The 113,760-nt window shown below is 58.3% G+C and overlaps 3 protein-coding genes across 13 annotated transcripts; 1 reads left to right on the forward strand and 2 right to left on the reverse strand.

The window, feature by feature from the left end:
• Positions 1 to 3,576: 3,576 nt before the first annotated feature.
• Positions 3,577 to 20,834, reverse strand: PTTG1IP (PTTG1 interacting protein). Its single transcript, XM_004264615.4, has 6 exons — positions 20,628 to 20,834; positions 13,878 to 13,930; positions 12,032 to 12,140; positions 7,932 to 8,106; positions 7,116 to 7,162; positions 3,577 to 5,372 (listed from the first exon to the last, which is right to left on the reverse strand). Exons 1-6 carry the CDS (start codon positions 20,725 to 20,727, stop codon positions 5,326 to 5,328), a joined length of 531 nt encoding a protein of 176 aa, XP_004264663.1. The 5' UTR covers positions 20,728 to 20,834; the 3' UTR covers positions 3,577 to 5,325.
• Positions 20,835 to 27,867: 7,033 nt separating this feature from the next.
• ITGB2 (integrin subunit beta 2) lies at positions 27,868 to 54,301 on the reverse strand. Of its 3 annotated transcripts, none has more exons than XM_004264616.3 (16): positions 54,144 to 54,301; positions 43,559 to 43,619; positions 43,166 to 43,254; positions 40,278 to 40,458; positions 38,835 to 39,005; positions 38,348 to 38,589; positions 37,311 to 37,466; positions 36,436 to 36,531; positions 34,040 to 34,129; positions 33,100 to 33,240; positions 31,427 to 31,614; positions 31,098 to 31,342; positions 30,761 to 30,980; positions 30,391 to 30,593; positions 28,472 to 28,638; positions 27,868 to 28,332 (listed from the first exon to the last, which is right to left on the reverse strand). In XM_004264616.3, the coding sequence occupies exons 2-16, from the start codon at positions 43,614 to 43,616 to the stop codon at positions 28,270 to 28,272; spliced, it is 2,310 nt and encodes a 769-aa protein (XP_004264664.1). In that variant the 5' UTR covers positions 43,617 to 43,619; positions 54,144 to 54,301; the 3' UTR covers positions 27,868 to 28,269. The 3 variants fall into 3 exon arrangements, with proteins under 3 accessions (XP_004264664.1, XP_033274354.1, XP_049566328.1); XM_033418463.1 differs by lacking the exon at positions 54,144 to 54,301 and adding an exon at positions 45,260 to 45,451; XM_049710371.1 differs by lacking the exon at positions 54,144 to 54,301 and adding an exon at positions 45,251 to 45,451.
• A 15,028-nt stretch (positions 54,302 to 69,329) lies between these two features.
• Positions 69,330 to 97,759, forward strand: SLX9 (SLX9 ribosome biogenesis factor). Of its 9 annotated transcripts, none has more exons than XM_033418467.2 (7): positions 69,331 to 69,603; positions 74,549 to 74,657; positions 79,952 to 79,985; positions 84,179 to 84,247; positions 91,312 to 91,447; positions 96,256 to 96,324; positions 97,352 to 97,492. In XM_033418467.2, exons 1-7 carry the CDS (start codon positions 69,466 to 69,468, stop codon positions 97,352 to 97,354), a joined length of 558 nt encoding a protein of 185 aa, XP_033274358.1. In that variant the 5' UTR covers positions 69,331 to 69,465; the 3' UTR covers positions 97,355 to 97,492. The 9 variants fall into 9 exon arrangements, 8 of the variants coding, with proteins under 8 accessions (XP_049566339.1, XP_033274358.1, XP_033274361.1 ...); XR_004480521.2 differs by lacking the exon at positions 79,952 to 79,985 and adding an exon at positions 93,672 to 93,857 and having other exon boundaries at positions 69,334 to 69,603; positions 96,259 to 96,324; positions 97,352 to 97,422; XM_033418469.2 differs by having other exon boundaries at positions 69,335 to 69,603; positions 96,259 to 96,324.
• Positions 97,760 to 113,760: the final 16,001 nt, after the last annotated feature.

Consider the following 113,760-nt stretch of genomic DNA (forward strand, 5'->3'; position numbering starts at 1 on the left):
GGTGTCAAAACCTCCAAGAGAAAGCCTCTCTCTCTGGCCAGAGGAAAGGAGACCCTGCGAGCCAAAGCATGCGAGTGAACCCAGGTTTTGGTTGGTTGGTTGGTTGGCTGGTCTTGTGTTTTTTACTCACCGGATCCTGTCCTGAAGAGACCCCGATCCTGGAGCTGCACTGTGGCCGTAGGCCAGGCACCCCACACCTCAGGAGAAAACCCATCCCTCTGGCCACAGAAACCGGGAAAAGGGGTCCTGTGATCCAGAGAGTGTCGGGGGTCCTTCATTTTATCCCTCTTCCCTCCCTGCCTGGCCCTCAGGCAGCCCCAGTCACACGACCCCACCGGCCCCTCCCCTAGGCAGGCGGGGCCCCTCCGCTGACCTCCTCCGGGCCCCAAAGAAGGGTCAGAGGTCCACACATCTACCTGAAGGTTGTGGGTCCTCACCAGCTATATTGGCAGGGTCTGGGACCATTGTAGAAACAGAGCTCACACCTGCCAGGCCAGGGAGATGATGCACAAGCCTGACTGGGCTGAAGGTGCCTCCGTGAGAGCCGCCCCAGGAGGCGGGGATGGCGTCACCAGTCTGGCTAATGGAAACGTGGGCACCACCGGCATCCGACCGCTTAGAATAACGAATGTCCCTGGCGTTCTAGAGCAACCTTCCTGACGTCCCTAGACCAGCACCATCCACATCTGCTGGAAACATGTTACAAGTGCACACTCTGGGGCCCCTCCCAGACCCACTGGCTCACAATTTCGGGGGTGGCGCCCCGCACCTGGGTTTTATGAGCCTTCCAGGGGGTTCCGACGCAGCTCAAGCTTGAGAACCCCTGGTGGACAGCGGTGCTGCTCAGATGGGACACGGTAGACAAATCATCAGGGAATTCTGACTCAGCAGGTCCTGGGTAGGGACTGATGTTCTGCAGGCCTACTGAGCTCCCAGCTGATGCCCGTCCACTAAAACTCGGGCCACATCACGAGGAGCGAGCCTCGAGGGCAGTGGTTCTCAGCCCTGGCTGTGCACTAGAATCACTTGGAGATGTTGGGGAAAAAACCACCTGTGAAATGAGACCCATGAGATGAGCGTGGCTGGGAGTGTGGCCTGGCACTGGCGAGCGCAGTGAACAGCCGAGGCGCAGGCCCGCTGCTGCGGAGGAAAGGCCTGGGCTCCCAGAAACGGGGGTGTTGGTGGGCCTATTACGTGAGCCTGCGCACCTCCCCTCCAGCTGAGCTCACGACACTCCCTGCACAGAGTCATGGAGAAATGCACGGGCAAAGTGCCCCCGTGGCTGTCCTCTGCGGACCGGGGAGGCTGCCATGGAGCGGGGTCACCCGATCTCCCTGGGGATGAGGGGTCCCGGCGTGGTGGTACCAGATGTCAGTGCTTAACACTAGAGACAGACGCAGAGCAAATGATCATGGAAGGAGAGGAATCAGAATTTTTTGAACCGATGGCAGGGACCCTGGGAATGAAACCGATGCACAGCTGCTAAACTAGCAGGCAGGATAATTCTAGGTCTTCTGGTCAAGCCCCAACCCGTCACCGTAACGGGGATGCCCGGCTCTTCCCAGCAGCTTCCAGGACTGGTGAGGAAGGACCCTGCAGTTCAGCCCCAGGTGAGACCAGCAAGTGGCGCTCAGGGCTTCCTCAGAGGGACCGATGACCATTTTCAAGGGTCACTGTGTCCTGGAGCAAAGGAAAGCCCCTGACCCTCAGGGGTTACTACACACCAGCTTTGAAGAGGCCCGGTCAGCCACTGAGGTCCACTGGCCAGAGTGGGCTTGTGGAGGCCGGATGAGAATGGGTCTCACCCCGAGTCTAGCTCACCGGGGGCCCGTGGGAACCAGAGGCCCAGAACGCGTAGCGGGGACACGCACACTTAGCGCCCTATGGAGTCTCCCCACTTGTGCTCGGGGCCGGAGCGGAGGCCATGCCGTAGAAAGGCCCCGTGGAAGCCCGCGGAGCCCCACCCCTGCTGCGGGAGGTGGCCCAGAGGCGCCACATCCCCAGAGGGAGTGCTGCAGGTCAGGGACCCCCGAAGCTCAATCGCAAGGCTTCCGGCCTGTGACTAGCTGGACTGTGTCCCCCCAAGTTCACAAGCCAGGGCCCTAGTCCCAGCACCTCAGAATGTGCAGAATCTGGAGAGAGGACCTTTAATGAGTTACTGAAGTTAACACGAGGTCGCTGGGTGGGTCCTAATCCAACCTGACCGGGTCCTTACGAGGAGAGACGAGGACACAGACACACACGGGATGAGCACGCGGGAACACGGGGAGGGGACGGCTGTCCACATGCCCAGGAGAGAGGCCTCGGGAGGGACAGCCCTGCGACCCCTGGGCCTTGGACTCCCAGCCTCCAAACTGTGAGACGGTCGATACATGTCTGTTGTTTAAGCCCCGAGTCTGCGGTGCTTGTCATGGTGACCTGAGCAGATACCCCACGGCCCACTGAACCCCCTCTGTGGCTGTTACAGAGCACGGGTCCTGAAGAGCGGCTGGGGGTCACAGCCAGGGCCCTGGGGTCGCAGATCCTGGCACCCAGGCTTTGCTTTCTTCTCCCGACCCCGCCGGCCGAGGTCGCCAGCCGGCGGGTGCCTGCGCGGGCTGGGAGAGCAGAGCGCCTCCATGCTGACCTCGGCCGGGCGACCTTCTGGTGCGGTCACCCGCAGTGCACTCCGACATCCCTGGAGGAGGTGGGCCTGGTGCAGCCCAGATGCTCAACTAGGACCGGCGTGGGCCAGGGTGGGGGAGGAAGCGGCCCCAGCTCAGGACACATGACCCTGGTGCCCCCCTCGGGGAGGGAAGAGGGGCGGGAACGTGGAGTTGGGGTCACCAGGGCCTGGGGTAGCCTGAGCAGGGGGAGGGGAGGGAGCTGGCCCGGCTCTGAGGCCGGACCCTCGGCCACCACGCTCTGGAACCCAGGACCACGGGGTCAGAGTCGCCGAGCAGGCAGGCTCCTCACGGGCTGGCACAACCTCTCCGTCCCTCGGGTACGGGGCGCCCGGACCCTCCTGGGAAAGGGGCCGGCTCCCCCAGGCAGCCACCCAGCCTCGCTCCCACCACGGTTTCCCTTCCCTAGAAGCCGGGTCCTGGGGTGGGGCTTTGAGCCGCTCGGTCCTGGGCGTGGATCGTTGTACCTCCTCCCGGGGGCGGCCAGAGGGGCCAGCAGTGCCCGCCGCCCCCTTCCAGTCACCGTCAGCAGCCCTGTCACTGAAGACAAGCTCCCGTGCCCAGTGCACAGTGAGGCCAAGCCAACCAGAACACTGCAGTTTGGCGCAGAGAAGGGCCCCGCGAGGAGACGGGTGGCTCGGGCTCAAAACACCCCTGGGCCTTAGGGTGGGAGATGTCCGCTGCTGGTCGCTTGCTTCAAACAGGAGAGCCAGGGACTCCGAGCTCAAAGGTACAGCTGCTTCCCCTGGAGCTCTCTGTACCTGGTCCCAGCGCTGCAGGGGTGCTAGGAGGGGGGCTGCTCATTCACACCGATGGGTGCAGAAGCCCATCTTTACCCAGACAGTCCCGCGGTCCTCACTCCCCAAGCAGTCACGTCCACACCGCCCAGAAATGACACACAAGGAACGCAAAGCATTGTCAACAAAAGCGTGTATTAATCTGCTGATTGGAAACTGGTTAAAGAGTAAGGCACTCAGGCTTACGGTCTCCGTGAGGTTACGGCTTTTGGCTGCTCTTAGTACCATTTCAGAAGCCCATGACTACAGTGTCGCTCCCGGGCGGGCTCCGCGCCATGTGGGAGGACGGCGCCCGCTCTAACGCCTCGCAGACTCGCACTCACAACCCGGCTCCGCTTTCAGCTCGGCAGCCTCAGGTCCAGAGAGTGACTTTACATCCACACAAGCTACCGTGTTAATACAAAGTTCACTGAAGTCTATCACAAAGTTTCTTTTATGAACAAACAGTAGAAAGTAAAAATTTGCAAACTGTTATAAAATACTTAGGAATGTTTCATAATACTTTCATTGCTATCAAATGCCCAAGAAACCAGAGAAATAAGACTAAAGAGTTTGTTAAAGGTTGTTTGTGAAACTTAAAGGTAGGACTGTTAAATCAAACAGATCTGTGTAGCTAACAAGGCACGTGCAACCGTTTGATGACACGTCCTTTGATCACTGGGTCCGCGTGAACTCACTCACTTCACGTGCTTGTTCACCCGCCTCCCCAAAGCTCAATGGTTTTCACATTCAAAGCAATTTGGCAACTAGGACTATTTTCAGATTTAAGAAAGGCTGTTCACGGTGACTCCACGGTCTGCTGTCCCTGCCAGGAAGCGCTCAGACCATTTACCGCAGTCACGCGTCTTGATCTGGAAGAAAAGGAACCACCACGTGTGGCCATGGAAGGAAGTTCCCAGAACACGGCCGAGACAAAGGAGCAGAGGCCGGAGCTCAGGTTGTCGGCCAAGCAGGACAGCCACCAGCGTCTGTCGTGCGCGGAGATTCCATCAGCGGCCCCGCGGAGCCTGGCCAGTGCAGGCCCCTGCTCGCCGGGGGCGGACCTGTGGTCACCCAAGAGCCCTAGGTGACCGTCGCAGATGGCAGGGCAGGTCTGATTCAGGAGACTCTGCCCCTGGGGCCTGAGGCCTGTGGTCAGCGGGGCGGGAATGGCAGGCGGAGCCTCTTAGACACGCCCCCCTGCCAGCCACACACCAGCACCTGACCGACTACTGCCCTTCAGAGAGGTTTTATAATTCGAACTTTTACTGGAAAAATATCTTGATGTTCCAGTAAAGAGACACACTAAAAAGTCATCCCATAAGTGGCCTGAACTTTGACAGTAAAGCTTTTTGGTGGAATCTTTTAGGTGGGAGAATAAAATCCAAGAATTCTTAAAAAAAGAAAAAAGACATAAGGTGAGTTTAGCTACCGCTCAGTGCTATTCGGTATAGTCAAGGTCAGAAAGCAAACCCTCGTCCAACTGCGTCCTGTACCCTGATGTCAACGGCAAGTCGTCTGTGCTTTTCTGGGGAAATGACAGGGGCTGGGGGGTGGCCCCAAGACGGACTGCAGACGCCCCACTTCCTGCACGTGGAGCTGCGCGGGCCCGGATGCAGGGAGATGGTCTGCACTGGCTCGCAGACGGAGCAGAGGCCAGGGATGTGCAGTTTCCTCCCCAAATGAACAACAGAAAAGCCCTGACAGTCTTAATGTCTCAAGTGACTAAATACAGAAATCAGAGAAGAGGGAACAGAAGCTCCCAGGCCTGGGCCTGGAGGGCAGCTTCCCTCCCCAGGGTCAGAGGCGGATGGGGCAGCGGGTCCCTGCTGACCCACAGCCCGAGGAAAGGCGTGGAGACCGCTTGCCGTGCCATGAAGTGCGTCTCAGTTGTTCTCGAATCTAGCATATGGGTTTTCTTCTCTAAACAAACCTGAAAACAAAACGGGCCTGATTAGAAATGCACTCAGCCAACAGGAAACGAGGGTCAGAAAGCAGCACATGGTGTCTTATATGAAGATTTACTGCAGCCAAAAGGAAGCTGGGTATGCTAATAAGCAGGTTCAAACACTACCCTTCACCTTTTCGTGAACGTCACACCACAGGTGACTTTAAAACTGAAGTGGAATTTATTGGAAACAATATTTCTAAGAAACACAGATCCTAAGAAATAGACTTGTTTGCTGATTCTCTCAAAGGGAAATAAGAAATTTAAAGCCACCATTTCTTCCCTCAGTGGTTGACTAAATTATACAGAAGAAAACAAAACAAAACCACCTTACTTTAGATATTCTTATAAATGCTGATTAATTTTCAGAATTAAGGCCACACAAAGAAGGTGACTGTCAGTTTACCTGCGAAGGAGCTAAGCACCCAGAGACTCGGCGTTTCTCTCCGCATTGTGGAAACGCACCCGCCCCCTCTTTACACACCTGGGCTGCACACGCAACTCTCCGGAGCCACTGCAACAAATCTACTTACCGCAGGGTTTTGGGGGGTGGGGGACAATGGGGGAAAGCTAAGGGCGGGGGGAGAACGCCCTTCTGTCAGAGGAACAGAGCGAGCTCAGCCTGCGGGGGGAAGCGCTCAGCCTGGGGGTGGGGCGGAGCGCACAGCTGGTTTTGGGTAAAAAGCTATCACGTGCCAAATACCGAATACTAGCAGTCTTGTTAAGGCCCAGCTCCGGCTCTATTTCTAGTTTAGAGGGAAAACACACAGAAACTGCTTTGTGATAAAGAAACCAAAGGCCTTCTAACGTCAAGAGACGGGTTCGTCTGCGGTGCATTTGGTGTTCATAGGGCCAAGCACCTCCCTCCCCCTCCCACCAGCAGCTCGAAGGTTCCCCACAGCTGAGGCTTCCTTCCAAAGTCCAGGCCACTCAAAGGGCTTTACACAAAGGGCACAAGAGAATTCTATCAGTGCAATTAAAGGGCAACTGACCAGCTCCAAGACAGGAACACAGGGAATCCGTGACTGTTCCAGAAAAGGCCTCGTGCAGGCCGAGCAGAGCAAAGGTCCAGGATCCCATTACGACCTGTGCTACGTTGTGTGTGTGTGTGTGTGTGTACACGCACACGAGCACACAACCATCTCGTCTTTTATTTACATTAATGTTAAAATCAGATTTCAAAAAGCTTTCCATGATTTCCAAATTTCGTCGGAAACCAAGTGCCAGGGAGCAGAAAACACCAGTGATATCGGTGGTTTGAAAATCAGTACAGAGCCAGCTAAACACAGAAGCAGGTTCAGTGCTGTCAAACACCGAAAACATAGTCCCCCACTGAAAACCTCACCAAACAAAAGCCCAGAACAGAGCCTGGACACAGCTCCCGGGAAACAAGCGGTCCAAGGCCTCAGTGTGGCTACTGCTGACTCGGTCAGGAGGCGGGCCAGGAGCAACTCCAGCACAAGGGAGAAGGCGGGCAAAGCCCCGCAGGTAAGGGACTCACCCCACCGCAGGGCAAACAAGTCCACAAGGCGGCAAAGGGCGACAGCACTTCACCAGCAAGCAGGTGCCAGGAAGGCCGGCAGAGGCAGAGCACTCGCGGGCCTCGTCTTACGGGCACTGCTCCCAGTGCAGCCCACACCCTATAGCAGAGCCCGCCGGGCGCTGGGCGCAGCCAAGACGGCCAGGCCAGCTCCTGCCGACGGAAATGCAGAGCCAGGCGATTCTCACCGTATTTCTTCCTGATCTCATCATGTCTCGACTTCATCTCTGCTCTCCTAGAAAACACAGAAAATCCCTTTCAGCAGCAAATTACAGTGTACATTTCGTGTGTGTGTGTGTGTGTGTGTGTGTGTGTGTGTGTGTGTGTGTGTGTCTGCACGGCTTGTGGGATCTTAGCTCCCCGACCAGGGATCAAAGCCGGGGCCCCTGCAGTGGAAGCGCAGAGCTCTAACCACTGGACCGCCAGGGAAGTCCCCACAGTGTAATGCCAACAGCTGTGCCTTTCACTCCATTGTGGCCTCTGGGAGCCAGAGCCGGGTGGTGGCGGCTCTGATGTGGCCACAGCCACGCTCCCACCGGGACAGGCAGGGTGCTGAGCACGGACCCCTTCATTTCAAGGAAAGCAATTCCAACACCCCGTACTGTGACTGAAGACATTTTTTCCGTATGAAAACAAGCCAATCAGCAAAGATCTTACGCTTGGTTCTGAGGATGGTCAGGAGCTCGCAGGAGCCTCGGCCCGGCCGCTGCGGGCTGACAAGCCCCCAGCCCCCCTGCCCACATGCCTCGGACAGACAGGAGACCCCAGGCAGAAGCCTTCCTCCTGCTGAGCCCCCGTGGGCTCAGAACCAGACGGGCCTCCAGAGGCCTCGCCGGCCCTGCCCCAAAGTCCCAGCTGGTGGCTACCGGCCAGGTCCCTGCCACGCGGCTTCCCACCCTCCACGCCACCACCGAGAAGCCCCCTCGGATGCCCGACACGGTCCTGACTTTCCCACGTGGAGAAAGCTGGGAACGAGTAACGGCCCCCGGGGCGCGGGGCCTCACCGCTCCTCCTGGCGGACCCGGCGCTCCTCTCGCTCCCGAGCAGCCCTCTCCTCGCTCTTGTCCGGCCGCCGGCTCCGCCTCCTCCCGCAGCAGCAGAAGCAGCAGCAGCAGGCGACGCCCAGGAGCAGGGCGCCCCCAAGCACCGACAGGGCAATGATCAGGGCCTCGAAGTTCACTGCCAATGCAAAGGCGCACAGTCAGGGCCCCGCTCACGGCCACGCCTCCTCCTCGGCAGGCGGGGGGGGGGGGGGGGGGGGGGGGGGGGGGGGGGCGGCGGCGCGGGGGGAGGCCTGCGGCGGGGGGGACAACGGACGGACGACGACGCCCCCGCCTTCCTCCAGCCTGCTTCTGTGACTTAGTCACCATTTCCATCAACCTGAAGCAACAGGTAGCTTTTCTCATCACCTGATGCTGAAAGGCTGTTTCCAACCCGAGAAAAGTTAACAAAACCAGGAAGAAAGAGAAGCTCCGCAGTGCACTCAGCTGCTACAACACTTGAAACTCAATCTCACGCAATCGGACGCTAAGCCCGACCGGCTTCCGTGATTATCTATGTCAAAGACCAGAGCCTCCCATCTGCTGCCAACAGGACACACGCCTGCCCGCCGGGCAGGGCACCAGCTGGAGCTGCGGCCCCGGCCAACGCCCAGGGGCTGGAGAACGGTGACTGTGATTTCCTGTCCAGACCAAACGCACTCAGAACAAGTTGCAATTCTTTCCAACTTCTCTTGAGGATTTACAAATTAAAACCAGTCAGTCGGTACTTTTCCACTCCATTCAAGCCAGAGCCTATCACAGGACAGGCTGACACCTTCCAGTTAGCACCACCCCGCCCCGCCCTGGACAGCAGTGCGACCATCACAGGACGGCCTCCTGCCGCACAGAGCTCAGAGCTCGTAAGCTCGGGTGCCACTGGTCTCTTAGTTGGGGGGAGGTGGGGTGGGCTGGGGTCTGGAAGGTGAGAGCTCTTCCTCGGGTCGGGGAGGGAGACACCAGTGCCCCGGTGCCCCCAGCCCCCCTCAGGCTGCCAGTGTGACAGCACTCGCTCTGCCTTCTGAGCTTTGAACCATGTGGTTTTTCCTCCTCTGACCTGTTCTGGAAGTGCCAGAATTGCAAGATACAGTAGTAACAGGAGACCGCCACAAGCAGGTGGCGTAACTTTTTGACTAGAGAACTCGAGAACAATCAATTTTATTTTTATTTACTTTTTAAAATAAATTTACTTATTTTATTTATTTATTTTTGGCTGCGTTGGGTCTTCGTCGCTACACGTGGACTTTCTCTACTTGCGGCGAGCAGGGGCTACTCTTCATTGTGGTGTGCGGGCTTCTCATTGTGGTGGCTTCTCTTTACTGTGGAGCATGGGATCTAGGCGCATGGGCTTCAGTAGTTGTGGTGCACAGGCTCAGTAGTTGTGGTGCACAAGATTAGTTGCTCCGCTGCATGTGGGATCTTGCCGGACCAGGGATTGAACCCGTGTCCCCTATGTTGGCAAGTGGATTCTCAACCACTGTGCCACCCGGGAAGTGCCGAGAACAATCAACTTTAAAAACCGACGAGGGGCTTTCCTGGTGGCACAGTGGTTGAGAATCCGCCTCCCAATGCAGGGGATGTGGTTTTGATTCCTGGTCAGGGAACTAGATCCCACATGCTGCAGCTAAGAGTCTGCATGCCACAACTCTGGAGCCTGCGAGCCACAACTAAGGAGCCCACATGCCACAACTAAGGAGCCAGTGAGCCGCCACTAAGGAGCCTGCCTGCCACAACTAAGACCCAGTGCCACCAAAATAAATAAATAAAATAAAATTTAAAAGAAACCAAGAAAAAACAAAAACCCATGAGACCAGTCAGACAGCTGGCTCTAAAATACACCTGCCCCCACAAGAGCTTTTCTGATTAGCAGCTAAACCCAGTTATAAAACAGAACAGAAATTCCACCACGATGGGAAGCTGAACTATGGGCTTACTTCCGAGAAATCTACTCTAGGACGTACTAGACCTGAACAGAGAGAGAACCTGTTCCCAGACGAGGGTTCAGACGGTAAAGACCTTGCTGTTCCCCACCTGAACGTGTGTGTGTGTTTGTTTGTTTTTTGGCTGAGCTGTGCAGCATGTGGGATCTTAGTTCCCCGACCAGGGACTGAACCCAGGTCCCCCGCAGTAGAAGTGCAGAGTCTTAACCACTGAACCACCATGGAAGTCCCCTGAACGCATATATTTAAGGTCGTTACAATCACAACCCCAATTTTGCCTAGAACTGGTTAAGATGATTCTACAGTTACTTGTAAGAATAAAAGCACCTGTGGCACAGGGCTGAGGTAGTGTGAGGTGCTGCCCCGACGGGGTGGACCGCAAGGCCCCACCCGCTCGGCTCCCGGGGACGAGGCCCCAGCTCCCTGCAGGCCCGAGGAATAAACCCGACGAGGCCAGCGCACCTTCTCTCAGGAGCCGGGATACCGCACCCTCCTGTTACTACAAAGTCTGCCCCCAGCGCCCCTGCTCACCCCCCGAGAGCCCGTGTGCCCTGATGCTGCCTGGAGCGGCATCAACGGGGGCAGCCACGCTTGAGAACCGTGTGGCCCACCGACTAAGGCTAGACGTGAAAGGGGTGCCAGTCAGCAGTGTGCCCCTGAGCGCACGCCCAGGGCGGTGGGTGTCTGTGTCCAGCCCACGCGGGAGCACACGGCAGCCCGCACACAGCCCGGTGTCCACCAGTGCACCGCAGCGGTCGCCCACGGTGTCCTGAGGTATAGGCGAGCGCTGGACGTGGTCTGTGTGTTTTGCTGAGTGGCGATAACCTGCAGACTCACGTGAAAATTCGCTGAGTACGCAGGCATTTGTATATGCACAAGTGTACACGCATGTGTGCACGCATGTGTCTGTACTTGCACGTGCGTACGTGTGCGTGTCCTCTGGAGTCCAGGGCCCGGAGAGAGGGAGCGAGGGCTCACGTGTGCACTGTGTTAGAGTCATGCTTCAGTTTAAAAGCATTTTAACAGTTAAGGTCCCAGATGCTGATGGTTGGTTCCCTGGTGCGGGAGCCATCTCTGCGGAACAGACGGGGAGGGAAGGTTCCACGGAGGAGGCGGCCGCCAACATGGAAGCAGACGGCCGTGTGGCCCAAGGAGCCTTTCTGGAGTGAGGGCAATAGAGGGAATGGCCAGCTGGGAGGACGTGACGGGTGTGCCTGCACATGTACACGCACCCATACACACACGCTCCCACAGACACAAACTTCTGGGTTCCCTGGGTTTCAGCTGGTGAAATCAGAAGTGAGTCGTTTCAGACGGAGGCTGACAGATTCTGAGATGGAAATCAATTAGAAAAAAGACAGATAAAACAGATCATCACAATTCTCTGCAAGAGCACTGGCTCCTATGACCTGTAGCCAGGGGGCCTCCCGATGGCTCCAAACCAGAAGCCATAAAGGAAAGGATTAATAAGCCCAACTCATAAAAATGAGCTCCACGTGGCAACACACACCACAAACCAACCTAAAAGGCCACCTAGGAAACAACCTGGGTCTCACCTAGGGATCACTTCCCTTGGAGAAAGAGCAGGGTTAGGGTTAGGGTTAGGGTTAGGGTTAGGGTTAGGGTTAGGGTTAGGGTTAGGGTTAGGGAACGGGCACGGTTTAGGGTACAGGTTATGGTACGACAACAGTTTAGGGTTAGCGTACGTGTTAGGGTACGGGTTAGCGTTAGTGTACGGGTTAGGATTAGGGTACAGGTTAGGGTAAGGCTTCCGGTAAGGGTTAGGGTTAGGGTTAGGGAATGGGTACGGTTTAGGGTGCAGGTTAGGGTACGACAACGGATTAGGGTTAGGGTATGTGTTAGGGTATGGGTTAGGGTACGACACTGAGACAGGTGCTGACACGCCACCCGCATGGCCCCGGGGCGTGGGGAGATGCCTGCAGAGCAGAGCCAAGGCCGTGGCCTTCAGGGCAGCCTCCAGACCCGGACCGGCCACTTTCCCAGACGCCACCGCTCTCACCGGCCTCCCCCACCTCCCCACTCCTGGCAGCTTACATTAACTGAGCACAACCAGAATTTTCAAAACGGCACTGGTTTTGCAAGAAGCCAATGAGAACAGCGCCTTACCCCAGCACACGCCCCAGCGCGCAGAGCTCAGCTTGCAGAGAGAGCTGGGCGGCAGGATTTTGGTCACCGGGTAGTCCAAGCACGCCTTGTCAGTGTTGCACCAAAGACACTGCAAGAGGCAATGACAGGGCATCAGACGCGTAAATGCTGAAGGGCCAGCCCCGCCGGCCACACTGCTGTCCCCCCTCGGCCCCCTTCCCAACACTGGCTCAACGCCGCCAACCCACCAAGGCCCTCCTCACTCAAGCCCCTTCCACCAGGCGCCCTGCCGGCCTCGCGGCCTCCTTGCTGGTCCCCGCCCGGGGCCTCTGCATGGCCTGCTCCCCTCGCCCGGATGCTGCCCTCCCTTCTAACACCCAGAGCATCCAGGCGTCAGCCGCCTGCAGGAGGGACCGAGCCAGGCATGGCTGGAGTGGTGTCCGCCCACGGTTATCACCCTGTAAAGATGCTAATTTGATCTCTAGGACGGAACCAAGCGGTCTGTCTTATTGCTGGCTGTCTTAAAGATGATTCTACTAGAGCACAAGGGCATCCGTCCAGAACCGCAGAGCTGGAGAAAACCTGGCAGGTGTGCCCGAGTCCCTGGAATGCACGGCAGAGACCTGGCCAGCACACCAGCCGAGGGGCCCAGAGCCGGGCAGGCACTGGCACAGATGTGAGGTTTGGGTCAACCTAACAACCCGCCCAGGTCAGGACGTTCAGGATATTTTCAAGCTTGAAGGTAAAGATTTTACTACGTTTTTTTTCTTTGAAGTTTTAACAGGATGGAAAGTCATGGTATGTTTTGGTCCCAAGTTAGGGTGAAAATCTGTTACAGAGAAATGTTTTAGTGAAACCTGGGGTCCCAGGGCCACTGACACAGTGTCCACTTTGGTGTCTTGTGCTCAAAATGACAGACAGCAGGGAGGCCCTCTTCATTTCGGCCGTTTCAGAATAACTTCCGTTTCAGCGGTTCTTTCCTGGCTTAACGACTTCTGGGAAATCCACCATTTTCAAACAGCTCAAGTTTTAAACAGCTAATTTTCCATTTTTACGTGACAGTTTCACCGAAAGCCATGTGAGCTCACTGGGAGGATAAGTTCTCTTTGTGCTGGTGTCGTGGCTGTTTGTCACTCGTTTTTTAGATTAATGAGGTACACGCACGTGGTGAACAACGCAGGGGTGCCGGCAGATCCTTCCGGAAGCCCGTGTGCATTAAGGATTCGCACGCAGCGGGGTCTGCCCTGGCTTTCATCTGCACTTCTGACCTCACCTGTCTGGGTTCAGAGCGGGGGTCAGGCCTTCAGAGGAGGTGTGCACCCCGCTGTGGTCTGGGCACCCCCCAACCCCACACAAGGAGGGCGAGCACGAGCACTCCAGCTCGAGGCCCCCTCAGCACTGCGAGAGCCCGGCGGGGGCCGGGAGGGCTCCGAGCACACCTGCCGCATCTCAGGGTCCGTCTGTAAGACAAGAGGCCTCCAAGGTGGAGTGAGCCCCGTGGGAAAGCCCTGGGCACAGGTCAACAGTCGCAGACGAGGGGCTAAACGTGCTCCCGCCTCCCTGGCCCCCACCCTGCTGCCGGGCACCTCTGCTCAGGCCTGCGGGCACCAGGGGCTCACACAAGTTCCGGGCTGTGTGAAACGTACGTGCTTTATTTCAGGAGCGGAAGGAGCACGTGAACAGCACTCAAGTGGCATGTGCAGCTTTCACCAGACGCTTTAATATGCCTGAGAAAGGCTGCTAAGAGCCGTCATGAAAAATACCTCCACAAACCCCAGACCACAGAACCCGGAACACACACAAGCAGCCCTGGAGCCAGAGGCAGCGGGTCTGCTTCTGGATCACATGCTGACCCTGTGCTACTTACAGAGACATTCTTCAGGCACTCTTCACAGGTTCTGTTTGTGTTCTGAGAACAACCTGCAGGGCAAAGAACAAACATCACTGAGAATCCTGCGGCGGCGTCCACGCGGGGAGGGTGGGCAAGTGACGCTCAGAGCCCGGAAAAGGCGGCCCCCCCCGCGCCAAGCCTTCAGGCACGCAGACTGGGCCTCTACAGGCAGGGCCCTGGGAGGACACACAAGCAGCACGCATGTGGTCCTGACCCCAGGGGTCTCCCGGGAGAGAAGACGGCGCCGCCCAGCAAGGCCAGCGCCTGCGTCTCACCTGCATGGTCACACACCACTGACTGTCTAGTCAGCAGACACCCTGCAACCAGAGGCCACAGCGATGCCAGGCCAGACTCAAGCCAGGCCGTGGCCCCCTCACTGGTCCCAACCCTGCGGAGCACCCCCTGCACCCCCAGGCACTCTTCACCGCACAGGTGCTACGGGAAAGGCTCAAACCCCGAGCAGCTGACAGCTCTGGAACGCAAGCTAAGCAGAAGCGAAGAGGTGGTGTACGAATAAAGGATTCCAGTCCACCATCAAGCAGCCGCTCTTCACCCCACGCCGCCCCTCAAGACACGCACACACTTGGAAGAGGCCTGAGCACATCCCATCAGCCACCAGGAAAGGCACGTGAGAATCGCAGTCAGGCCCCACTTCACACCCACCAGAACGGCTGCATTACAAAGACTGACGATGCTAATGGTGGTGAGGACGGGGCGGGCGGGCTCAGCGGCTCAAAAACAAACACGTGCTCCTCCGAGACTTGGCAATTCCACTCTCAGTCTCGTACCCAAGACAAACCAGAACACACGTGCACAGGGACACATGCACAGGGAGACATGCACAGGGGGCTGATGGCAACTTTATGTATAGAACAGCTGAGAGCTGAAAATGGCCCAGATGTCCAGGCACCCCGCATGCCCCTCGGCCTCCCCACTGGTCCTGAGAGCTTCCAGGTGGCTCCCTGGCCAGGGCCTCTGCGCGGCCTGCTCCTCCTGCCTGGATGGAGGACCCGACCCTCCGCGGGACCACCTCCTCCTAACACGCTGTACCCAAGGGGCAAGGGGACAGAGGTCGTTGGAGGATGGACAGGGAAGCTAAACTGGTCCAGTCCTACAGTGGGACACTCTTCAGCCCTAAAAAGAAGTCTACGTCACACACGATGACTCTACAAATCACGTGCGTTGGGGGAAGCCTCCCGCAAAGGCCCGCAGCGCAGGGCTCGGGGACGGGTGAGACTCCTCTTCGGGGGCCGGGTGGGAGGGAAGGATGGGCTGGCTGGGGCCCCAAGCTCCTGGAGAGGCCTGTTCTGAGGCTTGCAGGAGGTCAGGGTCTCACAGGTGTAACTCACTGGATGGCACACGTAGGATTCCTGCACTTCACTGTATGTAAACTTGATCTCAAAAGAAGGAGGTGAACGCTGAGCTCTTAGTGATGAGGTGCACGGGGAGGAGGTGGGGGCGTGCGTGGCTGTAACTTCAAAACGCGACAGACCTGGTGGTGGGCGGAGGGCCGCTCACTGCCCAGGTCTCCCAACTTCCCTCTACTTTCCAAGGTTTTCCTAATAAAATGCAGGGCAAAGAGCTTTAGCTTTAAGTCGTTTGCTAAGCAGGACTCACGCAGTAACTGCTGCTGTGAAATAGCTGGAGAGTTCGTCTATTCAACAGCCTTCCACGCTCCATTCTTAAAAACCAAAATCCTCTTTTATCTGAAACGAAAGCCCCTTCTGTGACAACACGCTGTTCTGCGCAGTCGCCATGAAGCAGCACCCTCCGCAGAGCCTCCAGCGGCCTGCTGTTGGGTTCGCGTTCAGCCGACCCTCAACTGCTTTACTCCCTCAGCCCCAGGAAGCTGGAGCCAGAAGCGGCCCCTGAAATACCTCCATTCTCAGAGGACTGCCGAGAGGGGCCCCAGGGCCCTGTGGACCAGCAGGAGGGAACGGCCTCACTCACAAGCCGGATTCGCAGTTCTGTCCACCAAGGGGCTGAGAGAGGACGGCACACATGTTGCCAGGTCTTTGGTCTCCAGCCACTGTCCCCACTAAAAGGAAACGGGCAGAACAATAACGCCACAACCGGGGCAGAGAAAGGACAACACCGGCCTTGGACAGCTTGCAAAGCCAGAAAGTGGCACAAGGACCCAGAAGCCAGCGTGGAGGGGGTCCTCCTTGCCAAAGTGGCACAACTTAACGTCAGAGTGAATGACAGTAATGGACTCTCACCTCCTGAACGCCCACGATTTCACACGGACACAGAATAAACACAGGAAGGACAGCTAGCCAAGAGTCTCCGTCCCAGTAAACAGGGACACCAAGACCACTGCGCCGTTTGCGGAGGGACAAGACGTTACGTACGCTGTCAGAGCACCCCCCGCCCCAGCTTAATTATACCTGTGAATAGAAAATGGCACCTGAAAAATGATCGGAGATATCACCAAGACAACCTGTGACAAGAACGGCACAAAGTGACAGCAAGTGCCTCTGAGGGGTGCAGGAAGGACAGTCACCCAGTGGCTGAATCCCCCCGAGATGCACCCGAATCAAATCAGAGGAAACCAGGCAGGACCACAAAGGGCCTCTGAGCACAAGGACAGGCTGAGGAGCTACTCCAGGGGAACAGAGGCTGAGAGACATGACACCCAAAAGCAACACGCCAGCCGGGGTCAGAGGACCGAGGACGCTACTGAGGTAACTGGTGATCTGTGTGCACAGTCGTGTGTTAAATCAAGGGTCCGGGATCGTACCAATGGTCACTGTGCAGACTTCACCGTCACGTTCCGGCTATGCCCTTCTTAGGAGATGCACCCTGGTGAATTTAGGGTAAATGGCCACATCACAACTTGCTCTCAAACGGTTTGGTGACAAGAGTAACAGGCAGCGACTTCCCTGGTGGTCCACTGGTTAAGACTCAGCGCTTTCACTGCAGTGGCCCGGGTTCAATCCCTGATCAGGGAAGGAAGATCCCACAGGCCGCCAGGCACGGCCAAAAGAAACAGAAGCATGCAGACACAGACAAGGAGCAGCAAAGCAAATATGGCGAAGGCTGGAAGAGCAGAAAGGACTCAGGAATTCACTGGACCATTTACTCCTTCAACTGTTTCTCTAAAGCGCCGGGCAGGGAGGTATGGCGGGGACCGCACGGCGCCTACCACACCCACTCTCGAGTCCTTCTGAACACCGTGAGAGAGGCCCCGGGCAGCAGGTGCTAAAGCATGGGAACTTCTTCTCAGGCCTCTCCAATTTAAAAGTCTGTGTGATAACTGGTCTTGCGTGAACTAACCTAACCGACATCGGCTCCAAGATACACACCATAAACCGGTCCACCCTGGGGTCTCTGGGTCACGGGCCAGATGAGTCAACAGAGAGGCCTGGGAGGGGAAGGGCCAAGGAGACGGCCTCGCCCTTCTCCTGCTCCCAGCAACGCCAAGGTTCAACAGCCCTCCCAAAGTCAGTTCAGAGCCGAGACAAGGTAGTGCCCTCTTCGCCCTTGAAAACACCAGGGTGTTTTTCGTAGTAAGACAGGGAAATACGTTAACCATTTGCAGCTGCTTCAGAGACTGGGCGTCAGCAGTCACTCACTGCATCTTATCTCATCCCGGAAACAGAAAACTTTGTGCTGAAAGCCAGAGACATGTAAACATCTGGCCTGAGTTTCCGAGGTCTAACGCTGAACGTCACTGTCCTGACTTCGGAAGGCCCGTGGCCGGGACTCTTCAGCTTGGACTCCCCTTACCAATGACTAGAGAACCTTAAGTCTCATGCTCTTGGGAAACTAAGTTAAAACAAAAAAGGTTCTCCGGACACACTAACCCATGATACATTTGAGTTCCTTCCTAAACTGCTTAAGCACAAAAGGACACACTAGTGTGTGTAAAGAGGGATGTTGTAAAGAAACAAGGAAGTGAGTCAGTATATTTACCGTGGAACACAACAGGCCAGAGGGCTGCCTGCCTTCGGCAGCGCCCTCAGCAGTGGAAAAGCCCCAGAACTGGGCACTATGGCCATGCCGCACGGTGACAGGGCACAGAGTGCCCGCGCGGTCAATTTCACGTGAGAAACGAGGCAGAAAGTTCACCTAGACAAAAAGTCCTGGCTGTCCCACCGCCTCAGCAGAAAAGGGGGAGTGAGGAGGGCAGAGGGCAAAGGCTCGGACCCGTGCACACACCCCATGCCCCGCAACCTGCCTGGAAGCCCCCGTTCTCTGCAGCAAGACCGCTGTAAGGAGCCCCTGCCCCCAGCTACCCCGGCCACCACCAGCTCCTCCGGACCCCTCTGTTTAGGACAAGACTGAGGTCCCTTTAGGGGCTGCCTTCCCTCTAGATGTAAAGGTGAAACTCTGGGGTGGAGTCTGACCCCACACCCAATTAAAGCGGGGTCCAAAGCCCATGAAACTTCTTTAATTCAATGAACTTCCCTCTGAAGATCTTCAACACCTTGTCGGTTCCTAACGTCTCCCCACCACCCAAGTGCACAGTAAAGACAGACGTTAGACGTGGCTGGGTCTGGACCGGTATGATGCTCTGTGATGGTTAATTTTATCTGTCAGACTGGCTGGGCTAAGGGATGCCCAGAGAGCTGGTAAAACACTTTGTTTGTTTCTTTCTTTTTTTAAGATCTTTTTTCTTTTTTCTTTTCTTTTTTTGTGGCCCTGCCGGGCAGCATGCAGGATCTTAGTTCCCCAACCAGGGATGGAACCCGAGCCCCCGGCAATGGAAGCGCAGAGTCCTAACCACTAGACTGCCAGGAATTCCCAAAACACTCTTTCTGGTAGTGGCCGTGAGGGTGTTTCCAGAAGAGACGAGCATGAGTTGGTGGACGGGTGAAAGCACCTGGCCCTCTCCAAGGTGGGTGGGCATCACCTAACCAACTGAGGGCCCGAACAGAACAGAAAGGCAAGGAAGGAGGAGTCTGCTCTTTGTGTGAGAGCTGAGACGTCCACCTCCCCCTGCCCTTGGGCCTTCAGGCGTAGACTGGGCCGTATCCCCCGGGCTCCCCACTGCCTGGCCTTGAGGTGTGGCCTGCGCTACACGCCAGCTCTCCCGGAAAGCAGACGGCAGCTCATGGGGCTCCTCCGCCCCTCGGTCACGTGATCCAGTCCCTCATAATAACTCCTTCTCTATAGCTACGTATATCCTGTTGGTTCTGTTTCTCTAGAGTGGTCTTTCCTAATACACACAGCATGCTTGCGAGGAAAACAAAGTCTCTTAGATAGCGCAGTCACATTCCCACAGCATGACAAGTGGTGCAGGCTCGCAGCAAGCCCGGGCTCCGTGCGGCTAGAAGAAGAGCCACTTTTCTCCTGAAATACTGGGCTTAGAGTCCAGGTTCACCCCCAAACTGTCACAGGGCATGCCCACGCAGCCCACAGGGGTCTCTGCCCTTCAGCCAGGGCGAGGGCAGGGTGAAAAGCTGGCAGGCAAACACACCTGGGGCGCTTCCTGACACACCCACTTCAACAATACACACCCGGCGGCCACCAAGGAGAGGTTCTCGGGCGACTGAGGACCCTCGGCTCTCAGCCACCCAGTTTGGTAAAAAGCACTCGCACCGCACTTGTGCTGAACAAGCCATCTGGGCCGAAAGTTCCCTATTCTGTGCCACTCGACTCTGCATTAACGAACAGTATCACAAACGTACACACAAGTACGCTTAGAAGGCGATGAGAAAAAACTCAAGTAGTCCTGCCCTGGAACCGCCACCCCACGAGGTCACAGAGAGGAAAGGTGCTGTGCTGTGCTCAACAGAAGGTAACGAAGCCGCAGCTAACTGGCGCTGAGAAAAACCCCGGCCCCTCAGGCTGACCCAGGTCGGTTAGGCCACCGGCCCAAGGCTCGATTCCCCACACTAGCGACCACGCGGGGATGCCACACACAGCAGCCAGATCAAACGCTCCCAAGATCCCCAGCGGCCTGCAGACCACCTACAGGAAACCACCCTCCAGCACCAGCGCTTCTGGAACTGCTGGGCCCTTAGGTCATGCACTCCCCTCACCACCACCCCCTGACTCTCAACTGCCGTTTCCTGGTCAGGCCCCCCAGGAACTCGTCGCCTCCACTTGCCGGTCACCACCGTGGGCCCGGCACCTGGCACAGGTAGTTACTGAGGACAGGAGGGATCGCCTAGCAAAGCCGCCCACCTGCCCACGAAGCGCGGGCCTGCAGAGCCCAGGAACCAGCGGCAGGGCGGGCTCAGCCCAAGCACCGGCCGCTATCCCTGGAGCTCCTCGGAGGGGCCTACTCCGTACGGTGGCGGGTGTAGGGGCGGCATACAGGCCTCCCCGAAGCGAGCAGGGCCCCCAACACACCAGCCGCGCCCGCAGAAGGGCCCGGCCCCTGGACTCCGGCCGCCGACCCGCTGTGGGACAAGCGAGCTCCCCAGCTCTGCTTTCGACCCCGAGTCCACACCCGAGACGGCTCTTTCCGAGGGTCGTGGCGCCGCTGCGCTCGGCCAGGCCGACGCCGCGGTCCCGGACCACCCCGCATGCTGAGCCAGGACAAAGGGCCGGCCCACCGCCGTCCCCGAGCCCCGCCGCCCCAGGCTGCGGACCGACACTCGGGTGGCCCCCCGGCCGCAGACCGCGCGAGCCCAGAGCAGCGACCCAGAGCGGCTGCGACCCCCGGCCCTCCGCACCCCTTGACCCCGACACTGCGCCCCCCCGCCCTCCCCCTCCGCCGCGACCCCGCCCCGCACCCCCGGCCCCCCCGCCCCCGAGCCCGCCGGCTGCCCTCACCCTGCGCGGCGGCCGCCGGGAGGAGCAGCAGGAACAGCGCGGCGCCGCCGAGGGCCAGTCCCCAGCGCGGAGTCGGCCCGCGGACCCTGCCGGACGCCATGGCGGCTGCGACCCCGCCAGTCGGTCGTCGTCCTCGTCTGCCGGACGCGCAGCACCTCGGACCCCGGCCAGGCGCCTCCGCCCGGAAGGGCCGCGCTCCGGCGGTGGGCGGGGCGGCGGACGGGCCAGTGCGGAACAGGGGCCCGCCCCGCGCCGCTCGCGGTCCCGCCTCCCGGCGCGCGGATCAGTGCGCCTGCGCGGCGGGAAGGGGGCGGGCCGCGGGGGGCCGCTGAGGCTCAGTGCGCTTGCGCGGTTGGGAGGGGTGCTACGCGACCTTGACCCTAAAGGGGTGGAGGAGCGCTCAGCGAGTGGACGGGAGGCCTTGCTTTCTGGCTTGGTCCCGCGGGCCTCGCAGAGCCAGCACGCTGGGGCCCTGACCCCCGCCCGGAAGACCTCCGACCCGGAGGTCACCTCCCCCGAGTCGGGGCTCGGGCCGCGGGGAGGGAGCGGGCGGGCGGAGGCCGGCGCCTGGGAGGTCTGCTGGACCCCGGCCCCGGACAGCGTCATGGAATGATAAAAACATATACTGCGAGAGTCCAGTTGCTTTCTTTTTAAGATTGTGTTTCCATAGCCAAAGTACAGTGGGGCTTTGGGTATTGTATAGGGAAGCCAGGGATACTTCTCCTAAGCTTCCTGGGGTCACTGGCTTGTGGCTTCCTGGACCAGCCTGGTAAGACCACCTTCCCGGTAGCAGCAGTGCTGGGATCAGGGGTGGGCCGTCCGTCACGGGGGAGGTGTCTGCCATCTTTGACCTAATTCAGGGCCCCAACGTCACTTACTGGGGTCGTGTTCCACTGCTGTCCCGCACCTACCTCAACTCTTGAGGGCTGCGGTGAAATCCGGGCAGTGGGCTTTGCAGTCCAGTACGGAATCTAGCTGACCCCGGCGAGGTAGGTGTGGTGCAGGCTGATCAGAGCATCCCTCCCTCTCAGTGTGCTGGGATTCAGCGGTGTGGCATTTAAAATCTTCCGTACTTGCTCTCCCTGAGACGGCCCCAACTGGTTGGAATGTAACTGGTCCTCAACCCCCAGGGTCAGTGTGGAAAGACTTTTCTCGGCCAGGAGGACACAGTTGGTTGCAGTGTATTTGTGCCTCTGCGATGTGCAGGGACCAAAGGCAACGTGACCTCATCCTTCCCGCTGCCAGATGTGGAAAACTGGGCCCAGCAGGGTGCCTGCGGAAGGTCATAGGGCCAGGAAAACAGCGCATCAGGACTGTGAGGCTGGCATCCCAACCCTGCCAGTTCCTACCTCCATGACCTCCGCTTCCGTGCGCTTTAGCAGCACAGCTCAGCTCACAGCACTGCTGACCATCACGAGGTCACGGGGTCACGCACAGAAAGGACCCGAGGGCTGCAGGTTGGGGCCCAGTGTTAGCGTCCCTGAGCCTGGCGCTCCTGCACACAGTGACTGCACGTCTGTGATGTCACACCAGTGTGGATGTCCAATGTTTTAACGAGCATGCCTTCAACTTGCCTCTGGCTCTTTGTAGAGGAACAAAGTTCCTTCCTGTTCATGTGAGGCAGCAAAGGGCCCTTGACTGCAGTAAGCTGTGTCTGCCCTACATCCTCCAGTTCAAATACTTCTTATCTCCCTTTGGTTTGGATCTTCTGTTATAGAAAAAGATGTTTAAAGACTCATTTGCCATTGGAACTGGAGTAAACACCAGCCCGGGATAAACAACAAGGTCCTACTGTACAGCACAGGGAACTATATTGAATATCCTGTGGTAAACCATAATGAAAAATAATATAAAAAAAGAATGTCTGTATGTGTATAACTGAGTCACTTGTCTGTACAGCAGAGATTGGTACAACACTGTAAATCAACTAGACGCCAATTAAAAAAAGTTTTCTTAAAAAAGAAAGTTTTGGAATTAAAAACAAACATACCAGCCTGGGCTTGGAACTATGGCCCCAGAAAGCAACATTGTTTCATCGTAACAACCATACAACAACCATGTACTGGCATTTGAAGGACATTGGACATTTGTAAACATTAACCAAGACACAGTGAACGCTACTGCATCTCAAAGAGTGCCATCAGCAATGGCATTTTAAAATACAACTGAGCTGTGGGACAATTCGACAATGAGGAAGTTCAAAAAATACTCAGGGGCTTCCCTGGTGGCGCAGCGGTTGAGAGTCCGCCTGCCGATGCAGGGGACGCGGGTTCGTGCCCCGGTCCGGGAAGATCCCACGTGCCGCGGAGCTGCTGGGCCAGTAAGCCATGGCCGCTTAGCCTGCGCGTCCGGAGCCTGTGCTCCGCAACGGGAGAGGCCACAACAGTGAGAGGCCCGCGTACCGCAAAAACACACACACACACACACAAAAACAAAAACAAAAAAACACAACTCAGTAACTAGAGCCCAAGTCCCTGTTTGAAAAGGGGGCGGACGGGACAGCATTATTTAACTTGACACATTCGATTATCAAAGAGCTTCAAGCTGATAGGAAAGACCCAAAACCACACAGGATGAGAAATACGAAATACAGTGACTTTCCAGAGAAACATATGAGTATTCTGTTTGCAATCTGGAATTAAAAAAGAATGTATGGTCTTTCCAGAACAGTGGTTAAGGGATGAGATTTGATACAGTTCGTGGTGTTAACTTAGGAGGAGTGCCCAACGGCAGCACCATGGACAGGGCTGTCCGGGGGTAGACGGGCCACGGTGGGCTGAGGCCTGAGCCCAGCTGGTTCTGGAATTCCAGGGCCCCCGCCCCTGGACCGTGCATATGGGAATCACACAATTTGGGCCTTTCACCTGAGTTGTTTTTATTTGGTGGTTGAGTGTGCCATCTGATTTTTTCATCATTGTTAGTACATTCTTTAAGTTAAAGAATTACTTCCAGAAAGGCTGTGTAAACAGATCGAAGCGTCTACCTGGGCCGGTCACATTTTAACCACCGTGATCATTAACACTGCGGAGAGCTCATTTGCAGCTCAGCTGAGGACAAAGGGTGCACTTGAGGGCCTCAGAGTTTGGAGGTGCCTCGGAGGGATCTGGAAAGGTCTGTGGGTGCTCTCAGGCCGGGGAGGGGCAGCGGGGCTCTGGGGCAGCGGGAGGGATGGACAGAAGCAGAGGACTGTGCCGACAGGCCAGAGCCCATTTTCTGTGGTTGGGTTAAGAGATGCATGCATCGTGCGTGCACCCAGGGTATGAGGATGGCTCCAAGGGGGGCTGCAATTGGGAAGGGCTCCCTGGTCCCTGCCAGGCTGGGCCTCTTGGAGCCCAGGGATTTGCCCTGGACTGAGACACAGAAAACTCTGCCACCTGCCCCCTCCCACGCGGGCAGTCATGACCCTCAACGCACTTCCTCTCAGGGACGGGGAAGGGGGCTCTTGTGACCCCTTCACCTGCACTTTGACAAGACAGAAAACTTAATTCTTTCAAGGTCATGCAGCCAGTGAGAGGCAGGGTGGACGGGTGGGGGGGGGCAAGAGGGGAGCGCCCTCTGAGCCTTCTCCTGAGGGGGCACCACCCCCTGCACCCACAGCACCTGCAGCCCCCATGCACAGAGGCACTCTTACGTCCAGGATTAGGCCTCCATTTGCTTGCTTCATGTAACTATACACAAACTATAGAGTGTCACAGAATCACCTGCAGGACTTGGCAAACTCAACTGTGGAACTCAAGTCCCAGAGCCTCTCATTCAGCAGGTCGGGGGCCAGGCCCAGCCTGGTGAAGCTGAGCCTGCTGTCTGAACCAGCCCTTCAGAAGCGTGGTTCTGGGCCAGCGGGGTCTCAACCTCAGCTGCCATCACCTGAAGTCCATTTAAAAGTGGCAATGCCAGTGCTCTCAGACAGACAGACAGACAGACACACGCACGCACACACCAGCAAGGCAGTCAGAACTTGGTGGGCGAGGTGTCGTTGAAAGCTCCCCAGGCACAGGCTGCTGAGACCCTGAGCTGGGAAGTGCTGCTCTGCAAGGGCAATAAGGCACCCACTATTCTAGCTCCTCAACTGCCCAGGTGGAGAGCCCCAGGTCCCGTACAGTAAAAGGCCCTCAGCAGTTAGAATTTAAAATGAAAGTAGCGGACTCAAAGCCAGATGCCCTCCAGATTTGCCCACTCGCAGGTCTGCTGGGGGCCCAGAGGGTGGTGTGATACTGTGATTAATAAGAAATATATATTTCGTCTTCATCTGTTCAAGGCACAGAGCTCCTAAAATCCTTGGAATTTCCCAAGTAATCAGTGATACAAGAGTGTCTTTGTTATTCGTAACAGTCCCCTTTCAAGCATATCTGAGTTTGTTCGTGTGGTGACCTTTGGAAAGCAGCTGTGGATGAGATCTGGTTGCCTGGGGAACTTTCAGTCTCCTCTGCGTCCCCTGCCTTCAGGGAGGGGAGAGGGACTGGAGTGCTTTGTTCAACCATGCCTACGCCTGTATAATGGAACTTCCATAGAACCCCAGAAGCACCGTGTTCAGGGAGCTTCGGGGGGGGGGGGGGAGAGTGGGCTCAGAGGGCTTGGGGGCCCTGTGCCCCTTCCCCATCCCCTGCCCTGTGCACCTCTTCATCTAGCTCTTCATTTATTACAAAACTAAACTGGTAATCTAGTGAGTAAACTGTTTTCCAGTCTGCGAACCCCTCTTGCAAATGAACCGAATCTCTGATCTATAGCTGGTCCGTCAGAAGCACAAACGACAACCTGGGATGGTCAAGGGACGGGGGGTGGTCTTGTGGGAATGAGCCCTTAATCTGTGAGATCTCCAGGCAGACAGTGTCAGAATGGAGTTAAATCTGTGGGAGTCTGGCCAGTGTCCTCAGAGAACTGAGTTAATTGCTTGTTTGTGTGGGAAAAACATACGTACCAGAGATGGCCCACTGTCCAGATTTGCCCAGACTTCAGGGTTTCCCGGGCTAAGGGACTTTGAGGGTTAAAACCATGACATCCCTTGGGAATTCCCTGGCGGTGCAGTGGTTAGAACTCCGCGCTTCCACGGGCTAATCCCTGGTTGGGGAACTAAGATCCTGCAAGCCACAGGCGTGCCCCTCCCCACCCACAAAAAATGGGATATTCCAGGGCCTCCCTGGTGGCGCAGTGGTTGAGAGTCCGCCTGCCGATGCAGGGGACGCGGGTTCGTGCCCTGGTCCGGGAAGATCCCACATGCCGCGGAGCGGCTGGGCCCGTGAGCCATGACCACTGAGCCTGCGCGTCCGGAGGCTGTGCTCCGCGACGGGGGAGGCCACAACAGTGAGAGGCCCGCGTACCGCAAAAAAAAAAAAAAAAAAAAAACCAGAAGGTGAATGAGGACATCGCCGAAGCTGGAGGGTGCGGCTCAGGACGTTTTCTCTGGTCCACGGGCTTGTGCTGCCGGAGGAAGAAGGGCACTCGTCTAGCTGGAGTTTTGGGGACCAAGGGGCATCAGGAGGGAATTGCACCCCAGTTGTAACAGAGGAAATATGGTCATTAAGTGTCTGTGGACGCGGATGCACAGGAAGGGCACGGGGACTGCACACAGGGGACCCCAGAGGAAGGAGCCGTTTGGGGGAGAGTACGAGACTCCATTGGACGTGCCTGTGCGACATGGCGGGGGGGGGGGCGCGTCTGCAAGGGCTTGGGACCGGAGTGGGGACCTGCGGCTTGCAGACCACGTGTGAGGAGGGGCTCACCTTCCGGGGGTCATGGAGGGAAGGGTCAAGGCTAGGAACGTGCACAGCCATCCACATTTACCAGGTGGGGAGACTGGATGACCTGCAGCCCAACGTTGTCTGCAAGTGATTCCATTTTGTTCAATCGGGTTTTAACGTTTTGGAAAAATAGAGCCTGATTCTTCGCCTAGGTGTGGAAGGATGCAGCACCACTAAGGTGGTAGAAGGTTAACCGTTGGTTATTCTGTTTTAAACCCGCTTGTTTATGGACAGGCAGGAAGGACGGATGCCAGGGGTGCTAGAGTGATGGGCAACAGGCGGGAGCGCCCGTGGGCCTTAGCCACGCTCCTCACTTGGTGTGTGGATGGAGAGGCGTAAGAGGCCTTAGGTGGGATGAGGCGACACAGGACGAGACAGGACAGGGTGCTGGCATCCAAGCAGCAGTGAGTGGGCTCGAGCAGGGAAGGCAGAGCTTCCCCCCTGCAGGGGACCAAGCAGCAGTGAAAGTTCTCAGCTGCGGGAGTGTAGAGGGGGAGATGGTCACTTTTATTTTTTTAAACCTCGCTCCCACGTGCTTTTCCGTCTCAGTGGGCGTCGTTTACCATTTTACACTGGCTGTGAGGCTACCCTCTGTGTACCTCCAGGAGGGCAGTGAGGGTCTCTGCTTCTGCGCACTGTTCTCTGCACAGAGACGGGCATAGGCAGTGCTCTGGAAGTGCAAGTGCAGGCTCTTAACCACTGAGCCGCCAGGGAAGGCCCTGAACTGATGTGTTTTTAATAAAGAGTTATGCTGGGGTTTTAATAAAAAGTTATACATTTTACGGAAAAAAATAAGGGGAAATAGCATCTGAAACTATGTCTATGCACGTGAATGAATATTTACAGATATGCACCCCGTGCTCACATCTGTCTGCGCCTCTCAGGTCTGTGTAATGTGAGGAAAGAGCAGCATCGGCAGGGCTGCAGAGGATGTTAACACACCGGAAGAGAGCCCTTTCCTTGGGGACCCAGGACCGCCCCACCCTGACGGACCCTCACGGGCCACACCCGGACCCTGACCCGCACGGAGCCTGCAGAGGTTGGCAGACACGCACACGGCTAGGTGATCACGCTGGGACCTGCCACCTACTACCATCACACCTGATCACCTTGACCTCCAGGTCACCCCAGGAAACAGCCCGTGAGAAACACACTTATTTAAACTCTCTTCCACTCATCACCCAAGAGCGGGTGTAGACAGCCGAGAGCGTGACAGACGCCCACTTTCCCATCTTGCCTCGGCCCCGTTCAAGCTCTGCACGGGGACCCCTTTGCTGGGGCCGTCCCCTGTCTTCTGAAAGCTGCCTAGGAGGTGGGGCCGGGACAGGGACAGAGAGGGGCTTGCACGGCCAACAGGTGAGGAAGGAGGAAAAGAGAACCCTGAGTCACGGCCCAAAGTCTACACGGACCCTCGGAGTGTGTGAAGAGCAGTGGAGGTGGGGCACAGAGCGCGGCTCCCAGGGAAGCCCCTGCGGAAGGGTTATTAATTTTTTCTGTACACGTGATTGGGGGCAGCATGATCAACGGGATGTAATTTTACACTCTGAGAAGTTCACATATAAATAAATCTGTACCACCTTTCATCAGACTGCTGTGCTAATTTTTACAAAGGACAACACATGTCTAACCTTATGGGACGCGAGCAATTCCTTCTTCAAGTTGCTATCAAGAGTCACTCATGTCAGAAGGGGGAGGCTGGCCCTTCTGATGCGTCCCTAGAATTATCTGGCCGCGTCTGTCATTCTGGGGGCAGGAAAAACGGTGGACTTTCCGTTAGTGGTGAAGTTGTCAAGTGCCGTCAGCCGAGTCCACCAGGCGACGGGGTCACGGGCGGCCTGCGGGAGGGGACGTGGCGTGGGGCGCTCCCACCTGGGCGGCGCAGGAGGCCCCGTCTTCACCAAGCAGCCCTAACTCTCAGCAAACTTAGGGTTCATGACTGTCGTGGTGGCGCTCTTGAAAAGGGGGTTGTCCTGGTGAGAAAGCAAGCGTGACTTGTCAGCGCGGGGGGGATGAGCTGTGAGGGTGGGGTGAGGCGGCTCGCGCTCCCGTGGGCGTGCCCTCGGCGCACAGGTGGGAGGCGCGCCTTTGCGGGGCCCCAGGGCCACTCACGTTATTCCACTGGGACTTCAGCTTCTCCTTCTCGAAGCGCTTGTACTCCCTGAGGTCACTCAGGTGGGTCAGGACCTTCCAGATGCCCAGCAGGAGGAGGCCGACGAGCACGACGCCCGCCACGGTGCCCCCCACGATGGCGGCGACATTGGGGCCCTTCACGCACTCTAGGCAAGGAGGCACACACGCGGGGGCGTCAGGCCCGCCCGTCCCTGCACGGTGTTGGCGCTCCACTGCTGGCTCTCAGTGACAGGCAGTGAGCAAACCGGCCCGGCCCCGGCCCCGGCCCCCAGCCAGGGAGGGTGCAGAGCTGGGCACAAGGCCAGGCCGTGTGGTTCCAAATGAAATTGAGAGGCCCTTTGTTCATGGAGAAGGAAAGGGGGCCGAGTGGGCCAGTAAGTAACCAGGGCCAGACCCTGGCCTCCCACCTGGACAGCCAATGACCCAATCACTGGAACCTAGCCTAACCCACGTTGGATCACAGTTTAGGGGTGGGCACTCTCCTCGTAAAGGCATTCCCAGGGGAACCAGTGGCAGCAGCCTTGGGAATGAGGGGGGTGGGGTCCCAGTGCCTGAGGGGCTGCACCCAGCCTCCCCCTGAGCTTGGGGGAAGGGAGGCTCTGGACTGCAGCACGCCTGCGCGGCGCCTGATCAAGGCACGATGTTCAGCGTGAGCCCGTCTGCCCGGCTCGTGGGCACTGGGGTTCGCTGGCACTCCCCCCGCACCATCCTGGCCTCTCCAGGGAACCTCCCTCCCTCACAGAAGTGGAACAACTTAGCCAGCACGCACAAAGCCAGACCTGACCCCACGCGTGCCTGTTAAAACACCCGGGGACAGCTGTCTGCACCAGCAGGCTGGGCTCTGCCGCCCTGGTAACAGACAAAGGGCTTGGGCTCTATCTGCCTTCCTGGGGGTCCTGTCGTGGGGAGGGGAGCTGGGAGCAGGTCTCAGTCCTGTAAGGTCCCCGGGGTGGGCTGCTGTCCCACGTCTGCTGCGCTCACCCCAGAGGCCGGCCTCGAGGCCTGTGCCCCACCCCCGCAGCCTCTCTGAGCAGTAAAGGGGCGGGGGTACCGAGAGCTGGTGTGTCCACACGGCTCCCCGTGCTGCTGCTGTAACCCTCAAGCCCATCCCCTCGTGGGTGTGTTACTCTAAGTCCCCGCGTCCCACACACGCTTTGCCATTGTCCACTCAACCTACCTCCTCAACACTGACCTACCCTCCGTCCCTACTTGTTGCCCTCTCTCCTGATCCCGCCCAGAGTTCCATCCAAGGGCAGGCTCTGTCCACGCCGCCCCCAGGACCCCAACCCCGCCCTGCTCAGTGCCCGGACTGGGCAGTGGCCCTTCCCAGGTCTGCGCCCGGCCTGTGAGAGCACAGCGCACTCCTCTGAAAGCCGGCTGGCCCTCCGGTGTGTCTGGGAAGAGACATAAGCCCAACCCCTTCCACCCCGCCCCCGCCCCCGGCCTCACAGGGGCCCAGTAAGAGCCCAGCCCAGCACCTCTGACCCTCTCATGCCCTGGTCTCAGCTGCAAGCGTCCTCTTCAGAGAGACCTTCTGACCTCTGAGACACGCCCCGCCAGCGTCTTTACCCCTGGGAACCGGTTCATGTGTCCCCACCCCGTGTCCCGGGAACCTATGAAGACAGAGTCAGCCTCTGGGACCCTGGCGAGCCGGGCGGCGGCCCCTGGGGAAGCCGGCTCCGGCTCCGCGGGCCCCTCCAGGGCCAGGGCCGGATGTGGGTCCGGCGGCCCCAGTGGTCCCCTGGGCCGGCTCTCGGGGCTTGCGCTCCAGGCCACGCTCAGCGCCAGCGCTCCGGGAAGCGCCCCTGCGGGACAGCCGGCCGCCCCGGAGCAGGGCGCACGGCGGGCGGGCTGAGCGGTGCGGGGACCCGGTCCTGACCCCACCCATCCGGGCTCACCGCGCGTGTCGTTCACGTGCACGTCGTATCTGTCCCGCCCCTCGCGCTGCAGCAGGGTGTAGGTCATCCAGCAGCCCTCGGAGTCGCGCTCCTTGCACGTGCGGCCGGGCAGTGGCCTGGGCAGCAGCTTCGTCTCCCCGCACGCTGCGCTGCAGTTCTTGGCGAAGGGGCCCTGGTCGAACTTCAGACACTCGGCGCAGTTGCTGCGGGCGAGGCGCAGCGTGACCGCGGGCAGGAGGGGCGGGGGCGCGGGGCCCGGGCCACCCGGAGCTGCGGGGCCGTCCTCAGCGCCCTGCGCCCCGGGTGCGGCCAGACGGCGGTTTTCCCGGGCCGCGGAGGCGCGAGGCGGGCGGGGCAGCGGGATACTCACGCGTAGCGGGCGCAGGGCGCGGGGCAGCCCGGACACTCGAGGCACAGGGGCGGCTGGTAGCCGGGGTCGCACTGGCACACGTTGCAGCGGCACCGGCCGCGGCCGCTGCACTCGACGCCATCCAGGTTGAGGCAGCCCTTTGTAGACTTGAGGCACTGGCACGCTGAGCCCTCGTGGCCGTTGTGGCACCTGCAGGTGCCACAGAAGCAGAGCCCTCGCTCTGGAAGACAGGGGCCCCCGCAGACTCAGCCCCGCCCGAGCCCCAGCCCGAGCCGCCCCCCGCAACCGCCCCAGGGGCGGCTGAGGCTCCGCCGGTTGGTCTGTTCCCCGCGCTCACTCTCGCCCCCGCAGACTTGGCCGTCGTAGCGCTCGCAGTTGACGTTGTCACACTCGCAGAACTGGCCGTAGATCTTCTTGTTGGGCACATCGCTTGTGTGGCACACGCACTGCCCGCAGATGCAGTCCCCCAGCCCCGAGCAGATGATGGAGCCGTTGTCCTTCCGGCAGCTTCCCTCCAGCTCCTGGCTGCTCCGGCCCTGCGTCTGGCACTCGCAGTTCTTCCCTATGTAGCCGGCGTCGCACCTGCATGGGAGATGTGGGGTCAGGGCCCTCCCGCGCGGGCTCTGCCGCGGCGCGCCTGCGCGGGAGGCGGGGCCGCGGCCGCACCTGCAGACTCCGCACTCCATGGAGCCCCTGCCGCCGCAGAGGTTGTGGTCCCGGCTCGCGTCCCGGCACCGGCACTTGCACTGGGGGAGGACCCGCACAGTCACCGTGTCCGTGAAGCCCAGCGCCCGGATGACGAATGACTGCTCCTGGATGCACTCTGTGGCTGTGACCTTCACCTGGAAGGTGATCTGTAGTGGGAAAGCAGGGCTCAGGTGAACATTGGACCCCGGGCACACAACCCTGCTCCCACCTCCTCCCTGGGCAGCGTGGACAAGGGCACGGCCTAGCAGGGTGAGGATCAGCGTCCTGGGCTTCCAAGCATGGAGGGGACCGCCTCTGCTGGGCCCCCAGGGGAGTGCATGTCGGTGGGGGGAGGGAAGGACATGGACACTCCAGGTGGTTCCAGGACTTGGGAGGGGAGATGACGGAAGAGAGGATGCGAGTTGGAAACTCAGAGTCAGAGATGCTGGAACATGCCCCCCCAGCCCTCCTGCAGCTCCCCCCCGCCATCCTCTGGTGGCCTGGACTTGAGCAGGGATGTCTTTAGAATACTTTTTTTTTTTCTGCGGTACACGGGCCTCTCACTGTTGTGGCCTCTCCCGTTGCAGAGCACAGGCTCCGGACACCCAGGTCCAGCGGCCATGGCTCACGGGCCCAGCTGCTCCGCGGCATGTGGGATCTTCCCGGACCAGGGCACGAACCCGTGTCCCCTGCATCGGCAGGCGGACTCTCAACCACTATGCCACCAGGGAAGCCCTAGAATACTTTTAATCTCACATCCCTTTAAAAAAATTTTAGAATGACTCTGTAAATGATGTATATTTTCTCCATGTATTTTGTCCCGAAGCCTGGAGGCTAAGATGCCAAAATCGCACAGGAAGTCCTAGGTTCTGCATGTGGGGTTGTATTCTGACCCCGAAAGCCCAAGGGGAACCGAGCGGGCAGGGCAAAGTCCCCGTCACTCACACAGCACTGCTGCTCAGCCAGCACTGAGCTTCAGGGGGCACCAGCTCGGCCACGGCAAGCCTCGCTGCAAATCAACGTGAGTGAATCTCCAACCCGTACGTGAAGACAGAGCAGAAACATCAGGGAAGTAAGCAATCAGTCACAAGACTGAATAAATTCCTGTCTGGATCACCCCGTATGAGGGGGACACATTTCACTAAAAAGTCCCACACATTTAGTAAGTCACATAGTTGAAAGAATTCCGATGTCGTTTAGAAATAAAAGCAAGTATTTTGCTGAATATTAATTCACAGCTGGAGAAAGGAAAAGTTTAATTGTTCTGGTCACGACAAATTAAAAATATCAGGGACATAACTCAGTGCCTGTTTATAATCATTTGTGTGGCCCCTGCTTCAATGTGTTTGTCAAAAAACAAAAACACAAAAATCAAGAAAATCAAAGCAAAGCAGATGCCCCGCGTAGAAGGAACGCCTTCCTAGGCGGGTGGCGCTGTACCCGGCATCTGCCCCCAGGGGCCGCTGCCGTCCTCGCGGCGGCCGGTGTACACCGGGCCGCGAACAGTGTGTGTGGATTTTCAAGGGAAGGAACTGCACCCGCGGTGGACTGGACCCCGCCTCTTGCTGGTCCCTGTGAAGCCGTGTGCCGGGGTGCACCCTCCCTCGCTGTCCCTGGGGGAGCCCCTTCCAGAGGCCGGGAGGGAGCCTCACCGGCACGTTGATCTGGACGCCGTCGCAGTCCCCTCTGGGCTGGTCCACCTTCGATACCCCGTTACTGCAGAAGGAGTCGTAGGTGACTTTCAGGGTGTCAGGGAGGGTGTTGTGATCCAGAAAGACTCTGGAGGACAGTTTCTGTGGGCAAAGAGCACCGTGCTCAGGCTCATCCCGCTGTCCCCGGCCCTTCCCGCCCCTTCCCAGCCGATGGCCGGCACGCCTCTCATCCCCCTCCCTCCACCTGTGTGTCCACTGAGAGCTCCACGGGTGCCGGGTCCTGCACCCCATGCCACGGCCCCCGAGACAGGCCAGTGGAAGGGACAGACGTGGAGACACGTCACAGCCCTGCAAGAACGGGAGCTTGACCGTCCACCCACCACTGAAACCCCAGTGCGTGGCACAGGGTGGGAGCTGGAAAAACTGTCTAAGTGAATGAGAGAGAGCAAGACAGACCGTCAGACAGGAAGAGAGACAGAGAAACAGAGATAGAGAGAGACAGAGAGGTGAATGAGCCACTCACTGAAGGTGGCATCGTCGGTGCAAAGACAGAGCCCCCCCATGGGCAGCATCTGGAGTGTGGGAGGGCCTGCTCGGGGTGGGGGTGGCTAGGGCTCCAGGAGGGTACGAGCAGCAAACGGAGCTGCCTCAGTGGGGCTCTGACTCAATGCAGTGTCATCAGTGCTTACTGGGTGCTCCCAGCGAGCTGTGCTCGCAAGGCCAGCAGACCCTTTGGCTGGAAGAGGGCCTGATGCCTGTGTCCCAGGGGAGGCACGGAGGGCCTGGGGTGGCACCTACCACACCGTCAACGAGGAGGACAGCTGCCCTGGGGAAGTGCCCGAGGATGGCCCACAGAACGCAGGGGCTCTCCTCCCCAGACCTTCCTCCTGCTGGCCTGCAGCGGGGCGGCGTCTTGGCCGACTACCCGGGGGGCACTTACGTTGTAGGCGTTCTTAATAAGCTGGACTACGTTGCTGGAGTCGTCTGACAGCTCCCCGACTGCAGACTTGGGGATGATCTCCGTGAGCTTCTGTCAGGGAAGAAGACAGGTGGGCGTGGCCAGAACCCTGGTACCAGGACACCTCAGCATCCACCCAGTTTTGTAGTAACACCCCAGAGGGTTTCCTTCCTGCTTGCGAGCTGGCTCAGACAACCCTGCCCCCGATTTCTTACTGTATTCAGGTAACACAGCACGTGGTCCACTGTTGTGCAGGCAAACGTTTAACCACTGGCTCTCAGGAAGCGCACCCTGAATTGCAGCGTTTGCCGATTTCCTCAGTAGAAATACTCCACCCTTGTTGATTTCCCAGCACTGAAGGCAGAGCCGGGAAGGTGTGCCTCGCCATGGTGAGATGCCACCCCAGGGACTTCCCTGGCGGTCCAGTGGTTAAGAATCCGCCTTCCAATGCAAGGCACACGGGTTCACTCCCTGGTCGGGGAACTAAGATCCCACACGCCAAGGGGCAACTAAGCCCGTGCGCCACAATTAGAGAGCCCACGCTGCAACGAAAGATCCCACGTGCCTCAAGATCTGACACAGCCAAATAAAATAAATAAATAAATAAGTCTATTAAAAAAAAAAAGATGCCACCCCATCACGCAGATGCGATAGGCACAAACAACCCAAGGGCACAGGTAATCGTGAAATGTGGCACAAAACCAGCAAGCGATGTGTCCTGAGCGTGTGAGCTGACCTAATCTAACTTTCACGATGGCTGTGTGTTAAACAACATTGTGGCAATTGGGTCTGGCAGGCGGGGCCGGCTGGTCCAGCGGCACCTCTGGGGTGGGCAGGCCGGAGCCCGAGGTCATGCAGACAAGCCTGGGGCAGCCTCCAGGGAACATCTGTGTCCCTGCCACCCTTAGTTTAGCCCATCTTTCACGGGAAATTGCACCATCACTTTGTCTTGCAGAACCAAGGGTGGGTCACGTCCTGCCACAAAGCCCTGCTGTGACGCCCCAGAATGGAGTCCAGGCTCCTCCACAAAGCTCACAAGGACACACAGCCTGGCCACCCCACCTCCGGCCTCCGCCACCCTCTCCTCTCCTCCTCAGCCTCGGGACTCCCCCGGCCACCTGCTCTCCATTCGGTGCAGAAACACATACTGAGGAGGGTCCAGCGTAAGCTGCCCATACAGACTCGGGCCTCCTTGACCCCCCCTCGCTAGGAGCCCCGGAAGTGGGGTCAGGAAGCTAAGGCTCAGAAAGGCCTGTGACCTGCCCGGGGCCTTGTCCTTGCTGTTGGGGAGCAGGGCCTGGGGTCCGAGTCTCCCGTCTCCAGCTTCTACCCCATCACCACACTCCCTTCTGGGACACGATCCCTGCCCCTAATAGCAAATCACTGGGACCTGCTACCACCTGGCGAGGAGGAGACTGTCACGTCCCGGAACACGGTCAGGGACACGGCAGCTGCGAGGCCCTGACTTGCCAGCGCTCGGGAAGCTCATGTGGGTGGGTGGCCTCTCAGCGGCACCCGGCCACCAGCCTTGCTGTCCTTGTGGCTTGGCCAACACCCACTGCCAGCCCCCGGGGGGTCTTCCGGACACCCGCCCCTCCTCCCTCGGCATCCCCTGGGAACGCTGATGGCAGGCGCGGCTGGCCCCACTGGCAAACGCCCCACACAGGCACAGCAGGCCACAGGCCTCAGCAGGAAGGGGACCGGGACTTAGGGAAGGACAGGGGCCGGGAGGCGCTCCCAGCCCATCGCAGCCAGAGGCCACCACGCTGAGCCCGGCAGATGAGAGCACAGCAACTAAAACAGCCCCACAGTGACTGGGAGAAGGAGGAGGGATGAGAAACGCTCTACGACAAAGAAACTTCCCCACGAGAATTCCACGCCACAGAAAAATTTAGTAAGAACAGCAATTCAGAAAAGTCGGGACAGACCCAGGTCTCCTGAGCCGTGAAGGAAGTGCTGTCACAGCTGCTGGGGGGCCCGGGCGCCTGCTGGTTATGGGGGTGTTTTCCTCGCGACACTGAGCCGTGCGCTGGGGGTTCCAGAGCCCTCCTGCGTACACCTTACACTGTGTGAACAGTGCTGACCTGCAAACGTATGTGGACACAAAACAAGGAACTTTCCCTGACGTGAAAAACGGGGTGTGCAGACCCAAAGGGTTTCGTTGAGGCAAAACCACGATTACTGAAGTGCAAGGACTTGTCAGTGTCATGCGGCCTCAGCTCCTCAGCAGCAGCGCTCACTCCCCGAAACTCGGGGCTGCTGCGTGGCCACAGCCCACGCACCCAGCCTGGAAGCAGAACTCAGGCCGTGGTCACCCTGGATTTGGTCACCATCCAGTTGCGACGCCTCTTCCTGCCGGATTGCTCAAGCCCGCTTACCTCGTACGTTGCCACCATTCTCTTGGTCACAGCGAAGATGGGCTGGATATTGCTTTCTGCCAGCTTGTGTGCCAGCTGGCCCACCGATGGGTAGTCCTAGAGAGGGCACCCCCGGTCAGATGGCTCCCAAGGCTGGGGACAAGCCATCCAAGCTGCCTGTCCGCTCCTGTCGGCAGAAGTGACGGCCCAGGGCGCAGAGGCTCCGCCTGCCTCCTGCTGTGATGGGGCCCGTTCCCAATGATGTTCGCAAACGCTCGCAAACGCGTAAGATGATGGGATTAGAAGGGAAACTGACAATATTGAAATACACTCAAGAAAATATTAAAAGCTGAGAAGTGCTTCCTGATCAATGCACTAAAAAAGAAATCCAGTGGCCAGTAGCCGCTCCCAGACACCCAAAGCGGAGGAGTGGTGAGCAGCGTTTTGCGGTGTCCGCACTGTGGGGTGCTGGCGAGACGCCTCTGCCTTCTCCGGGAGGCGGCATCTCAGACGCTGCCCCCAGCACAGTGGCACCCATTTTCACAACTTCACGACGTGCGCGATTTCGGGCAGAGGCTCACCGGAGCCTCAGATGTCACATCCGTCCTGTCCCAGTCGGTGGGCCCCTGAGAGCTGCCACCAACACCCACCTCCAGTCTGCAGGCTGCAGGTGGAGGACCCCAAGGGTCACATCTCTAAAGTCCTCTGCAGTGCCTGGGCTTTACGACTCCAGGGTGCCGAGCATCGTCTCACAGCAGCCCTGGACCAGAGAATTCTGACCTCTTGGTGCCGTTCGAGTGCTTCCCCCAGAGCGAGGGCCCCTCCCCACCCCTCTGGACCCCGGGCTGGCAGTGAGCCTACCTCCCCCCCGCCCCCCAAGACACCGCCACACTCACGAATTCGTTGCTGCTTTTATACATGTTGTCCTCCAGGTGGCAGCGGCCATCGTTGGGAGTGAGGATGGCGCCCAGCTTCCCGTCTCCCGCAAAGTGGAAGCCGTCATCCGTGGCAAACACCAGCAGTCTGGTGACGTTGCGCCAGCCGATCTCCTCCTGACAAGAAGAGGGCAGGGTGACCTGCCTCAGCTTCCCCAGATGGGGGGGGGCCAAGGCAGAGCTTGCCGTGCTCGCCTCGGGGCTGTGTGCCCCCCACTCCTGGGTTTTCTGGGGGGCAGGAGGACCAGAGACAGGGCCCAGCGCCCAGGGGGGCCCGACAAGTGTCTGTGGGACGACAAGCTCCCAGATGCCCAGGTGAATGCGTGGGACACCGAAGGGACAGGAATGCATGTTTACATTTGCATACTCTGTGGCCCAGTCAGCTCGGACCTGGGACCACTTCCTAAGGGGACACTCCCAAAGAAGAAAAAGTACTTAGAAATGTTTATCTCACTGCAAACACAGAGGGAGGAGCCCACGGACACCGTGATGAGGAGGTGACAGTGCCAGGGCACACGCACATCGTGAACCGTGACATCACACAGAAATGAAAATGCGTGTCTGCGACGTAGGACGGCGCTCCCAGGGAGCAGAGAGGCTGGAGGGCTGGGGGTCCAGTCTGTGAAGGTGGCAGGGCTGCGCGGCTAAACGTGGGTCGATGTGTTGCAACACATCACAATACAGCGGCGGGACAGGACCATGTGGTGAGGGGTCAGCAGGGGGCAGGGGACAGCCGGCCCCGACACTTAAGCCACATGACTGTCGGGGGGCCTGGCCAGGACGCCCTCTGTTCCTTGAGGGGCGCTGGAAGTAGGGGTGATTCTACTGCAGGAACCACCAGGGTTAGGTGGCTCAGGGGTCTTCCTTAACAGGACCATTTCCTTGTATTCAGGCTTCAGAAGGTTTGCACAGGGTCACAAGCTGCTAATAGTGGAATCTGTGGGTGTCGTGACGGAGGCCCCCGGGTCTGGAGAAAGCAGGGCAGGCAGGGGCCTCACCGAGCACGCGGCGACTTGCATCATGGCGTCCAGCCCACCCTCGGGGGCGTCCAAGTTTCCCGAGATCAGCTGCTTCCCGACCTCCGTCCGGAACTGACTGGAGTTGTCGGTGAGTTTCAGCACGTGCCGAAAGGCGAACGGGGCCTGGCACTCCTTCTCCTTGTTGGGGCACGGGTTCCGCAGCTTCTCGGGGTGCGTGTTGACGAAGGGGAGCACCGTCTTGTCCACGAAGGACCCGAAGCCTAGGGGTCGGGCGGGCTGTGAGCCCCGGCTTCCCCACCTCATGCCAGAGGGCAGCGGGGGTGGGGGTGGGGGCGGGGAGGAAGCAAGGTGGCCCTTGGGGGGTTGCACCAGGGACACTAGGTCTGGAGCCCTGGTGCCCTGCCCTCAGGACGTGGGGGCACAGAGGTGCCCAGGGTGGGGGCCTGGGGGGTGTGCAGGCAGCAGGCTGGCCGGGGCTCAGGGGAGGAGGGAGCGGACAGCTCACCGATGCGGCCGGACTCGGTGATCTCGTTGAGGGCCCGGAGCAGGTCGCCCCCCAGCTTCTTGACGTTGATGAGGTCGTCCAGCATGGAGTATGAGAGGTCCATCAGGTAGTACAGGTCGATGGGGTAGCCCTTGGCCCGCTGGAAGGTCACGTTGAACACAGCCGCCTGACCTGCGGGATTTGGGAATCGCGGGAGAGTGAAGGCCACCTCATCTAGCGGGGCTCGGGGGCACTGGTGCCCCCTGCAGGCCTCAGGACCCTCATGACCCCCACTCTCTGAGGCCTGCAGGTAAAATGCAGGGCGCCTACTCAGATTCGAATTTCAGATAAAGAGCACATTCCCAAATAGAAGACTATTTGGGCACAGAGATACTGAAAAGTGTTCACTGTTTATCTGGCATTGTTGAAATTCAGATCCACCTGGATCTCCCTCGATCTCCCCGGCAAGGCCTTCTCTACCACCAGCCAGCAGGCAAATCCGTCCCGTCCCAGCAAGGGCTCCCTGGCCATCCTGGGGATACCCCCCTTCCTCAACCACATCCCGCTGGCTTCTGCGCTTCGCCGTCTTAATCACCACGTGTACCTGTAATTACTTGTCTATCTGTCAGTACGAATAGCCTGTGTCCCCAGCTCCCGGGACGGTGCCTAGCACACAGCTGGTGTTGGACAAAGACGTGAGGACTCGAGCTCCGAACCAAGTCCCCTCTGCCTGGCCCACCTTCCAGCACCAGCTCCCACGTGTGGCCGCCCCAGCCCTGCCCAGGCCCGCCCGCCACACCCCCCGCTGCTCCACCACGCCGCCTTCCTGAAGGGCGTTTCTCAGAGCGCTAACAGGGAGCTATGTCCTGAACCTGGGTCCGTGGTCAAGTCAGGTGGGCAGCCCTGATTTAAATGGTTACTGGGGTTCCTTGGCTGCAGGACTTGTCAGAGCCTTTACTTTGCCAAGAGTACCTGGCCTTCTGAGAGTGTGACAAATGAGTGCTTTCCAGATGGTTTGTTCTCCCTTGTAAAAAGGACACAGAACTCAGGGTTAAAAGAGAAACTGGGGGGGGGTCCCTGGTGGCGCAGTGGTTGAGAGTCCGCCTGCCGATGCAGGGGACGCAGGTTCGTGCCCCGGTCCGGGAAGATCCCACATGCCGCACAGCGGCTGGGCCGGTGAGCCATGGCCACTGAGCCTGCGCGTCCGGAGCCTGTGCTCCGCAACGGGAGAGGCCACAACAGTGAGCGGCCCGCGTACCGCAAAAAAAAAAAAAAAAAAGAGAGAGACTAGGCACCAGCCGCAGACGGGGTTCTTGGGGGCACCCTCCCCGGGGCAGAGAGAAGAGCTCAGACTGGTTCCCAGCAGTCCCAGGGCCTCGCCCAGCCCACCTGGCTGTCTGACCTGGACACATGGGATACGCGGCCATCAGGGGCTGGCTCACCCCCAGCCGAGGCCAAGCCTACCTGGTCTCAGGTAGAGTGTCACTTTCTGTGGGGACAGCTGCTTCTGGCCCCCCACCTGGTCCTCCTGGGTCATGGCGTGGCTCCTGGGGTCGATGATGTCATCCGTCGCGCAGCCCTTTGACAGCAGCTGCTCCCGCGTGTCACAGCGAGTGGAGTCAGGCTCCCCTTGCCCCGTGAAGTTCTGGGGGAGCCAGGGGTCAGGGGTCAGGGGCAGAGAAAAGATGGGAGCCCACACTGTGGATGCTGTGCGAAGCTGACCCCCTCATCTGCACCGGATTCAGGTCAGGAGTCCCGGTGGCAGCGGGGCGAGGCAGGGGCTGGGCGGCCTCCAGAGGACCTGTTCACGAGGCTTCGCATCCCAGGAGAGCCCGCGAGCAGGCAGAGGCGACTCAGGAACCAACGGCTCCAGCCCCAGGTGGAGCCACGGGGATTCTCCGCGGCCCACGGAGCACCTGGCCCAGGGTTTTCAGGCCCTTGGGCAGCGTCAGCAGCACCGGACGAAGGAGGGAGTGGTTCCCTCCCAAGGGGACGCGAGCGCCCCTCTTGGCCCACGTGTCATCCCCCAGGCACCACGCGGATCCGGAATACAGGCCAGGGCTCTGGGCCAGGCAGCTCAGAAGGAAACAGGCCGGAGGGGAGCGTGGGGGTCCTGGGTCTTCCCTCGTGACCACTGTGCCCCCCACGAAGGCCCCCTGGATGTGGACACGGCAGGGAGAGAGAAGCGGCCGCAATCGGAGGGTCCTGCTCTCGGCTTCCTCCGACAAAAGAAGGCTCGAGAGAGCAACCGCCGGCAGGAGACCAGGCAGGTGCAGGGGGCGTGCCCAGCGCCGGGGCGGGGCCAGCAGAGGGGCGGTGCTTCCTGAGCTGCCTCTGAACTGTCCTCGCTTTCGGAACCCTATGAATGCTTTGAGTACTCCAGAAAGAAAATTAACAGGAATGGAGAGGGAAGAAACCCCTAAAATGGAATCCACTGGGAAACAATTGAACCCGACTGCATTTCAAATGCTATGATAAACTCAGGAAAGGGAAGGGAGGAATTCACCCTGAGGACGGACTTTTTAAGCCGGCACTATGACCGCACCGCAACAAGAGGAGACAACACAGACCACACCCGATTTCCCCCCTGCAGTGCTGCAGGTAGCAACTCTGTAACCACTTTCTGTGAATCGTAGGATTAAGAAAATGGGGAAGTGTATTGCGGATGCTGGGAGGCTGGCTTCTCATGAAGGGGAACCAGGAACCCTCAGAGAAATGTCTGAGTCCCTAGTGGGGGCGAGGAAAGTGCAGACGGGCCTGGAGCTCTGCCGATCCCAGAGAGTAAGAGAGCTCAGGAAGTGATGCTGGGGCGTGCTAACAGGACACAGGGCCAGCCTGGGGGCTCCCAAAGTCTAAACGGGGAGCACTTCGAGCTTCAAAATGGCAAAATGAAAGTGATAGCTTATAAGCTACTGAATAAAATAAACATCTACGGGTTTACACCGATGAGAGAGACAGAGAGAGGGAGGTTGGGGGAAGGAAAAATTCCTCCTTACATTAGAAGCCATTAGAAGGAGTAATGAACAGGAATGTCACCATTTTGCAACCGTCCCAGTGAGAACTGATTCAGGCAGCCAACACCAACAGATGCTCCGGTTAGTGGGTGTAAGCCTGATGGGAAGCAGAGTATTTCCTGGCCTCGGAGTATCTCCCCACAAATTACTTACTATTGCAAAAGGGAAATAGTGACGTCATGGTGGAGAGCCTGGCAGACGCCACCTCAGCTGAGTGGTCCAGGCTGCATCCCCAGTATCAGGACGGAGTGACAACAGGAGCCCTGCATGGGGTTCCTGCCAAAAACGCACACCCTGGGCTGAATCAGAGGGAAGGCCAGACAAACCCATAGGAGGGGCATTCTGCAAAACTGCCATGAACTCCTCAGAAATGGCGAGGATGTGAAAGACAAAGAAAGCTGACGAATGTTCCAGATTCCAGGAAATAAAGAGACATTTGAATGCAATGTGTGGTCCTGGATTATAATATTGACCAGTGGGGTGGGTGTGGAGTAGGGTGGGAGGGGGGGGATGATATCAAAGACATTATTGGAACAATTGGAAAAATTTGCACAAGGTGTGTAAATTTGATCAGAGTAAAGTACCAGGTTAAATTTCCAATCTTTGATAAATGCATTGTGGTTTTGTAAGTGAGTACCTTGTTCTCGGCAAAGTCCCTGGAAATATTAAGGGACAAAGGGGTTTGTGTCTGCAACCTACCCTCAAACAACTGAGAAAAAAATAATATGAGTGCATGTGTGTGTTTCCAAACAGACCTGTGGTGTCAGAACCTCAGGGACCCCCATGAGGAGGGCGTGGTCAGCATCTGGGGGTCCCTAGGGAAGGGGTCCTCCCCAGGAGGAGGTGGAGCTACCCCACGTCCTGGCCTTTGCCTTTCTTCCCAGAGGGTCTCACAAGTTAAATACGAAGTAACTAAGGACAGCAGAGAGTCAGGTTTCCAGCAGGGAACTTCCCCAGTGCTCCGTGTTCCGGGAGCGGACAGCGGGGCACATGGGCGGGCGGCAGCTGCTGCCTTCCTGCTGCAAGCGTCTCTGCCTTGTCTCTGGCCAGGGCTCCTGCCTCTGGGGCTCGGGCGGCACCTGTCCAGACCCAGCGGTTTCACTCTCCGGTCTGCCTCCGCCAGGCTGCCTGGGGACATGCTGAGTCTGCCTGTCTGTCTCTGACGGCACCGTGTCCCTGGGCTGCTTCTGCTCCACTAGAAAGCAGAGTGCTGACACTCCTGGAGGCAGCAGTTCCAGAGGCAGAGAAGAAGGTCCAGCCCGGGAGGAGGGAAGGGGGGAGGGCAGGCCAGGCGCGAGGCCCCTCGGGGCGGCGGACAGCGCTCAGTGAGGCCCTTACCAGCTTCTGGCACCAGGCGCAGCCAGGCCCTGACTCGACGCAGTCCCGGCAGGTGCTGACTCTGTACTTGGTGCACTCCTGGGACAGGACTAGGGGAGAGGAGACAGGCTGGGGGGCGTAGCCTGTGGCAGGCACTGGCCGACCCCCACAGAGACAGCAGGCCCTCCAGGGACTGGGGTGTGAACGGGGTGGTGGAGAGTACCAGGAGGGAGGGAGGAGACCGGGGCCCCAGGGGAAGCGGCCTCCAGGAGGGTGGGCCCCACGGTGGGCGGGGGAATGGAGGAGGGCGGCAGAGCAGGGCCCTTCCTGAGCCTCCACCAGGGGACTTGGGGGCAGGAGGGTGCCAGGGCGGGTCCCATTCCTCCCATGAGGAGCTATCCCCGCGGGACTCACCAGACCGGAGGGCGAGCAGGCTCCCCAGGAGCAGCAGCTGGGGGCGCTGGCGCAGCATGTCCTGTGGAGGGGAGGGGCGGTGACTGGGCCTGGGACCCCAGACCCTGGGCCTAGAGACGCAGTGCTGTGCGGGCCGTCCCTGCTGCCGAGGGGTGCTCAGCGCTGGGGCGTAGCCAGAACGGGTCAGTCTCCCCGATCCCCCTCAATGGGGCTGTGCCGGCCAGCGGGAGAGGACGGCTGAGTGGGGCTGCGTGCACTCCACGCAGCTGAGCCCCCAGCCCCCGAGGACCAGCAGGGAGTGGGTCTCCTCACAGTGACATACGCACACAAGCTCACACATACACACTCACCACGCGTATGCACACACACGCGCGCCCAAGGTGCCGCGCGCTCCGGGTCAGGGCCCCGCGTGGCCTTCGTGGCCCCGAGTCCTCAGTGAATTGAGCTGAGCTTGGAGCAGAGACTCGGCCGGCCCAGGCCTCCTGGGAGGGGGGTGAACCAGGACTTGGAAGAGAAGCCAACTCTGAGCACCTACCGGCGCCAGGACTGTGCCAGCTGCCCACTGGGCGAGGATGTGTAATCGGGCAGGACATCTGGGGCCTGCCTGGGACAGACCCCTCCCCCCACATCCTCTGCCTGCCTCTTGTCTGTAGAAAAGCTTAGTCTCCCAGGCCTCCCCTGACTCACAAAAGCCTGGCTGGAGAATTAACGATTGAAAGGATGTGAACACTTTCAGTTGGGCCAGGAGAACTGGTAAGAATTTAAACAGTAAATCAGCCATACGGCGGTCACAGAATCTTTAGTTCCTCCCTGAAGTACCCAGATAACGAACAAACGGTACCTGATGCACATCCTCTGCTGTTTCACAGATGCTAAACCCCTACCAAATGGGAGAAGTTAATTGCACAATGACCATGAACGTGTAGCCCCCAGACCTACTGGAGCCTAAGGACTGATAACGTGAACCTCTGTGACCCTGCCTTGTTACCTCACCATCAGCCAATCAAAGAACTGTGCACGAGCTGATCATACCCTGCGACCCCCCTCCCTCACCTGGCCTTTACAAACGCTTTGCCGAAACCCTTTGGGGAGCTCGGGGTTTCCTGGGCCTGAGCTACCCGGCTCCTTGCTCGGCCCTGCAATAAACCTTTCTCTGCTCCAAACTCCGCTCTTTCGGTTTGTTTGGCCTCACTGTGCGTCAGGCACTCGAACTTGGGCTGTTTGACAACAGAAGGGCCCGCAGAGCCATCACCTGCTGTGCCCGAGGCCACGAGCTCTAGGTGACCATTACTGAGCTCTTCTTCGTCCACACCTGCTGGGCCTGGGGTAAGGCGTGGACAGGGTGTTGGGCCACCACCGGCTGGCCCTGATGCTCCCAGAGGCAAGAGCGTGGGGGCGGGCTGGAGGCCTGGCGCTGGAGCTCCGGTCTTGGAGGTGGAAGCAGCACCCTCCCCCGGAAGTGCCCCAAGGGACCCAGGCTGGGCCCAAAGCAGCAAACATCCTCCAGGCCAGCTCCCGGGAGGGGTGGCAGCGCTTCGTGGGCCCGCGAGCCCCCACGTGTGAGAACCTGTAGGGCTGCTGCCTTTTAATCTGATGCCAAGAGAGCAGAGAGGGTGCTGAGCTGCCAGCAAACCAGAGGCAGCAGGCAGGAAGGGGGGGGGGGTTATCCGCAACCAGGATCAACAGGCTCACCCTGAATACCTGCAAACGCCAGCTCCCCTCCCCAGCACACTGCTCGGTGCTGGGCCGGCAGATGCTCCCACCCAAGGTCCACTTGTGGCGAAGACCATGTGGCCCCTGCCATGGTGGCCTCTGCCGTGGCCTGTGGGCTCTGGGTGCACCTGGAGGTGGGTCCTGCCCTCGCCTCTGCTCTCCCATAACCCCTGCATGTGTACCAGCGGCTCTGGGGTGGAGGAGGGTCCCAGGGGGTCCCATGGGGGGACCCGGTGCTTAGAGGTCCCGCCCAGCCCCACTCTCCGGTCTTTTGGGGGTGACCCCGCACCCCGGTCCCCACCAAGCTTGTAACCAGGAGCTAGAAGTGTCATAACAGAACAGACCCCTTCCCTTTTCTTTCCTGTTCCGGTCAAAAGCAGAACTTACGCCCTGCTCTGGCTTCCGGGGTCACAGAGCGGGAGCTGGGAAGGTGCTTTCAGTTTACTCCACGCCCACCCACTTGTGAAAGCCCCGTGTTGCCCCAGAGCCCTCTGGGTCCCTAGCATATTCCGCAGCCGGACGCCCCGCGAGGCCCGCGCGTGCTCACTGACCCCCCGGCTGACCCGGGTGCCGCCGGGCCCAGTCGGCCTCAAGATAGCACCCCACTTCGGAGGCAGAGGCTGCTCCCAGTAGAGGTCGGGGAGCCCCCGCCCCAGGCGCCCCAGCTGTGCACGTAGCCGGCGGGGGGGCCAGTCCCGCCAGGGGTGGGGAAGGCCCTCCAAAAGCAGCTCGATGCCCTTTCCTGTGGCCACGGACCCCAAACAGTCACAGCAACCACAGGCAAACCCCGACCCTCGCCTGCGGAAACCGGGGCCCCGGCAGCGGCAGGATGCGGACCCGGTGCCGCTCACAGCTGGAGCATCCTCCCACGCGGTGGGGAGCGCACCTTGGTTACGGCAAGAAGACCCACAGGCCATGGGAGGGGTGTCGCCGCTCTCTCTTCCCCCTTAAGCACTGGGACTCCCGCCGCGCCCGGCTCCGCCCCAGCCCCAGCGCCCACGGCCCCTCGGGGGCAGGACGCCTGCACACGCAGTGGCTCTGGGAGCTCGGAGCCTGCAGCCAGCCCTCCTCTCGGCCCCGGGCAGGGGTGCCAGCAGACATGCCCGGCGGCCAGGACTGGCCATCAGAGGCCCCGATGCCGCAACCATCATGGCGGGGCCTCACAGACCGAGGCCTCCTCTGGGTGTCGTCCTGGGGCCCGGCCCCCTGGACGGCGCAGGGCAGTGCCCGTGCCCGGGTCCTCGGCTCCTTCTGCGTGCCTGGAAGGGCTTGCGGGCCTGGTCCCGCTCTGGGGGGGGGCAGGCTCGGGCCGCCCTCGTGAATGTGAGGCCCCGGCTCGGCTGGGACAGCTGATCCGATAGCAGGGAGGAGGGCGCGGGCTCCAGCTGGGCCACCCGAGCCCAGACCTGCGGCACCCTCCCTGCCACCCCGACGGCCCCGAGGCTGCACTCTCCCCAGATCTAATGGCAGCCCCGCCCCAGAACTCAAGGTGCAAAACCCCAAGTCGAGGTGGCTTGAGAAACCCAAGGCCCCACGGTCCTGTGAGGACATTCCGTCAGAGCTACCCTTGAGCCTGACCCTGCCCGGCAGGGGGCTGCTGGCGCGACCGAGTGCGACTGCAGGAAGTGGCGCATCCCCGCGGACCCCGGGCACCCTGAGGATCACCCTTCACGATGAATAAAGCTCTGAGCGTCGGGGTCCGTCAGGGAACACCAGAAGAAAAATAGGATATATTCCTTCCAAATCCCACGCACTCCACAAAAGTCCATAGTCCCTATTTGGTAAAAGACAGAAGAGAAAGAGGAAACATCAAAAAAGAAAGAAAAGTTGAAGAGGCAGAGGGAGGCCCCACGTCCGAGGCAGGGTACGCTGCTGTCAGATGAGGCTTGCTGTCCAAGACGAAAGCTTTGCCGAAGTGCAGACCCTCAGACAAGGCCCTGCGGGGCCCCAGGACTCACCGAGCGTCAGGACTTTGCGTCAGAGCCTGCCCTTGACCGTTCAAGGTCAGACCATAAACCACCTGGTGCTGGTTTCCAAGAGGCACGGCCAGCAAGTGACGAGGAACAGAGATGCTGTCAGGAAAAGGTTACAAGAGGGGAAGGCAGGGGTGCGGTATTCATCCCAGGAGCTGAGGGTGCCAGGCTGCTTCATGTAGAAAAAGGCCAGTGTTGACAATGGATCTAAAATAGGCATCAACCTTTTAAAACCAAAAGACAAAGTTAGGATGTGGTCGTTTCTGTTTTATGTAAAGACAAAAAAGAATTGGACAGAAGCGGATTCCAGTGGGGGCTGGAACCCCTCCCCCCACCCCCATCCCCGCCCCAGGTCATGGAGTTTCCAGACAGATCGGAAGATGAGGGCAGAGGGGGTTGAGGAAGATGCCACCCACGTATTCTCTGAACCCACACATTCTCGGCCCCAGGAGAATCCACTGCACGTGTTCGTCACTGCTCCATTCACCACCCGTGAAGGCTGATGGCAGAAATTTTTAGGGCCACAGTTTCTGACCAAATGGAATAAAATGAGGTGCCCCCCCAACACACACATGTTAATTAGAACCTTTAAAACACTCTGCTCAATATCCCTAAAGTCCAAGAGCAAATCAAATTTACACAGACAGACACTTCAGAAAAGAGACAGCGCAACTTTCTCTGTTCAACGGGTCCCCGATGGAGAAAGAAGCCCGAAGCCCTAAATGCTTTTCTGCCTGACGGAAGGGAATGATGATACACGTGCAGGATGGAAAGTTCAGACGTGAGAGGAAGAGCCACAAAGCTCAGGAAATAAGGGAAGGGAGGTGGGAAATACACTGACAGCAGAAAAAGTCGATGAATCCGAAAACAAACAAAAAAGCTAAAATTGATAAATACGACGAAAATCGTTTCTTTGGAAAAAGCAATTAAATGGGTCATCTGGAAGAGAGCACGTATGGCAGTCGCCAGGGAGCTTAGGAAAGGAAGAGGCAAGGCAGCAGTGAGCTGTGCACTGGCCTGTAAAATGCATCCAGAGCTTCGGGGACAGTCTGTGTGACCCTGGCCCTCGGGCCGGTGGCTGGGGGGAGGGAAGAGAGCAGCGGCCCCCAGACTCAAAGGCACCAGGCAGAGCACGTTCCTGGGAAGGCACGCGCCGTGGCAGTGCCCCCTCACACCACGGGACCCGTGAACCCAGGTTTAGCAAATAGAAATGATAAAAGCAGTAGAAGAATGTGTATCTCAGAGTAAGGACACTCAGCGTAAAAACTAAGGGAGAAAATACCAATAGGATAGACTCAGACACCCTCGTGGTCCAGTGGTTAAGACTCTGCGCTCCCAGTAGAGGGGGCCTGGGCTCGATCCCTGGTCAGGGAACTAGATCCCGCATGCCGCAACTAAGACCCAGCACAGCCAAATAAATAAATATCAAACAAAAGAAGAAGATAGACTCTAAGATGAAAACTCTAATTCGAAAAGATACATGCACCCCAGTGTTCTTAGCAGCAATATTCACGATAGCCAAGACATGGAAGCAACCTAAGTGTCCATCAACAGAGGAATGCATAAGGAAGACGTGGTGCATATATGCAATGGAATACTACTCAGCCATAAAAAAGAATGAAATAATGCCATTTGCAGCAACATGGATGGACCTAGAAATTATCACACGAAGTGAAGTAAGTCAGACAAAGAAAGCCAAATAGCATATGATATCACTTATATGTGGAATCTAAAAATGGATACAAATGAACTAATTTACAAAACAGAAACAGACTCACAGACATAGAAAACAAATATATGGTTTAAAAGGGGAAAGGGGGGAGGGATAAATTAGGAGTTTGGGATGAACAGATACACACTATTCTGTATAAAACAGATAAACAAGGACCTACTGTATAGGACAGGGAACTCTATTCGATATCTGTAATAACCTATAATGGAAAAGAAACTGAAAAAGAATATATACATAGGAAACTGAATCATTTTGCTGTATACCTGAAACATGGTAAATCAACTACACTTGAATAAATTAAATAAATAAAAAGAAGACAAGCTCTAAAAACAAATTTTGTACCTAAAAAATTGAATAGATGAAAATATTTAGTATGTCTCATGCAGAAGGTGAATGGTAATCTTTGTGTCCAAGGAGGTTTTAGAAATAATAACAAAAAGGCAAATACCCCATAGAAAAGGATCTTGTGAACAGATAATTCACAAAAGAAGAAATGCAGCTGTTACCAAACATTCGGAAAGGCCGCTCTGGCTGATAATTGGGCATCGTAAGCAAAATATCGAGATTCCTGGTCTAGCTGTCAAACTGGACACTGTTTTTAACATCCATGAGGCCCACCCAGTGGAACCTACATGGCATGAAAATGTGTGGACGGCTGCTCGCAGCTCAATTTTTACAATCAAAAGTCGCTGAGCGGGAAAACAATACATGTAAATAATCGAAACAGGCCATGTTTCTTCTGTGTGGTGGCGTTATAAGTATTTTCAATTTTCTTCATTACTCTGGTTTGTATTTTCCAAACCTTCTACAATAAACATATATAATGATTTTCTTTTAAATTCATACATTTAAGAAAATCTGAACATCGTGGTGGTTGAGGAATTGCTTGGAGATGTCTCCAGATTCCTAAAGTGGTCAGTTTCTCTGTTCCCACTGCAGACACTTCTGAGGACAGTGACCCCCTGCTGGGACATCTGCTCATAGCTCGTTCGCTCACTCATTCATTCACTGAACATGGGCTGCCTGTCTGGCCCCTGGGCACTGCTCTCCCGGATTCTAGGATTCTGACCTCTGCCAAGACCTTAGGGCACCTCCACACCTCCCCCAGATTCCCATCGCACCTGAAAGCCCCACTGCTGCAGACACCAACGCGTGGCCACACCCATACTATTTAACAGTGAACTGGGGGTTTGCATCACTAGGTGTTCAGCAAGGGCCCCCAGACCACCGTTGGATGCTTCCACCTGCAACAAATTCTAAAGCGTTTGTTTTGTCTTTTGTAACCATATACAAATAAAAATATGTTTACAAAAGAAATAAATTGGTGGAAGCACGGCTCCCGAGGGGCTGCCTTTCTGTGCGCCCCCAGCCCCTGGAGTACTGTGAGAGAACGCATGCCCCGTGCCCACGGAGGCCCGTCAGGCAGGAGCCCTGGCTCGCTGAGGTCTCGTCCGTCAAGGAGGCTGACCTCAGGCCCTGACCTTAGCTCCTCAGCCAGCAGGGAACCCTTCCAACTACTTCTGGCTGCAGCCCAGGGTGCGACACACCCAGACGACCTTCCCTCTGGAAGCTTCCAGAACAGTGGAATCAAGCCACATGGGTGCGGAGGCCTCTGCATCTCAGACTGGCCAGGTCTGAGCATCCGAGGGGCCTGACCCCACACCTGCCAATAGGAAAGGGGCCGTGGTTTGCTCTGTGACGACGCCTGGGCAGTGGCTGTGCAAGGCTGGGCCACAGCGCTGGGGACCACGGCAGACATGGTCAGTTCTCAAGGGAGCCTCAGCTGGTGGGTGGCGGTCCCTGCCTGGACAGCCACTTAGGACCCCAGATCCCAGAGGACCAGGGCAGGGCACTGCCCGTGGCAGCCACCCTGCTGGCCTGGCTACACTCTGCACTCACAGCCTCGATTCGCCCGCAGCTGCCCCGGGGGTGGACCAAACCTGCTCCCTGTTCCTAGGGAGGGCTCTGAGAGGGTCAGCCCCTCAGCCACACAGCCAGGACAGACGCCTGACCCCGGGGCTGACACGCCCAAGTCTGCGCCCAGCTGCCGAGCGAGTGTGGACAGGTGACCCCCCCTCCAGACCTCAGTTTCCCCCCTTGTCACAGAGAGCCAAGGGTGCTGTGACGGTGAATTTCACGTGCCAACTCTGCTGGCCGTGGTACCCAGAGCTTTGCTCAAACCCTCGTCTGGATGTGGTTGTTTGCTGCAAAGGTGTTTCCAGACGAGCCTAACATTACGTAAGTGGACTCTGAGGAAAGCACATGGCCCTCCACGATGTGGGCGGGCCTCATCCAACCAGTCGAAGGCCTTAAAGAAAAGACTGATGTCCCCCAAGGAGGGGAGACCTCTGCCTCCAGACGGCCTTGGGCTCGAGCTGCAATGCACCTCTCCTCTGGGTCTCCAGCCCGCCCTGCAGATTTGGGGTTTGCCAGCCTCCACAATCGTACAAGCCCCGAAATAAATCTCTGCCTCTACACAGACACACACGCACACGCACACGCACACGCACACATCCTATTGGTTCTGTCTCTCTGGGGAGCCCGCACTACTACAGACCCCAACAAGAGCACCCCAGGCTCAGGGTTTTTCAGCACCACTTCGAGGTGAGCGGGCAGAGCCGTGCTTTCCTGCTCCGTGTGTTTCAGAGGCAGTGAGGGTACCGGGCTCCTGTTTCTCTCCACCCCCATCAGAGCCCTGCGGTGGCAGCACCCCACCCCTGGGCCTGCGTGACACGGTTTCAGACCTGGGCTGCATGGGGTGCCGTGCTGAGCAGGGACCGTGCCAGGGCTCACGTGGAAGCCACAGGGTCCGCTGGCTCCCAGGCACCCCCGGCCCTGCTGCTCGACTGCTGGGAGGGTGAGCCGCCCAGACACCCCCAGCTTTTGGTCGGGGGGGGGGACCTTGGACCAGGCAGGAAGGCCTGCTCGGGTCACAGGCTGGCAGCTCAGGGACTCACCTGCACCTGCCATGTCCCCAAGACACTCACTCGCCAGCGGTGGGAGAGTCTGGAAACCCCCAGGCCCACCGAGGACTCCCCTCTACATGGGCTACCCTGCCTGGGAGGGGGAAGGCAGGTGCTCTTTCTGAGCAGCCTGGGGACCCCACCCGCTGCTACAGCTGAATGTGGACTCCACCAGCCTGACGGGGGAGGGGGGACGGGGCCCCAGCGGCCAGGCAGGTGACACGTGGCAGCACGGCTGGGACAGGTGGGTCTCGGCATCCCGGGGCCCATGGGACTCGGCACCTTCCCCCGCCAGCCGCGTGCTCCCTGGGGGCCTCAGCGCCCCCATCGGGCATCAGCTCTCCGCTCGGGCAGGTCTGGGTGACGACAGAACCGACACCCCATTTTAGGTCCAGTTTGTGCAAAGGGAAACGGACAGTGACCACACTAGCATCCCAGCCCTGCCCGCATGGTGGTGTCACCGTGGCGTCACCAGGAGACTGCCTAGTGCTGGCGGGGAGCGCTGGATGGGGCTTCTCAGCTGGGGGCACAGTTATTAGCTGCCGGCAGCTGTCCCACAACGTGGGCTCGGGCGGGACCGTGGGCCGCTCGCGGTGACAGGTGTGCAGGCCGCCGGACCCTGCCACCCAGGACTCTTCCTAGAGCTGGCGGGGCCCGAGTCAGGAGAGGCCACTGCAGGCTCTGTGCTGCCCCATTCGTGGGGCGGAGCCTCTCCACAGCCCTGTAACCGGCGGAGCTCGGCCTGAGCTGAACCCGCGGGACCCTGTGGACGCAGACCCACACCTTCGCCCCCTCCAGGGAAGTGAGTTTTGAATTACAATTTGATACAGAGTCAGCTGGAGTGTAAATACGGGCCCATTTCGCAGATGGGAGGCCCAGCAGCAGGCCTATCTCCTGCCCACCTTGCCGGGGTGCAGACAGGCCTCTCCCATCCCCTGGACAGTGGTGACCCCTCTGCTAAGCTTCTTCAGGGCCCCGGCTGTCTGGGGTGTCTTCCCTCGTGAAATCTCCAGGAGGCGACCGTGACCGGCCCGGGTCTTCGCTCCGGCGCAGCGCAAGCTGACAGCCGCAGGCAGACCGATCCACGCAGATTTCAGCTGAGAAACCCGAGGCCAGTGGAGCGGTGTATGGCTGCAGGGCCGAGCCCCTCGAGAAATGTCTCCATTCACTCCCGTCGGGACAAAGCCCTGGGGCAGCCGTGAGTCCCCTCTCCCGGCGCTTGTCCAGGTCCTCGGGCCCCAGTCCACCCAATCCTAAGGGGACAGGCCTCCAGGGGCCTGGTTGTGGGAGGTTTAGGTCACACACCCAATGCCTCACCCCCTAAAGCTTAACTGTCACCCAGCGTGTTCACGTCGTTAGGCCAGAGCTGGTGAACCTTCGGGAGTCCCAGAGAAGCAGCAGACCCACCCCCGAGACAATGTACCGTACACACACACACACACAGAGACACACACAGACACACACACACAGACACACACAGAACACAGACACACACAGAACACAGACACACACACAGACACACATACACAGACACACACACACACAAATACACTCACATACAGACACATACATACACACACACAGACACACACACACACAGACACACACACACACACACACACACACACACTGCTGGAGGACAGAACCACCCCGGCAACCACAGAGCTGTGAAGACAGAACAGGACCCGCTCAAGCAGGAAGTGGAAGGCGCAGCTGGGGAGGCCCAGGGACCCTCCTGCACAGCCTGGCCGTGCGGGCCCCGTACCCACCAGACAGGGGTTTTGCCTGTCCCCCAGCCTCCTCCTGGCTCTGCCCGGCCTCGCAGCCCCCGCATCAGGGGCTCAGCAAGTGCCTGGGGCTTGTTGAGGGACCCTCACCAGGGGAGCCGAGGCTGGGGTCTGAGTGCATCCTCCCAGCGTGCCGGTCCCATCTCCTTGGTTACATCCCTCCCATCATCCCGCCACTAGCTCTGCCCACGGTGGGCTCAGCACTTCCCCTTGCCGGATCTCAGCTCAGGGGGCCTAGAGTGGACGATCCCAGGGTGTGTGACATGGACCAGGGCCGCCAGGGCCTCTGCAGGCTGGGCCCCTTGGAGCTGCCCGCCTTGGGAAGGGCAGCAGCCGTGGCTGGGGGAGAGCCTCAGGGCTGAGCTGCTCCCCTGCAGAGGAACCAGCCCGGACACAGAGGGGCCTCTGTCCACTCACCTGCTCGATGCTCTGGAGTCTCAGCAGGGCTGGTCCTGGCTGGGCTGGCAGGGGCTTGGGCTCCGCTCTTCACCAGGCCGGTGCTGCAGCGGGGGTGGGAAGACGCCGGCCCGCCCGAGACTCCACTGGTGAAGGCGCGATGCTTCCTGTTCTAAGTCAGGAACTGGAGGAAGTAGTTACGTGTGGCTGATTGCACCACATGTGCCCCTTCCAACCTCACCCCGTCTGCCTACAGGGCCCCTGACAGAGGGCTGTCAGAGGAGCAACACACAATGGGAACACACCATCCATCACACACGCTCATAGCTGGACGGGGAACAGCGTGCGGGGAGGATGGGCTGGGAGCAGGGCCTCTGGCGGCACCATGCGATGCCCCCACGGGCCGAGGGGGTGGCCGTGCCCCGCAGGGGACAGAAAACCCTGGAGGGCAGTGCCCAGGAATTTTCACCCCAGGAAGGGACCCGGCCTGCAGACTGTGCACACGGGAGGGGAGCATGCACCCACCAAAGAAGAAGCACACAGGCACTGGGGACTCAAACTTGGGTCACAGAAATTAAAAAGCATCACACGGACCAAAGGGCAGAATAAGAAGCTGGAGAGCAGGATGAGGGCGTCGGCTCGGCTCGGGAGGACGACGGGACAGGGAAGAGGTGAGTCCGTCCGCCCGGCCCCGCCTGCAGCAATTCCAGGAGAGAACAGTAAACAGAGGGGGAGAGACCCGGACAACAGAAGAGGAGTCCGAGAGAGGACCGGACCCAGATGAAGAGGCTGCCGCGCGGCTTGGGAGGAAGAACAAAGGTCCCGAAACTGGTTAAATTGTGATGCTATCACAGAACGTTAGTGATAGAAAGAAAACAGGACAGATTCAGAGAGAGACAGAGACAGACAGAGAGAGAGAGAGAACGAGGGAAGGGGAGGGTTAGGGTGGGGAGGAAGGGAAGCAGAAGAGGAGACACTGGTTACATCCACAAAGGAGCAGAAAGCAGAGCCTTCAGACGAAGCAGGGCTCAGACACATAACGACCCTAAAGTCTGTTTGGAAGAGGCACTCCCGAAATAAAGACAGACGGATGAAGGAATCCCAGAGGAATCCATGGGTCCCTGAGGGAAAGGCGACCAAAGAAATAAGGAAAGATTGTTAAGCCTAAGTAATTGTGGATTTTAAAACAGAGGTAAAAATATTAACAATTGGAAACAAAAATCCTAGAGGAGCAAAAGAGATGAGCAGGTGCTGCAGCTTCTGATACTCATCAATGGACACTTTGCTAGGAAATATTTAATTTTATATGTGACAACGATTAAAACTCTCCTAAAGAATAGAACTAGGAAGTATACATCTGAAAAAGAAGAAAATATGACAAATCCTTCTTTTAAGGCAAGGGAAACGAACAAACAAGAAAGATTGTGAACTAAGAACACACAATAAGGTATCAGGGATGATTTCAGAAGTTCCGGAGAATCCAGAGTTCCAGGGTCACAGCACCTGTGAAGGGGTCACCTTCCTCAAATATAGTCTCGATGAGTTTTAAAAATAGAGCAAACTCTAATGATATGTTCTCTGTCAAGGGAACTTCCTCTTTATGGAACTATTCCAGAAAATACAACAAAAAAGGAAGAGATTGAGAATGTCCCCAAATCACGCCCCCTGGTGACTGTCGCTGGCTGTGACACCACAAGGACACACTCCACTCAGACACAAGTTGCTTGCTGTCCTAGGCCTTGGAGAAAACAGCATTAGAAAGTAAGTTAATCATAAAGTAAATAACATAAAAATCACAACTTTTACTCTTGAACCCGAATCACGTCAACACTTCACCTCCCAGTACGTAGGAGCAATGGGGACAGAGGGCTGGGTTAATGGTCTGGCAGGGATGCAGTGAGCAAAATCCAGGCTGGAGAGAAGCCCCCAAGAGGAAGAGCAGGTTGCAAGAGAGGAGAGGAGGTGTGGGAACCCGAGATAAGAGATGGGAGAGAATAGCAACCAGGCACAGTGCACAGACCACAGGACATTAACAAACTACTGGTAAACTTTTGGGCATGTTAAAGGTTTTGCGATTACGTTACAGAATCGTCACCTTTTAGAGACTCATGTTAAGATATTTGCACAGGACACGACAGGATGTTTCAGATTTGCTTCCAAATAATCAGGGGTGGGGTGGGTAGTTTTATGAGGAAGAAAGAAGAAAAAATTCTTGGCAAAGTAAAGCAAAATATTAAGATTTGATGAAGTTGGATGGTGGGTACAAGGGTGTAGGGTTGCTGATCTCCACCCTTTTCTGTAGTCTTGAGATAATCTATTTTCTTTTTTGAAAAGGAACTAATGGGTTGGGAGACTGGGATTGACATATATACACTAACATGTATAAAATGGGTAACTAATAAGAACCTGCTGTATAAAAAAAGAAAATTCAAAAAAAAAAAAAGAAGGAACTAACGGGGAGTGACTGCAAATGAGCATGAGGACCTTTTGGGGGTAACAGAAATGCTCTAAAAATAGATTGTGGTGATGATTGCACAAATCTGTAAATTCAGCTAAAAATCATTATCATTAAATTGTATACTTAGTATGAGTGGATATTGGCATTCAAATTCTATCTTAATGAAGCTGTGAAAAATGAATTGAAATTAAGAATAAGAAAAAAAGGCACCAACATCTTCCAGTCCCAGCTAAGACACAGTAAGCACACTGCACTCCACCTTTACACTGACCAGAGCTGGAAATATCACACAGAATAAAATAAAGCAACTTTCTAGACAGACTGGGGTGAGACATCAGAACCCGAGGAAAGGCTGATATGGTAGCAAATGTCTTGTCCCCCTACATCCCGTGCGTTAGATTCAAGGTAGCCTGCACCCCAGGACAGCACAGTGAGCACAGCCAAGAGAACCCCTCCTTTCTGGTCAGTGGGCTGGGAGGAGCAATGCCCTGAAAGACAGAGAGAGTTGAGAGAAATACCCTATTTCATTTTCTTTTTCCTGGTCTTGCCCCAGAGACAAATTTCTGTCCCAAAGCCGCACTCCCAAGATGGTGGTAGCAGCAGCTATAGCGGCAGAAGCTATTGTAATCGTCACTTTGACCCAGAGGTGGATCTAGGCACAGGAAGCATGTGACAGTGCAGGAGGCCAAAATTCCTGCTTTATGGCCAGAGGACCCAGAAAGGAAGACTCGGGAAGCCAGAGAGCATCAGAGAAATTAATAAGAAGGAGGTTAAGAAAGAGACCCTATAGAGCCTTTTTAAAAAAATTTTATTTATTTATTTTGGTTGCGCCAGGTCTTAGTTGTGGCAGGCCCGCTCCTTAGTTGCGGCTCTCAGGCTCGCTAGTTGTGGCATGCAAAACATTAGTTGGGGCATGCATATGGTATCTAGTTCCCTGACCAGGGATCGAACATGCATCCCCTGCATTGGAAGGTGGGTTCTTAACCACTGCACCACCAGGAAAGTCCCCTATAAAGCTTTATATGAAGTTCCAGACTCACCCCTGAGCTGGACATATGTGGAAATGACCCAAATACCATGTCAAAGGCTTTGAAAATTGAATCGTGGTGTAGACCACTGCCAAGGTTGAAAACTGGACCAGGGGGATGCAAGTGCAAGATGGATCCAAGTAGCACAGCAGAGACTTTGAAAACTAAACTCACATCGGAACCACAGCCCACAGGAGGCAGGTCTGAACTTGTGGTCTGACCCAACCAGGCTGATGGCCAGAAAAAAAAAAAAGAGAGAGAGAGAGAGAGAAATGTTGGAGAACATTGGAGAAGATTTTGATAGGATACAGAGTCTCATTAAATAATATCTAAAGTGTCCAAGACACAATTGAAAAGTTACTCAAACAGCAACAACAACAAAGAAAATCTCAAGCATTTGTAAGAGAAAAAAACAACGAATAGACGCCAACTCTGAGATGGTCCAAATGTTGACATTATCACATAAAGCATCTAAATCAATTACTTAAAATGTGCTCCATTAAGGAAGGAAAACACCCTTGAAACAAATGCAAAGGTAAAAATTTTCAGCAGAGACATAAAAGCTATAGAAAAAAACCAAATAGGTATTAAAATTAAAAATATGATTACAGAAATAAAAAATTCACTGAGTGGGCTTAATAGGAGAGTGGTGAAGACAGAAGAAAGAGTGAGTGAACTTGAGGACCAATAGAAATTATCCAATATTAAAGACAAAGAGAAAGAAAAGATTGACAAAAAATGAACAGAGCCTGGGGACCCGTGGAATAACATCAAGAGATCTAACATTTGTTGCCGTTGGAGCCCCAGGATGAGAGGCATAACGGGTTGACCCAGAAAAAGTATTTGAAACAATAATGGCTGAAAACTTCCCAAATTTGATGAAAGATATAAGTTTACAGATTAAAGAATCTCAGTGAATCTCAAATAGGATAAACTTGAAGAGAATCAAGCCTATACACACCACACTTAGACTGCTGGAAACCAAAGATAAAGAAACATGTCCTGAAAGCCTCCAGGGAAAATGGCACGTCACATATAGAGGAAGAACCATTTGAAAACATCACATTTCCCATCAGAATCACGGAAGTCAGAAGACAGTGGAACAACCTGTATAAAGTGTTCAAAGGAAAGAACTGCCAGCCTTTAATTCTGTTCCCACAAAATTATTTCCACCAACAAAGGGGAAATAAAAACATTCTCGGGACTTCCCTTACAGTCCAGTGGTTAAGGCTGAGCTTCCACTGCAGGAGGCGAGGGTTCAACCCCTGGTTGGGGAACTAAGATCCCGCAGGCCATGAAGTGTGGTCAAAAAAAAAAAAAAAAAAAAAAGAGACACTCGCAGATGAAGGGACAGTAAGAAAATTAGTCCCCAGCAGACAACTTTAAAAGAAATCTTAACATTTCAGGAGGGAAATGATACCAGAGGAAAACTGGGAAACTTAGAAATGAAGAAAAAACAGCAGAAAAGGAAACTAGCGGGTAACTACGCTATTTTCCCTCTTAAGGTCTTTGCAATATGTTGATGGTAAAAATGACAACATTGTCTGGTGGGGTTTTCAATGAATGTAGATGTAAACTACGTGGCAGCTCCAACATAAAAGGAGAACAGTGAAGGGCCACACACAGCTTTAAAGTTCCACTTCATTTCACGTGAAATGGTAAAATGTTCATTTTAAGTAGACAGCGAGGTGTTTAGTATATATATTGCAATTCCTCCAGCAACCATTGAAAAACCTATATAAAAAGATATAGTTTAGGGCTTCCCTGGTGGCACAGTGGTTGAGAGTCCGCCTGCCGATGCAGGGGACGCGGGTTCGTGCCCCGGTCCGGGAGGATCCCACATGCCGCGGAGCAGCTGGGCCCGTGAGCCATGGCCGCTGAGCCTGAGCGTCTGGAGCCTGTGCTCCACAACGGGAGAGGCCACAACAGTGAGAGGCCCGCGTACCGCAAAAAAAAAAAATATATATATATAGTTTAAAAATCAACCGATAAATTAAAATGTAATACTAAAAACACTGATACAATCCAAACGAAAGCAGAAAATGGAAATAGAAAAGTGAAAACCAAAGGGAGCAAACAAAACAAAAATTTGAACAATAGACCTAAATCCAACAATTTCAATAATTACATTGTGTAAATGATCTAAATACACCAACGGTAAGACAGATACTAGCAGGTGGAATTTCTAAAAATATGACCCAACTATATGCTACCTATAAGAAACACACTTTAAATATGATAATATAGGTAGGTAAAAAGAAGACGGATGGGAAAGATATACCATACAAGCACTAATAAAAAGAAAAATAGAATGACTGTGTTAATATCAAGCAAAGTAGACTTCACAACAATGCAAAGTACCAGGTGTATGGTGGGGCTTGACTTAATGATGAAAGGGTCTATTCAACAAGATGATACAACAATTGTAAATGTGCATACATCTAACAACAGAACATCAAAACACATGAAGCAAAATCTGAAAGAACTAATAGGAGAAATAGACAATGACAGCTGGAGCCTTCAACACTCCTTTCCCAGTAAATCAATTTTTAAAAAATTAGACACAAGATCAGCAAGTGCACAGAAGACCTAAAACGCAGCCCTGACCAACTGGACCCGAAAGACGTTCCACCCGGCAGCAGCAGGAGGTGCCCACAACACGGTCACCAAGGAAGACTGAGTCCTGGGCCATAACATAAACCAGGACACATTTAAGAGAATTGAAATCATGCACGATACGTTCCGTAGCCATAATGGAATTATTAAATGGAATTAAACCAGGAAATAAGCAACAGAAAGCCAGAAGAAATCTCCTAAGAAACAACGTACTTCTAAATGATCCATGGATCAAACAGAGCCTCAAGGGAAATTAGAAAAGATTTTGGACGGAATGAAATGAAACACAACATACCGTATTTGTAGGATGCAGCTAAAGCAAGGTGTAGAGGGAAATTTATAGCATTAAATGCAAACATTAGAGACCCAACAACATGAGTGATTCTCAGGCATTGTGCTGAGAAGACCAGCAAGACAGAGACTCCAGCCTATGGGGAGATTAGCATCAGAACCGCCGTGAGAATCCTTCTCCCAGCCATCTGGGGACAAGATCTACAAGGCGAATTAAAGAGTGGGGCGAAATGGGGGTGGCGTCCTGCATTTAGGTGCACAGTGTGCACCCCATTCGGCTCAGCGGCACCCACCAGGAACAATACCCACCAGTGCGGGTATCGTTCTGTGTCCATCGTTCTGAAGTGTCTGTGTCTCTATGGGGCAGTATTTGTATGAAATGTCATTAAATCTCATCTAGTACCAGGGAAATGGCCTCGGCCAACCCTGGCGCATCCGTTCCTGGGAATTCACGAAGCAGTTGAAACGCCGGCGGCAAGAAGGCAGACAGGGAGTTCTGGGAATGAAAACGTGAAACAGAGGACATCACAGGCCTTTGTGGGGAGTGACGGAGAGGGACAGGGCTTTGCATCTCGAAGAAAACTGAAGCCAGGGATGAGTGACCTTTTGGAGCAGCATTCGGGGAATAATCTTCTCCCCTAAGTCAGTCGAGAAATTCCACTTCCAGTCACTTTCACCTCCACCTTCCAGAAAATTGACTTTATTTCACCAGGCGTTCATTGAGGACTCCAGGGCCTGGGCGGGACACTGAGCTGGACGCCCAGAGGGTGCACGGCCATGCCCTCCGGAACATCATGGCCTGGCTCAGGAGGCAAGCATGTCATGGTGATATAAAGCAGGATGAGGAGGGATACCCAAGTGTGCCAGGCCTGGGGGCTGGGGTGGGCAGGAGGCAGCCAGGTGAGTGTAGAAAAGAGGAAGAGATGCCATCCCCTTGCCATCGTGGACACTGACCTGGGCACCCCCAGCCCCCTTCCCGCCCAGCCATGTCCCCACAACACACAGCCCCGAGAGCACAAGAAGGGGGCTCCTTTGCAACAGTGTGAAGATTAAGAAATATTTAATGATGGAGAACATGCGAAGGGGTTCCAAGCTCACCATACAGAGGTTCCCGGGTGGGTGCAGTTTTGTTGCCGACACTGGGGGGAGGCTGCAGTCACACATGAGGCCCACGCTGCTGTGTCTGTGGGACAGATGAGGCACGAGAGCCGGAGAAAGACCAACCCAGCACCCAGCACCCAAAAGGCAGAACGCAGTCCCTTGAGAACTCGCCCCACGTGACGTGCGGGCGTTCACGGGAGCAGCAAGGCTGCCAGCAGCTCCTTCCCAGCCCCCAGCTCCTGGCTGGCACGCCTCCACCATCTCACCTCCCTCTGCCAACCGCCCTCCCACCTGACCTGCAAATTCCCCCTCCAACCCAGCCCTTGTCTTCTCCAGACCCTTCCCCCATCTTAAAAAGAGAAATTCTCTTTTTAATTTCTTCCTGCCAGTAGCTTCCTCCTGCAATGTTGATTCAGCTGTTGCTCTTTTGTGGGGAGGCGGGGGTGGGAGGTGGGGGGGTGGTGGGAATGGGGGGTGGGGTGGGGGTGAGAGTGTGTGGTGGGGGTGGGGAGGCAGGGATGGGAGATGGGGTGGGGGTGGGGCGGGGAGACGGGGGAAGGGGGAGGTGCTGGCAGAGGCAGCTGCAGAGGGGGTGGCAAGCACACTCCAGGGGGGCTGGGGGACCAGAGCAGGAAGTAGTGCTCGCCAGTGGCAAGGGCTCAAGCAGCTCTTGCTCATCGGGCCCCCACAAACCCACACCAACAGGCAGAAAGCCACCCAGCCAGGGCAGTGGAGGGCCTTGCTCTAATCCAGGCCACGTACGTGCAGGAGGGTAGCCAAGTGAGCACGGAAAGGAGAGAAGAGATTTGAGAGGCTGGGGGCTGTTTCTAGCTACCTACTGTCCCGAACACTGGCCACAGCACACCCAGCCCCACTTCTCACTGTCAAGCAGAGGGCCTTTACTCCTTAGCCCTCCTCCTGGCGGCTTTCTCTGTTTGTGGGAGGAAGCTGCAGAGGTGGCATTCCTATTTCCCTGACATACCTGGAAGGAAGGTGTCTGAGCACACCAGGGAGGCCGGGGTGGGGGCTGGGGCCTGGGCAGGGGTTGCCCGACTCTCATCAAAGCATAGAGATGGACTGATACGCTTGACAGTGTGGACGGTCACATGAGCAGAGCCCCTGTCAGAGGGAGGAAGACTGGGCTCTAAGTTTAAAGGAGACGGAGCCAGCAAAAATGTTAAGCGATGACCAACTCTGGAGGAAAACCAGAAAGTTGTACCAAGAAGAAAAGGTAATTACAGTGTGTCCACTTGGCTCAGCAGAACACGTTTATACAGTGAGAATAAGGAAAGCACTGAGCCCAGGTTAAAAATAAAACTGTGATAACAGCTCTACGGAGAGGTGACGGCCGGGGCGGGGGTGTGAGGAGCTAACACCTCCCTCTACTGGAACAGGAAGATCTAACGCCTTCCCAGACCCCTCCCTTCACCACAAAGGCCAGGCTGATCTGTGGGGCACCCGTGGTGGGGTGTGGGGGGGGTTGGGAGAACGGGGGTGGGGGGTGGACATCTAATCCTAGCCCAGTCCCCAGGGTCATTCCTCTCCTTCCTGGTACGTGTCATATTGCCATTTCCTGTTCAATTTGTGTTTTGCACCAATGCCACTTGAGGATGCACATCACAGGAAGTCTGGGCTGCCTTTGTCAAAGCAAGTTGGCACCTTCCAACCCCGGATTGAGTGGCCCAGTCCCCAGAGGCTCTGTCTAAGCTCCTCATGCCCCAGGGGCCTGGCTGGGGGGAGTGGAGTCTGAGGCTAGAGACAGCACTTGCACTTGGGGTCCAACAGCTGGGCCCACTAGTAATGGTGGCAACTCAGGACCCTTGGCCTTGTTTTTCCTCTGGGCCTTAGTTTCCCACAATCTGCTCTCGTGCCCAGTTGGGAGGATAAATGAGGACACGTGAAAGGATCCTGCAATGGGCCTGGCACACAGCAGGTGCCCAATGTGTGCAAAGATGGAAATCATACAAAGAAAAATGCGATGTGGTCCCAGCGCTCATGGAGCTTTTGATAAAATTACAGACTTTTTTTTTTTAGGGGAGGGTCTATATCTGGATTTACAGAGAAATTCTTCCCTTTAAGTTTTCTGCTTCTACCTTCTAACTGTTCAACCTGGGGGAACAATCTATCTTTTCTGCATTGGTCTCTTTCCATGTAATAGGAATTGGATTCTCTCCCCATTCCCTCCCAGCAATGCGGTGCCAATTCGAGCCTGGCTTCCGCAAGTTGAGAGGATGAAGTAAGAAGGATGCAGAGGAAAGCATGGCATCTGAGCCCTTCCTGGGGGGTGGGGGGTGGGAGCACGGGCCCCGCCCACCCCAGGAGATGGTGGGTTTTAGGCAGGGTGAGATTTCAGAGGAATGTCTGAGAAACTCCTTCTCACCCGCCCCCCTGACAGGATCCCTGGGAAGGTCCACAAAAGCCCACGTGCTTTTGTGATCCTCCCGCACCGGGGACCGCAAGCTTTAGCGAAACCTAATTACCTGCCTCATCCCTGAGTTCGCCTGTGTTGTCCTACCCGCACGCTTGGCCCTGAAGCCCTCCTTGCCCACCCACACATTTCCCACCCTGAAGGGTCCCACCTAAACGCTGTTGGCCCCTGGACCCCTCATCCCTGCTGTGTCCCTAGCTGGTAAGGAGCTGCCCCTTCCTCTGGCCCCAGGGTGGCGTTTTACACGCAAGGTGGCACACCAGTCGTGTAGAGGTGAAGGGCAAAGGCCTGGGTGTGTGGCCTCAGACTTGCAGCCAGTCCCCTCGTCCACCGATGAGAATGACGACCACGGCGCTCTGTCACCAGGTGTGGGGTTATGAGCCACACGGACACAGAACAGCGCCTGGCACAGAGGAAGTGCGATGGCTCTGCTGGGGATGGGGAGAGGCAAGCTTTCCTGAGAAGAGCAGATAGCACCTGTCTTCAGCTTGGCTGCTGTGTGACCTGTGCTGTGACAGCCACAGCCCATCCTGCCTTCGATAAGCAATTGCATTTAAACACAGATGGAGGGCCAGCCTGTGGATTGGGGCTCTCCGGGAGAGAGGACAGTGGCCATGGGGGCGGGAGGAGGGAGTGCAGATCCACTGGTCCACGTCCAGCCCGCTGGATCGGAGCTCGGGGTGGCCCCGGTGTCTGTTTAACACACTCCGGTGGCAGGTCATCAGTGGGGGGACAAGCCCAGATGGGACCCTGCGTCCCACGCCACACTGGCCTGCACGGGAAGGCACTAGGCACTGGGGAGGAAGGAGAGGAGGACGCCAGAGGCTGGAACAGAGCCCAAGACCACCCAGCGCTGAAGCAGACCCCAAAGGTCACTTCTGTCTTGGAAACTTTCTCTCTTGGCCTTTCCTGTCATTTCAAGACTCCTCCTCCGCTGAAGCACCTCACTGGCTCCCCAGTCCCCACTGAACCCCCGAAGGCGGGCGTTGCAGTGCCTGACCCACCTGGGCCCCCGGCACTCTTGCAGGCATCCCGGCTGGGGCCAGGGGCCCCCCTCTGCACACCTGCTCTCCTCCCCCTTCTTCCTCCCTCCTGTCTGGTTCTGGGTCCCAGCCCAGAGGCAGCCTCTCGGCCCGGAGGGGCCTCTCCAGAAAGGTCTCGCCCTCCTTCACCGGGGAAGCCCCTGTGGTTGGGGGGACGGTCTTCTGTCTTCCTTCTCCCCTTAGGTCGTGTTGTTTTTCTCCAAGAACTAGCAGCTCGTCTCCGGTGCGGGCCCCATGGGTCAGCCTTGCTGCTGGTACACAAAGGAGGAGGGCAGGTGGGAGTGGCTGAGCTCGGGCGAGCTGGGGTACAGGCCGAGCGCAAGCCGGGCAGGGGGCTGCAAGGCCTTAGGCCGGTTCCTGGAAGGCGCCTCCTTCTACCTGTAGAGTGAGGGTGGGGGTCTGCCTCTCAGGATGCTGAGAGGAAGTACAGGAAGCTCTCAGCAGAACCTGGGAACACGGAGGTGGGGCAGGGGTCAGGGCCAAGTGCCAGGCCAGCCCAGCAAGGCTGCCGAAGCGGGGGCAGGGCAGGCGGTCAGGAGCGGAGAGCAGGGCACCCAGAGGCTGGCTAAGCTTGGGGTGAAGCCGAGGTGGAGCTGGGGAGGAACACTGCCCTAATCTGGGCGTGGCACCGTCCAGCAGGGAGCGACCCACTGAAGGTCACATGGGTAGGAGGTGGGGCCGAGCTGTCAGAGCTGAGCTGCAAGCTGGCTGACCCTGGACTGTGTGCTGCGTGGGTGTCAGGGAGACCTAATCCTTTCCGCATTTTAGCAACGATCAAACTTCCTAGTTACAAAGGCTGCACCACCCAGGGAGGGAAAAGAGAGAGGCTCGAGGGGTGTGGACACTGTGCACTGTGGGGACATCTCTGGGCAACGGGATTAAAGGGATTTTAACTTCAGAACTAGATTTCTATATTTTCCAAATTGTCTATGATAGCCACGTATTAATTTTGTAATCAGAAAAGGGTGTTACTGTAAATCAAGTTAATGAGACCACAAACCAAAAACCTACGGACCCACCCCCATCCGCTGGCTCTCTCTCTAGATGGGGGAGGGCTAAAAGAAGGAAAAGGAACAGAGCTGGAAGGAGGGCGCCAGGCTGCGGGGCTCCCCGGAGTGCCACGGGCCAGGGCCACCGCATCTCTTAGCCCGCGGAGTCAAGTGGAAATCGCGACCCGGGTAACCTCCTGCCCGGCCTCATCCTCTCGCCCCTCCCTCACCACTTCCTCCCGATCACCCCGCCCCCTTCCCCGCGACCACACTGAGGACGCATTATTTTACCCCAAGAGTTTCCCAGTGCGGCAACTGCACAACCCCAAATAGTTTGCCAGACCTTCCTGTCGCATTGCTGGGCGCAGACGGGCGGTACCCGCTAACCCCGTGGTCGCCGCGCGCAGAGGCGCACAGGTTGGGCCCGGGCCGCGCTGTCCCAGAGCCAAGCGGGAGGCACGCGTGCCCGATTCCCAGAAATTCCTCCTGTTTGGGGGATGCTCATACGACAAACGGCCCCGCAGAGACCCAAACCGATCATTTTTAACCCCAACGCCGGCCTCATTCTCCCAATCCGTAGCCGGTGGACGGAGCCCACTCGACCGCGAGGCTGGGGCAGGCCCCAGCCGCACGCCCTGGAGTCTGGCGCCTCCTTCCCGGAGCCGCTTCCTTAGGGGTCCTCGGGGCGCGCCCGCAGAAGCGCAGAGGGTGGGGAGCCGCCTCCGCCCCCATCGCCCCGGGGCAGCAGGGCGGGGCAGGAAGGTCCTCACATCGAGGACTTTTCTTTGCCCCCGCCCGGCTCACACGCCCCTAGGCCCGCGCGCCGAACCTCCGCCTGCCGCGGGGCACCCTGCCTGGTGCTGACGCTGACACCCCGACGGCCCGCCCCTGAGCCGCCAGACTGCCGGGTTTGCTTCCCTACCGACTTGCTGCCACTGGAATCTGAGCACCGGCTGCCCGCAGGGGCTTCCTGGTGCTTTACCTGACAGTCCTCAAAGAACCCCTGCGGCAACCCAGTGTAGAGATGGGGAAACTGAGGCTCCTACCTTGCCCAAGTCACCTCCAAGCCTGGCCAGCTCGCTGGGGGCGCGTGAACCGGGCCTCCTCTCCGGGGAGAGGCCCCGGGGGCTCGCGAGACCTAGACTCAGGCCCGGCAGGGGCTGAGGGGAGAGGAGTGTGGCCAGGGAGGGGGCTGATAGGACGCCTTCCTGGGGCTGAGGAGGGCTAAGGAAGGCTTATCCGGGGCCGGGGTCACCGGGCTGGGCGCTGTACGCGGGAGGCTGCTGCAGCCCCAGGACCACCCCAGGAAGGAAGTCCTGACAGTGGGCACATGGAGATGCGTGGGGTCAGGGCATTGGCCCAGGGTTAGTCAGGGCTGGGATGCAGTGGGCCCTGGGGCTCCACGTCCCAGCCTGGTCACTGGCCAGGGCGGCGCCCACGCCGCAAGGAGCCGCGGGCGCTGGGAGGAGCAGCGGGTCAGAACCGGGGGTCTGCAGCCCCGCTGTTCGCAGGTGCTGTGCGCTCTAACGCGCAGCCTGGTGGGGTTTGGGAAACCCGAGAGCAGAGAGCGGGGGCGTCATCCGGAAGTCCTTGCGGAGGGCCCCGAAGGGCCGGGTGGACTGGGATGGGCGGCCGGGTGTTTGCCCCGAGGCTCTCCCGGAAGCCATCCTTCCACGACTTCCTGGGACCACCGGACCCGCGAGGAGGTCCGCGCCCTGCGGAGGCTGAAGGCGCTCGGGGTCCGGGGAAGGGCCCGCGCTGGCATCCCCAGCACGCCCGCGCCTGCGCCCGCGGCGCCCAGCTCCTCCAGAGAAACCCACGCGGGCCGCGGGCGCCCTCCCGCGACAGAAGAATTAACTCGCGCCTCCAGCACGGGGGGCGTGGCCTGTCCAGAGACCACCAAGGCCCCGAGGTCCCGCAGGGAGGCGGAGGACGGCACATGGGACAGAGGAGACACGGCTGAGCGCTGAGGGAGGGGTCCTCCCCTGGAGGCCAAAGCCAGGGGTAGCCTTTCCAGGGCGATCATGGCCGTGGCCCCTCTGGGGAGGTAAGGGCCTCCAGTGAGGAGGCCAGGGCAGGAGCCCAGGTGGGGCTGGAATTTGGAGGGAGTGATAAAGGGGCTCTTGGGTTGGATGTGACAGGGAGAGGGGACGCTAGCCAAGGTGACGCCTCGGTTTGGGGCTTGGGCGGCTGTGTGAGTGCCCGTGCCATTTCTTCTGAGGGGGAATATACTGCCCGGGTAGTGGGGGCAGGTTGGGATGGGAACCAAGAATTCCACTGTAAGATTCCCTCAATTTCAGGTGGAGACCCAGAGAGAGATCGGGGCTGCAGATGAAAGTGTCAGGGTAGCAGGGTGTGGCCTGGTCACGCAGAGGGATGAAGGGAAAGAGAGGGGACGGGCCCTAGGATTTAAAAAACTCATAACAGATCCATTTTGCAGCAGTTGGACGTTCTTTTCCTTCTATTGAGAAAGCATGGGCTGTACAGAAAATGCAAAAAGCAAACCCTGAAATGGAGGCCGCCCAGCAGGCCTTTGGCTGCATGCACCCTGGCAGCACGTGTACCCGGCAGTCATTACCTCTGTGTTCTCCTTAGGTCTGGCGGAACCAGAGAATGACTCGTGACACCCCTTAAGGAAGTTGTAGGTGCCACCAGATGAGGGGGGACACGAGTGGGTGGTGGGCTTGGCCTTCTCCATGCTCCAGAAAGTCTCCCCAGAAGTTCCACTAGTCTGGGTCACAGCCAGGAAACAGGTTCTAGCCAAAGGAAGCTGGTCTGGCAGGCGCCGGTCAGACACCCAACCTGGCCCTGGGCAGCCAGTGGTGATAGCAGGGCCACTGACAGAGTCGGGGTGCCGAGTCTGAGAGCTGGCTTCTGGGGTTTCTTCCAGGGACATTTCTCTCTGGCCCCAGCCCAGATCCGTTCTGTGAAGTCGCCCCTATAAATCCTGGCCTGATGCCTCTGAAGTGTTTTAGTAAGTATGGGGTTTCCTTTAGGGGTTCCCCAGTCCTCCGATTCTCTTCCTCCCCGCAGGGCGTTTTTGACAGGCACAAGCAAACACACTCGTGTATTTCAACAAACTCGATCCCCTCCAGCGCTGTAACCATCATTCTCCAGATGAGAGGGAGGCTGCGTGATTCCAGCAATTAGCCACACCTGCCCCGGGAGGCGGGGCGGAGCCAAAGGCGGGACGAGGAGCGCGACCCCGCCCCTCTGCGGCCCTGCCGTACTCCTCTCTGGCGCTTCGCGGCCGGCGCGGGCAGGATGGCGGACTCCAGCCACAGCGGTTCTTGTTTCCACCGGGCCGCCAGAGCTAAGGACCGGCTTCCGGCAGCCTGTGCCGCGTGTGCTCTGCGGCTTCCGGCCGGTTGTGGGTCTCCGCCGCGGGCATGGGGAAAGTGAGGGGCCTGCGGTCCCGGGTGCACGAGGCTGCCGTGAGGCCCACGGGGGAGGCCGCGCCCGGGCCCACGCCCCCCGCCCGGGAGGCGGCCTCTCTGCAGGCCTCGGCTGGCGGAGTCGGGGGGAAGGTAAGCTGGGGACACGGCGGGCCGTGGGAGTGGGGAAGGGCTGCGGGTGGGGGAAGGGGGCCGCGGGCCGGGGTCGGGGCTCCACACTTTGCGGCCTCGGGAGTCCCGGGCCGGCTCCAGCCCCGCGTGCTTTGTGGGCGCCCCTCTGTCGCCCCCGAAGGGTCCCCGCGACCCCAGGACCGCCCTGGGACTCGGCGGAGTTTACCGCGCGGCCAGCGGGCCTTCCTGGTCCGCGAAGTGTCGTGGCCGTGGGCCCCGAGGCTCGGCTGCTCAAGTGCGCGACGGCCTGGGAGGCGTTGACTTGCTCCGCGTTTGGAGTTCTGCGAGGGAGGACCAGAAACCTCCCATCCCCACGTGTAGAAATGCTGCGCGAAAATGGCAAAAATTCCTGTGCATCGTAGCTGTGCTCCGAGGAAAGGAAAGGGAATTCCCAGGATTAACGAAAACAACGAAGAGCAAACTGAAGAGACCCTGTACCCTGTAGCAGTCTCCCCCGTCCCCCCATCTTACCTAGCCCTAAGCAACCACTGATCTTTCTGCCTCTGTTCGGTGCATTTCCTGTGGATGGAGTCGTGGCCTTTGCGTGTAGGCTGTGGCCTTTGCGTTTGACTTCTTGGACTTAGCATAGCGTTTTCAGCGCTCTTGGAGGTTGTATGATGTATCAGTGCTATTCCTTTTTGTGGTGGAACGGTGTTCCACTGTTCGGTTAGACCATGTTTTGTTTATCCAGGTGCTGACCCTGGAGCTTCCTGGAAGCATTTACTGGTGTTTGTAACCAAGGGGCTAGCACCCGGACAGTGGACAAAATCTTGCTGGTTTGTGGGGACTGTGGCTTTGGATCAGTAATGCTCAAGAGAGCAGCCATGTTTGTTAAGCACGTGCTGTGTGCCAGGCACTTTACTTCTTCATAACAGCCCCAAGCCTCATTTTGCTGAAATGAGGAAAAAGCTGAGAGTTTAAATAAATTACCAAGGACATTCAGCTGCTCGTGGAGGAGCTGATGTCTGAACCCAGGATCTGGCATCAGTGCCCTGGTTTTCATAAACACTTTATTGGGGTAGAATTCATGTCATAAAACTCACCCATTTAAAGTGTACAATTTAATGGGATTTTTTTTTTTAGTATATTCACAGATTTGCGCAGCCATCACTACAGATTTCAGAATATTTTCATCACCCTAAAAGGAAACCCCATACTTATTATCAGTCATTCTGGCAACTGTGAATCTGCTTTCTGTATATATATGCCTCTTCTGGATGTTTCATACAAATGGAGTTATACGATACGTGGCCTTTTGTGTCAGGGTTCTTTCACTGGGCATGCTTTTGCAGTTCATCCTTGTAGTACTATTTTTGTAGCATCCATTTCTTTGTTGGCTTTATTCTTTTCATGGCTGAAAAATACTCCATTGTATGGGTATACCAGACTATGTCACATTTTATTTATCCACTCGTAAGTTGGATAGTTAGGTTGTTTCAAATTTTTGGCTGTCATGATAATACTGCTGTGTACACATTTTTCTGTGGATGCATGGAGTGGAATTGCTAGGATGTATGGAACTCTATGTTGAACTTTTTGAGGAATTGCCAGATTACTTTCCACAATGGCTGCACCATCTTAGAGTCCCACCAGCAATAAATGAGGGTTCCAATTTCTCCACATCCTCACCAACACTTGTTATCATCTGTCTTTTTTTTTTTTTTTTTTTGCGGTACGCGGGCCTCTCACTGCTGTGGCCTCTCCCATTGCGGAGCACAGGCTCCGGACGCGCAGGCTCAGCGGCCATGGCTCACAGGCCCAGCCGCTCTGCGGCATGTGGGATCTTCCCGGACCGGGGCACGAACCCGTGTCCTCTGCATCGGCAGGCGGACTCTCAACCACTGCGCCACCAGGGAAGCCCCGTCATCTGTCTTTTTGATTATAGCCATCCTGCTGGATGTGAGGTGATATTTCATTGTTTTGATTTGCATTTCCCAAAGGGCTAATGAATAATGTTGAGGATTTTTTTCATGGGCTTGTTGACTGTATATCTTTGGAGAAATGTCTATTCAAGTCCTTTGCCCATTTAAAAATTATGTTGATTGTCTTTTTGTTGAATTGTCAGAGTTCTTTATATATTCTAGATAGTAAACCCTTATCAGATATATATGGTTTGCAAATGTGTTTTCACTTCTATGGGTTGCCTTTTTACTTTCTTGATATTGTCCTTGGAAGCACAAAGTTTTTAATTTTGATGAGGTCCAGTTTATCTTGTTTTCTCTTGTTGCTTGTGCTTTTGGTGTTGTGAAAAGTCAAGGTTTAGTTGAAAAGCTCAGGGGAGTCTGAGCAGAGTTTGGTCATGGAGAGACTTTTCGTCAGTGGATGTCCTTTGCTGGTTGACATAGGGCTCACGATGTACATCAGTATTTACATCTTAATTCAAGTGAAAGATGGAATCTTCACTACTGTTTAACTCCATTCCCTCTTATCCCCTTGTTGTGCTGTTATTGTTATGTATGCAAGCTGGTATCATTTGCTTTCAACCTAAAAAACTTTATTAGTATTTCTTATAAGGCAGGTCTACTAGCAAGAGACTCTCTCAACTTTAGTTCATCTGGGACTGTCTTTATTTTACCTTCATCTTTGAAGGATAGTTTTGCTGGATATAAAATTCTTGGTTGACTATAGTCTTTCACCACTTTTATGTTATCCCACTGCCTTCTGGCCTCCATTGCTTCTCATGAGAAGTCAGCTGTTAATCTTATTGGGGTTCCCTTGTATGTGATGAGTCATTTTTTGCTGCTTTCAAGATTTTCTCTTTGCCTTTAAACGTTTTGACTATGATGTGTCTTGGTGTAGATCTCTGTGCTTGTTCTGTTTGGAGTTTGTTTATCCTACTTGAAGTTCCTTGAGTTTGGATGTATAGGTTAGGGTTTTCCATCAGCTTTGGCAAGTGTTCAGACATAATTTCTTCGAATACTTTTTCTGCCCTGTTCTGTCTCTCTTCTTCTGGTGCTTCCGTTACATGTACATAGGTTGGCACGCTGAATGGTGCTCTGAGGCTCTATTTGTTCTTCTGCAAGGCTGTTGTGTAAGGTTATTTCTATTCATTTTTTTCTGTGAAGCTCTGTTCTTTTTCCGTCTTTTCTTCATATGGTACAATTTCTATTGATCTTTCTTCGTATTCACTGATTATTTTCCTCTGCCAGCTTAGATTTACTTTTGAATCTCTGTAGTGAAATTCTTCGTTTTGATTAATGTACTTTTTTACTCCAGAATTTTATTTACTTATATATATATTATTAAAATATATATTACAAAAAACATATATATATTTTGTTACGGTATGCAGTAGGAGTTGAGAATCATTTTTTCCCCATATAAATATCATTTTGTTTCCACATAATTTATTGGAGTTCTCCATTAAATTATCTTGGAACTTTTGTCAAAAATCAATTGACCATATATGTGTGGGTCCATTTATGGACACTAATATGTTCTGTTGATCTGTTTGTATATCCTTATGCCAATGCCACTGAATTGATTGCTGTAATTTTATTTTTTTCTGTTTTTAAAAAATTGAGATATAGTTGATGTACAATGTTATATAAGTTACAGGTGTACCACATAGTGATTCGCAATTTTAAAGGTTATATTCCATTTATAGTTACTGTAAAACATTGGCTGTATTTCCTGTGTTGTGCAGTATATCCTGGTAGCATATTTAAGACTTCCATTTTTGAATGACTTCTGTCTCTTTCCTGACGTTCTCTGTTTGGTGAGATGTCGTCAGCATACTTTCCTGCAGTTCTTTACACAGGGTCTCTTTTAGTCCTCAGCACATTTGCAGTGGCCGCTCTGAGGCTGTTGCCAAGTCCAACACGTGGGCCCCTCAGAAGCAGCTTCTGTTGCCTGGGTCTTGCTCCCCGGTTTCTTTGCACAGGCCCCGCTCTGTTGTTGTTGAAAACCGGATGTCTTAGGCAGCGCATGGTGGCGCTGCGGGGGCTTGGTGCTGTGTACCTGGTAGTTATTGCTCACTGGCCTGGCTCCGGGCTGCCGTGTGACTCAGGGTCCGCTCTCTGCCAGTGCGCGGCCTCCCATCTCCCTGCTCCTGTTTCTTCTTGTCTTTATCTTTCAGCCTGGCAGCCTGGGTCAGCACAAGCCTCTTACTGGTCCGACTGTGCTTAAGCCCCCGTGGCCACAGAGATCTCTGCCCTTTACCACTGGATACGTGTGTGTGGCTGGGAGACTGCTCTCATAGTTCAGGGAGCTGACGTTTTGACCCGCCTTCACAGGGACTAGTGGCTTTGCCGTTCTGTCTGGCCACTCCTGAGCCAGTGCAGCCTTCAGCTCACACCACCTCCAGCCTGCCAGCCGCTTCCTGGAAGCTGCCCCCCGGGCCAGGGCGGCCTGCTGCCCGGCCAGCGTCTGCTCAGAGGTTGTGCCTACGCCCCCGTGTTATTGACGCCCCTTCCAAGGCCCCTGTCCTGGAGCTTGGACCCGAGTGAGCCGGCCAGGCCTGGGAGACGGGGTCTGGGTTAGCACAGTGTGATGGGCAGGGTGACCTGGAGGATTTTGAAATCTTGATGTGGGATGAATGGGGCTGGGAGACAGTGAGATTGCTGAGATGGAACAGTGGCTGTGAAACGGGAGGGACAGTAGGAAGGTGGGAGGTTTGGGGGGAAACCTGGCTCCTCTCACAAGGGCTCCTGAGTGTTGAGGGTGTAATTCATAATCATTACTGGTCCTGCATCTGGTCTCAAAGGGTCCCGCAACCAGGATCCAGGCCTGGGTGGTGAACTGAGGCTGCAGAAAGGATGTGGCTTGAGAGCTCTGGGGTCTGAGCTGGGGTGGCCTCGGGCTCCTCTCCAGCTCCCGCTCTGGAAAAGCCGGGGTCCGGCCCTCGCCGAGGGGTCTCTGAAGCCACTCTGAAGCAGGTCTTAGGTCTCCTCTGTTTCCATTTCAGGAGTGGGCCTTCATGAATGCCAGTGTGTTTGCCGGGACCACGATAGACCCCAGCGCCTTGGTGCAGAAGCTGGACGTGGACGCGAGGAGCAGCGCCTCCGTCAGGAGAGGTAAGAGCAGGCAGGACGGACCTCAGGGGTGGGCGCCAGGCCCGCTTCCACCTGCTCGCGGGCACGGGTCAGAGCAGACTGCAGGTGCGCCTGTGCACTTCGAAGAGATTTGTTTTATTAGTGGAAAATTTTAAGGATGTGCTAAGCAGGAGATGGTATAAGACAGTCCATGTGCCCATCCTCTGTTTTCAGCACACACAGTACTGGGTTATTTTGAAACAAACAGCATTTCCCTCAAGAATTCTTTAGTAAGTATTTTTAAGAGCTCTTAGAAAAAAAGACGTAAACACGCCTACAAGGCCATTATCACACCTCAACAGATCAGTGGTAATTCCTTATTTAGATAAACGAAGTAAAAGAGTCTCCCATCCTCGTGCTTGCCTCAGTCAGAACCAGGGGGGAACAAGGGTGCGTGGCAGCCCCCGCTCCCCTTTTCCTTCGCGTGCTTATCACGTGGGGGAGGTCTCCTTTCCTCCTGCACCTCCCCCACTTGGGGCTTTGTGGTGTTCCTAGCTCCAGCGTCCCGTCTGGGCTGCTCCTGGAGGAGAGGAGCGGCTCTCCTGCCCTGGGTGGCCACACCGCCACCACTTCCTGGAGAGAAGCTTCATGCCGCACACGTGAGCTGCACATTTACAGATGAGCCGTTGAGAACAGAAGCGTCTGTAGCCCTGTGGGGAGCACCCTGGCCTCCGGGGCAGGGCTTCTAGGGTTTCCATCTAAGTTTGTAAACAGCTGTTGCGGTTGTAAGCTGTAGTTATCTCACAGGTATGGCTTACATCAGGCATCTCTCAGGAGGTCATGTTGTTTGCATCACTGCTTTGGATTTTTTTTTATTTCACTGGGGAGATTATCGGAATCTCCTTGCCATTCCTTGTATGTTGAAGCTGTAGGGAGGGAAACCTTCTCCCCTCTACCCTTCTAGGTTCTTGGCTAGGACCCTGCAAATTAGACTAACAGAGATTAACAAGAGAAGAACAAACTACTACTGTGTGCAGGTCACATCACATGGGAGAAACCTCAGTGATGAGTAACTCAAAGTGGTGGTGAGGACTTGGGTCTCTGTAGCATCTTAGCGAAGAGCAGTGATGCTGTGGGCTTCCGAGGGCAAACTTTGGGGTGGTGGTGAATACATAGAGGAAGGTTCACGCGGGTCCATGTGGCGCCGGCTCTGGTGTCCTCGTGGCCATGAGACTTCCTCGGAAGAGGGAATGCGTGGTGGCTCTCATTTCGGAATTTTCTGGTTTTAGTCAGATAGGGCAGTTCTGGATGGCTTCTTTCTGCACCTGCGGATTCTGTTTGCCTCCAGCCCACAGTGATGCTGACATCCAAAGTGGTGTGTGTGGGTGCCGTATTCCCGGCCTCAGGCTCTCCTGCTGTTTCTGGGGATGATTCCGCAGAGCACACTGCTGCTCTGGCTGCGTGACCTGCCTGAGTGCTTTCCCATGGCGGGTGCCGCAGGGACTTGCCTTCGTTTGGGCGGGCAGGGTGTGCCTGGGGGGCCGGAGCCATGGCCTCTCAGGTCCCCTTGGTGACCCACGTGATCAAACAGCTTTCTGTGTGTTCATCGGTCCTCTTACGGTTTGTGTACCGGGCAGTTTTGATGGCTTTTCTGGCCAGCACCAGCATCCCTGGGGTCCCATCCCAGACCTGCGGAACCTTGTTTTCACACCCCCTCCAGGGGTCTCCGATGCTGCCAGGTTCAGGACACTGGCCCAGGGCCTAGTGGGTCCTGCCTCGCGGCTGCAGGAGCATAGAAGCCCCCATCTCCTCTCGGTCCTGAGCTGTGATGGGCTGTCATCCAGATCTCCTGATCAGCCCTTGCGGTCCTGATCTGCGGGACTGCCTCAGTGTGCGGCAGGCAGACCTCAGTTACCCCTGAGCCTTCGTGCTAAATCTGAGGGGTTTTACAAAGTTCCAGGCCGCCTCCCACAGCATTGGCTGCCCGGAGAGCATGGCCAACCAGAAAGAGCAGACGTCACTTCCCGTCAGAGGGGGCGCTTAAAATCTGGGTAGTGTAGCCTGAAAACCACAGGGTGTGGAGGGGGACAGGGAGAGGAGGAAGGAAGGGTTTATTTTCTTTTCTGAGGTGGTCTGTGGGCTGTGACCAGGAGAGAGAGCAGCTCAGGAAACGGCTCATCAAAGCCCGCAGAAAGCAGTCTCTCTGCAGCCAGAAAGGTGTTTTGTTTTGTTTTTATTAAGGATGTCAGAGTGTCATAATATACAGAAAATTAAAGAAAATTTACAGAAGGAGAGGGCCCGGGCTCTGGGGCGCAGAGCGCTGGCTGCTGTGAGCTCTGTGGCCTTGCGGCTGGCAGAGTCCCCGGGGACTGGAGGGAGTGGGTGGGCCATGGTGGTTGTGGGGCGTGTGCTCCGGAGCCGCAGCTGGGGGCTTGGGCGGGGCACTTGGCTCTCTGGCCCCTGGCTGCTCACCTGTAACGGGGTGATACTGGTCCTTGCGTCCTCAGTGCCGCCTGCTTTGGGGTTCAGATGAGTCAGTAAACGTGGAAAGTGGGGAACGGCACCTGGGCCTGGCTTCCGTAAGTGCCCGGTGATGCTGGAGGAGTAATCGGCCACGTGTCCCGTTGAGCGAGGCCCTCTGCTGGCTGAGGCGCCCTGCTGGTTCCCGGTGGCAGGTGTCTTTCACCACACCCACGCCTCCCTCTCCAGCTGCGCTTGCGTTTTGGGGTTCCTCAGACCTGCCTCCTGATTGGCCAGTGCCCTGGATCTCTTGGGCTATGGGCCTTGTGGCTCCCCCGGGTTTGAGCTGGGACCGGTGGCCCGGGGCAGAGGCAGGTCATGTGGAAAGTGGCATCCCGTGACTCAGCTCTGCTCAGTGACCTGCTGGGCCGTGACGGCGAGGGCGCTGTCTGCCTGGATGAGCACGTCCTTGCCCTGGGCTGAGGCGCAAATAGCACTGCTCCCCGCGTCCCTGGCCACTGTGCCTGTGTGGTCCATGTGGTCCCAGAGGAGCCTGGTTGTGGGTCCCCCCCGCTCCCCGCCCCGGGGTGGACGCACGTCTGCTGGACTCCCCTCCCAGTGCAGACCGGCGCTCACACCCTGCCCTGCAGCCTGGACGCAGTGGGGCCTGGTCGACCCCGGGGGGGTGGGGGGCGGGAGGGTGGGGCTTGCTGGTGGCATCTCTTTAGCTTCCTCCGGGAGCCTTTGGGACCAGGTCTGCCCCCCAGTTTTCCTTCTGATTCCAGGCAGGGGCCCTGAGTTTCCTGTGGGGGGACCACTGGGCTCTGCAGTGATGGGCCTCCCCGCCCCCCACCAGCAGCAGAACTCAGATTCGCCCTGAGGCTTGGGCCCGCGGCCCACAGATCTGCACCTGCAAGGGAGCAGCCTCAGCTCCTCCGCATCCGGACTGGAGGGCGGGTGGAGGGCGGGGCGGCCCCTGGGCTCCCGCATCCTGCCCCGCACAGAGCACCGCCCTCCAGTTCTGTGTTCTCTGTGCTGTGGTGCTGCGGGAAACAAGCCCACTCCGTGCTCAGGTAAAGCACCTGCGCTGTTGCCAGTCGTTCGCCTGTACCCTGGGCTGGGCAGTCCTGGCCCCTGGACTCAAACGGGAACGTGAGTGGGTGGAGGACGGGCTTGCTTAGGGACACAGGAGCAGAAGGACAGGAGGGAGGACGTGGCAGTGGCAGCGCGTCTGCGGGGGCTCTGGGTGGAAGAGGTTGGGGAGGAGACTGTGGTGAGTGGACAAGCAGGCCTCGAGGCCCCAGTGGAGGGACTTGGCCTTGGGGGTCACCCGCCTTCATGTCCTGTGGGCTGCGCTGCTGAGACGCCCCCTTCCCCCACCCAGGCAGAGAGCTCTGCCCTGACCTTCCCTTTCCCTGCGGCCTGAGCTTCCCCCCGTTGGCCAACCGCTGCGGTTTCCTCCGGAACTCGGTTTCCTCCGAGGCAGGTGCTCAGCAGAGGGCAGCAGAGCTGCGTCCCTGCGTCTCCAGGCTGAGCCCAGACCTGGAGCGGGTCCTGCCTGGAGGAGGAGAGGAGGCTTGGGAGGGCTGACCTTGGGGTGCAGGCGGACCGAGCGCTTCCCAGAGGCTGTCTTTAGGGACTTCTGATGCAGCTTCCCATTGAGGGACTTGCCCCGCCTTTCAGGTCAGGTCTGTGACGCCGGGGCTGTCACCCCAGGGCTGTGACGCCTGGGCTATGGTGCCAGGGCTGTGATGCCAGGGCTGTGACAGAATAATCCACTTAGAGCTCTACTAAGCTTTACTCATGTCCATCCGGCCCGAGTGTAACAGGAACAGGAAGGTCAAGGCCTGGAGGGAGCTGCTGCTCCGTGGAGACCCACTTTGGCCACGGGTGGTTCACTCTCCCCTTGGCCTCTCTGGCCTCTTGAGGCCACTGAGGGGAGTCCTGGAGGTCTCCGGTGGGAAGCGGCATTTGCGGGGCTGGGGGCTGGAGGATGCCTTCCTGGTCTTGGCCGTGGTGCGTGGTGCCCGCCGTCTTCTGTGGCCGCAGGCTCTGAGCACCCCACGTGCTGCCCGGGCGCTTGCCTCCTGACCGTGCGGGGAGGCCCTGGGAGGGGTGCCCACTGTCTCCAGGGCCAGCTTGACTAGCGGGGCCTGAGCTCTGTGTGCTCGACCAGAGGATGGAAGGCATGGGCCCCTGCTCTGGGCCTGCTGGCAGCTGGGGGACAGGAAGGGCCCCACTGCTGGGCTCTTCTCACCTTGCTCTGCCTGCGTTGAGCCCGTTCTTTTGGACAGACGGAAGCAGGGAAGGGCACGGAGGAGCCTACCTGCTGGGTTTGGAGAGCGAAGGGTTGGGGCCCTCGGGCCGCTTCTCCTGCTTGCAGGACGGGGTGTTTCCCAGCGCCTCTTCCCAGCTCTGGACGGGCTCTCGGCTGGCGGGAAGTGCAGGGGATTTGGCCGCAGCGTGGCCTTATGAGGAGGCGTGTGTGGATGGGCCCAAGGTGCCGAGGAGCTGGGTGCACAGGGACCCCAGTGTCCCGCAGCGTGCCCTGCACCCCAGTTCTTCTGCTGTTTTGTTGCAGGGCCCAGCAGGAAGGGCAGGTCAGAGTCGCGGGGGTGGAGGTGGACGGTCACTCGGCTTATGGCGCACAGCACAGGACACAGGTGGTCAGAGAGGAGAGGTGCCAGACCACTGCCGGAGTCTTCGGGCAGGAGGCGGCATCTTAGCCGGCAGCAGGTCCCCTCGGGCAGCGCCTCTGGAACAGCTCTCGGCAGCGTGGAGTCGGTTCCAGTCGCTGGGCTCAGGGGTCTCTTCAAGGAACAGCGTTTGTCCCAGGAAGGGGGTCTGGGCTTTATCAGCTGTTTCTTCTGTTTCAGTGACGTACGTGCCCCATCAAACTTCTCATCTAAGGTAATGCTCTCAGTTCATCACTAAGACACTCGCGGTCCTGCAGCGGACGTTTCAGAACAGCTGACACGGAGGTCCACATTGGCCACTGTGGCTCCATTTTGAACCATCTAACGTGTCTTCACAGCTCACATGTTTGTTACACGGGATGAGTAGGAATTATAACACAAAAGAAATCACATCATAACACTGGCCCTCCGCCCGCTGCCCCACTTCCCCGTGATGGGCTGAACAGTGAGAGCCCCCATGCCCGTCCCACCAGTGCCAGTGCAGGGATGGCTGAATTCTTTTTTTTTTGGGGGGTACGTGGGCCCCTCACCGCCGCGGCCCCTCCCGCTGCGGAGCACAGGACCCGGACGCCATGGCCCACGGGGGCAGCCACTCCGCGGCATGTGGGATCTTCCCAGACCGGGGCACGAACCCGCGTCCCCTGCATCAGCAGGCGGACTCCCAACCACTGCGCCACCAGGAAGTCTGGGGTGGCTGAATTCTTGCGTCGGGGGAGGCCAGGTGGCCTTAGGAGGTGTCTTTGTGGGCAAAAGCGAAGTCCACGTAGTGTGGGGAACGTTTGCTAAGTGCCTATGCCCGCCGGGATACTGGGCTCAGCGTGGGCGATGGGAGTGGCCCAGAAGCCCCCCGTGTCCCCTGCCAGTGGCTGGAGCGTCCCTGCGGACACGGGGCCTCCCTGCCCAGCTCCAGGGCCTCTCTCGGCGCTTCCCTCTCGGAGCCTCAGCCTGGGCCTCTGCTCCCGGTGTTACCATCTCCCCTTCGTGGCACCCCAGTGGCCTGGCTATAGAGTGGGGTGTGGTCCTCCTCCCACTGACAGGTGGGACCTTGGGCCCTCAGTCCCGCAGAGTAGCTGCCTGGCCCACCCTGGTGGGCCCCCTTCATTCTTCTGAGGGCAGACACGAGTGAACACTGGCCCGCCTGAGTCTACCCTGGGCACTGGCCAGCGACAGCATGACAGGTGGGGCATGTACCCTGCCGTGGCTCACACTGACCCTCGGAGCTGTGACACGATGGGTGTGTTGTGTACCCTGCCCCAGCTGTGCTGTGCTGCTGGCGTTCGGGTTATGGGTGCAGGAGGCCTCAGGTGGGCCAGGGTCCAGACCCTGGGAGCGCTTGCGTGCGGCGCTGGCAGGGCAGGCGCTCTACTGGCCTGTGCTCCGCGGTAGCTCTGGGCTCCTGTCTGAGCTCCTGGCTCCACGGCAGCTGAGCCAGTGCCTGGGTGGATGCCGAGTCGTCCACACTGAATGGCCACGAGGCCCCTCCTTGCAGTGCAGCGCACCGCTGGCGGAAACTTTGAAGTTAGGGACCAGCCTCCTGCTAAAATTACTTCTGTAAAATACAAGATTTCATAGTTGAAAAAGCAGGATGTGCACGTTGTAGAAGAGAGAGAAGCGACATTACAAGTGAAAGCTCTTCCGGTGTCCCCACGTGGACTGTGTGTCTGTGGCCCATCCCGGTGCGCAGGTGCTCCCTGACCTGGGGGGGCTGATGCTGCCCGGGAAGGGGCCGCAGGCTGCTCCTTGTCTAGACGGGCCCCCTCACGTGGGCAGCTCAGCGAAGCTGGGGCCCCGCTGGGGGGACGTTGGCCTGCTGTTAGCCCTGGTTGTCTCCCACGAGGTGCACGGAGTGCCTCTGTCCTGTGCTCCACACACTGGCCAGGAGGCCCTCCTGGCCACTAGGAGGGACAGGGGCCGCCCCGAGCCGCCTGCGTGGGGGTGGCGATTTCTGGAGCTGTGTTCTCAGGTCGGTGAGGCCAGGCCTGGTCACCGGCAGGTGCTCCTCCCCTGTCACCAGGTGGGGCGGCCTGAGCACCTGCTCTGTCCTCTCCTCTCCTGCCATTCCAGAACCTTCCTCTGAGGGGGGACACTGTGGTCTTTGGCCTGTCCCGGGCTGAGTCCGAGGGGGCTTGGTGCTGGGATGGAGAGAAGTGATACGCAGGCTTCAGGAGGGAGTGGACGGGACAGGCTCGACATGGTGCCGCTTCCTCCTTGGTGCTGGCCAGCGTCCCCCTGAGTGTCCCCCGTCCAGCCTGGATGGCCCGTTCTCACGGGGTGTGTCTGTAATCGAGCGGGACCCATTGGGGCCTTGGGGGGGTGGGCAGACCCCTCTCGCACATCCTCTGCCGTAGCTCCTTTCTGAAGTGCCCAGGTAATAGTACCTTGAGCATATTTCCTGAGTTTTTCAGGTGCTAAAAACCACCACTAAGTGGAAGAAATTAACTACTTGATGACCCTGAGCACGTAGCCCCCAGACCTTCTGGTGCCCCATGTTAACCAGCCTGTTACCTCACCATCAACCAGTCAGAGAGCTGTGCACGAGCTGATCACATGCCCTGCCACCCGCCTCTGTCACGGGGCCTTTAAGAATGCTTTGCGGAAGCCTTTCAGGCAGTTTGGGGTCTTTTGAGCACAAACCACCCGTCTCCTTGCTCGGCCCTGCAAAACACTTTTCTGTGCTCCAAGCGCTGACGTTTCCGTTGTTTGGCCTCACTGTGTGTCGGGCACTTGCACTCGGTGCACGGCAGCACGTCCGCAGGCGGGACCCTTCCACAGGGCTGGCTCAGACACCTGGGGACTTACCTGTGCCTGCTGTCCCAGAGTCCGGAGGGTGGGCGCTGGCCCATCTAGGGTTGGCTTGAAGTGCCAGGGTCGGGTGGGTGCGGTCAGGACACTCAGGGTTCTTCACAGGGCCCTCTCTCCTGTGAGTCTGAAAACTTCCATTAAAGCCACTGTGGAGCCAGGCCCTCTTCCCTTGGCTGGACATCCGTGTCCTTCTGCAGCCCTGGAGATGTCCAGAGACAGGATAGAGCACCGCCCCGGGCAGCCGTGCTGCCCTCACGCAGCCCTGACCGCAGCCCTGGGGACGTGGTGGCCCTGCCCAGATACCGCCTCCTTCTTAAGGCTGGTCCACCTGGCCCGCTGCCCCTCACTGTCCCATTGAAGGGCTTTGCCAGCCCTTGGGGGTTGGGCTCGTTGGGCTTTTGGAGCTTCCAGATGCCCTCGGGGTCCCTGGTGGGATGCTGAGGCGAGCAGACCTGAGGTGCCCTGGCCCCGCAGTGCCCGTTCCCGCTTGTTCCCTCCCGTGCCCCTGGGGGCAGCGTCTGTTGGCCGCCCTGGGCCGGAGGCTCCCCTGTTCTCGGGCTTGCAGCCTCCGCGAGACTGAAGCTTCCCAGTCCCCTGGGCCTCACAGGGTCAGCGTGCCGGGTCCCATTTCCTGGGCTGCTGGGCAGGGGTCCTGGGTGGCGCGGGGAGGGTCCCGACCTGCGTGCCAGCCTGCCGCTCGTTCAGATGCCGCATGCGCTTACGGTTCTGTCAGTCTCTGCGGGTCGTAGACTCTTTTTTCTTTTGAAATTATTTCAGAATCAGGAGCAAGGCAGAGAAGACTTCTCCCTGGATCTCTGAGGGCGGGTGCGAGGCTCCCGTGTGAGGCGCCTCTGCTGCCTCCTGCCGCTGCTGCCCTTGCTAAGGCTCCTGCCCCAGACATGCTGCCCTCACCCCAGTGGCAGTTGGGCCCCGCGCTGGCCCGGGGACATCCCCTCCCTCACCCACAGTCCCACGGCCGCTGACGCCTGCAGGGCGCCTGCCATGCAGCCCCTCCCTCCCGTCACCCTCCTGCACACCCGCCCGCAGCCCGCCGACCTGGCACAGGGTGACTGACGGCCCTGCGCCTCCCCTTCCTGCTGGGCTGAGAGGTCGGGGTGAGTGGGGAGGAAAGCAGGCCAGCTCCAGGCACAGCCGCAGCGTGTGGGATCTGACTCTTGGGAAAGGGGTTAGATCCCCGTGGGAGTCACGGGTTACGGGCGTTTACAGGGGATCCTGAACTGACGAGTCCAGCTGACCAGGAGCGCCGCCCTGACGGAGCTCGTCTCTGCGCTGTTTCTCCTTAGACGCCGTGGGTGTGTTGTACCAGCTCGGGAATCTGCGGGACAGTCGGACCCTGTACAGAATGCGCCCCGGGTGGAACGTGGCCTGGGCTTAAGCCGCGTTACCTCTGGGGAAACCAGCTAAGGCCCAGCGAGCGGGGCAGCCTGGAGTCGCTCTGCCTGGCGTGCTGCGGCCCTGCCTGGGGGGCCTGGTGTCCCGCAGCCGGGGCCAGGCGTGGTGGCCGGGCACCCTGAATAGCTACACCTGTGTGCACACCTTGGGCTCCTGGCTTTGTCCTGCTCACCCTGTGTTCTCTGTCCGCAGGTGCCAAGGCCAAGGCTGTTTTGCCCAAGAAGGAGAAGCTGAAGCTGAGGCGCGAGAGGTGGCTTCAGAGTAAGCTCCCCTGTCCCTGGCGGGGCCCTGTCCCTGGCGGGGCCCTGTCCCTGGAGGGGCCCTGTCCCTGGAGGGGCCCTGTCCCTGGCGGGGCCCTGTCCCTGGCGGGGCCCTGTCCCTGGTGGGGCCTTGTCCCTGGTGGGGCCCTGTCCCTGGCGGGGCCCTGTCCCTGGCAGGGCCTTATCCCTGGTGGGCCTTATCCCTGGTGGGGCCTTGTCCCTGGTGGGGCCTTGTCCCGGGCTGGCTCGGAGCCCGCTTTGGGTGGTCTGGGGCCCTGGAGGAGGGGGCCTGCGATGTGACAAGTAGGCGGCCCCGCGGGGGGAGGGGCTGGCCCTGTCACCTGTACAAGTGTCCGCAAGGCCTTGCCTCAACCCCGACCTCCCCCACCGGGAACGTCGCAGGAAGCTGCTTCTCCCGTGGAAAGCATTGCAAAGGGAGTGCGTGCGGGTCGGGTGTTTTATGATACCTACGAAATTTCCCACTTTCTGGTTCTGCCTGTGTCCCTCCAGGCCCTCTTCCGGGCGTGTGACAGTACAGGGTCCCCAACAGAGGCGGCTCTTCACCCACCTGGTGGGGTCGGGGACCCCGGGCCTCCGCTCTGCGGGGGTTGGTGGCTCCCTCCTTTCCGAGCGCCTGTCTGTGGGGTGGATTTCTTCTTATTAATTTTGCTTGGAAAAGATACTTATATTTCTTGATGCTGAACATCTGATTTTTTCTAAAGATTTTCTTGTGAAGATTGTTTTGAAATTTTTTTCTTACGGTTGTCTTTTTAGTGTTTTGCTGACTTTTAAAATTAATTTGAAATGGTTTTTTCTTTATGTTCTCACACAGAACATGATTTGCATTATTTTATTTATTTATTTATTTATTTTTGCGGTACGCGGGCCTCTCACTGTTGTGGCCTCTCCCGTTGCGGAGCACAGGCTCCAGACGCGCAGGCTCAGCAGCCATGGCTCACGGGCCTAGCCGCTCCGCGGCATGTGGGATCTTCCTGGACCGGGGCACGAACCCATGTCCCCTGCATCGGCAGGCGGACTCTCAACCACTGCGCCACCAGGGAAGCCCTCTGCATTATTTTTTCTTTGATGGTTTTAAAGAAACTGTATGCTTTTAATTTTTTAGAGAAATTTATCAATTTCTTCCACAGTTGTTAATTTTAAGTTTTCTTTCACATTTTGGATGTTTCTTAAGGAAATGATTCATTCATCCATCTTCTTTTTCACAGTCCCTAGCATGGAGTTGTGCAAAATATTCTTTGTAAAATGGATTTGGAAAAGTTAATAGGCCGGGAGCACTGGGGCCCTGAACGTTCCTGGGCTACAATTTTTTTTTTTTTCGTGGTACGCAGGCCTCTCACTGTTGTGGCCTCTCCCGTTGCGGAGCACAGGCTCCGGACGTGCAGGCTCAGCGGCCATGGCTCACGGGCCCAGCTGCTCCGCGGCATGTGGGATCTTCCCGGACCAGGGCACGAACCCATGTCCCCTGTATCGGCAGGTGGACTCTCAACCACTGTGCCACCAGGGAAGCCCATGGGCTACAATTTTTTGAAGACGTTTAAGTTTTCTTCCATGATGGTTGGTCTTTTTCTATCTACTTGAGTTAATCTTGGTCACTCATTTTCCTATAAAAACATCTAATCTAATCAGATTTCAACATTTATTAGCAGAGTTGTTGGCTTCTCATTATTTAATACCCTGTTTATCATTCTTTATTTGTATCCCGTTCTCTAATTTCTGGTTAATTTTGTCTCTTCCATGCCAAGAGTTCTTGTATTTAGTTGTCACTTCTACTCTTCTGTTTTCCAAATTGTTAGTTTCTGTTTTTTTAGTACCCCATTCTTGGTTTCTTTAGGTTTGTTTTAGTGACGTATTTATTTTTGTATGTTTTGTTTAGGAATGGAAGGCTGTGTGTCAGCCTCTGAACATAGCTTTAGCTACATCTCCGAAGTTGATTTTACTTAGTATTTCATTACGAAAAGTTCTGTACGGAAAAGTAGGAAGAATTTTACAGTGGGCGTCCTTATGCCCACCATCCACGTTTTACAATGAGCACCTCACTTCTTTATCACACGTCTGTTCATCTGTCTATCCAAACACCAACCCATGTTTTAGCTACGTGTTCCAAAGTCAATTACAGACTTCAGCACGCTTTCTCCCAAATAATTCCACTGGAGTTCAATATTTGCTTATGGTTCTTTTTAGTTTTTATTTTGAGGTAAAATTTACGCGCAGTGAAATGCAAATCTTAAGTGCGCTGTTCAGTGATTTATGACAAATGCCTACACCTGTACAACCAGAATCCCTTTCAGGGTGCAGACCATCACCATCACCCAGAAATGCCCCGCGCCCCTCCCCAGTCCCGACTGCCCCCGAGGTAGCCGCCATCTGGTCTTTTTCAGGTCAGAGTTTAGGTTTTGCTGCTCTGGACGTCGTATAAAAGGAGTCATGTAGGATGTGCTCTTTCTGTGTCTGGGTTCTTCTGCTCAGCTTGGCGTTGGGCTCGTCCGTGCTTCGTGTAGCCGTAGTCTGCACCCTTCTGTTGCTGAGAAGTGTTTCTTTATGTGGACGTACCGTTTGGTGTCCACTTTCCTATGGATGGACACCTGGTCTGTTTTCTCTTTTTAGCTGCTGTGAATAAGGCTGCTATGCACATTCTCTACAAGTCTTTTTGTGGACATATGTTTTCATTTCTCTTGGGTAAATACTTGGAATGGAATGCTGGGTCATAGGGCAGGTGTATGTTTAGTTTTATAAGCAACCGCCAGACGTCTCTGCTGTGGCTGTACGTTTACGCCCCCAGCAACGTGGGAGAGTTGTGGCTGCTCCGCGGCTGTGCCGGCACGTCTGTGCCTGCAGTCCTAGCTGCTGAGCGTGAGGTGCCCGTTGTCATGGTGGATGGGCATTTTCACGTGCTGCTGCCCATTGGGGCGCCCTCTGAGGCCCAGGGTCTGTTTCATGAGGCTCTTGCTGGGCTCTTTATTGTTGAGCTCAAGGAGTTCCTCCGTCCTGGAAACCAGTCTTGTCAGGTGTGTTTTGCAAATAATTTTCTCCCAGACTGGGACTTGCCTATTTAATTTCTTAACAGTTTTTTTTTTAATGAACAGAAGTTTAATTTTGAGGAGGCTGATTTGTCTTTTTTCCTTATGGGGCTAGTGTGCGTCTTGTTTAAGAAAATGGCCCAGTCCCAAGTCAGGCGGATAAATCCTACTCTTCTAAAAACTTTGCGGTTTTGGCTTTTTCGTTTAGGTTTGTAATCCATCTTGAATTAATGTTTGTCTGTGGTGTGAAGTCCTGGTTCAGGTTCTTCTTTTTTTTTTTTTTTTCCAGTTCCAGCACAATTTGTTGTAAAGACTTTTCTTTCCTCATCAGTTTTGTGTCTTTGTGAAAAGTCAGATGGCCTCTCAGTACCAGGCTGTCTCAATTGTGCAGCTGTGAAGCAGGCCTTGGCGTCAGATAAGGGAAGTCCTGTGTCCCAGGTCCTCTGTTTCAAGACTGCTTTGGGTGGTCCAGGTTCATAGCCTTTCCATATGAATTTTATCACAGGCTTGTCAATGTCTTGAACGTCACCACCACCAACACAACCTATGATAGCAATGACAGGGATTGCTCTGAGTCTATAGGTCAGTTCAGGAGAATGGCCATTTTAACAGTATTGGGTCTTCATCCATGAGCGTGGTGTCTCCCCTTTTATTTACGTTCTCCTTAGTTTCTGTCGTCAGTGTTCGTGGCTCTCAGAGCAGAGGTCTTAGGTTTGTGGGGTTTGGATAAGCTCATTGCTGTTTGACAGTTTTTGAAGCTGTTATAAATGAAATTCACAAAAGCTTCATTTTCCGGTTTTCTGCTATTTATTATATTATTAATTAATTACTTATGAATGATTATTAATCTTGTATCCTCTGGCCTTGCTAAAATTGTGTTGGTTCTGGTAGTTATCCTGGAGATTCCTTAGAATTTTCTGCATAAATGATCATGCTACTAAAATAGAGACGGTTTCACCACTTTCTTTTCAAACTCTGTTTTATGTCGTCTTCTCATCCTACTGCAGTGGCCGGAACCTTTGCAGTGTTGCTAGAAGGGGTGAGAATTGGTCCCAGTCTCCACGGGCTGAGGACTGGGCCGTGGTCAGTGTCCTGTGAGCCAGCGTTGCTCAGGGTCAGTAACCCCAGGCCGTGGCGGTGCAAGCTGGCGGTCCTCACGCGAGCTCTGTTTCGGGCCCTGTTTGTAAGGAACTTCCCTTCGGTTTCTTACAGGTTAGCAAATGTGGGCCAGGAAGCAAGGAGAAAATGACCAGGATGGCTGGGCCTTCAGGGATCTGGCCTGCCCTCCTGGGCAGCACGTAGAAACACAGGTTTCAGCCCATAAAAATTTCCCACGTTCAGCATCCCACATGCCAGTGAAATTGTCTCATTTGTAGTATTCAGTTCTTGCGTAGGTAATTTTTAGGAGTAGCGGGAGGGAGGGACCGCCCCCCCCTTTACCCAGGATGGCTGGTCGCAAAGCCTGCTCTTCGAGTTCCCACTTCCCTGACGCCTCCTTGTCGGAATTTCCCTCGTTTCATAATTTGCTCTAATATCCGGTAGGCCAGCTCTCTTGTTTCTTGTTCTTTTTCAAAAATGTTTTGGCTATTCTTACACATTTAGTGTTTTTAAAAAATAAGGTTTGGAATTAGATCCCAGGTTCAGTTACAGGCCCTGTTGGAGTTGGAGCTGCGTCAGACCTGAGGCCGGTGTGGGAGCCGCGCTCGCGCCCTCCCTGGGCTCGGGGCCGCCTGGCCAGGTTGGCGGGGGTGTCCGCCATCCCTTCTGTGGCCTGCTTCATCAGAGAGTCTGCCTGATGTACACAAGATGTGGAATTTCTGGTAGATGATCTCTCTCAAATTAAGGAAGTTCCTTCTGTTCTTGGTTTCACTGTAACCTTTACCCTGAGTGGACAGTGAATTCTGTCAGACTCTTCGGGCACTTCTGTGGTGACTGTAGTCTCTCCCTTTGAAGCAGCAACTGCAGTGGCCACCCGGCACGTGTCCCTGTGCTGTGCTGTCCTTGCACGTGCTTCGGATGCGTCCTAGGTGGACCCCGCGCGCTTTGAACCTAAAAGGCTCTGGCTCTGATTTGCTGGCGTTCGCCTCCGTCCTCCTGTGAGCTGGGCCTGCTTTGCCTGGTCCCCCAGCTTGGGCGCCGGGCCGGCACCCTGTCCCTTCCCCTGCCTGAACCCCCCCGACCCCCTGCTACTGCCTCAGCCCTCCTGGGAGCCAGGGCTCTGGGAGGAGTCACCCGGCTTGATGAGGTACTGAGTAGATTGTTATCCTGTCAGCATGGAGAGTACTGAATTGTCACCCTATACATCCTAACATCCCTGGCATGGAGGGGTGGCCCGGGGCCCAGGGCAGGAGGACCCGGGAGGACGGGCGGTCTTCGTCCCCAGAGCTCAGCTCTTTGGGGTGAGTTGAGGGTCCCCTGGACTCTCCCAGTCTGGGTGCAACTGGGGGGGAGGGTGTGTCCCTGACTTGGCTTGTCCGGGTGGCCTTTCCGAGCTTCTCTGGGCGGCGCGGGCCTTCGAGGGTGGACTCCGAGCTTGGGGACGAGCTGCTCCTGCCAGGCCTCCCACGCACCTTGTTTCCAGAAAGTGTTCTCTTTTGGAAATGCCTGTTAAGGGTCGCTACACATCCCTCACTTCTCATACACCTCCTGGGGCTTGGGTGGACCGGGGCCAAGCCGAGTGCACGCATGTTCTTTGTACTAATAATCGGTGGTGGGCTGTCCTGAGTCTGTCCTCGCTCGTGGGGCCCCCGTCCAGGTCCCCGTCCTCCTGGCCTGCCCCGTGCCTGGTGTCATCACCACCCTTCTGGGTGCCGTGCCCGCCGCCATCGCCTCCTGCACCTGCCCCGAGGGGTGGCCGGGCGGCCACAGCGCCTGAAGGACCGGTTGCAGACTCACAGCCCCTCGGGAGGGAGACGCCCCGCGCCGGGCCACCTGGGCCGCGGCTGGCGCTTCTCTGCTGGCGTCTCCAGGCCTCTGTCGGCTGGGCTGTGCGTCTGTCGGCTGCTTGTCAGGAAGGTGCTCTCAGTTCCCTTTTTAGATGTGATTCAGAGTCTGCAGCCTGGTTATTTATAGCCCAATAAACCTCGTGCAGTTGGGAGGCAGGAGAGCCTCTCAGGCTCCAGTCTGATTGTCCCAAATCTATCACATCAGAGCCTCATTTCCAAGCTTTTTAGTAGCAGAGCCTTTTTTTTTTTTTTTTAAGGAATCTAATGCAGAACAATCAGCAAATCAATTGTCACAGATTCAGGCAGTTTCCCTGGAGCAAGGTCTGCACACAAGCTAGTGAGCTGGTGTTTGCCACGAGCCACACTGGGGAAATAATGCATTTGAGTACGTGTTTTATTAGCAATTTTGAAATACATGTATTTTAAAATGAAAGTCAGATCCTGAGGCCACGTCCCCATCCAGGCCCTGCCGAACCCCTTCTCTGTAGAGGCCGCAGCCCTGCCGGCCGCCACAGCCTCACCCCGGTGGCTCGTCCGTGCCCTGCCCTCTGCTCGGCACCCTGGACGCCCGGGCCGCGCCGCCCCCTCCCCAGGGTCTGTCCCAGGCCCCCCCACCAGTGCAGGAGCCCCCTCGAGACCCCGCGGTGCATGTTTCCTCTCGCTTTGGACCTGGCCACTCGCACCCTGTTGCCTTGTTGGGGACCCTCCTGCCTGCTGACGGCTCCCGTGGGGACCTCTTTTTCCCTCCTGGGCGTGTCCCTAGGAGGCACAAGGGAAGCAGAGCGGGAGGGGCCGGCCGCTCTGCCTGTGCGGCCCCTCCCTCCGCCCGCCCCTCTCCCCGCAGCCGGCCGGCCTTCCCAGGGGCCGCTCCCCGCCTGAGCCCGTCTCCTCATCAGCCTGTAATTCGACAGCCACCTCCGGGATTCAGGGCAGCAGACCGCTGGCAGCCAGCCCGCCCCCGGGGTCCGGGCCGAGCTCGGGCTCTGTGGGCTGGGAGTCGGGACCCTCTGTCGCTGAGGGCAGCGGCCGGGCGCTTGTCCTCCTGGGTCCCCTCTCGCTGACCCCTTATCCCCCTTCCTCAGAGATCGAAGCCACAAGGCTGGCGGAGCAGGAGCGCAAGGCGGAGCAGAGGCGCAGGGCCACGGTGGTGGTAGGGGACCTGCAGCCCCTGCGAGACGCCCTGCCCGAGCTGCTGGAGCTGCAGATGGGTGGCCAGCGGTGAGTGTCCTGGCCACGGGGCCGCCGCCTTGTCCAGGGCGGGAGGACGAGCAGGTGGGTGGGTGGGCTGGGCACTGACCCCGGAGAGACCCGTCTTGACTTGGACACCCTTGTCCCAGGCCCAGCCGTGAGCCAGGGGCCCTGGGGCCTCCTCGGGGGCGGGAGCCCGGCGGCACGTGGGCAGCACTGTTGCTCTCCCGCCGCGTGGCCAGAGCCGCTCAGCCGGGCCGCTGCCGGGCTCCGTGCTCTCCTGCTTGTCTCCCGGCAGCCGCAGCTGCTGCCTTTGCTGCCTGCCTCCCAGGACCTGCCGTCCTCTTGGGGCCCTTCCTGCCTCCCTGAGTCCTGTGTGCTTTAGGAGAGCACGTCCCTCTGCTGTGCCCGGGCTGCCGTTTCCGAGCAAGGGTGAGGCCGCCTGGCCTGGCTGGGAGGCGCCAGCGCAGGTGTGACCACGACCTCAGCTTTAGGACAAACGGGCAGCAATTGGAGGGCCTTTCTGTTCTGTCACAGTTGCTGGACCACCGTCGTTTACTGTGTTGTCTCTCATTTTGCCTTTTTGAAATAATTCTTTCTCCTACCGAATTCCCCTCTGAGGAGGAAGGATCCGGGGTTGGCAGGGGACACGCCCAGGGCCCCTTGGCTGCAGAGCCAGATGGTCGGTCCAGGCTGGTTCCAGGATGGAATCGCCCAGAACATCAGGTCCAGACAAGGAGTGGCCAGCAGAGCTGAGATTTGGCGACAGAACCAGAACCCAAAATGCACATTCCATTCCTGGTTCTTGAACAAAAATGTGACCCGGTCAAGCATCCTCTCTCTCCCTGCTTTTAGTTTTCTCATCTGAAAAATGTGCTCGGGGCTCCCCGAGGGGAGAGAGCTGTGTAAACACCGCGGCCAGCAGCCCGAGGAGGGCCGTGTGGGGCTGCGGGGGCCCAGCTGCTCTCCCAGCCCCAGCCTCCGGTCGACCAGGGTCACCGTTTCCCTGTCTAGTGCCTCTTGGCACTGGGGAGCTGTTCGTTTAAGTAAACATTATTTTAGGGCAGTTTGAATGTAAATAGAAAAATGACGGAGATAATACGGACAGTTCCAGTGCAACTTGCACGCGGTTTCCTCTCTGTGACGTCTTACATCAGCGTGTGCGTTTGTCACAATTAAGGAACCAACACTGATTTATAAATAATAAGCTTAAAATAATAATTCACTAAAAGCTCACAGTTGATTCAAACTTCCTCAGTTTTCCTTGGTGTTCTTCTGCTGTCCCAGGACTGCATCCAGGACCCCACATGGCATGTAGTCATTGTGTCCCCTCAGAGCTCCTCTGGGCTGTGACAGTCTCTCAGACCTTCTTGTCTTTTTTTTTTTTAAATAAATAAATTTATTTATTTATTTATTTATTTATGGCCGTGTTGGGTCTTGCTGTGCGGGCTTTCTCTAGTTGCGGTGCGCGGGCTTCTTCTTGCAGTGGCTTCTCTTGTTGTGGAGCATGGGCTCTAGGCATATGGGCTTCAGTAGTTGTAGCACGTGGGCTCAGTAGTTGCGGTGCACTGGCTTAGTTGCTCCACGGCATGTGGGATCTTCCCACAGCAGGGCTCGAACCCATGTCCCCTGCATTGGCAGGCAGATTCTTAACCACTGTGCCACATGGGAAGTCCCAACCTTCTTGTCTTTAATGACCTTGACAGTTTTGAGGACCAGTCAGGCATTTTTCAGGACGTCCCTCAGTGAAGACCACAGAGGGGAAGGGCCTGTCTCATCACGTCCCCTCCGGGGTGCGTGCTGTCACGTAACCCACACCGTGGACGCTGACCTTGGTCACCTGGTGCAGGTGTGTCTGTCAGGTCTCTCCGCTGTGCAGCTGCTCCCCCCTTCCCCACTGTCCTCTGGAAGGAGGTCGCCGTGCACACCCCGCACCCAAGGAGGCGGGATGCTCCCTCCCCTCCCTGAGGACAGAGTGTCTGCAGAACCACGTGGATTCTCCCGCAGAGCAGATTCCCTCTTCCCCCGTTTCCTTATCAATCACTCATTTACGTCCGTTTGGACCTGTGGGTATTTATTTTATACTTCGGGCCATGATCCAATACGACTTTGTTCTGTTGCTGAACCGGCTCCAGCTCTGGTCCCTGGCAGCTCCTTCGGTTGGCTCCGCTGTCCCCCCGACATACCCATCCGTGGAGGCTGTTGTGTTTTGTTTCCGAGCACTTTCCTCCCTCTCTGGCACGAGGTGCTCCAGGCTCATCCCGGGCATTTCCTGCTCCTGTCCGAGAGTCGGCGTTTCTCCAGGGAGCCCGGCTCCCTTCCATTGGAAGTGGTGTGAGAAACCAAGATCTGGGCGCTGGTGTGCCGACCGCGGCTGGGGTGTGCTTCTTCTAGGCCCTCTCAGCTGACAGCAGGGACATGCGTGTGTGTCCTGACCCAGGTGTGTTCCTGTGAAATTCGGGGAACAGTCTGTGAGTCCATCCTCACTTCTCATGCCGACCACAAGTCTGGGGTCCCCAAGATCACTCTTAGGTTTGATGATTCTCACAAAGGCCACTATACTCAGTTACAGTTTATTACGGAGAAGGAATACAGATTAAATCAGCCGGGGGAGGAGACCATGGGAGGGCCCGGGAGCGTTCCAGCCTTCCCTCCCTGTGGGGGCAGCACAGAGGTCTTGCCCAGGACGTGCAGGGACCCCCACCTGTCTCCACCCCTGGGGGGCATGGGCGAGCAGGCCGGCATGGTTTGCCTGTGGTCCCTTCACTCCATTCCTGTGGCCTTCTGGCCAAGTGACACCTGGCTGGGAGCCCCCAGCCCCATTCACAAGGTTGGGGTCCCCATGTCATCAACCCTCAGTCTTGCAGCTCCTAGAGTAGACCCAGCCCTGGGATGTTTGCTGCACAAAGTGTTTGGCCTCTTCTGTGTCTTCACAAGGGCAGGGTTTCCTGGAGCTGAGAGAAGGCGGTGCCCTTCAGGGCAGCTCACGCCAGGGGTGCCTGTTACAAGCAGCAGGTTACACGAATGGCCCAGCTGACAGGTGACTTCAGGACGTGCCCCCAGGCATCCGAGTTGGGTGGAATGTGTTGGGGGCAGCCTTGTGCCTGGGAACCCAGATCCTGAGTGCAAGGCCTCCGTCCCCAGTTGCCATCTGGGACACCCTGACTGAGGCCCTGGGCTGCTCCCAGCCTGTCCCAAACCTGGGTGGCCCTGCAGGGTGGTGGGGGGAGAGCCCGAGGCTCTGAGTGGGCCCAGCGGGTCCAGGTGTTCCCCACACTCCGGGTGGGCGCTGCCCAGCACTGACGCGGGGCCCCTGAGGCCAGAGCCAGTGAGTGGGCAGTGCCACTGCCAATGGGCCGCGCTCATCAGGGAAGATTAGACTCCCCAGGACGTCGGTCCTCCGCGGCCTGAAGGTCGTAGCGGGCGAAGGTGGAGGGCCTCACGCATGGAACCTGGACCTGACGTCAGCAGGGCTCACTCGGCCCCTGGGACCTCTGGGGTTCGTCCGCTAGTGCTTGGTTTTAGGCCCCCGTCCCCTTGGGCTGGGTGTGATACATGGGCTCCTTCACGTCAGAGGGGGAGGGGCAGGGAGTGGCACAAGAGCCTCAAAGCTGGGAGCCACCTGGGCGCACCTGGGCGCTCAGTGCCGGCCGAAGAGAGCCTGTCAGGAACGCACTGGCCTGTCCTACAGTTGGGGAAACAGGCTTTGAGGTGGGGCAGCTTCCCTGAGGTTCCTCCCAGGGCAGCCAGGGCTGGGGTCCTCTTCCAGCCCAGGTACCTCCGTGGACACTTGGGCGGCGGGCAGTGTGCTCCGAGCTGCAGTTGGTCCTGGCAGGAAGGTCTCTACCCCTGTCCACCCAACTCGGCCGTGCGGCCAGAGCCAGGCCTGGCCGCCGTAAGTGAGCTGGGGCCCTCCCCGGGGGGACTTCAGAGCGGGCGGGCAGGACCGGGGCCGGCGTCGGGTGTGAAAGCCCTTGCCCGGGCCGCTGGGGTGAGTGCTGGGGGTCAGTTCCTTTCAAGCCCGCGGCCTCGGGGAATCCACCCCGCCTGCATCTGTCCACAGTGGAAAATGCCACTGGGGAGGGTCCTGCCTCCCCCTGTGAGTGGCCTGACAGGCCCTGGGCGTGCCCTGAGGCTCGGGCGAGGGTCCTGCCCTTCCTTGCCCCCCAACCGTGCCCCCACTGCACTGTGCTTGGCCGCACCTGGACCCTGGGCCCCGAGGGAACTCCTGGGTGTGTGTTCACACCTTGGTGCCCTCGGCAGTGGGAAGCCTTCTTACCTTGTGCTAGACGGGGGTGGAGGCCCACGGCCTCCTGATGCCCCAGCGCGTGGCTGTCTCCTGGGGGTGCTGGCTGGGGGAAGGGAGCCCGGGCCCACCGGTTCGGCAAGGGTGGGGCCTCCCGGGAGCTCTGGGTGGTCGGCGGGGGACTGCTTCCGGGTGGACACAGAGGGTGTCAGCGGTCGGACGAACAGGGCCGCAGTGTCCTGGGACCGAGGCTGGCCTGGAGTGGGACGGAGCGCCCCCAGAGCGGCCGGGACCCGGGGAGAGGAGACAAGAAACGCCTTTCATTCATAACTTACGAAGAAACTTGAATACACGATGAGGGCTCCCGGTCTGGAGACTAAACTTAGGTGTCGACCCAGGATTTCCTGGTTTCCTGGGCCCTCCCGCCCCTGCCGGGTCCCTCCTGCCGTGTGGCGCCGTGAGGCCGCACGTGCCCCCAGGCCCCCAGGGAGGAGAGCCCTGTGTGCACCATGGACCGTGGTCTGAGTCAGGTGCTCTGCTGGAGGTTCCAGGTGGGCGCGTGCTCTCCTGACTGTCGTCTCTCTGTCCCCAGCAGAGCGGCCATCAGGCCCCGGGCAGCCCAGCTGAGCCGGATGAGCGCGGCGCAGAGGTTCCAGCTCCTGTGAGTACGGCCCCGCCTCTGCATGGCCCACCCCCGGGACTGTCAGGCGTCGGGCCGCGTCCCCTAACCCCGGTCCCTCGGGTGCTGGGGACAGCTCAGCCAGGGCCAGCTCTGGGCCCAGCCTGACTCCAGGGGCCAGGAAGCCCCTTCCCCCGGGGCAGTGAGGGGAGCAGCTGCTGGCTATTGGGGGGCCACTCTCGGGCCCCAGATCCTAGGCCTCTTGCGTGTGTGGACATGTGGCCGGGCAGTCAGTCATCCGGTGGAGTCCAGAGTCTCCCCGTTAGCAGCAAGGAAAGCTGGGGCCCAGTGTGGTTTGGCCTTGCCCTCGGTCACATACCCGTGGGGGCAGAGCACGGCTGGGCCCTCCACCCCATCTTGCCCGCCCAAGGCCAGGGCCGTCCCCACCATGGTGCCACGACGGGCTCGTGTGGGCTTGTGCTGGAGCTGCTGCCCTGCGGTTCTGGCCAGGCCCCCGTGGCCATGCTGGGCTGTGGGCCCGTGCAGCTCCAGACGGGGGCCGGCTGGTTGTAGGGACAGGCACAGAGTGGCAGCCCCGCAGTGGACTCTGCTGCGGAGGGGCGGGCCCACTGCAGCACCCCCATCGCCATGGCCGCCGTGGGGCCCGGAGCCCCTGTGCCCGGTTCCTGCTGGAGGTGCCGCTTACGTGAGGCCTCGTGTGTGCAGGGCGCCTGCCACCTGCTGCCTTTGATAGCCACTCCCGTCACAGTCGGGGATGAGGGGCCTTTGTGACCACGAGGAGGCCCTCGGCAGCCACTCCTGTCCTGCCCAAAGCCCCTGTCGGGCCTCAGACCCCCCTCGGCCCGCCCCACCCCCCAGACACTCCAAGCAGAGCTTCACAGCGCACAGCCTTCCTCACTCCCCACCCCTCATCCTGGTCCTGGACCACCCTTCGCCGGTGTCCCTGCGGGCTGGCAAGCCGAGGCTGGTCCTGGGGGTGCTGACGGCTCATCGCCAGCCCCCCACTGCGGGCATGGGGTTTGCTGACCTCTGCTCTCCATTCTTTCAGTGAGGAGGAAAGGACGCGGTTTCGGGAGCTGCTGGCCAGCCCGGCCTACAGAGCCAGCCCCCTGCAGGCCATCGGGCGGCAGCTGGCCCAGCAGATGCGGCTGGAGGGCAGTGGGCAGTCCTGACGCAGCGCGGGGCGTGCCTGAGCTCCGGGGACGCCCACGAGGAGGTGCCCAGGGGGCCAACTCTGCCATTGTCGCCCTGCTCCACCAGCCCCTAAGCGACGGGGCTGCTGTCCTCGGCACAGGCGGGTCTACTGAAGTGAGACAGGCAGTTGACGTGGTAGCGTTGTGACTACCCGTTTATTTTTGCAATAAAAAAGGTGCTGGAAGAATCCAGGATGTCCGTGGAGCTCGGTGCCGGCCACCCAGGAGGTGGTGCGGCCACTCGGCGGGCACTCTTCACGCTTTTGTTTTGTCTGAGTTTGTCAACAGTGACTGCACGTTGTGTATTATTTTAAGAGAAAAACCTTCTAGTTTCCTGGTGCTCCAGTGGCTCCAGGCTGACCATGGCTGGGCGTGGCTCTGCCCCCTTCTCCAGATGCCCTCGGTCAGGGCCCCCGACCTCTGCCCGGACGCCAGGAGCTTCCCCTCCGCTGTGCTGGGGGGGATGGGGGGAGGGAGGACGGGGGCGCGGTGCCAGACTGGCACCGCCATCCACCGCGGCGGACTCGGGCCTCGCCCCGGAAAGTGGCCTGAGAAGTTGTGAGCGTGTGGGGACGCCGCCCTCCCCGACATCAGGCAGGCGCAGGTGGGTGGTGAAAGCAGGCGGGCGGGTGGGAGAGACCTCGCCAGCCTGGGAGCCTGCTGGCTGTGGTCTCGGAGCTGGAGGGACTTCCACGTCCACAGCCCTGTCTGTGGTTTTAATCTTTGCAGAATGAACTTGGACTATCTGGTAATAAAATTAAATGACAAACGGTTCCATGGTTTTTGTGTGCATTTTAAATGCACACAGCAGGAGAAGGCTTGCAGGGCTCGTGGGCCTGGGCTGTGGTTCCCACCCGGCAGGGCCTTGGAGGGGCTCTGGGCCAGGCCCGTGGGAGGGAGTGGGGGGCTGGAGGAGGAGCCCCCTGAGGGGCCGCAGGGGAGGCAGAGTGTCCGGACCAGGGGTGTCATCAGGCGGCCGGAGCAGCAGGTGCCAGGCTCAGGAAGCCAGGGGCTGTGCGGGAGGGTCGAGCACTGCCCTCTGGGGAAGCGGGTGGGGCAGGGTCCCCAGGGAAGAGGTGACATTGGTACACACACAGCAGGGGGTGCCAGCTGCTTGCCTGGAGGCTGGGGGGCAGGATGGGAGCAGCTGGGAGAGGGGACTTGAGGCTGGGGGCAGCAGGGCCCTGGGAGAGGGAGGACATGGGTGGGGGTGTTCTGGGTAGAGGGTCAGGGTCGCTCTGGGGCCCCCAGCAAATCCCTCCTCTGCCGCCGTGCTGGGCGGGGTTCAGGGCGGGCCAGAGGAGGAAGGGCCCAGCGGGTGGGAGGTGGAAGGCCTAGGAGCCCCGGGGACTGGAGGGTGGCTTGCGTGGGGGCCACGCCCTCGGACGTCGGGGTTATCGACGGAGGACCCTGCGCGTCTGCTCCTGGCTTTGTCCAGAGGGTCCCGCGTGGGGTTCCCCGTGGCCGCCCACCCGCACCGAGTCGTCGGCGGGCCCGACCCTGTTTGTGCCTGGCGTTGGGTGTCACCAGATGTGTCTTGAGTGGGCATCCGCTGGGTGGGGCAGGGAGGGGGGCAAGGCCCAGACGCGCTGCCTCTGGCGTGTTGCTCGCGCGGCGATAGCGCTGGTGACGCATCCTGGCCGAGGTCACGGTGCTGAGAGGCCTTCAGGGTTCCCAGGGTCGGGAGGGCGGGGCAGGCGGGGCTGCACGGCAGCGGCTTCCACGCCTGTGACGCCTCCTCTACAGCGGTTCACGTGACGTAGGTTGAAGGGTGAGGACAGGCGTGTTCCTGACGTCGGCTGTGCTGCTTGAGCCTGCCTCACGGTTAAGAAAGCGTTACTTTAAGATTCTGGGGGAAAGTCTGTGATTACTTGTATTGATGTTTCTGAATACAGATGTTTCTTCTGGTACCACAGAGGCTGCTGGGATGTAGGGCCTCCTGCTGGGCCTGGAGCCTTGTCTCTCCTGTCCCCCTGGTCCCGCCCCCTGAAGAGGAGGTCCTGGGACCTTCTCTCCAAAGGGAAACTGAGGCCTGGAGATGGGGAGCCTCCCCACAGCTGGCGCTGGGCTCTCGGGAACCCAGAGCTTCTGGCTGCCCCGTGACCTCGCCCTCAATTCAGGCCAGCAGCAGGCGAGCCACAGCGCAGGGCTCAGGTGCCCCGGGAGGAACGGGCCCCAGGACGCCGCCCCCGCAGCGCCCTCCTCCTGCCTCGGCATCTGGTTTTCAGCACAGCGGTAGTTACTCCCAAGTCAGCGTCTCTCCTGGGTTGGGAGCAGAGTCTAATCACTAGCGATGTTTAATTAGAGAACCAGGCGCAGGTCGGCCCTCTGGCTGCAGGGCTCCTGTGGGGACGAGCGGGCCAGCCCTCCCTCTGCCTCCCTGATGTGCCCTCATCCCTGTCCCCTGGCAGGGCCCACCTGCAGCTCTGTCTCATTCAGCCAACCCTTTCTGGCCTAATCTGTGGCCAGCCCGAGTCACCCCACCAGAGGGAGAGGAGACCCCTCCACACGGGGAGCCGTGTCCGGTAGGGCAGGAACAACTGTCCTGTAGCCCAGTCCGGGCTTGCCTGGGGCCCACCGGAGGAGGAGGCAGGGGGACGGTGGCAGGTGTGAGCGACGGGGGCATCAGCTCCGTGCCAGCTGAACTCACACCCCAAGGGCAGACGGGCCCCTCCTGGCTCTGCATCTGCATGGTTGGGGTCCTGGAGGCGTCAGGCTGGGTGGCAGCCTGCAAGGGCGGTTTGCACTGGCCCCCGGATGACCGCAGAGCAGGCTGGGGATGCTGTCTGACTGAGGCCCAGGAGGAGGAGAGGGGTGCCGTGGTCATCTGCCAGTCCCTACCACAGGCTGCTCGCTCGTGACAGGAAACCCGGGTCATCGTGGCCGATTGTTTAACATGCGGGAGAGTTGTCCCCTCACGGCGAGCATCTGGGAGCGGGCAGTCCAGGTCTGCAGAGTGCCATCAGCAGCCCGGGCTCCACTGTCTTTCCTCATCTTTGTGCTAAAACAGCTGCCAGCGCCCCCCCATCACATCACATTCCAGCCAGGGGGGGAGGGGCGGAGGGCAGACAGCAAGAGGGACGGGGAAACCTGCCCTGCCCCCATTGTAAGTCCTCCTCAGAGGCCCACCCAGGGATTTCCGGTCCCAGCTCATTGGCGAGGGCTGGGTTACGTCCCCTCCCCAGGTTCCAGGGAGGCTGGGCAGGCAGGGACGGCCCCTGCTGTGGAGAGCAGGCCTCCTGCCCTCTGGCCCTTGGGGAGGCCGCCAGTCCCTGACCACGTGCCCCTGCCTTTGGCCTCAGCGCCAAACCCTGCAGCCTCTCTGGGGGATTTGTCACCAGCGTCCGGGAGGGAAGTTCCCATCCCAGGGGTGGTGATGGCCCGGCACGGGACTGTATGGGAGCACTTGTGTGGAAGTGCCCCCTCCACAGCCCAGGCTGGACGAGACAGGGTGCCCATGGTGTCCCCTCCAGGCCCAGGAGGGGTCCCCAGAGCGGAGGTGGCATCCCACCAAGAAGCAGCTCTCAGGAGGGGGCCGTCCCAGGGCTGTGGCCCAGGCTGCTCTGGGGGCACATGGCGGGTTGGGGGCCAGGCCAGCCCCTGCACACCCTACACCTGCCCGGAGGCCTCGGGGAGGCAGGGCCGTCCACTTCGGAGTCCTCCATGCCGCTGGGCACGTCTTCCTGTCGGGGTGCGTTGGGCAGATGGCTGGTGCCTCCCTCTGGACGTCAAGGAGCAGCCTGTGTCCCCTCGCCAGACCCTTGTTGCCAGGGTGTCTGCAAGCCGCCCGCAGGCCCAGCAGGGGCAGCAGGTGCTTTCTTTATACTTGCGCTGAGCATGTGGAAGTGGCTGGGGGAAGTGGTCAGCAGGGTGGCGGCTGTCAGCTGGGGGGGCAGGAGGACTCCCCGCTAGGAGCCTGACCCCTGGACCAGGTGAAGGTCAGATGTCCAAGGGCGAGATGCTCGGGGATGAGAAGGCGGCGGAGGGTGTGTTTTGAGCTCCGGCCCTGCAGAGCTGTGATGGGTCCTGGTGCGGCGAGGGTGCGGGACACCCGGTGGGAGCGGGGAGACCCCAAGCGCCGGGGCTGGGCAAGGGCCCCCTGTCGTGGGCAGACCCAGTCCTGGGAGTAGGCGGGGTCCCCATTTTCCGGAAAAGAGCAGGGGGGTGACGGGGGGCCCTTGGGGGTGATGGAGGCTCTCGGGGGGCTGCTCTGCTACAGGGCTCCTGAGTTAGACGTCGCGTGCTGCGCGGCCAGGTGGGCAGCTGGGCCCCGCGGGCCCCAGCCCTGCTTGGACAAGGTCCCGGCTGGTGGGTGATGCTGGCGGGGAGGGCGGGGCAGTAACTGCTGGGACGCTTGGCTGTTGCCGCTCCAGAGCCCCGGACTCCCCGCTCAGTTTTGCGCTGAGAGGTGAGTTCAGGTTTGGACACGGGGCAGGTGTGGGACATTCTGGTGGGGGCCTGCAGACACCTCTGCTGCTGCTGGCCGGGGCCACGTCCTGGGGAAGAGCCGGGCACTGCCCTGTCCTTGCCCAGCCGCGCTCGGCAGCCCGGCTGTCTTCCCGAAGGCCCTGTCCCAACCCCAGCCCGTGGCCCAGGCCTCTGCTCACCCACAGACCCTCTGGGCACTGGTCACTGCGACGGTGCCATTGGGCTCTCCTGCCCGGCCACAGGAACGTCTGCCTGCTGGGCTGGGCCTCTCGAGCTGCTGCGAGGCCACCTCTTCCGTGGAGACTGCCCGCTGCCCGCCGGGCGGACCTGTCCTCCCCTCTCGTGGCCGGCCGCCTCCTGTCCCCTCGGTGGGCTCTGGGGCCCCTTTCCCAGAGCCAGGTCAGAGGTCCCTTCGGGGCCCACCTGCCCCTGGTCCCAGAGAAGCTTAGAGACTCGACCCAGCCCTCAGCTCTTCCTGCCCTGGGACCGCACGTCTGAGTGTCATTAACCGTCATCCCTCGGGGGTCGCACCTCCCGGGTCCCATGAATGTCCTGTTTCCTCCGTGGTTTGATCCCTCGGGGGCCCCACCTCCCGGGTCCCGTGAATGTCCTGTTTCCTCCGTGGTTTGATCCCTCGGGGGCCCCACCTCCCGGGTCCGGTGAATGTCCTGTTTCCTCCGTGGTTTGCTGGAGTCGCTGCACTGGGTTCTGAGGTCACTTGGGACACCTGCTCGCTCTGCCTGCTGTCAGCTGGGTACAGCCAGCTTCACCTGCTTCCTTTGACTTTTAGGGGCTGCTTCTTAAATATTTAATTTTGTTTCATCATATGTGAACTCAAGCTACGTTGTAAGGGTCAAGTCTGCAGTGTAAGATTTAATCCTCATTAACAGTACTTGATAGTTGCGGGGGGGGTTGCTCCTGTCTGGTGGAGAACGTGTTTAAAAGCAGGGAGCTGTGTTGCATCTACAGCAGATAAGATTGATTTTGTCCGTAAAGACTGGGGGCCACACTCACACTGGACAGGACGTCTGGGGTCTGGGGCTGGGCGTCCCAGCTGTCACTCAGGCCCTGGGTCCTCGGTCTGTGTATATGGGAAAAAATAAGCCCACAAGTGGATGTGAGACTTGGGTGAGTGATGCCGTCTGGACACCCTGCCACGTCCATTGCCATGTCCCCACCCTCCTGGTGCCTGGGGGCCCCACGCTCAGGACAGGACAACCCCATCCCCTTATACCAGCCCAGTGGGAGTCCTGGAGCCCTGGGCCGTGCAGCCTGAATCCCAAACAAGAATGATTGGGGTAATTATTACGACTGGGATTAAACGAAGGAGAACAGGGAAGAAAGGCAGCACCCTGGAAAGGGCAGCTCCGGTGGGGCTAGGCTGGCAGCCGCCACCCCGACTCCTGCACCCAGAGACCACCAGCTCCGACGGGGTGGGGCGTCAGGCCCTGTGATGCTGACCTGCCGGCCATGGGGTGAGTGTGTGAGTGTGAGCGTGTGTGCACATGCCTGCGTGTGTGCATGCATACATACATGTATGTGCACGCGAGTGTGCTTTTAGGAGCAAAGTCTGCAGGTTCAAGGCAGGTGTTTGCTCTCCAGCATGGCCCTCTCAGAATAGGAAGGACACCTATGGTTCCTGACCCTTGAGCGCTTCTGCTGAGGGGAGAAGCCGAGTTTTCTTGGATTCCTTCTCGGCTCCTGTTCAGAGTCATGTGTTTCGTTATTACTTTTCCTGCCGCGGGGGCAGATGGTGCGATTAGTTTTCCATGTGCTGCACGGCTTTGCATTCCTGGGGCTGCAGCCTGGCTCAGGGGTCCCTGGCCGTGCTGTGTCCACTCTGCTCACAAATGAGGGGCCTGCAGCTTTTCCTGGAGACTTCCCTTCAGGTCCGCAGGAAGGTCCACGGTGTCCATGAGCTTCCTCCTGCTGGAGGGGGGAGGGGTGTTTCCAACCCCAAGGCTGGACCCCACCCTGCTCCCACGCCCCCCAGAGGGCGGAGGCTGCTCCCCAGGCCCCTTCTGCTGCAGGACCCCCTGGAATCCCAGGTGAGGCTTTGTTCTGCTCCTCATCCCATCCAGCCCACACCCTGAACTCCTCCTGGGGTGGGATCCTGCACAGGACACATGGGTTCCAGCAGGACTGCACCCTGGCCTGCCCCTCGGATGTCCTGTTGTCTGGCTGGTGTCCTGGTCCCAACATCCCAGAAGGAGCAGATAGCTGGGCCGGGACCTCCACCTGCTCTGGGGTCCCCCGAGGTCCCTGACCAGACGGGCCCTCCCCTCCTGCCTGGCCTCTGGAGCCTGCTGGTGTCTCCTTGTCACCATGTGACAAAACCTGCTTCGCAAGGAATGTGTCCACGTCCAGTGCAAAGCAGACACCCGGCACCCGTGCCCCGCCCCCACTGGGACAGACATTACTAATCAATCACCACCTCCTCCCAGCACGATGGGGCCTCAATTCCTGCCTCCGCGGACCATCCAGAAGCAGCTCCTAGTGACCGGGGTGCAGGTAAGGCGCCCGCCCCCTTCCTGTCCTTGTCTCTGTGGTGGAGACCACCATGGCCAGTCCCAAGGCCGAGCACAGAGCCTGGTCCTTCCCTGGCTTGCTGTGGGCCTGCGCCCTCTGATTCTCTGGGGTTGCGCACAGCCCCCAGCCTGATCTGGACACAACAGTGAGTGCACGTAACACGCACCACTTTGGGGTCAGCTCCCAGAGTCAGGGCCCCATGCACCCCATGCGCCGGGCTGCGTGGTGACCAGCAGTGCTGCGGACGGTGGCCTGTCCCCCAGCCTGGTCCTGCGTGAGGACGACACGGAGCAGAGCCCCGCTGACTCAGGTGGACTTGCTGTGCCGCGAGAGGTGAACCGTGGTCGTGGAGCCGCTGACTTTCGAGAGTGTTTGTCACAGCAGCAGAACCGGCGCCTTGTGAGTGATACGCCTCCTTCCTGTCCCCCCACCCCCACCCCTACCCCCGGGAGACCGACGAGTAGAAACAAGTCGCCCTGTCTGTGCTGAGGTCAGGGCAGGCTGCCATCAGCAAGTCGGCCAGAAATACTGAGAAATAAGAATTTTCTGCAGGAAAGAAACAGCAAATCAGATGTGCTTCCAGGGAATGACAACTAAAGAAGAATCTCCCGTGGTGGTTTTCACACCGACATGGTACCAGCTGTTCCTTTTCGTTTCCTCTCTGGAGCTGCCTGGGACGTGGAACATTCAATTAACTCTGCTGGACACGTGACGAGTTCTCCGACACACGCAGTGGAGCTGAAATTAACCTCTAAGTCACAGTGAGGTGAGCGTAACAACCTGGAAAAGAAGCACGTGCTCTCCAGAGTGACTCGGGCCCCAGAGGAAGCCATGCGGCCCGATGGGAGGTCTGGAAAAGCCTAGCACAGAAGACGCTCCCCAGTGCAGCTTCTAGAAGGCGGCCAGAAATGTACTCGGTGGAGAACTTTCCACTGTGTTTTCATTATACACAAGAGAGAATAAAAAATACATGAACTAAGCATTCAGTTCCAGGCTGTGGAGAAGAAAAATAAGGCAAAGCCCGAAGCCCAAGAAAAGAAGTGGCTGGTTTGCAAACAGAGAAACAATAGAATTAATAAGCCTTAAATGTCCCCTGGGAGTTGCTTGTGGAGGCGTCTGGATGACCTGGGGGTCCCCGTCGGGCAGCTGTCAGGAAAGCGGCTCCCCGCCGGCTCCCCCTGGGACCGCTGCGTTGGCCGGGAGCTCTCTGCGCTGCTCTGCCAGGTGCTGGGGGGGGGGGGAAGACAGTGGGGTGCGGGTTCTTGGCTTGTCCCGCCCTTTCTATGAAGGACAAATATTCGACCAAGGCGCAGGGAGCCGGGCTCCCAGGATGGAGCAGGGGTCACGGGCCCTGGCGGCCCCAAAGGGGTCAGTCGTTTCCCATGGCCAAGTGATCCCCCAGCGCTTTGGGAAGAGAGCCAGAGCCCCCGATGTCCGGGTGTCTGGAGGCCTGAGCAGCCAGAGCGGGGCCTGAGGGCCGGGAAGGGCCACTTGCACCTTGTCCAGGGCCCGCTGGGCCGGGGGCCTGAGCCCAGGGCTGGTGCCCAAGAGGTCCCGCCATAGCCACGCCAGGGCGAGTCCCCGGCCCCCCCCTTCCCCGTCCTGTCCAGGACAGCCGACCACAGACGTCAGGTGTCCATGGCAACACAGCAGCCCCCAAACAGAGGGCCCCCAGCCCTGAAGGAAACCAGGCACCACTCTCCTCCCCCCCGACCCCAGAACCGAAGAGAAAGCAGGGGTCTCTCTGGAGCTCTGGAGCGTCGTGGTGCGACACCTTGGCCGAGGGACCCCGCATCCCTGCTGTGGCTCCTCTCACAGCGCTGTCCTTTGCTTCCGCCTGGCTCCAGGGCTGCGAGCAGAAAGACACGCAGCTGCTCGGGGCGAAGGGAAAGTTGTTTGGACGAAACTAAAACAAGACCGTCATATATTAAAGGCAGCTGTAAAACAGGACTTAGCCTTGTAATAATATTTTGGTTTTGTTTGCCCTGTGCGCATCCTGAAAAATGTGACCTCAGCCGGGGGGTGGTCACACTCCGAGCCCTCGCGAGCACTTTGGCTGCCGTGAAAGACCCCGCGGCCCCCAAGTCCAAAGGCCACTGTGGCGCCCCCGCTCACCGCGGCTGAAAGGGGATGAACTACCGTCGGGCGTTTTCCACAGCCAGTCCCTGGAACCGCGGCCAATGGGTGTTAATACAAGTGGCATCAGGGCATTCTCCACCCTCAGTGGCGGCCAGCTCTGGGCCGAGTGTCTCCACACGTTGTCTCCTGGAATCCTGCCAACCCCACGACGTAGGTGCCACTGCTGTCCTGTGTGACGGGTGAGGGCCCCGAGGCGCAGGGAGGCTGGGGCCCCGTGCACCGAGTGGAGCCTGAGGCCCTGCAGCAAGGAAGTCCTCGGGACTGACAGCCATGCAGCCCTGTCCACACCCGGGGTCTGGTAGGCCACGCGGCCCCCACACGACGGGAGGAGATGGGCAGCCCCGGGCAGGCACAGCATGAGGCCGCAGCCAACGTCTCTCCTGGAAGCGGACCCTCCGGCTTCCAACCTTCGGGCGGTGCAGCCCGAGGGTGCGGCCAGAAACCGCAGAGACTGGCGAGCTGGCCAAGTGAAGCCGCTACATTTGGGGAAATTTGTGAGGCAGTGACAGCTAACTCATACACTGGGGTTCTGCTTGGGCGGTCAGATCCCCACCCCGTCCCACCACAGCCCACTCTCCGCCCCAGGCAGCAGAGGCCGACCTGCCCCTCCCCCGAGCCTGCGGCCCTGCAGGCTCCGCACGCCCCAGCCCTGCCAGGCCCCATCCCACAGTTCGCACAGGACCCTGCTCCTGTCGGCCCCGAGCCCTCTGGCCCCTGGCTAGCCCCCTCCCATCTCCTCCTTCCTGCCACAAGCCCACTGAGGGGCCCAGCCTGTTCAGGGCGTCATCCTCACGTGTGACCCTAGGCCCCTGTGCTTGCTGACGTCCCCTGGGACTTGATCCAGGCCTCAAGCCTCATGCTCCACCCCCAACACTGCCCTTTCCAGCGCCTCTCCTGGGACCCAAGGGAGTTTTCCTGGATCCCAGCCCTGCCCGGAGGGTCCAGAATCCAGGCAGGCTCTGCACACCCCTCCCCTCCTGCCCTCCCGACCCCCAAACCTCACACCTGTCCCGTCCCCACACCTGTCCCGTCCCACCTGTCCCGTCCCCACCTGTCCTGTCTCTCACAGCTGTTCATCCCACACACCTGTTTCATTCCTCACACCTGTCCCATCCCTCACACCTGTCCCATTCCTCACACCTGTCTTGTCCCTCACACCTGTTCCATCCCCCACACCTGTCCTGTCCCTCACACCTGTCCCATCCCTCACACCTTTTCCATCCCTCACACCTGTCCCATCCCCCACACCTGCCTTGTCCCTCACACCTGTCCCGTCCCCCACACCTGTCCCATCCCCCACACGTGTCCCCAGCCCCTGTGAGTGTGTCAGGTACCCACCCCTGGCAACTACTACTTAGGTTACAGAACCCAGTCATCAGCCTCCACAGGGCGCCAGCGGGCGACAGGACCCGAGGTGCAGTGGAGTGAAGCGTGCAGCCCCTGTTGGTCATGTCCTTTGAAGAGGTGTGAGGCGGCGTGTTGTCGTGAGGCCCGAGCACTGGCTCTGTCCACCGCCATGCCTCCGGAGGACCTCGGGGCTGGGAAGCGGTTTCCCAGCCTTGGATGAAGAGTCTTGGGGGTCCTGAGGCACCATCTGGCAGGAGCCTTGGCCGGCCAGTGACTGGCCCGGGGGAGACCCGGTCCCTCCCTAAGTGTCCCTGTCTGCCCGAGCGCAGGGGCCTGGTCTTGGCACGTGTAGCCAAGGCTGTGGGCTTTGGGGTGTGAAGGCTCAGGGCATCTGGGGAGAGGAAGGGCGATGACTGGAGGCAGCTGTCAGTCACGGGAGGCTGGGCGACGGAGGAGGTGTTTTGTCAGTAATTCTGCATTCCTGCATGTTGTAAACAGAATTCCCACTTGACTTTTTTTTAATGAGACTTTATTAGTGATTTACCTTTCTGCTCCATTATTTATTAGGTGTTAAGCCAGTGTTCCTACAACTGCGCCCTGGTGCTGAGACGGGGCCTCCACGTGTGTGTCTGTGCACACGTGCATATGTTTATTTGTATGTGTGTGTCCAAACATGGGTGCATGGTGTGTTCCCGTGTGTGTGGGCTCACGTGTGCGCCTTGCACGTGTGCATGTGTGTGCCTGTGTGCCTGTGCATGTGCTTGTTCTTGAACTTGAACTCCTGGGCCCAGGCATCCGTTTGCTTGAGGGGTGATGGCCTGCAGAGGGAGATCCTGCAGCCATTTGATGCCCGAGAAGCCACGCCGTCATTTGCTCTGAGGGGGGTCCCCCAAGTTCTACCGTCTCCCCATTTAGAGCCTGGTCCCAGCCTGGAGGGCAGAGCGTGACGGCCCCTCCCTCAGCCTCATGGTGGGCCGTGGGCACCACAGCCTCCGACTGGCAGGCCTGGACAGAGCCTGTTTAATCAGATGGTGTTTCCAGGAACCAGATAACAAACACACTTTCTGGAAGCAGCAAGAATAGCCCATCTCCCAGGAGAGGAAGGAAAACAAGAACCTGCTGGTGGCCACACCCGGGACGGCGGCCAGGGCCTGGGCTTGCCAGCTGGCACACGGGAGGCAGCTCTGCATGTGCAAAGGCCCTGCACACGGCAGCCTGCAGACTTGGGGCTGCTGTCTGGGCGCCGGAGGCGCAACCCCACAGCCAGGCCCAGAGCAGCAGGGATGGGGGCTCTGCCAGCCCATCCCCTGGGAGCAGAGGAAGGAAGAGCAGGGATCTGTGAGGACAGTTGGGAAGAGGGCTTCACGAGGCGCTGCTTCTGTGACCTGGGGCCTTCTGGGCGGGGCCGGGGCCGCTGAAGCACGGGGGCCTGAAGGCTCTGGTGGGGACGGAGCTCCCCCTGCCCAGAGGCCACGGCCTCTGCCTCAGGTACCTACCTGCTCCCCAGACCAGCTCATTAGAGGTGCCTCCGTCTCCATCATCCCTCCAGGCCCTGATGCGGGCTGAGGGGCCTTGCCCTCAGAGGTGGGTCTGTGGCCTCCTCCCTGGACCCCGCCCTGCAGGGAGGAGGGCGGGGGGGGCTCTTGGAGGAAGACGATGTCCTGCAGGCGGCAGGGGGTCCTGGCCTCAGCCCTGTAGGACTCACGTAGGACATTCTTCAGGAAACCACAGTTTTCCTTCTAAACCTCAGTCCTGCTGGAGCAAGAGGAGGCCCATGCCCACGCAACGCTGTCTGCTAATTGGAATTGGATCTTTTCGCATTTTGCATGTGAGCCACTGGTCTGACAGACCGCCCCCCATCCAGCTCCAGGCCATCTGCTGAGGCTGCAGCCCTCGGCAGGTTGAAGCAGCCAGGGGAGGGCGCCTGCCTGGGGACTCAGGTGGCACCGTCGGCTCCGCCCACCACACAGAGACGGGGGAGGGGTGAGCGAGGGGCCGGAGGACCTGCAAACCCGGAGGTGCTCTGCACACACGGAGCTCCCAGGGCCGGGTCTCTGAGAGGGTCTCCTGGCAGGGGAGGACGTGAGCGAGGGGCTGCCGTGCCTGGGGGCGGGTAATCGCCGGGCGTCGGCCGGCTCCCTCGCTCTCTGCTGAGTCCACACTCACGGGGAAGGAGGGGATTTCAGGCCCCTGGAGACTGTCCAAGGCCGCGGCTCCCAGCTGCGTGTGGGCTGCCCCAGCCCTGAGGTCTAGATTCCTCAGGGCTGGGGTGGGGACAGAAATCCAGATCGCAGCCACTCTTCCCGGGTGATTCTCACATGCATGTGGGTGTGAGGCCCCTTGGCTGGGAAGCAGGGGAGTGAAGGCCCCCACACCCAGTGGTGCTCCCGGAGAGGCTGGACTGTGGGCTCCAGGGGTGTGGGGCGAGGCCAGGAGCCGCTGGGCTGTCGGAGGCCGAGGTTCACAGCCTCCAGTGCAGAGGGGCTGGTGGTGAGTTCCCTCCGTCGGCCCCTCTGAGACCTGGAGGGAGCTCAGGAGCTCGCTGCGGTGAGGGCATCGTCACGGGCTCAGCGCTGGCCCCTGCAGGAGAAACACCTTTGATTCCTAGCCTGGGTTTGCAGCTTTGCCGGCAGCCGAGGACGAGGTGCTGCTGTAACCGTGCATCTCGCCTCCGAGTGGGAAGCTGGGGCATCCTCCCTGTGCACCTGCCTCCCCGCCTGGAATCATCTGCTCAAGGGACATGCCGTGAGCCCTGGGTGAGCAGTGTGGCCACAAACAGACAAAACCCCTGCGGGCCTGGTCCTGCGGCCGCTGGCTCAGCAGCTGTGTCTGGAGGGCGTGGAGAGATTCCCCAGGACACACCAGAGCCCCTCATTCCCTGCCCCGGGGCGGGGACACCAGGGAATTGCAGCAGTGGGTCTGCCGGCCTCTGCCAGCCTTGGGCACATCCCTCCCGGGGTGCCCCGAACCCACGGTCCCCCTGGAGCCTGCAGGGGAGGGGCTGAGGCCACCCAAGCGCTAGGAGCTGGGGAGGGGGGCAGGCCAAGGCAGCAGAAGCCCCGTCTCCGGGTGGGCAGCAGGACCCTGGCCTCTCCTGGCCGCTGGAAGCCCCCAGCATCCGGGCGCTCTGGGTGCTGCCGGCGCATCAGAAGGAAGCACAGCTCCGGGTGCCGAGCTCGGCCCTGCTCCCCTGCAGCCCCCGCAGATGGGGCTACGTCTGCCTCCTGGCCGCCCGGGCGGTGCCCAGCCCTGACCACCCGCGTGAGTCCTGGGCAGCGGGTAACGCTGTCTGGACTCCAAGCAGGACCTCTCTGCGGTGCCCCCCACCCCACGCTCTCATGCTCTTGGGGCAGCTCCCCCGGCTCCCGGGCCCACGTTCTAGGGTCACCCCACTCTTCCCCTGCACACACCTCGTGGGCAGGACTTTGCCTGTGAGTCTGGACGTTTCCAGAAAGGACGGTTGTGTGGCTCCTTAGCTGGCTTAGCGTCAGTGCATCTCACTCTGGTCTGTTCCGGACGATTCCAGAAGAGGCAGCTGCCCCGGACCCCCTCCCCTGGGGGTCTGCAGACAGGCCCCTTCCCCCGGGGGGCTACCCTGCCTTGTCCTTGGGCCGGCAGTGGGGCTGCCCAGCCGCAGAAGCTGAACCCAGCTCTCAGCCCCACGTGTGCCCGAGGGTCGGCTGGCCTGGCAGAGTCCGTGTCTGCCCGATGGGTCCTCCACCTGTGTCCCAACACCTTGAACGGAGGCCAGGCGCCTGGGTGGTTCCCACACGGCTGCTCTGAGGTCGACGGCCCTGCTTCCCCAAAGCCAGGGCTGTGAGCTCCAGAGACCGGGCCGGGCTAGCACCTGGCTCTCCCCTACTATGGCCCCCCGTGCGTGGCCAGCGCGTGAGACGTGTCCCTCTGGGCAGTGGTGGCAGCTGTGGGAGACACCTGACCACCCTCGTGCACACCTTCCCCTGTCCCCCAGGCGGAGCTGCTCTGCACAGGCCAGTAGGCTGGTGGTGGTGCAGGGACTCGCTGACCCAGGGCTGGGCCTGACGTGGTCCTGAGGGCTGGGATGTGGGGCTGCCAGCCCCACTGCTGCCCCGCTAAGTGCTGCCCAGCTTCCCTGCGGTGGGGGCTGTAGGGGCGGATGGGGTTCAGGAGGGGTGAGCTCACCCCAAAGGCAATGTCCCCCCTCGGCCTCAGTTTCCCTGATCTACCAGGGCTGGACCACACAGCCCTGAAGCCTCCCCAGCGCCCTCCCCCACCCCCACCCCAGCTACGATGTTCCCGAGGGCCTTGTGGTCTCCACGCCGTCACTGACACCACGGTGAGGGGCCTGGTGAGGTGACAGCCACCTCCTCTCCTCCTGCCGGGCAGGGACACCCCTGGAACGGGGCGAGTGGCTGGTGAGCCGTTTTGTACCGAGTCAGGTGCATCTCGGAGAAAGCGTTTGCTTTGCCCAAGACAGAATGAGGGAGCGACTAGAACGTGGCTGGGGGAGCAGCTGAGGGCGCGGGGGGGGGCGCATAGCGGGGACCAGGGTCCGCGGGGCCCCCCTCCCCTCCCTGCCCCGCAGAAACCCCATATGGCTAAATGGTGCAAGAAACAGCACCTCAGGGGGTCCTTCATGTTTATTATGATGAAAATCAGGTCCCTTGGCTCTCTTTGTCTCTTGCCGGTTAGGGTTCAAGGCTGTGTGTATTAGTCAGCTCAGGCAGCTTGAACAACTGAAATTATTTTCTCCCAATCCTGGAAGCTGGAGGTCTGAGGCCCAGGGGTCGCAGGGCTGTCCCTCCCGAGGCCTCTCTCCTGGGCGTGCAGACGACCGTCTCCTCCCCGTGTCCCCAGGTGGTCGTCCCTCTGTGTGTGTCTGTGTCCTCATCTCAGCTTCTTCCAAGGACACCAGTCCCTATCGGAGTGGGTGCCACCCTAGTGACCTCACTTTAACCTAATTAGCTCTTTAAGGCCCTGTTTCCAAATACAGTCCCATTCTGAGGCCCTGGGGGTCAGGGCTTCAACATATGCTTTTGGGGACACAGCTCAACCCATAATAGGGGCACTGGCAGCCTTGGGGTTGGGGGGCACTGGCTGCTCACCCACCCATCTGGCTGCTGGCGTCTCTGGGCTCCAGGGGTGTTTGGGGGTCGCAGAGGCTGAGCATCTGATCTGAGGAGGGGCTGGGCTGTGGTCAAGGGGAATCCTGACTCTGGGCCTGTCCTGGGCTGGGTCCACACGCCCCACCCCTGTCGGTGCCCGCAGCCCTCCCCTCTGTCAGGAGAGCCATGTCCACTGTCGGGCAGCTCAGTGAGCCCAGCCCAGGCAAGGGAGGGCGGGCTGAGCTCACCAGCCCAGGACGGAGCCCAGCAGAGGCTGGCCTGTCCCCGTGGTCCCCATGCTGTGGTGTCACCAGGCCCCCTCAGCCTGGGGCAGGGCCATGCGTCCTGTCACCTCCGCCCGTCCGTCCACCGCTGGCCCGGCCCTTCTGCAGCTGCACTTCATGCTGTTTGGGTGACTCCCCACCTCTGACTGTCCCTCCTGCTTCTGTCTCCAGGCTCGGTGTTCACTGCTCTCCACTGGGAGAAAGGGTGCCGTCCCGCCTGGAGCCTAGAGGAGCCGAGAGGCATCACCCAGTTTCAAAGTCCTTCCGCTCAGGAGGGAGCCGTCATCAGGAGGCCGGGTCCTGCCTGACTCACCCTCTATGCTGTTACTCTAATGCAACTTTACCCAAGGTCAGTTTTAGGAGTTCTGGGTTGGTATCAGCTACTACATGAAAAACGGGACTCTTTGGCCAAAATTGTTTGGGGGATGCAGAGTTAGGCAAGGTTGAAAATAG

Source organism: Orcinus orca, chromosome 5 (genome assembly GCF_937001465.1).
Source record: "Orcinus orca chromosome 5, mOrcOrc1.1, whole genome shotgun sequence".
In the NCBI taxonomy this organism is placed as follows: Eukaryota; Metazoa; Chordata; class Mammalia; order Artiodactyla; family Delphinidae; genus Orcinus; species Orcinus orca.

Bases quoted from the DNA above. Each gene is read 5' to 3' on its own strand.
- ITGB2 (XM_049710371.1), bottom strand. From the start codon at position 45,436: ATGGGAGAGCAGAGGCGAGGGCAGGACCCACCTCCAGGTGCACCCAGA. The intron at 33,241-34,039 runs GTAAGTGCCCCC...CTTTGCCCACAG, and splicing joins TTATTAAGAACGCCTACAAC to AAACTGTCCTCCAGAGTCTT. The intron at 30,594-30,760 runs GTGAGTATCCCG...CCTCGCCCGCAG, and splicing joins GCGCCCTGCGCCCGCTACGC to CAACTGCGCCGAGTGTCTGA.
- PTTG1IP (XM_004264615.4), bottom strand. From the start codon at position 20,727: ATGGCGTCCGGCAGGGTCCGCGGGCCGACTCCGCGCTGGGGACTGGCC. The intron at 13,931-20,627 runs GTGAGGGCAGCC...TTTGCCCTGCAG, and splicing joins CCCGGCGGCCGCCGCGCAGG to GTTGTTCTCAGAACACAAAC. The intron at 7,163-7,931 runs GTGAGGCCCCGC...TGTGTTTTCTAG, and splicing joins CGGGTCCGCCAGGAGGAGCG to GAGAGCAGAGATGAAGTCGA.
- SLX9 (XM_033418464.2), top strand. From the start codon at position 69,466: ATGGGGAAAGTGAGGGGCCTGCGGTCCCGGGTGCACGAGGCTGCCGTG. The intron at 74,658-84,178 runs GTAAGAGCAGGC...CTCTGTCCGCAG, and splicing joins CAGCGCCTCCGTCAGGAGAG to GTGCCAAGGCCAAGGCTGTT. The intron at 84,248-91,311 runs GTAAGCTCCCCT...CCCCTTCCTCAG, and splicing joins GCGCGAGAGGTGGCTTCAGA to AGATCGAAGCCACAAGGCTG.